Source organism: Phascolarctos cinereus, unplaced genomic scaffold (assembly GCF_003287225.1).
Source record: "Phascolarctos cinereus isolate Bilbo 61053 unplaced genomic scaffold, phaCin_HiC Scaffold_5;HRSCAF=322, whole genome shotgun sequence".
Taxonomy (NCBI): domain Eukaryota; kingdom Metazoa; phylum Chordata; class Mammalia; order Diprotodontia; family Phascolarctidae; genus Phascolarctos; species Phascolarctos cinereus.
In genome coordinates, this window is record NW_027555958.1 from 277032781 (window position 1) to 277176959 (window position 144179).

Below are 144179 nucleotides of genomic sequence, written 5' to 3' on the forward strand. Positions count from 1 at the left end.
TTGTGCTACAGGCAAGGGTCCCACATGGACCAAGGTGTACATATGTCAGTTGCAGACTGGCTTTCTTTTCCAAAAAAGTTTTTTTTTCCAGTTAACAGACATATATTTTCTCTCCTTCTGACCCTACTCTTACTAGAAAAAAATACCCTTGTAACAAATATGAAGTTAGTCAAAACAAATCTCCAAATTTGCCATGTCCAAAAATGTGTTTTATTCTACATATTAAGTACATCACCTCTCTGTCAGGAGGAGGAGGTAGCATTCTTCATCATCAGTCCTCTGGAATCATCCATCAGAGTTCTCAATGTTTTTCAAATATGTTTGTTTCAAAATGTTGCTTTTGTAGAAACTGTTCTGGTTCTTCTTACTTCACTCTGCATTAGTTCATACAAATCTTCCTCTGGTTTCTCTGAAATGATCCCTTTGTTTCTTATGCCATAATTCAGCCATTCCAGAGCCACTTCTGTTGTGATTTTCTGGGAGTCCTTCTTAGCTTATAGGCAAATATGTTCTACTTCAAGGAAGAGCCATGGGCTAAGAGTTATACTGCCATTGCTTACTTGCTTTTCTTGTTTCTCCTACTCTCTTTTGTAGTAGCTGAATAGCAACATATATTTAACCTGTGACATCAAAACCTCATGCAAATTCTCCTCTTCTCTGCACCTTATGGATTATATGAATAGTACCTGAGGAAAATGCCTTCTGGGTTCAATGGGAGAATTCACTGGTAATTCTAAAATGAACTCCTTCAACAGCCACTGCATTTGAGTTAGACTATACTTTTCTCAGGTCTTCTTTGTCAAATGCCAAGATAAATGAATTCAACTTGTTTTTGAGGCTCTAAATGTATTTCCAGTTTTTAAGTACAGAAGAAAACATTTTATTATGAAAAAATAATTTTGTTGTCATGTGGTCTAGAAGGCTGTAAATGTCTTAGATCCAAAGGGCAAAATGGTGGCAAGGAAAGAGTGTGGGTTCTGGGAAGCAAGAGGTGTGGCTTCTTAATCATGTTGAAATGCTTCAGCAATTCATTTCCTTTCTCTGGACCTTAATATCCTTAACTATAAAATGGAGGATTTGGAGCAAAAGCTGTCTTCCACCTTGGCCATTCTGTGATTCTATAGGAAAGGGAATTAAAGTACATTTCTCCAGATTACAACACAGGCCACAAAAGGAATCTTTGTATAGGAGATAGCACGGTATATATTTGAAAGGATGGTGGCTTTGGAGTCAGCTGGATCTGGATTCAAATCCTTCCTCTTGACTTTTACTACTATTGTGACCCTGGGGCAAGTCACTTAACCTCCCTAGGCTTTGGTTTTCTTTCTTTTTAAGTTTTATGACATGTTTTTTTCCATTACAAACATTTACAGATTATCCTCACTTCAGAGCTCTCTGGTAACAAAATAAAACAATTAAGCAAAAAATGAGCTCATCTGAAAGTGCATGCAACATTCCACATCTGTAGGACCTCCCTCTCTCTATTTTTAAAGGGTTTTTTTAAAAAAATAAGATAAATTTATTTTCTTTCCCTCCCAGCCTTTTCCACTGGAGAGGGAAAGAGAGAGAAAGAGAGAGAGAGAGAGAGAGAGAGAGAGAGAGAGAGAGAGAGAGAGAGAGAGAGAGAGAGAATAAAAACAAGTCCCTTGTAACAAATATGCATAATCAAACCAAAACAAATTCTCTCATTGGCTGTGTATATATACACATATATATGCATGTATGTACATGTGTATACACAGACATATTTACATGCATATATGTATATGTGTGTGCATATATGTATATGTGTGTGTATATATATATATATTATATATGTAAATATAAAATCACTTGTTAGGAAATGAATATAATGTTTCATCCAGTCCTCTGGAATAATGGATAGTCAATGTATTGATCGTAATTCTTATAACTTTCGAAGTTGCTTGCTTTACAGTGTTTTGGCTATTGCATACATTGTTTTCCTGGTCCTGATCATTTTATTCTTTATCAGTCCATAAAAATCTTTAAATTTTTGTTTGTTTTCACAATGTGACATAGTATAACATAATATTGATGTTATAATATAAATTGTTCTGGTTTGGCTTACTTTCTTCTACATCACTTCAATCTTGGTTTTCCCATATGAAAAATAAGGGGGGCAGCTAGGTGGTGCAGTGGATAGAGTACTGGCCCTGGAGTCAGGAGCACCTGAGTTCAAATCCGGCCTCAGACACTTGACACTTACTAGCTGTGTGACCCTGGGCAAGTCATTGAATCCTGATTGCCTCATTAAAAAAAAAGAAAGAAAGAAAGAAAAATAATGGAGTTGGACTAGCTGGCCTCTGAGAATGCTTCCATCTCCAGATCTATGATCTTGGTGTTGAGAAGGTTATTTCAGATGGTGTAGAGCACAAACAAGGAAGTCAGTTTGGAATCCTGCTGAGGCACATTCCCGCTTTTATACAACATGCCCTCTGACCGTTCATATGTCTTACCCGCTTTAGATACGTTCACTTTCTGTCTTTTAGATTCCTTTACTTTCTGTCTTAAAGAACTCTATCTGAATTTATCAATATATGAAAATGAGAAATGAATTAGCCTGTGGATGAAAAGCCTGTCTCGATTTCAGAAAGTCTCAAATTTCTGAAATCCATTTAAATGATGAAATAAAGTAGAAGAATAAGAAAAATCTGAGTGACAGTTCAGAAAATGTGCCAATTCATTCAATAAGCATTTATTGACACTCACTGTGTATTAGTTACTGAGGAGAATGCAAAGATACATATAACAGGGTCCCTACACTCAAGGAGCTCGAAATCCAGTGGAGGAGATAAAATACTACCTGAAAAAATAATATATGATAAGTACCACAACTGAGGAACAAAGTAGGGTCATGAGAGAGGGGACTAGTGAGGGTGAAAGACCATTTCATGGAGCTGGTACTTAAAAGATAGATTTCAACTGGCTGAGATAAGGAAGGGAGGGTATTCTAACTGTAGGGACCAGAGATGTCAAAAAGTAGGGTGTGCAAAGAGGAGGAGTGGGAAATAAGGCTGGAAAGGATGGATTAAAGGCTGATTTTAGAGGACCTTGTATGCAAGACCAAGGAATTTAGATTTAATTCAATGTGACATTGATGAGTTTTGAGCTAGGCAGTGACATAATAGGAAAACATTAGGAAAATGAAAGTAAAGGATGAATGAGCTGTAATCTTCAATGGTGGAGGAAATTTCCAAAACTGTGAATTCCCAAATACTCAGGGCAAAGTAGTATTTGCCCTGCTTTTTCCAAATCACAAATCCTTTGTGGCTAGTGTATCTGTAGAAAAATAATAACATGATTGTGCTTGGCTTTAAACAATTTGGATGAAAGGTGCTAACTAAATACATTTACATGGATCACAGAATGTTAGCATTTGGAGATTAGACAGACATCATCTAAGTCTAATACCATTATTTTACTTAGTTTCCTCTTAGTTCCAAACAGCAAAAGATCTACTTCGAGTATGGGAAGTACTTTTTTTTTCTCTTTTTTTCTCAGTTTCTTTTTTGAGGATGAAATCTTTCTAGATCAGTTTGGTACTATAGAGAACATTGAATCCAAAAGACATAATAACTTTTTTCGTTTTGCTATAATGTTGATTTTGTTATCAGGTTTTCGTCTGCTTCCCATAAACTCACAAAAACTAAAAGACGCTGGATTCCTTGAACTCCAGCAGCCTGTACTTTCAATTGTAATAAAAGTTTAAAGTCCTTAAAAGTAAATTTAGTTAGTATATTCGTAATTATTATTTTCATAAATGGTAATTTTAAATTTAATAAAACAAGCATAGTCATTTTATGAGCAAACCAAGTTACATGTAATGCAATTTTATGTCCCTAAAGAAACTACTGAAAAAAGTACTGGAAAATTTAATATTACATATATTTCAATTTTATCCAACATTTCTGTTTTGTTCCTCCCTCAAACTCTAGAACCCACCCCCACCATTTTTCCTCAGGGTTTCAAAATTTTGGGGCCGTTTTGAATGCCCCTCCCCCAACCAAGATTTTGAAGGTATAGATCAAAGAGAAAAAAAATACAAGAATCTAAGGAATGAGGAGAGAAGGGAGAAAGAGAAAAGGTAAGAGGAGAAATCTGGAGTAAGTAAACAGAAGAACTCCACTAACCATCTTTGCTCCAAAGTACCAGTTAAACCCATCAATCTTTCAAAGGAATTCAGTCTATTTGGGTACATGCAGGAAGAAATGACATGAGGGACGAAGACCACTTGATGGCTACCCGACAAAATTTGGATTAATAGATAGTGTAGAACAATGAAGGGGTAGGGATCTCGACAGGGGTAGATAACTTTTGGCCTGGAGGCCACATATGGCCCTCTAGGTCCTCAGCTGTGGTCCTTTGATTGAAATTTTTTGTTTGTGAAGTTTGGATTCAGTCAGAAGGCCACACTTGAAGACCTAGAAGGCCACCGTGGCCTCCAGGCTGAAGGTTCCCCACCCCTCATTCTAGTGCTCCAGTCAACCAAAAGGCACTTAACTTTCGTTATAAACCAAGCCCAACTTTTAGTTGTTAGCAATATTCCCTTAGTAGGCATTTATTTTAAAATATCTATCATCTATCTATCTATCTATCTATCTATCATCTATCTATCTATCTATCTATCTATCTATCTATCTATCTATCTAATTTTTATTGATATCTTTTGTTTTGACATCACTTTCACTTAAAAAATATTTTTTTTTCTTCTTTTTCATCCCTTGTAACAAAGAAAGAGGAAAAAATAAAGGAATTCAGCAAAACTAACCAACCCATTGACTATGTCTAGCAAGATTTGTAGCAGTCTATATTCAAAGTCCTCTGCTTCTGCAGTGAAGGGAATGGGACTTTAATTTACCAGGTGTCTTAGATAGGCAGCCAGCGAAAGGGAAAGTGTATTGGAGGCCTGGCATGGTGGTACTTGCTTGTAATCCCTGATGCTGGGGAAGCTAAGGTTAGTGATTGGCTTGAGTTAAGGTGTTCTGAGATTCAGCAGGGCTAACACTGATTGGGTGTCTGCACTAAGTCTGGCACTACTGTGGTAAGTCCTTAGCAGAAGCAGGCCAACAGGTTGCCTAAGGAGGGTGAACTGTTACAGGTTGAAAAAAAAAATGGAACAGGTTAAAGTTTTTGTGAAGTACTAGGATTGAGCCACTGAGTAGCCATTGTACTACCAGTCTAGAAGAGATAGAGAGGCCTTGTCTCATAAAAAACCAAACAAAACAAAACAAAATTGGACTGCGCACAAAATATGGGTTCTAGTTTCTAGTCTACCTCTTTTGAGTGATGTGACTTTTAACAAGTTCTTTCTTTTCTCTGGGCCTCAGTTTCCTCACCTGTAATAACAATCACTGCTGTTTAATCCTTTAAAATTTGCAAAGAGCTTTAGATATACTATTTAATCTTTTCCTAGCAACAGCCTTGTGAGGTAGGTACTACAGATATATATCTATAAAATGAGGGAGTTGGTTGAGATGATTTCCAAGATCCTTTTCATCTCTAAATCCTGTGATCTGTGATCCTCAGGGCTGACCTTGGACAGGGCTAAAGGAAGTTACCTTAGGTCTTCTATTCTGTAGGGCTCTCCAGAACTAGACTGGCTTACCCAAATTATCTCTGTCGGTGGAGTGGAAATGCTAAGAGAACAGAAGTGTCGGGGCCTCCCTTAACCTCCCTTTCTGTGATGGGTGATGGGCTGGTTGCTCTTATTCTTCACTGACGTTTAAAAAGCTTTCATCTTCTTTTAAAACTTCCTTCCTTCAAGGTAACTGTTATCTTTTCTAATAGGAGTAGAATATGCCCTCTCTTCACCAGAAGGCACTATCCATTTCACCAGTCCAAATGACACATATCTCCCAGACCTCATCACAAAAGAGAGAAAAATCTTCTAGATTAAAAATAACAACAAAAACAATTTTTTAAAATTAGAATTCACAATACTAAAATCTGACTAATTCGGCTTCTCCTCTGGAATAGTTAAGGTGAGGTCCTGCCTAAAGGGAGGAAATGAGGCAAATGATCTCTCAGGGTCCCTTCTAAAGGATTCTTACTCTCTTAGATTTGTTTTGACTATGTACAGTTCCAGGAGAGAAAAAAAAAAGGACCACTCTTTGTTTTATTGAACTTGTCTCTTGTGAGGTAGAGTGTGCTGTTCATTCTCTGTGGGGTGTTTTTTTTCCCTTTATTTTTCTTTTTTAAAGAAAAAGAGAGAATAGTGAGCATGTGCAGTAATCCATCACCTTGCTTTCCAGTTTCCAGGCAACAGTACAGGATTAACAATTGGTCACATGATATATCTGCTGCCAGGGAGAACAGGGAAAAATGGAAAACCATACTCTGCTAAGAAAGAGGCTGGGTAACAGGTAGAGAGGGTTTTGGTTCCTCCTGTGACAGTATGAGCAACAAGTGGTCAAGTGACCCCATAAATCCAAGAGGTCCCATGTCTTTGGTACCAGCCTGTGGTGCTTCATGATGGAAGATGAAATAAATAATAAACATCATTGAGCTAGGTAGGTCAGTGGCTGACAAACATGTTTCCTGGAAACCAAATGCTCAGATGTGTTATTACTAAGAAAGAGGACTAGGTACTCATTCCTCAGTTCTGTTGCCACAAAACCATCAGGGAGTGAAAGGGAACCTTGTTTACAGTCTCTAACAACTTTCCCGAGTGGACCCAGGGGTAGAATAAAAAACCTGTGGAAGCTATGAGAAGAAAAGAGAGAAACCACCGTTGAAGGCAAAGTGTCCCGCTTTCCATTTAAAAAACCCTCTCTTTGAACATGGCCTATTTTGATTTTGATTGGTTTTTTTCTGTGTTAAAACTCTTTATTCTGTGAGGAACTAAACAAATGGCAGTTACCCTTTTGTACCAGTGCTCCTTGTGGAAATGTGAACTGGAAAGAGCTCAGTGCCTTGAGACCTGAGAGATGGCCACTTAAGTATATGTGGACATGTCTTTTTTTCCCCAAATAAACTTTGATCTATGTCTTTGTTTTTGCATCACATTCATTTCCAAATATATCCCTTTCTCCTCTGCTCCCCAGGGAGCCATCCCATGTATCAAAGTTCCTGTTTTTTTGATATATTGAGCAGAACCAACTGACACATTGACAGCCTTTGACAGCAAATACAACATTCCACACTTATAATCTCTCCAAGGAGATACATTTTCCCATCTCTTCTCCTGGGCCAAGATTAGTTACTTTAATTATACACCATTTAGTTTGGTGTTATTGCTCTTTTCGTTTACCTTGTTGCAGTCATTTTGTATATTGTTTTTTATATTCACTCTGTATTAGCTTTTTGTTTACCTTGTTGCAGTCATTTTGTATATTGGTTTTTATATTCACTCTGTATTAGCTCTTGTAAGTCTTCCCATGCTTCTGGGAATTCTTCATATTCATCATTTCTTATGGTGCAATAATATTCCATCACATTCATGTACCATAGTTTGCTTATCCATTCCCCAATCAATGGGCATCTATTTTGTTCCCAGTTCTTTGCTACCACAAAAAAAAAGGTACTTTTCTATCTTTGACCTCTTTGAGGACTATGCTTAGTAGTGAGATCTTTGGATGAAAGGGTGACATTTTAATAATTTTCCCCCTCTCCATATAATTCCAAAGTGTTTTTCAGAATAGTTGGACTAAGTCACACCTCCATCAATGGTGCAACTGAAATCTATGCAAACATGTAGTTCTCTGTATGAATTCACAACCTGGTCACAAACTATGATGGGACAGAAGCTTGCCTTATTCTCCTGAATTCTTTAATAGTTAGAGTGTTGAATTCTGTGCTCATCCTACAGGGTTCCTCTTCCCATTTCCTCCTTTCCTCACAAATACATTTGTTGTCTTCCCCATTAGGGACCCTCCAAGGCAAAAATCACTCACTCACAAAGTCCTCCCTTTTTCTTCCCCTAGATGGACCCAGAAAACAGATTTCAATACACAAAACCCCATGTCAGATTCATTTCATCAAGCATTAATACCTACTATACGCCAAACATTGTAGATAGAGACAATGAAAAATAGTCCTTGCCCTCAAGAAGCTAACATTCTCTGTGTGTGGAGGGGTAAGGTGGAGTGGAGAGAATTGCTTATGTATGACGTGTATGTAAACGGAAGTCAGTCTGCCAATTTATTTACCAAGGAGATCAAGGGTATTGTATGTGTTTTGGGGGTGGAGGTTACTTTGTGGTTTCTATTTTGACAACAGTGATTCTGGGGCCCCTCAATCCCTTTTCTGCTAAAGACCAGTCAGCTTCTGGTTAACCTCATCCTAGTTAGGCTCACTAAAATAACAAAAGAGCAGCCCTGCTCTATAGAGGCTAAGGGCACAGGGTAGCCAACTGGGGGGGCATAAGACTTTGTTTTCTTATATTTAGTTCGATGGGTATTGAGAGACCTATACTTTTCTGTTCTCGACAGGTCACCAAGAGACATTTTTTTTGCAGCTCAGGAAAAATAGTTCTTCTGAAGGCCTAATAATAGGTTGTAGTAGGCACCTTTACATTTAAAAGGGATTCTCATGAATTAAGTTTAGCAAGAAAGGCAAGGTGAAAAAAGTGACTTGAAGAATTGTAGATTTCAAAGTGTTGAGCTGAAAGTAATGTTGATTATGTTGGGGAAAACTGCCACACACAGCAGGCTGGAATTCTGGTGCACTCTGTACTTTAATTAAAAAAGAAAGAAAACTTAATAATTAAGTCATCACGTTACAAAGAGGGTTTCACTGCAGCAGAGGGGAAAAAAGACACTTCTCCCATCTCTTAAAAAAAAATGTCCTTAATGTTTCTGAGTGTAAACTATTTTCTTCCCAGCGACAGGAGGTTATGACCACAAGTCTTTCGAGCTCCAGGATAGAGGAAGAACTTAAAGAACGTTGGGGGGGGGGTGAGGATTGAGACATTTTCAAAACATTAAAACCTTGTGTCTAGAGAATTGATATTCCGTGTCTTTAATATTTAACACACGGGAGGATGTGAACACCTTAGAACAGTTTACTGGCTACGAGACATAGAAGGTGTGTGCCCGTCCAGCTAATGAAAAGAGGCTTGGGACAAGAACAAGAGGTGAAGTTGCGGATTTTCATCTTAATTGGATTGGGAAATGCCTTCTAATTAGGTGTCAGGCTTGCTTCCCCCTTCTCCCCTAGAGCACCTAGGCATCTACTCACACAACTTCTTTCCCTTCATCACCATAGAGTAAGTTCAATTGCATTACCCAGCTGTAATCGTAGTTGTGCACATAAAATTCATTCAAACTCACATACATGCACACATCCACGTATGTGTGTGCTCAGGCTTGGACTGGTTGAAATCTTACCAGTACCACTCACAGGTATGAAACCACCTTCTCCAGTAGGAAGGGTAAAGCTCCCCAGGGAAACTTTAATTCAAAGGGAAGACGGGAGGGAGGAGGCGGGGGTGGGGTGGGGGGACGGGGGCAAGTGTTTGATGATAGGGGGAAAAATCGACTGCGGCGCTTGCAGTACTGGATACAGCCAGAATGCTACACATAAACTTGCATTCCAGTGCTGGGGTGAGGGGTGGGGGGTGTAGAATCCGGCGGTTGGGGGGTGGGGCGGAGGGCGGGAGGAACGGAAAAAAGAAGCAGGGATTTAGAGAAGTCAAAAACTCAAGTTGTGGAAGGGGAGAGGTCAGCACGGGAAGGGTTAACGTGGGGAGTGGAACGTGCGGCAGCTGAGGGCGGCGACCGAGACCGGGGGTGGTGGACTCGGTTGGGGGGGATGTTGGGGGTGGGGGGGCCTGTCCCTTTAAGGCTCCTCCGGCACTGTGGGGATTGCTGGGCTAATATGATTGGGGCGGCGGGATCACTTACTTCTGACGCTCCAAAGCCTGGGGGAGTTGGCTCGAGATTGCTTCTCTTTGATAAGGTCCTGGTAACTTAGTAACAACTCTGGGGATTAAAAAAATAATAATCCATAAAATGGATTATATCTGTATTCCGAGTCTCCAAACTCCTTTGCAAAAAAAAAAAAGTCATGTCTGCATATATTAATATGTATAGTAATGTATATGTAATGTGCGATGGAATATCCTCAAAGAAATGTTTTGAGGTGGGGGGGTAACCCAAAATTATAACATCTCCCCCCCTCCCCGCTTGGAATTCAGGTTCTTGCCTGCAGTGAGGGAGCTGCGGCAGGAAGGAGCAAAGGATTGGGGTAGCTCTCGGATCTGGAGGGGGTTAGGAGAGGGCTGAAGAGGGAGAGGGGGTAGACGAAAAGGTGTGTGTATGTATGTATGTGCGTGTGTATGTACGTACGTATGTATGTGTAGTGTTACGTTCCAGAGCTGTGGGTTAGTTGAAGGGGACAGGGGTGTTGCAGAAAGGCGCTTATCTCCCTTTCAGGACCCTGCTTCTCGGCTCCCGCCTTTGATGTGCACAGTTAAACCCACAGCTCAGTTTTTGTTGGAATAGCCCGGAGGACATTTGGTGCATGGAATGACTGCTGGAAACAAGACCTGTGTTGAAAGAAGGGGAGGGAGGGGGGTTCGAGGGGGAGGGAAGGGAAGCTGGGATGGTGGTGGAAGAGGCATCGGATCTTTTGCATAAAAAGGGGTGGTGGAGCGATCCCATTCATCCCCCCCCCTTTTCGGTTAGATTAAAAAAAAATTTCATACATTACTGTTTAATTCCCACCCCCTTCTTACCACCAACCTCCCCCACCAAAGCAGCCCATGTTGTCTGATGCCTTCGCAAAACTGGGCAGGACTGGGGTGGTTGGGTGCGGAACCCGGGTCCCGGCCAGGGGGCCCAGTGCTAGGAGCCTTCGAGGTTTCGCGGTGGAGCAGACGAGTGGATCCAAGGTAAGTTGCAAAGAATGCAGTGATCCCGGCGCTGGCCCCCTCTGGAACCCTTTGATGTGCTCTTGGCTGAGGCTTTGAAGTTTTTCAGGAAAGCTATTTCGGTGCTCGCTCCCAGGCAAGCTAGGAAGAGAGCCGCGGACTGCGTAGGGGAGGAGAATGGTGGGGGCTGTGGGAGTAGATTCTCTAGGAGCCCCCCCACTCCCCCCCATTCATGACCCTAAAGCCGAAACATCTATGGCAAATACTTATCCAAGTGGGGGAGGGAGAGAGAGAGAGAGTGAAAGAGAGAGAGAGAGAGAGAGAGAGAGTGTGCGGGCGGGGGAGAGAGGGGGAGGTAGGTAGAGATCTTTTTGTGGTCTGATTATTATCATTATTATTTATGTGTGCGCGCTCCACCCCCCCTACCCCCCCGCGTCTGCGTGTGTGTTTGGTAGGTGAGATGAAAGGATGGCAGTTCTCGTACCCCTCCACCCCTTTCTTACCCCCACCCCTTTCCCCTCCTCCCTCCTCCCCCTCCTCCAGCTACTCCCTGTGAAGTCCTAAGGGGCCCAGAGAGCTTAGTTAGGGGGTCAGTAGTTGCTTAGGACGCGAAGGAAGCAAGTGGCTTAGGAGTTTACTGAGGGTTTTTTCCCCTCACTCCTTTTCCGCCTTAGATTTCTAGCCTTTTTTTTCTTTGGTTTTGTTTTGTTTTTGTAAAGAGGGAAAAAAGAGACTACCAGCCCCGTCGCCATTTCTGGAGTTTTATTATTTTTTTTCCCTTTAATTTAATGTGTGTGGGGTGGTGTTTAAGGATTGGTCCTTTTGAAGATTCTTCTTCTCTTCGCGGCCCCGGTACCCTGGCGCCGGGTGGATTGTAAAGACTGCTGCTGCTTTTCCCTCCTCGTGTCTTTGGTTCCGAGGGGAAGGGGTCCAGTTGCCTTTTTTTTTTTTTTGAGTGGGCAGACTCTACCTGGGGAAACCCTTCTTGGAGGAGATGAGAACCCAGCTTCGCTATGCCTTCGCCTTTCAGGTAGATCTGCTAGCCAACACTTGGATTTAACCTCATTTTCTTTTCCACTGCCCTTCTTCCAGCTCCTCTCCCCTTTCCCGGCTTCTTTCGCCTTTTTCTTCCCTCCCTCCAACCCTCCTGTAGTTCCCGGGACCGCAGACCTCCAGATCAGATGGCTCAGGTTGCGGGACTCCAACATCCCGGAACCCCCCCCCCACACACTTTGGTTCTCAGAACCGCACACCTCCTTAATATTGCTGAGGCCATGGGGTTCCTACGTACGGGACCCCGCCTCCAACACCCCTCACCCCCTGCCGCGCTTTGATTCCCAGCACCGCAAACCTCCCCTTGGGATGGCTGAGGCTGTGGGGCTCCAACATCCGAGACTCCACCCCCAGTTCCTCTCCTCCCCCCCCACCCCAGTTGGTCTGTAGCCCCTGCGTCTGAGCGTCCTACCCCTTGGAGGCTCTCATGTGTACTTGGTCGGGTCTGTTAGAGGATTTTCTTTATTTTATTTTTTGGTAGGGGAGCCACACTGGGTTGGTGCGGAGCTTTTGATTCTTCGTGCAAGGCTCTAGAGAATGTCTCCACCCCCCTCCCCTTCTTTGCTTCTGAATTCTTCATTCTTCTGTTCTGAGGGGGGAAAGGTGTGTGTTTGGAGTGGGAGGGTGGGAAGGGAGTTGAGCCGCTTTGACTCCAGAAAAAGTTTGGGGATAAGGGAGGTAGTGAGTTGGTCAGCTCTCTGATGTGTGCTGGGGTGCGGTAGGGGGAAGTGGGGGGGAGCGGAGGGCGCTGCAGGTAACTATTTATCCCTTAAGGGCTTGAAGTATCCTTTAGGTTTGCGAGGACCCGGGCGGAGAGTTGGGGTGATGGGTGGACATTTTAAGATCAGGGTCTGGAAGCAGCTAGAAAATTGAATCTTTTTGGTTTGGGGTGGGGGTGGGGGTGATGGTCCGCAGGCAGCATCCAAGATGTATGTTCCGTGCACAGCAGCTTCAGCACGGCACTGGGAGTGCTCCTTTCTGGGGTTCATAATCTGAATTTTTAAGGAATGAGAGAAGAGAGAGGAGTGGAGAGGAAAGGAAAGGGGGTGTGGTGGCGAGGAATGGGAACCATATGCCCGAGGAAGAGCACGTTTCGAGTTCTCTGTACCCAAAGCCAAGTTGGGGTAATTGAGCGAAATTGGTTTCACCTGCCAGCGACCTGCGATTTCAGCTTTGAGTCTCTAGGATGTTATCAGGACTGGGTAGAGAAGGAAGAAGGAAGGAAGCAAGCAAGCAAGGGGCGGTGAAGGCTCCTTTGGGAGACCTGGCTCTTTGGTGTATGAGGTTCGCTGGATGGAGTGGGTTTATTGAAGGTTATTTCTTCAACCCTCTTTTTTTTTTTAACCTCCTAACTGGAAAAGTGTGCCGGGAGTTCAGGTTTCCCTTTTGAAACGGTGTATCTGATACTTTTGATTAGCACATTGGAGATAGCTGGGTTGCCTGATTTGAATGTGAGGAGTTGAAAAGCCTGTTTACTTTCTCGCTTTGATGTTGGGTGGATCTGGTTTTGATTAGATCAATACCCTTTTCTCTCTCTCTCTTCCACCATCCCTCCCTCCCCCCTTTTCCCCTTACAGAGAGAAGTTTCAGAGGAGCCTTTGCTGACTTGAGAGAACACGCTGATTACAGAGGAGAACTGGAAGAAGAGAAGAAACTGTGAGAAACACTCCATCGCCATGAGTAGTGCTGTGTTGGTTACTCATATCTCAGACCCTAGCAGTAGCTTCAGAGAGGACGCCCCTCGACCCCCAGTGCCAGGAGAAGAAGGAGAGACGCCATCATGCCAGCAGTCTGTCCACCTTGGTCAGGGCAAGAGCCCAGTCATCAAAGCTATGCCTATCTCTTCCAGCACTAGGAGGAATGAAGATGGCTTGGGGGAGCCTGAAGGCAGGGCATCCCCAGACTCCCCTCTGGCCAGGTGGACCAACTCTTTACATTCCTTGTTGGGCGATCAGGATGGGGCTTATCTTTTTCGGACTTTCCTGGAGAGGGAGCAGTGTGTGGATACCTTAGACTTTTGGTTTGCTTGCAATGGATTCAGGCAGATGAACCTTAAAGATACCAAAACTTTAAGAGTAGCCAAAGCAATTTACAAAAGGTACATCGAAAATAACTGTATCGTTTCCAAGCAGCTGAAACCAGCCACCAAGACCTACATAAGAGATAGCATTAAGAAGCAGCAGATAGATTCCATCATGTTTGATCAAGCTCAGACTGAGATTCAGACAGTGATGGAGGAAAATGCCTACCAGATGTTTTTGACTTCTGATATATACCTCGAATATGTAAGGAGTGGAGGAGAAAACCCAGCTTATATTAACAACGGTGGGCTTGGGAGTTTAAAGGTGGTCTGTGGGTATCTCCCCACCTTAAATGAAGAAGAGGAGTGGAGCTGTGAGGACTTTAAAGGCAAGGTTTTGCCTGCAGTGGTTGGCCTGTCCAGCAAAACTCTAAGGGCTACAACACATGTGAGGTCCACCGAAGCTGTTGAAAATGGATACAGGTAAGAAGTTTTGGGGAATAGTGGCTTTGTGAACTTTTTATTTTTAGAAGAGGTAGACTGAAAAGCCTTTCTGAAGTAGGATACATATTCTGAGTCTTACACAGCTTGTCACCAGCACCTGTAGAAAGGACTGGGAAAGAACCCCTCAACACCATAATGAGAAAACACTGACACAAGGATTTGTTGATTCAGCAGTCTGTTAGCAATCAGCTCTGTGATCTTGTTCCTCTTTGATTAAAAGAGGGTGATGAAGTTAGAAGCATGAAACCTAACTAGCCTCAAAAACTCTTGAGGTATAGTCATTAATGTGGGTTAGCTCTTTCACTGTGCTGGAGTTTAGAGTTGAGTGAGAGTAAAGCATTTTTAAAAGGCCTCTGAATCACCACATCCACTAAGCCACTATTTGTGGAAGAGGTCATTCTGCTGTCCATCAGTATGGAGTTTAATTATGCAAAAAGGGAAGCAGCTGGTGGCAGAGCAAGAAATAACATGTACACTTACATTACCTTGGCTAAGTCATATAATTTGGACTTTTCATTTTAGGTTTAGAGCCAACGGACCAGCTTAATGTTAATAGATAACTGAGATTGTGGCTCATTTATATTGAATTAGATGTTGCCCCAAAATAAAATTCTGAATATAGAGAAGCTTCTTATATTTTCCAATGACCTTTGCTTTTGTTTTCTTATGGTATATTAGCACATTTTTTAAAGTACTTGTGAATTTAAAGATTATAGTTTAGTTCATGAAGACCTTAACCCAAAGTGTGGAAGTCTCTGGAGTACTCTTTGTTGATTCAGAAAATAAATTGTCATCTAGAAAATGGCCCAAGTCTTTTAAGATACTTTATCTTTGGAATAGCTTCCATCCTACCTGTTCAAATGACAGGTCCCCCTATGTTTTTTTTTCCCTTCCCCTTTCTCTTCCAAGTGGCCTTCTTGAAAGTTGACCTTGTAATTTTAAAGTATTGTCTCCAGACTCAAAAGGGAAAGGGTCAACAAAATAGTGGAATTTTTGACCAGCTGGGTCTGTGCTCTGGGCTGCTGTTTCCTTTCTAGGTATTTAATGTTAACCATTGTTGTCTTTTTAATGGGATGCACTTGGGCCTTTGGGAGCTAATAAATAGGTAAACTAAATGATGGATGAAAAGATGAAAAGGATAGAGAATGGAGCAATGTCTTATTGCTGTTCCTATAAACACCAGGCAGTTACCTTGAGGGGCTCCTTGTATATTACCTAGGTAGACTGGGGGAAGGGGGGTCAGCACCATCTCCAGAGGTGGTGTATGTCAAAAATGGAAAATAAGAGATCCTCTTGTTTTCCTTGCTTCAGGATCTTGAAGAATATTTTTCTGAATGGTTGTCATTGCTCAGGTGATTTAAGACCTCTAGGATACTGCCCATATGCTGGTTAAATCTGGCATCCTATGATCCCACGTTCAATTAGGTAGTCTTGTACTGTCACTTTTAAGGGCTTGTTTTTCTGCCTCTGACTCCCAGCCCACTTACCTTAGAGAGGCCTTAACTTTAAGGTTTGTTTTGGGTTTTTTTTTGGGGGAAGGGATTTGTGTTATACCTTTGTGTGTTAATCCCCAGGTGGTCGTGTCAAGTCTATTTGAGAATGATTGGAAAAGACTTATGTAGTCTTAGTAATTAAGGTCATTGAAGGCAAGTTGTAGCCAGGTAGAGCCTAGTCTATTGTGGAGATTCAGTATGGCTGGCTCCAGTTGGGTTTGTACCAGGTTTAGTTGGAATTAATGCTGTGAAGTGTTGAGTGGAAACAGGAAGATCCCGATCTGTTTATAATGCACCTAGGGCTGCCTTCTGTCTGGGTTGTGGGGCGTGGGAGTTAATGCATTCTCTTATCAAATTTTTACATGACACTATTGATTTTTCTTGTCTGCATTTACACATCACTATAACCTTCCCCTTCTTGTGGAGTGGTATTTGGAGAATTGAGGTATTTTATATATCCTCAAGTTACTTTAGGCTACTTTTTTCAGCCCTCAAATTGTCTTTGTCAGAGATTCTAATGACCCAAACTTGAACTGTTCTATCTTGTCTGAGGGTTGTTTGGTTGTTGTTGTTGTTTTTATGGGGACTAACATAAGAGGCTTCTCTCTACAGATGAGTACCATCAGGGTAGAGTTTAAGTGATGCTTCTGGGGCACATTAAGTTTCAGTGACTTGCCTGGTATGTGTCAGGCAGGATTTGACTCCCAGGCCAGCCCTCTATCCCCTACCCCACACTGCCATTCTGAAACATTAACTTATCTTGATATGTTTTATTATGCCTGGGATGTTGGGTGACAAACACTTGTAGGATTTCCCTTTATTTTTGACTTAGGTAAATTTTTGGACCATAGTAGAGTTCTGATGGGTCCTCTTCCCACCCCATCCCCATGTTTGTATAATGTAAAAACTGCCCCAAGGCCTAGTCAAATGTTCATAAACAATATAGTGCAACTTCATTCTAGGTTGTATAGCTCTTCTAGCTGTTTACCTATGCACTATTATAACTAGAAAAATTGTAATTGGCATTTATCTTGGGTTTTAAGGTTATAAAAACGTGGTTTACCTAAATTCTCTTTTGAACCTCTAAGCTCTGTAAGGTTAAGTGCTATAGGTATCATCCATCTGTTTTTAACAAGAGCATAAACACTTGTTGATAAAGGAGAAACTGAGGGTGAGAGGCTAAATCTAGTAAATATCTGAGATGGGGATTTGAACCTGGGCCATTTTAAACTTTTTTATAAATTTCCTGGTTCCATTCACTTTAATAATGGTTAGACGAACAAAAATGGTCCTCTTGGGAAAGAAAGACTGTAGCTATGAATGTGGTTGGATACTCTGTCTTTCTGGGGAATATGCATAGCAAATGCTGTAAGTTACAGTGAGTTTTGGTAGGATTGTTCTTTAAAACAAAACAATGGAAGTTATATAGAATTAGGGGCTTTGCGTAATGCATTTATTTTGAGAAAGAGCATCCAGAGAAAGTTTAGTTTAGGGTACAGATTTTTATCTCTACCAAAGACTCCGTTATATTCTTCTTTAGAGTGCTGCTTTGGCAGTGTTTGTATATTCCTCTCCAAGGTAGACTCATCTGCCTCCCATTAAATCCTCTGTTCTAACATCAGTGAGTTTGGCCTTCCTTTGAAATAAGTTGGGCCAAGCAGATGGCCCTCTACTGGCTCAAAGTGCTTCCTGTCCTTTGAAGGAACTCACTTGATGAGGCCCGACTTGTGTGAAGCTATTGGAACCAAGTTTGGCTTCAATTATCCTAGATGCCACAGTAAAGCTATGCTAGGACCAGCATTCCATGATTAAGCTAGAGAAGCAGTCCTCTGACTGCCTGGTAATCTCTAGAATATACTTGTTTGTGTATTTCTCAATAACCCTAATTGTCCCCTAATGTGTGAATCCAACAATATATTGAATGCAAGTTAGTGTGGCCTCAGGAAAAGAGGGAGTGTGCCTACTTTTATGCAGCAGCCTCGTTCAATTGTCAGAGTGACTACTTGAAAGCCCTAAACTGACAGGGAAAGACTTATAAACAAATACTTTAAATTGCATTGGTTGTGATAGGGAATCCAGAAAGGCCAACTCTATTGTACTGGCTTTGTAAGGGGGCCTTTGCCATGCCCAATGTATGGAAAGCAACATGCTGTGTGTCATGTTGTCAAGATAAGAGATAAGAATAGTCTGAAAAAACAATAAGAACTTCTACAATCTCCAGAGCAACTGCCACCTGACAGCTGAAATCACTTTGAATATTAAGGTTGGAGATTGAGTTGAGTGTGCAATATGAAATTTGCATCATGGGCTACCATTTTCCATAGGAATTTAAAATCCTTGCAGGCAACTTGATGCAAAGCAACACTGGAGAGAAACAATCAAGCCATCTGGGTACAATTACTGTAGCATGGTCAAGTTTTTTTTTTCTTAAAGTAATTACAAGAAAACAGCCCTAATCAGTTTTCTTAAAGTATGTGGAGATTTCTGCAAAGTTCTGCGTTCTTAAAAACTGAGCTCACTTTTCTTCCCCCCCAACCATCTTGTTATGATTATAGAAAAATTCCAATACTTTTTTATTCCAGTTAACTGAGTTAGGAGCAATATACTCCCATTTTTAATTCCTGCTCGAACAGTAGTCTAGTATTTTGGAAGTGAAAGGAGAAGGGGGTTTATTTTAAGAAGTCCATGTGTCAGTTTTCAGTGCAGAACTTTGAGTGGTTTCAAACGTGGATGAGTGAACGTGTGATTTTAGTCAAATGGTCTTGTACAGGAGCAGTGTGGCAGCATGGAAAAGAGGAATTTCTTGGGGAAGATTGATTAAATGTAGTTTCTACCATTTGGTTGGAAGTTAACCAATTAAAAATGACTAATCTGTTAATCTGTTAATATGAGAATGATGACAAAAGTATAAGGGATATAAGAAGGTACTTAAGGGCTCTCTGGGTACTGTTATTTATCTTAGACAAGACCCAGTGGGCTTTCAGAGTAAGAGCTAAAGGATTGAGATTCTAATATTTACAGTAGTATTCCCAAGGTCTCTCAGGGTTATAGTACCATACATAGAGTAGAAACTCACTAAATTTTCGTCACCAAGTCCTTGAAAATGGAAAAAGAGATCATGGAGATTGTGTGGGACACTTGTGGAAACTGAGTCAAGAGAAGTGAAGAGGCTTCCTAGTTTATGGTTTGCTTAAGGTTTGCTAAGCGCATGCCTACATTATCTCATTTGAGACAACTCTGTGAAAGTAAATGCTAAGGGTATTTTTTAATCAGTGTTTCAGGTGAGGAGACTGAAACTAGTTTGACTTGCTAAGGGTATATAATAGCTAGTAAACGTTTGGGGATGGAATTGAACCCAGGTCTTCCTGAATCCAAGTTCAACACCCTTATGATTGTTAGTCTAATGTAAGTTTGATTTTGATTTAAAGACTTAAAAATAATCAATAGTTCTGATCAGGATGGGTTTTTTACACATTTAACCCATTCCCCTGTTTCCAGGTAAGGCTGTGAAACCATGCTAAAGAATTTAATCTGTTTTAAAAGAATTGCAAGGAAAATGATTTTTTCCCCATTCTCTCTGCACTCCATCCCCCAGCTAGTCTGTTTATCTACCATAGCATTTTTGTAGAATTCTTTGTTGCTCTTTTCCCTACCCCTATCCATTTGCACTTCTCTCTTGTTCTGTCTTCTCTATTTTCAGAGAAGACAGAACAAGAGAGAAGTTCATTACTATCTTCAGTCCTCTTTTTGAGCTCCTCACATACTTAAAGGTTTGTCCAAATCATCCCTCTGTCATGTTTTTTTCCAGGCTGAATCATTACAATTTCTTCAGTATTGCCAACTGGATCTTATTATCCAAGCCTGTAATAATTTCCAATGTTTTGTACCAACCCCTTACCCTGTTCTCTGTGTCCTTTTATATTAGTGAGGCAGTGATGTAGTGGAAAAGAATCCAGGCCCTGGAGTCAGGAGAGACACAGGTACAAACTACTACTCTAATGCTTACTAGTTGTTTGACCTTGGATAAGTCACGTCCCTCATCTGTGAAATGAGAATAAGTCTCATAACATCCACACCACTAGGTTGCTATGAGGAAAGTGCTTTGCGGACCTTCAAGCATTATATTACTACAAGTAGTTCTTAGTGGAGTGTAGAAATGTGGGATATAGATTTTATGTGGAGGGGAGAGAGGCTGGCTTTTATAATTCTTATATGTTATGGTTTATGTTTAGGTAATGTTCTGTGTCCTTCAGGCAATTGTGCTCTCACTTAAGGGTTTATGAGATCTCGTTTTTGATTTGTTAGTCCATTGATACATAAGAAGAGCATGGAAAGCTAAAATTGGGGTCTCCTGGGAATTGGGAACCCACCTCAGCTCTGGCTTCTGCTCTCTTGTTAGCCCTTGAGACCTTGGGCAAGTCACTTAAACTTAAGTTTACAAATCCATCAAATGAGACTGGATGCAAATAATAGATTTAGAGTTGGTATATGAGGACTTCTCAACTTTCCAACCATATCAGAAGATCCTGGAAGGCAAGGATGCCTCTAATCTCATGTCCTCATTATTTTTGAGTGCCCCATAGCAGCACCCTGCATAGTAGCACCATGCGCAAATATATTCAAATTATATTTGATTGACTTAGTTATATCTCTCAGTTACCCTGTTTTCCAGCCAGAAACTACCAGGAGCTCTTAATCTTTTTGTGTTATGGACCCCTTTGGCAGTCTGTTGAAGACTTTGAACTCCTTGGAATGAGCTTTTTAAATGCATAAAGTAAAATACATAGAATTACAAAGGAAACTGACTGTATTGAATTTGTTATGAAAATTTTTTTAAAAAAATTCAGATTCCAGGTTAAGAACCTCTGACATAGACTATAGTTATTGCTGTCTCAGCTGGTATGTTCTTTACTGAGCAATAATACTGGTTTTCATCCAAGGACCATGTTCTCTTTAGGATGCTTGCAGACTGATTTGAGATCTTTCTTGGGCCTGTTATTAGTCTTTCACATTTTCATTTCTGTCTATATTTATAGCCTTTGTTCTTTTAGGAAAGGATGATAGGTCTAGCTGAGCTTAAATATCTCCTCTATTCTTTGTAAGCAGTCTCTCTCCTCTCCCTTCCCCCCTCCCCCCCAAAGGTCAGGCTTTCATGGGGGAGCTAACTTTAGTCATGCTGTCAGTATCAGCACTGTCCTGCTGAAAGAGGTCCATCTCTACCTCCTTAAGCCCCTTACTGGTCACTCCAGAGGAATGCAGCCCAGCAGGGGAGGAGCACACACTTGTTATGTGAGGGAACTTTGTAAAGACTGAGCTCAAGAGGTTGCAAGTGGGGAGCCAGCCAATGGCCAGTGAAACAAAAGGCCTAGAGATGCAAGAAGGGCCAAGGACTTCTTTCCATTTAAACAGCTGTGCTGCTCACTTTAATCCAGCTGGCCCTAACCATTCTTGGCAGAAGGATGGTGGTTAGTGTGTATAAATATGTGTGTGTGTGGGGGGGTAATAAAGAGAATGGAAGAGAGTTCAAGACACACCATCATAATTTTTCAGGGATTGCCTTCCTAGCTAATTCATACCAATTCTCACTGTTGAAACCAGATTCTCTAGTTTGCTAGACTTTATTCCCCAAGCAGGGGTCAGGATAGAGCCTGTAATTTGTACTGTTTGAACTGTTTGGGGCACAGACCCCCCCCCCAGCACTGAACCCCTACTCTAAGCCATGGTAGTCATGGCAGAAGTCAGTGTCTGCCAAATGCATGAGGATGATTCAGTGATGGTTAATCTTTTCCCTCAATCTCCCTCTCAGGTCATTCACTTCCCTTCACTACTAGGGGAAAAACTCTATTTCTCTTTAAATATTAATTTAAAATTTTCTTTCTAACATTCTTGGGAAACTACTCCTTGATCAGCCTTACCTAGGCCAACTATACAGGCCAGTAGGAAGCGGGGCAGAGAAGGGTGAAGGGAGCTAACTTGTTGTCCCAAACAGTTGGGGAGCAATTCAGGTGCTACAGGTGGGGCACGTCAGAGACTTTCGTGGTGTCTTATTTTTGACAAGATGGGCATGAGAATGCAGGCCCCTCCTGCCTGTGGGTTGAAGTGGTTATAGTGGATTGGAACTGGGTAGATAACTGCCCTACTCCCCTCTATGTCCTTGGTCACCAATTTATCTGTAGTTCCCTGACTGGACTATTGGACATTTTCTTTTTAGATCCTTCAAGAGGAATGATCCAATTAATCCGTATCACGTAAGCTTGGGCCATGTCTTTGCTCCAGCAGCTAGCGCCAACGACAGTGAAATCTCAAGTGATGCGTTGACTGATGACTCCATGTCTATGACAGACAGTAGTGTGTAAGTATGTCATTGCCCTCATGCTGTGGGTGGGGTTGAGGACATGAGGCTTGCTGAAGACACACAACTAGTCTAATTTTTGTTCTGAAGTTCTCATCTTGGGGTGGTTTATTGTTTTGTTTTGGAGTGAAAGAGTACTTCTGCATTCAGTGCTTTGAGAGGAGATGGTAGTGAACCAGGGGAGTTAGTGCCCCAGTAGTGAGAAACTAAAGTTGGATTATGGAATCCTCTGCCTGGAAGGGATAAATGCTGATCATGTCATTCTCCCCAGGCTTTGCATGAACTGTCTTGAAAGCTAGGGCTCCCACCTTATTCTTTTCATTCTCAATAGCAGGAAAGTGAGCGGTATTAGTAGGATTCAGGTTTAGGTCCTCTTTTATTCAGTGTGGTGAAAAGAGCTTAGTACTGGGTTTTTGCTCACCCTGGGGGTGTTACAAGGTATATCTGTAAAATAGACTTTTTAAAAGGAATATCTGTCCTCAGACATTCAACTGGGGGCCCGTTCTTTCAGACATCCTCAGTGGTGACACATCTTTCTTTGAGGGTGGGTTTCATTTTTGGAAACAACTAAAGATATTCCTGAGCCAATTCTGGGTAATAAAATGGGTAAGTAGTTGTTATTGTTGTTTTTAGTCATATCTGACTCTTCATGATTTGGAGTTTTCTTGGCGAAGATACTGGAGTGGTTTGCCATTTCCTTATCCAGTTCATTTTACAGAGGAAGAAACTGAGGCAAACAGGGTTAAGTGACTTGCTTAGAGTCACACAGCTAGTAAGTACTTGTCTGAGGCCAGATTTGAACTCAGGAAGATGAGTCTTCCTGTGGTCTTAGGCCTGATACTCCAGCCGCTTCAACACCTAGTTATCCAAGAAGGGGTAATAGAGCTGGTTACTACCATTTTGGATCCCAAGTGATGCATAGCCATCAGCCAGTGAGATTTTTCTTGCAAGCCTCAGTCACCAGAGGCAATTTTGAAAAATGTTTTGAGCAATGACTGCTCCATAGGGATACATTTGTACATTCCACAATTCTAACTTATCTAATGAACCACATTCATTTCTTTGGTCATACCTCAGAGTTCATTTCACCCACTAGCTGACTACATAATATGAAGTGAGTCATATTACTTCTAAGCCCGAGTTTCACTTTTCTGTAATGAGGTATTTGGACCATATTGATGTCCAGGGTTCCCTTCTAATTCAATAATAGCTCTGTCACTGACTCATTGGCTTTGTGTCTTCCCTTGACTATTGATAAAGGCGCCAGAGATCTTTGGGGAAGGTAAAAGTTGTGATGTGATGGAAGAAGGGAGCATTATAACAGTGTTAGTAGAGGAAGACTATAAAGTAATAACTGTCATCAAACATAGCTGATTTCAACTTGTCTTCAGAGCATGGCCGGGGGAGGGGGGTGTCATTACTTTGGGAATGTTTGATGACAAATCTTTGCCCTTTTGAGGGCATATGGATTTCTCTTAGCAGCCAAGAGTCATTTTGGCAGATTATGAGGAAGAAAGGTGGATGATGAAACTGGTTATGCAATTTGGGGCTAAAATTAATGACTTATTCAACACGATGTGGGGAGGAGATGTGTGAGTTTTCCAAATGACTGAAGCTTATCCATTAACATTAGTGAGATGTTTGTGAAGTATTATATACTTCCCTGCCTTTTTAAGCATAATTTAACATTTTCTTGATGGCTCATAATGATCATTAGGAACATCATTTATTGCACTATACTATAACTGAGTGAGGCTGAATAGGTTTATTGAGAGGTGTAGGGCTGTTAACCCATATAATCAGTGACTCAAACTGTTATGCTTTGAGTTTTGGCTCAGCTTCTTAGAATTTTCCTGCCTCCTCTTCACTTACTTTCAGTAGTCACTTCTTCCTATTATCACAGAATCACCAAATCTTAATCTTAGAAACCATTTCATTCAGGAATTTCCTCTCAATTGAAGACTTCAAGAGAAGGGGAATTCCACTACCTTCCAAGTCAGCCCATACTCCCTTATTAGGAAGGTTTTTTTCCTCACATCAAGCACAAATCAGCCTTTCTTCAACTTGTACCCATTACTCGCAGTGCTGTCCTTGTGGAAAAGCCTAATCCTGCTTTCCCAAGATAGATCTTAAAAGACTGTGTGTCTTTATCCCACTCCCTGCCCCGCCTCCCTAGTCTTTTCTAGGCCTAAACATAGTATAATGGATTTAGAGCTAGAAAAGATTGTAGAGGATAGCTAGTCCACCTCACTTTATAAATTCCTAGTTCCTCTATGCCCAAAGGGCTATAAAACTGTGCATACCCTTTGATCCAGCATCCAAAAAAAGGGAAAAGGGTATTTGTACAAAAAATATTTATAGCTGTTCTTTGTGTGGTGGCTAAGAATTGGAAACCAAAGGGACACCCATCAATTAGGGGCTAACTAAACTAGCTGTGCTGTGATTGTAGTGGAATGTTATTGTGCTGTGAGAAACAACAAGCCTGATGATTTCAGAAAAACCTGAAAAGACTTACATGAACTGATGCATAGTTGAAGTGAACAATCGGGAATGTTGAACATAGTAACAGCAATATTGTAAGATGAAGAACATGAATGACTTGGGTATTCTCAGCAGTACAGTGAATCGAGACAATTCCAAAGGACTAATGATGAAACATGCTGTCTGCCTCTAGAGAAAGAACTAATACTGACTGAATACAGACTGAAGCATGCTATTTCTTTCATTTTATTTGAGTCTTCTTGTACAAAATGACTAATATGGAAATGTTTTATGTAATTGCACATGTATAACCTATATCTGATTGCTTACTGTCTCAGGGAGGGGGGAGGGGAGAGAAGGAGGATGAGTTAGAATTTGGAACTCAAAACTTTAAATAAAAATGTAAAAAAAAATTCCTAGTTCCTTCAACAGAGGATATGGTCATGAGACCCTTAACCATGTTGTTTGTCTTCTTCTGGACAATCCAGTCTATCAGTGCCTTGTTTATAACTTTTTACAAGCATTTGTTATCTTACCTTCCCACAGTCTCCCACCCCTCATTTAACAATTGAAAAAATAAAGCCTTCACAATAAATGTACATAGTGACACAAAACAAATTTTCATATTGTCCATGTCCAAAAATGCATGTCTCATTCTGCATTTTAAGTCTATCCTATATTTCTCCTGATTTCTGCTTATCACATTCTGTTCCAGTTTATACAAATTTTCTCAGGTTTCTTGGAAGCCATCCCTTTCATAATTTCTTATATCACAATAGTATTTTATTATAGTCATATACCATAATATGTTCAGTCATTCTCCAAATGATGGGGCACCACCACTTAATTTCAAGTTCTTTGACTCTCAAACGAAGAGCTGCTTTAGGTATTTTTTAGTACATATGGGTCCTTTTTTCTCTTTTGAATTCCTTCATTTTGATGCTATACCTTTCTTGATGAAACAGAATTAGGCTTTTTTTTTTTTTGGCTGGCATATCTTCCTGTTGGCTCATTGAGCTTGCAGACATAGTGAGTAAGTATTTCTGTCAGTATCATCCCTGCTTTCTCCCCTCCCTCTCTGTAATTTGCTGCTTCTGATCTGCTGTGAGTTCAGAACCTTGTTAACCTAAACATGTAAGAATTTTTCATAATGTAAGAGTAAGTAGTCATTGATGGTTCTCTTGTGAGTGAAAATAATGAACTTTAGTTCATGGATTCTGTGTATATTTAGACTACTTAGAGGCCTTCCTGATTGATTGTGATTTTCCTCCCTTCTCTTGCTAGTCCATTTCTTTCCCTCCAGTTTTCCTTTCCCCCGTACTACACTTTGACCGCATAAGCCTTGCCATTGTAACTGAATCACTAACCCTCCTGTTCATCTACCATTCCAGATATGCAAATCCTCAAAGTTGGGTAACTTCCACCCTGCAAATGCTCTGCTTTTGGATAGTACTAGAGAAATTAATTAATTAGCACCCAGAAATAGAGACATAATACAAACTTATGGTGCTTTCATCTCAATTGTCCCCTCATTGCTGCTCACAAATCCTTCTCTGTTGTTACTGACTCCCTACCTAATTTCCCTAGAACTTCAAACCTTGTTCTCTCTGGAGCTCCAGACCTGATCCCACTGCCCACTCGCATCTTTGTAGCAGATTATTTAGATTGGGGCTGTGAGATGGGAACTATTTAATTTCTCCTTTTCCATTCCTTACCCCTTGCCATTATTACCTACTCTCTTCTTCCTTATGGTCACAAACATTTCTTCCAGGTCTTTGCTTTAACAGTCGTTGCCTTCCTACATATCTCTCCCATGTATCTTTAATCTCTTTTTATCCCTGGACTCTTTTTGATTACAAACATACTCGGGTTTGCCGGTTAGGGGGAAAAAAGCTTTTTCTTGACCCCTCTATACCATCCATCTACCTACCCTTCCCTCTCCTCTTTATTAATAAACTTCTTGAAAAGGTTTCTATCCCATTCTGTGGCTTTTTCATCCCTCATTCTTTCTTAACTCCTTATTCTGTGATGTACAGCCCCATCACCCTTCTCTCAGGTCACTAGTGACCTCCTAATCACCAAATCCGGTGGCTTTTTTTTAAGTCTGCACCCTACTTAACCCTCTGAATTATTTTGTACAGAACTTGCCTTTCTTTTTGATTTCTTCTTCCTTGACCTCAGAGACATCATATTCTTCTATGTCTCTTCTTGAAGGTTTTGTTCTCAACTCTTTTCTTTCTTTGTGTTTCTCTTTGCCATTTTATTTCTTTTCAAGCCTTCAGTAGCCTTTATCTGTAGCCATGACCAAACTATCTCCTTTTGGAGAATACCTACAAGATCTCTTGGCCATCCCAGTGGTATCTCAAACCAGTCCAAAATTAAATTTGTCTTTTCCTTCAAATATGCTTCTCTGTTTGTTGTACCACCCACCCCTCAGTCACTGATACTTATTGTATTTGCATGATCTTTGGCTATTCTTCTTTAACCTTCTCCTCCTTTCTCTTCTCATGTCTAGTTCTTAGCAAATCTTGCTGATTCTGCTTTAAAAATATCCCTTCTATCCATCCCTTCTTTCTTCTGTGCTCTGATGCTATACTAGTTACCCTTGTTACTGTCCACTTGAGCTATTGAAAATAGGTGTCTTTCTACTTGGCCTTTTAGTGTAACCAATGGACTCTTTATACACCTGTAACACTAATCCAATACATAAGACAGAAGCCATCACTCCTATTTCGTCTTTTTTGGTTCCATATTGCCTTTTGTGTAAAAGTTGGACTCCTTTGCGGGGCCTTCAAGGTCCTCTATAGTCTGGTACCTTTCCTGCCTTTCTTGCCTTTTCTTATATTATTTCCCACTTAAAAACCCCTGCTCAGCTGGGGTACTTAATTCTCAGTCTGAAAATACCTTACCCTTTCCTGCTTTGGCACATTTGCTCATAATGTTCTGTATGCTTGGAATGTCATCCCTCCCCCTTTCTTTTGAGTTCCTGTCTACCCTTTAATGACCATATGCCATCAGCATTCTCCTTTGGACATTTCATGCATCTTGTTTTATACCTTGAATAGATAGGTTTTTAGAAAAAATTATAAATAAGTATATTTGGGTGATATGATATAGCCCTTCTAGGTGATAGTGTTATTAGGGCAGGGCATTTGTAATATCTTTATCTCCTTTTACATCTAACAACATGTTTAGTCAATGCTTGTTGACTGACTTGACTCTATAGGGTATGGATGTTGAATTAAATTTGTTGAATCATGATCACAAAATGTTAGAGCTGAAGGGAACCTTAGAGATTATCAAGCTCACCCTTCTCATTTTACAGATGAGGAATCAGAGGCTCAGAGAGGAGAAAGACTTAAGTCATATAGCTCATTAGTAGCAAAATCAAATATGGATCTGGGTCTTCTGACCCCAAATCCAGCGTTCTTTCCGCTTCCGCCTCTGTGAATTGAAATATGTAAGATAGATTCCCATTTTCCTTTGGAAAGTGATTGGGGGTGGGGTTGAAGTAGCTTTGAGCTTTCATCCAGATTTTAAAATATACGATTGGAAAAAAAAAACTTTTTCAAAGCATCTTTTATTTTAGGACCCCTGCTGGTTATTTAGTGATTAGGTCTTCTCAGCTTATTAATAGCTATTTAGAGGGGAAAAAAGTGGACATAGTGTGTTTTCCTCTTACATCTCCCCTCCCTCTTTCCAGAGGAAATGCTTGATTGGCTTTATTTGGAGGTGGTTCTGCTTATGCTGTTTGATCTTAACGCCCTCCTAGGGGGAAAAAACGTAACTTGCCCCTTTCCAGCTGTACCTCTCTAAGTCCTTTGTAGAACTGATACTCTGCATGTGGAAGCCGCTTGTGAGGAAACAGATGAAATCATCCTTAAGCATCCATTGTGCTTTGTGACTAGAGCTAAAGTGTGATTCAGAGTGTGCCATGTTGGTATAGTGGCATCTCTTAGTCTGAAGCAATGGCATGGACCTAAGTATGAGGAAAAACCCACCAGCATGGCCTTGCCTAAATGTAGGAAAACCATTAAAAACTAAGGAAAGGGTCAAAAACTTTAAAAAAAAAAAAAAAGACTTTTAAAAGAGGGCCAGTAGCAATATGAATAGATTACTTCTGACTGGCCATTCACAAACCAGTGAACCCCTTAGAAAGTTGGTTGTGAGGTGAGCAGACTTTGGAACCATTGGGCAAGAGTTTGTCCTGATTAAATAAGAAAGCGGGTCCAGGGAAGCTTTTATTTCTGACTGGTTCTGGGTGTGTGTGTGTGTGTGTGTGTGTGTGTTCTCTTGGCTGCAGAGCATTCAGGGGGCTTGTCATTTCGGCACTAGTGTATAGGGTGGGTCACTGGGGATTCCCGGGGCTGGGATTATACCCTCTCTTCATAGCCATTCGAATTGTAGGCCTTATACAGATAAGAGCACCAAGTGAGAAATAAAATGTGTGGTGGATGAAAAGCTGAACTGAATTGCTTTCAGTCCATTGTTGCTCTAGGGGAGCTTAAAGGGGATAAGAGGGTAGCAGGCCTCTTTGAAATTTACTTGAACAAGTGAATGGGAGCTCCTGGTAAGGCAGTCATGAAAAGAGCTCTGGCTGTTTTTTCCTGCTGTAACAATAGACAGTGCAGACTGTGAGGAGCTTGGGGAAGCTGGACTGATTGGACTGCTGGGAGCCTCAAGCTTGGGGAGGAGAATTAGGATAGGGCAAGGGGGGTGGGGTGGGCATCATATGTGGGCTTTGCTACCCAGGGTTTGAGTTCATTAGACACCTAGGAAAAGCTGCCTTCTCCATTCTTGGTAGAACTGATTCTGTGTTGACATCTTTTTGCAAGAGTCCCAAGTAGAAGTTGAGATGAGGGTATATTTGTAGATTCTAAGGAGTGGCAAAGTGAGAGAAGCTGGCATTTAAGAGCCAGAATTTAAGAAGAAAATCTTTTCCTTCTCCCCCAAGGCCCATTGGAAGAATGTTTTAATGGGGAATAAGCGGCCATATTTAAAGTGGTTGGGAGTGTGGGTCTCCATACTTTGTAGATCAGTGAGCATGCTATTTTATGAGCCTCTTACTAGGAGAGTTCTAGCCTCTGAAGAAATGGCTTTTTGAAAGGTTCACTGCCAGTAAGTAGAACTAGGAAAATAAAACAAGTACAACAATGTAAATGGAAAGAAGAATGACAACAACAAAAAAATCAAAACTAAATGCTGTGAAATTAGAATGACCAACCTTGGCCCGGAGAAGAAATAGGAGAATGTAGCTCCCTGTTCCCCTCCTTGCAGATGAGAGGGGGTACAGTGGGTGTGGAACCCTGTCTATGATGTTGCACTTGGTTGATATGTTAGTTTGACTGAATTTTTTTTGTTCTCTTTTATTCTTTGTTTATAAGGATTAAGACTCCTGGGAGGGAGATATTTGGAAATGAAGATGATAGGAAAAAAAAAGATATCAATACAAATTTAAATTGGGGGGGAAAAAAAGTTCACTGTCTAGAATCCCAGCAGGGGTCCTAAACACCAGTCCTAGGGCTTTGGGCAGAAAGATTGCAGTGTCATTCCAGGGGGTCTGAGCTTAGCTATGCAAAAATATAAAGTCTGACAATATCAGAGGCAGCAGGCTCTTTTCTTTCTAAGTATGGCATGGACACTTAAAATTTGTCAGAAGCCAAGAAAGCAAAGTAGACTGCATTTAGCCTTCTCTCCCCCCTCTCTTTCTTAGGTGACAGTTGGATTTTATACTCTGGATCAGCTCACTTCTTTGAGGGGATGGGATCTAGGTGTCATATAAGGGGAAAGATGGTTTCCATTCCTGGAAAGGGGGGGAGGTATATTATTATTATTATTATTATTATTATTATTTGCTTGTATCTTATTTATGGATTGACTTTGGACACAAGGGAATGAAACTGAGCAAACTTCAAATATTACCTTATCTTACAAACCAGGCTTTTGATGTTGGCAGGATCACAAACTCGCTTCAGAATTGTTGCCAAATGAAGACGTGTGCGCAGGAGTCTGATATTTCAAAGCCACAGTCAAACCACATTCAGGTTAGGTCAGGCACAGCTGAGTCAAAAGGCTAAGCTAATTGGCTCGACTTAAATGGCATCTGACCAAGCACACACTTCCAAACCAATGTTCCATAGAAACAGATTGACCGGGCACATGAGGCTAGTTAGCTAAAATGCTTATAATTAACTCTACTATTTGGTGCCTAAAAGTTGGTAGTTTTTCAGCCCATAATCTTAACTGGCCAGGAAGACGGATCAGACATTGAAGAACTGGACAAGAAGCTGACGGGAATGTGGGACTGTTTTGTAAGAAGATTCGCCTGGGAATTTATAGTCACATCTCCTTGGAGACTCTTCTAAAACCTATTTATTGAGTGCACCAAGTTACAACCTCTATTTTCTCCCTTACTGTCCAGCAGGAGTTACCTGAGGTTAAGCATCGAAACTGCAACAAATGCGATGATGTGGGGATTTTAAAAATCACTCATTCCTGATTCTCATAAATCTGGCAGTGACCTCATTTCTTCTCCTCCGTCTTGCCCCTTTCATTTTTTTTCTTGCCTTAAAGTGGCCTAGAGAGAAGAAAATAACATCAGAAACCAGAGTAACAAACCAGCATCTCTTAATCCATGTAGTTCAGGGGAAAGAGGGTCAGATACAGGGTCACAGGACGTCCTGGCTCTGTCACTTCTCTGGATATAAGTTTACTCATCTGTCAAATGAAGGGGTTGGTAATAATAGGTAGCATTTATACGACACCTTGAGGTTTTCGAAGTGCCGTACATAGTCTCATTTGAACCTCATAGGGATGCTATGAATTAGGTACTACTGTTATCTCAGTTTACAGATGAGGAAACTGAGACTGAGAAAGATTAAGTGACCTGCCTAGGATCACATAGCTAGTACATGTCTGGTATAGAATTAGAACTAAAGTCTAGTGCCTTGATGTAGGATTAGAATTCAGGTCATCCTCAGTTGAAATCTAATATTCTATCCACTGTGCAACTTAGCTGCCCTTGTGATCCTGTGATCTTATGATATCCATTGAAGAAGAGGAAAAAGGAGATTATGAGGCAAACAGAGTGGCTGTTATGTACCCTTTGGAAACTTCAAGACAGTAGCCTTGCATTTACAAAGAGCTCTACCTAGCCAGTCATTAGATTGATAGCAAGCATGGGGTCTTCCAGGTAGAAAAGAAAAATGCTCTCGGAAAGGGGCCTTTGAAACTAAAGACCAGAGAAGGAATCCGTCTATCAAATTGTTTTGGGCTGGCTTCATTATTTTTCATTTTAGGTTCTACTTTCCTGTCTTCCTCTTTCTCTCAACAATTCCCAACTTGCAGGATAGGATGTTGTGGTGGCCATAAGTATCACTGGGATGGGATTTCATGAGCAATATTTACCTGTTCTCATTCTCCAGGAAGCTTCTTTTGTTGCTCAGTTGTTTTTCAGTTGTGTCTGACTCTTTGTGACCCCTTTTGGGGGTTTTCTTGGCAAAGATACTGGAGTGGTTTGCCATTTCCTTCTCCAGCTCATTTGACAGATGAGGAAACTGAGGCAAACAGGGTTAAGTGACTTGCCCAGGGTCACACAGCTAGTACGTCTGGGGCCAGATCTGAACTCAGGTCTTCCTGACTCCAGGCCCTGAACTTATCCACTGTACCACCTAGCTGCTCCAGGAAGCTCCTACACAGGGGTGGGGAACCTTCAGCCTTGAGGGCACATGTATCTCTCTAGGTCCTCAAGTGCAGATGTTTGACTGAATCCATGTTTCACAGAACAGATCCCCTTAATGAAAGGATTTGTTCTGTAAAATTTGGACTCAGTCAAAAGGCCGCACCTAAGGACCTAGAAGGCCACAGGTGCCCCAACCGTGTAACTATAGAATATTAGAAGGGCCTTTATTTAGCTAACATCTAGTTTTACCCTCCTGATTTATAGATGAAGAAATTGAGATGCAGAGAGAGAGGTTAAGTGACTTGCAGGAAATCACAGAAGTAGTAAATAGCGGAGTCAGGATTTGAACCCAAGTTCTTTGACTTTAAATCTGGTGTTCTTTCTACTGTACTACAGTGCTTGTGCAGGTCTCTTGATTCTGCACTGTATACAGTGCTGCATTGGGTAGAGTATCAGAAAGAGATGAGTTTGAATTTTATAGACACTAGCTGTGAGACCCTGGGCATTTAATCCCTCTCAGTTTTCTCATTTATGAAATGGAAATAATAATAGCCCCTACCTCACAGGGTTGTTTTAAAGGTCTAATAATCAAATGATGTAAAACACTTAGAAACCTAACTGTGCTATGTGAGTGCTAGCTATTAATTTTTTTAAAAAGGCAGCTAGGTGGCGCAGTGAAAAGAGTGCAGGTCCTGGAATCAGGAAGACTCACCTTCGTGAGTTCAAATCCAGTTTTAGGTGCTAGCTGTGTGATGCTAGGCAAATTGCAATCCTTTTTGCCTCAGTTTCCTCATCTGTAAAATAAGCTGAAGAAGGAAATGGCAAACCACTCCAGTATCTTTGTCAAGAATGGGGTCACAAAGAGGCACAAGTGACCAACAAATTTAATAAAACAAACAAAATAAAGTAAGAGAAATTATTCAAGTGACTTACAAGAGGGAGGAATTTAGAAATGACAAGGAGTTTTGATGATTAAGTTCCTGATGTGTTCATTAAGTTCAGAATAAGTCTGCTAATACCATGGTATCTCTTTTCAAATGCTCTTTAAGAGAATTCATCTCACAGTGCTACAGGAAAGAATTGGTGGTGATTGTTCACGATGGAATCATGGAATCAATCCTAGGGACTTTTTTTAAATGTTAGGAAAAATTAATCATCTGTCTGGGACAGTTGAATGTAATCTGGACCTAAAGCAAGGGGGCAAATGAGTGAGTAGACCTCAGGAAGTCTCCTTATTGTAGGATTTAGTATCTCTGGTGAATTCAGTTTGGGGTTCTCCAAAGATGATCGCTCTTAATTTTATTGTGGACTATGACTCCGTCCATTAGAAGCATCTTGGTGTGGCTGAGACAAGAGATTTTGGCCTTTTGGATGTTGATTTGTTGAATTGCCCCAATCTAACTGAACATTTGTATTTGCATGATTTTCCAGAGATGGAATCCCTCCTTACAGAATGGGAAGCAAGAAACAGCTACAGAGAGAAATGCATCGCAGTGTGAAGGCCAATGGCCAAGTTTCTCTACCTCATTTCCCGGTGAGTACTAGATTGGAGGAGAAAGAAACAGCCATATCAGCCATGTGTTGGCTGAGCATTGTGTGAAAGGAGTGGGCGGAAAGGCATTTTGCTCTGCGATCTACCCAGGCTGAGGATATGAGGAGTTAAATTGGTTACAGCCTAGGCCCCTTGTGTGTTTGTGTGTTTGGTTGGGGGGGGGGGAGTGCATGTGGAAGAGTAGGTTTTTTTAAGTGGTAGTAAATGATGACCAAAGCTGCAGGCCTGAGAAATGCTCAATCAACCAGTGAAGCATTAAGTGCCTACAATGTGCCAGGCACTGTGCTAAGCTCTGGAGATTAAAAAGACAAAAATGAAACAGTTCCAGGAGCTTACATAGGATGTTAGCTAAGTACTATAGTCCTACCAGAACCTCAAGAATAACTTTTTATGTGAAAGTGTCTCATTCTTTCACACAAACCAGAAGCAGTTTGCCTTTCTGCAAACAGAAACATGGGGGAGGGGATTGGTTAAAGGGTGAGGCTGGTGGTAGACTTGATCAGTCCTCTTTCAAGTGTAATAGAGGTTCCCAACCTTTCAGTCCTGCACTCTCCCCCCAACCCCCACTTAGCTTTCAGTAAATTTTTCTGTGTCCTTTGTCCAGTGTGAAAGGAAATAAATTCTGGACTTCTTCATGCATAAGCACATAAGGAATAAAATAGAGATTAGTTTCAATAGGATAATAGAGTTATCAAATGTTCTCCACATTCCCTTGATAAAACTTCTCATATCTTCTCCCCGGGGCATGAGCTAGCCCATTTGTGGGATGAGATTAGGGTCCTTTTTGCTTCTTGCAGGGTAGATTGTAGTGTTTGGGGAAACCTGACTTTGAATGTGCTTGGTGAGGTCCCCCTGGCATCCCCAGGTGCATGTCCTCCCCAGAGCTACTTGCTTTATTGGAGAGGAGGGGAGAAGGTCATGGCTGGATGAAACTTCTGGATTGTCTTCTTTATTTCAAGGCTTATCTAGTCTTCCCTCTTACAATTTTGCATTTTGTTACCCTGAGACTTTAGGGTTGGCAAGGAAGGCATTTAATCAGAGAGGAAAGAAAGTTGTCAGTTTATAGCAAATGTCTGTTTACAAATTCTTCCTGCTAGCTTCAGAGATTCCAGTTAGCTCCAGTTATGTTACTTTTAGAAAATTAACACAGTGAATTGCTAATTCCACAGAGCCCTTATGTGGGATTGGGACACTGTGAAAGCTGTTTACAAAGTCAGATACAAACTTATCTTGTCTTAAGATGAATGTATCAAGACTTTTTTTTTTTTAAGCCTAGTTGTCTACACCAGCATCTTCTCTTCATCCCCCCCTGCCAAAAAAACCCCCCAAAATGCCAACCCTCAAAACAAAACTAAAAAACAACTCCAGATGATATTCTAGCTTTGCTCTCTGTGTGTGTGTGTGTGTGTGTGTGTGTGTATGTGTTTATATAAAGAAAAGTTCTATAGCCCAAGCTTGTAAATTAGATTATTTTGTCCTGGGGTGTGCAAATCGACTTTCTCCATAAGGCAGTGCTTTGATCAGGGGCTGAATAGAGCCAGCTTGTGTAAGAATGACAATTTCCAACAGAGTGGCCTTTTTCTCCCCTCACATCATTTCTCCAGCTAAGTGGTTGCCGTAGCGAGGCCTGTCTCATCTGGTGGGGAGAACGCTGGCCTTGGCAGCTTGGCTTTCCGCTTCAAAAGAGAGAGGGAGAAATTAGGGGGAGAGGGTAAGGAAGGTGGGGGGCCAGGGGTGAGGGGGAGGAGAGATAATAGGAAGTGGCTAGAGAACTCGGTGGTAGTGGGTGTTCTCCTTGCTTGCTTCTTTTGGCAGGCATCCTTGTTGCCTTTTTATATTCTGTACCTGATTTGGAGATGTTCCCTTTTCCCTTGACAGACCAGCTTCAGGCAGCCAGACTCAGCAGTGTTCTGCTACCAGCCTGCAGCAGCTTTCTTCATTTTCTGTACAAAGAGATGGTAGGGGGGGTGGGAGGTGGAAAAAAAGAGAGAGATCTAGGACACTGTTGAGACAACACTACCTCAACACTACCGCCCAGTGTGCGGTCAGGAAATAAATTACCACTTCTTCTCTGATGTGAAGCAGTTTGACTCCTTTTTTCCCCCTTCCCAATCTTATTTTTTTTAATTTCCAACTCTTTCTGTTTAGACTCTACTTTTTATTCTTTGAGTTGGTTTCTCCCCTCCCTACCTCAGTGGGCTTTTTTTTTTTTTGATGTTTGACAACAGTCTTTGAAGATTTTCTACTTCAGAGTGGCTACTGATGGGCTGGTTGTACTACAGAGAGAACAAGCAGGGCTTCTCAGAGTGCGACCAACTGCTCCTGCCGAAGGCAAATGCTGGTGGGGACGATGGCACTCCATGAGGCCACAGCACTGGCTCATAAAAATCCCAGGCAGCCTGTGCCTCATTGCGATGCGGCCGTCTTTTCATCCAACATGGAGATGCAGCGAGCGTAGTGGGGCCAGGGTAGCTCTGGCAAAGCCGCTGCCGCTGTTTGCCCTGCCGGATAAACATGGCTTGTCCCTTCCTTCTCGGTATTTTGTAGAGAACCCACCGCCTGCCTAAGGAGATGACACCCATAGAACCAGCCATTTTTGCCGCTGAGTTGATCTCCCGGCTGGAGAAGCTAAAGAAAGAACAAGAAAGTTTGGACAGTCTGGAGGAGAGGCTGCAGCAAATCAAGGAGGTATGAGGTTTAGTTAGCTTCTCCCATGCTAGTTCTGCACTCACACATTGTGTGTGTGTGTGTGTGTGTGTGTGTGTGTGTGTGTGTGTGTGTGTGTGTGTGTGCACGTGTGCGCATGCAGGTGTTACCCACCTCCTTTTTTTCCTCTCATCCCTCCTACTCCTTGTCCCCATCCCACTGCCTTCCATGGGGCAAGGGGTGATGGGAAATAGGGTGGGAGGTGGGTGTAGCCAAATCAGTTCTTCATAGGGAATGAGTTTTCTTTTCTAGGTGTGGAAGATCCTCTAGGGTTTATTCTCCCTGAGTTATATTAACTGCCCCAAGACCTAGTGTATTATAAAGGGTATTTAAATGGGTTTCTTTAATCTCTAACCTCCCTCCCTGCCACTCACCTATACACATTCCCTGGCTAACTGGATTCCTTTTCACCTCTTATTGTAACTTTCAGGATGAAGAGAAGGAGGGGTCGGAGTTGCCAGTCAGCACTCGGGAGGTAGCTGCACAGCACCCACTTTCCCTCTTACCATCTGGCAGCTATGAAGAAGACCCCCAAGCTATCTTAGATGACCACCTGTCAAGGGTGCTGAAGACTCCTGGCTGCCAATCCCCAGGCATGGGGCGGCACAGTCCCCGTTCCCATTCCCCTGACCACCATCACCACTATCATCCCCTACTCCAACCCGGTGGTCGACTGCCGCCTCCAGCCATCTCCTCAGCTCTCTGCCCACTTGGCAAAGGCTTTGTTACAAAGCAGATGACTAAACACGTATACCACCACTACATCCACCACCATACCATCCCTAAAACCAAGGAGCAGATTGAAGTGGAGGCAGCTCAGAAGGTGCAGTGCTTCTGCCTTGGAGGCACAGACTATTATTTGTGCTCAAAATGCAAGAGTCACTCCAAGGGACCAGAGCTGGCACCAGCAGAGCAATTTAGGTAAGTGGCAGGCGTGCCATAGAGTCTCCTTTTGGGACTATCGTCCTGGCCAAAGCCCTAGTGAGATTCTGCAGAAATGTTATGAATTTTAGCCTCCCTTCTGTTACCTGACCTGGAGAGAAATCAACATGGACCCAGATCCATGAGGGTAATCTGATTGACAATCCCCCCCCACCCCCTTTCTGCCCAGATCTTCTGGTTCCCAGTTGACACACTCCAAGAATCCTAGAAATTAACTGGATCTCTCTGGGTGGGTGGGGGTTGCTTCTCCTTGGTTCTTTTCCAGCAGCCGAGGTAATACCCTATCAAAGCGGAATGGGAAGGTGACAGAACCGTGTTTGGCCTTGTCAGGCAAGGAAGGAGTCCCTGTTGGAACGGGGCTACTGCAGCTACCTGGGAATGAGGGGGACCGGTCACAGAATGTCTGGCAGTGGATGTTAGGACAGTGAGAGACAAAACAAGCATAAACCTCACAGGTAAGCACCCAGCCTGGCACCATCAGGGTGGCCATTACAGAGGGGTTACAGGACTGGCTAATTTATGCCGTAAGCTGAAAACACAGGATTGTTTCCTCCTGCCACCCTAATGTTATAAGTTGAACTTATGGTAGGTTCCCCCCCCACCCCAGTTCCCCTTTTCCTTTCTATCTTCCCCTTTTTCCTTCTCCTCCCGGAATAGGAATTTCTCTTGAACTAATATTGTGCCGTGATTTAAAACTAATTCGTTTTTGCTTTTTCTTTGTTTTCTTCTCAGTGCCCAGAACACAAAAAAAATCTATCCTTTGGAGTCAGCCCGAGGAGCCGTTGGTGATCGAGCCCCCCGCCCCCATCTGTGGGGAGGTAGCATCGGGCATTCCCGTACCATGCCACATACCCATCCCTTCACACAAGACTCTGGCATGGCCCCTTTGGGTCCCCCCTAACACCCTCGCTCAGCTGGAGGAAGCTTGTCGTAGGTTGGCTGAAGTGTCCAAGCCCCAAAAGCAACGGTAAGTGGGGGAAAAAGACAGTTGATTTGATACGTTGGCTTTGCTGCCGGATGGGACCCTTTGCCCAATCAAAAAATTGTAATCACACTTTTATAACACTCTTAAGGTTTGCAAAACACTTCACACACATGATCTTATTTGGTCTTCCCAAGAAGCCTGTTAGATAGTCTCTGTTATTCCCATTTAACAGGTGAGGAAACTGAGGATGATAAGAGGTTAAGTGATTTGCCAGGCACACAGCTATTAAGTGCACAAGATAGAACTCAAACCCAGGAACTTCAGACCCCAATCCAGGCCAAACTCTACTTCTTCATCCTTCTGGTCAGGTGGTGTCCCATAATAATCTAGCATTCATAGAGTACTTTAAGGTTTTCAGAGTGCTTTTCCTATATTAACTCATTTGATCCTCACAACCCTGTGAGGTGAGTAGATACTATTATCATCCCTATTTTACAGATGGCTAAACTAAGGCTAAGAAAAGTTAGGTAACTTGCCCAAGGTCACTTGGCTAATAAATGTCTAACTCAGATCTTCCTGACTCTGGGTCCTATCCTCACTTTCTTCTCTACCACTCTGAGCCAGGTTTGAATTTAGTTTCTGACTGTCAGGAATCTTTGTGCGCTTCTAGCCTTTTCCCAGCCTCCAGGGAAAGCACTGGCTAATTGTCAACTCCACTGCTAGCCAGGGTTTAATCTGATTCTTATAAGCACTCAGAAAACAACAGGTTAGTTGAAACTTTCCCAAAGGTGGGGGATAGGGCTTAGATGATTCCTAGGAATCTTCCCTACCCTAGGATTCTAAGGACAGCTTAAGTGAGATTGAGCCAATGAACATTGACCTGGCCAATAAGAGCATTCTGTTCCTTCATTAAAAAAAAATAGCTAGTATTTATATGGCCCTTTAAGGTTTGGAAGCAACTTTACCTGCATTTGATCTTCATGATAACCTTAGGAGATAGCACTATTGTTTTCATGATCCCCATTGTATAGATGCAGAAACTAAGACTGAGAGAAGTTAAATAACTTGCCCAGGGTTATACAGCTAGCAAGAGTCTGAGGCAGGATTCAAACTTGGGACTTTGTTGACTCTAAATCCAGCACTCACTCATTCCACTACAACATCTGCCTCTCACATACTAACTGACTAGATGGTCCATTCTTATTCCTCTTAAGTGAAAGTGTATGGGTAGTTTTTTCCCTTCCAAAATCTCTAACACCAGGTAACACCAAGGCCTTAGAGTGGTTCCCAAAAGAATTTTAGCTTCATATCTTGATATTTATGATCTGTGTGACCTTAGTAAGTTTTTTAATTTTTCCAGGCTCTATTTCCTCATCTGCTAAAAAAAAAAAAACCAACCCAAAAACAAGAAACCTCAGGGGTTGGGTTAGATGACCTTTAAAAAAAATCCCTTAAGAGCTATGATCCTGTAGTAAATTGGTTCTGCATACTCTTGTGTTATTTCTAATTTGGAGTGCATTTAGAGCAAGAAGAAAAGGGAAGGGGAGCAAGCATTCATTAAGCACCTACTATATTCCAGAGCTTGTGCTGAGCATTTTATAAATATTATCTTCTTTGATGCCTTATAACACCGCTAGGAGGTAGGTGCTATTATCATCTTCATTTAATAGTTGAGAAAACTGAGGCAAAGACTAAATGTGACTTGTTCAGGTAGTAAGTGTTTGAGGCTGCATTTGAACTCAGGTCTTCCTGACTCTAGGTGTAGGACTCTAGCCACTGTGCCACCTAACTGCCCTACTACACTTTTCTGATTCTAAAATGTGGCAAGAATGGTGATGAATTGTGCATCTCTGGGTGTTTCTCCTAGGTGCTGTACATCAAATCAGCAAAAGGATAAAAACCACTCTGCTATTGGCCACGTGGGAGGTACCTCCTTCTGCAACCCCAGCCTAGTTCCAGAAGAGTAAGTGCACATAACTAACATTGTTCTTCTGAATCTCTCTCTGTCTCTATATTTTGTGTCATTGATTTCTTGATAAGCTTGTTCATAGCTGAAGTTTAATTTTTCTCATGCTTTTTTTTTTTTTGCCTACACTATACCTTCATGGGAGGAGTTGGGAAATGGGGGGAGGCATAGGTAATCAATCCCCAAGCTGAGCCAGAAATTATTTCTGTCAGGCTTTATCATTTCTGATTGTTTGGCTTGTATTTCCAAGATACAAACCAATGGGGGTGGGAAGCAGATGGGATTGGATTGGACCTAAGAGGTACTTGGGAAGCAGAGGAAAATCACACGTATGTGGAAAATTACCAAAAATATAAGTGTGTGAGGTAGCTCCTCAAGAGAGCTATAATAGTGCATATATTGCCTTTTCTAGCACAAAAGGGTTAGCTGGTTAAGAGTGATGTACAGCCACTCTACCTGGAAAAGGCAAGCTTTTTAAGCTTTTGCTCAGAGAACAAAACCTTTTCCTGAATCTTCCCTGTTCTTTTAAGTTTACTTTCTTGCAAAGTGGACAAAGAATATTGGATTAGTTTAATTACAGGATGGTTCTTTTAACAAGAACACTGATCTAAAGTCATCAAAGTAATTAAAGTTTTCTTCCTTAGTCTTTTCAGCAGTGAGTAACATTTAAAGTCCTGACTGGGCCCCCTGACTAGATGCTTTCATTTTTGATTGATTTACCTAAAGAAGAGTAGTTTCTTAGCATTGTTTTTCCTGAGGCCACTCAACAAAACTTAATGCATAGTAATATATATAGTCTTCCAAATTTGCTCTGATACTCTGACATCCTAACACTCTGAGCATATATATCTCTTCAGAAGTATCATTGGGCATGGCAGTGTGGCATTCGTTGCACTCACTGTGGTTTCTGCATTCTGTAGCCATATCTAGTCATTCTTGGAGAGAACTTCTCTGACCATCCAGTTTATTTTAACTTGCTCTCTCTCATCAGAAAAGATTGGAGGAGGAGTCATATGCAATTTAAGGATTAAAAAAACAAAACAAACTTTCCTGTGTATCCCAACCTTGCTTCCAAAAAGTGGTCTAGTAGAAAACATTGACCATGTGCTATTGACCAAACAGATACAAAATGGCAGAAATATTAAACATATCCTGTAGTGACTGCAGCGGAAGAAGAATAATCAGTAAGCAGCGTTTGAAGATAATATTCAAACTTAGACGGTGACTCAATAACCCTAAATTTAACTTGGGGTCTTTTTTTTTTTTTTAGGCAATTAGGGTTAACTGACTTGCCCAGGGTCACACAGCTAGTAAGTGTCAAGTGTTTGGTCAGAGGCTGGATTTGAACTCAGGTCCTCCTGACTTCAGGGCTGGTGCCCCATCCACTGCACCACCTAGCTGCCCTGGGGTCTTGTTCTTTTTTAACAAAATATTTTTATAATTGTATTCCAATATAATTAGTTTACTTCTAAATTTATTTTATACATTTAAAAACCTTCACCAGCCTGTCGGAGGGGGTCCAAAACAAAAAAAGATCAAGAACCCTGTCCTAAAGAAGATGTGGATCAAAGAATGAATCACAGAAACAATCATCTCTTTGGAAGCAATCTCCTGACCTGGGGCATCTTTGACACATTATGCTTCCAAGAGTCCCCTTAGACTCGAAGCTCTAGCCTGTGTCTGTCTCTCTCTCTCCTCTCTCTCTCTGTCTTTCTCTCTCTCTCTGTCTCTCTTTCTCTCTTCACCAAGGGTGCTTTCCCACCCTTCCCCTTTTCTCTTCTTCGTTTGTTTATTTGCCCCAACCTGTTGCATCTCATTTTATTTCAGTCACAGAGAGCCAAAGAAACTGGCAAGTGTCCACTCCCTTCAGGCCAGTGAGCTGGTCGTCACTTATTTTTTCTGTGGAGAAGAAATTCCGTACAGGAGAATGTTGAAGGCACAGAGTCTGACACTTGGCCACTTTAAAGAGCAGCTCAGCAAAAAGGGAAATTATAGGTAAGAATCTTGTGGCTTCTTTCTTCTTCAGGATTTGTTTGCTTAGAACTAAGAGCCAGAGTCATGAGGAATCTTCCTCAGCCTGACTCTACCCACGAGGGGTAGGGGGAGGAGGGTGTAAGAGGGGGGAGATAAACTTTAAAATATTTTCTGAGGATGCTGGGTTGCAAAATTTTGTGGAGGTGTTTAGGTTTCCCTCCTCCCTTCCTCTCCCTCTTTTCCCCCTGTCTCTGGGAGAAATAATCCACTAGAAACAGGGAAGGGTATTGGTAAACTTTTGTGATTAGTGGGGCTGCTTGAGCCTCATTTACCCTTTCTCCTATGTGGGTAGGGTTCCTAGGAGCATAGATTTAAGGCTAAAAAGGGTCTTAAGGATTATCTTGTCCAGTCTCCTCATTTTATAGATGAGGAAACTGAGGCCTAGAAAAGTTAATCAACTTACTCAGATTCAAATAATAATGTCATTAGTTGTCATAATTCAAACCCAGGACTTTGACTCCAAATCTGGAGCTCTTTTTGTTTTGTCCTTCCCTTTTCTCCTCAGGAAACTATGGTACTCAGTCCTGCCATAAGGCCATTTGGAGCCTAGGATGGGTCATTTCTAAGGAACTTGTATTCTTTGATAAAAGGGAAAATGTAGTAGGTTTGGGAAGAGGAAGAGGATGGGTTACCCTTTCTACTCCAAAGGAAAAATGGACTGAGGCCATTACTCAGGAAATTGATGGAATTACCATGCCTGTAGACCAACCTTTTTGCCTTCTACACCCATAGAACTGTTTCAGCATTTTTCCTTTACTTAGAAGGGCAGAGTCACTTTAAGAATGTCTTCTTGTGTACTTATAGGCAGGTGTGGGTTTTGGCCAGGTCCACCTTTCCTATTCCTGTGTGCCCAAGCCTATGATTATTTTGACTTCCACGTATTAGGCTTTGGTTGCTTCTCCTAATGTTATGGAGGTGCTCACAGGCCCCCACAAATGTGAATGAAAATTTCCCCCACGACTTCCAAAATAACACACAACTCATATAGGAATTCTGACTCCTCCTTCCCCTTTGATTTGTTACACTCTAAGGCTTTTAGTCTCAGTGTTAGTTAGCTCTTTCTGGATTACCTGGACCATTAACAGGATAACAGTTTGTGCCTTGAAGAAGTCATTCTCTTTTGGCAAAGTGCTGGTTCTTTTTTCCAACTTCTAGCTTCAGCAAGCATCTTGGTAGCAAGGTTTAGCCGTGCCTGCCCTGTGGTGAAAATGAGCCCCCTGAGCCTCTGGGTGCAGGCTGGCTTTGGGGATAGGCCCCTTCTGACTGAAGGTGGACAGAGGCACTGAAGTCCTGGGAGGCATCCAGACCAGGGCTTCGTTTTGATTAGCTGCCATGTGCCAGACTTTCAGAGAAGCTGTAGCAGTTAATTCTTTATAGTATTCCATAGGATAATTCCCAAGAGATTCCAGAGAATTTTTAAGAATTTGTTTATTTTTGGAGGTAAGAGAAACATGTAAGTTTATTGTTAAAGCAAGATGTTTCTAGGCTTAGATGTCTCCCCTTTTACATGTAGGTGGAGACAACACCAAACTGTTACAAAAGGGACTTTAGAATGTATTGTGTGTCCCCCCCCCCACACTTTTTTTTAATCTTGAACAGACATGAGGTGAAACTAATTACACAAATGTGTGCACCTCCAGGGATTCATTTTGATCTTAAGCTTTGACTTTTGGCTGGACTTTGAGTGAAACTGCAGGTGAACTTCAGGGGGAAAGGGGCCATTGAGTTCCGAGGAGCAAGCAGGGACTGGAGGAAAGACTAACCCAGCAGCTTTGGTCACATCTGGCATTGATTTCTTTTTAAGGCACACTTAATAAGCATGTCTTTGAAGCCTTTGCCTTTCATTTAATGCACAAAGACTTGCACAAACGGTTGACTCTCAAATTCTTTATTGATTGGATCAGGCTGTAACCCAGGCCCTTCGAATCTGTCTTATCTCTGCTTTCCAGTTCCAAAGTCATTTATCCAGTTCCTTCTTTGGGTTTGGTTGGATTGTGGGGGGGGGGGTGAAGGGAATTGTACACCTCCCCCCCCCCGAACACCTCACGCCAACCCTTTGAAAACACTATATTAAGTACTGGAAACCAGAAAACAACATAATACCAAAAACTTACAAGGAGTAGGACTGAGGGGTGGGGGGAGTGTGGAGTGAGGGGGAACCTGGGCCCTGTTGAGTAATCTCAACATGGCAGGAGTTCAAAAACGGAACAGTAACTCCAGACTTGCCAGATGATATTGGTGCCAGATGTCAGAAAAAAACAAAGTTTGCCACATAAAACATGTTTCGGTGGAAAAAGCCCGTTTCTGCAAGAAAATGAGGGCAGGCAACATGTTTGAAGTTGTTGGAGGGGGAGGATGTTGCTGCCTTTCTCTCCTCTCCAAGATGAGGTGGCAATTATGTAAAAGATCGTAGCATAGTTTCTCAGAGATGCAGAGCTTCAGACCAGATTTGTAAACACCAGTGAGATTTGGAGATGGGTGGAGGGCCACTGGTGAGAGAGGACTTACCCTTCTATTTAAAAGGGAGGAACAGTGACTTTATCACCCCCATTTGTATTATTATTTTTTTAAAAGAGTTTTTTTTGTTGTTGTTCTGTGCTTGAGAAACATCAGACTTAAGCAGTTCCACATACGCAGAAGTACGGGGGGATTGTACATGAAACCACAAATCCCTATTACATACAGCTAGCCTTTTTAAAAAAGAATAAAATAAATTCAACACATTAGGTTCAAAGCTATCTGGCTTGTGTTTTAAAAGAATGTAACAAACTTGACACATTAGTTTCAAAGCTGTGCTGTTTGTCACTGTTGTCTTCTGAACTTCCCTCTGTTCTCTTTTATACAGTTTTTTTTAGTGGTACAATGACCCTCTTCATTTTATATTTTTGCATCCATATTGTTAGCCCCTTTCTTGGTCCCAACTCCAGCTTCCCAAATTAGAAGGAAAAAACCAACCCTTTCTTGTAACAAATAAATATATCCAAGCAAAACAAATCCACACATTGGCTACCTCTGAAACTGTGTGTCTTAATCCACCCGTTGATGCTCCCACCTCTCTGTCGGGCACACTACCCCCATTTGTTCACTCTTTTATCTGTTGGGTTACCCCAAGGACTTGAGTTCTCCTATGTGAAATGTTTTTATGGGGTGGTGGTGTGCTGATGCTCTAATTCAGCTGGAAATGCTAAAAACAAGTACCCTGACTAAATGCAGCTGTTTCTCTTTACTCAGCCTTATCTCCCTTGAAAGCATTTGGCTTGCCTTTATTAAGGGGGGGCCCAGAATCTTAACTGTAACTTGGGGAAAATTCATTCTTTAAAAAACAAACCACGAACCCCAAGACAATGGATTATGTGGGGGGGGGAGGGAAATGGCTCTTTTCTCCCTCCCCTAGAATATGGTGACCTTTAACCTGTCAGTGGTCTTTGTTGGTTGAAAATTACAGAGCACAAAGGGCAGCTTTTAATCTGTTTGAGGGTCTCCTTTGCCAGTGATCAGATGGCAAAGTGCACTCACTTTTTGGTTTCTTTGGGAGTGTGGGGAGTGGGCAGCTGGAAGAAGAGTTGTTGCTGTAAATGTTAGCCCTTCTACCAGAGGCTAGTCATTTGCTCATATGCAATTAAACAGCCTTAGAAGGAAGAATGGTAGAATGGGATAAAAGGAACCTTTAATCAAGGAGCTGAACAGCCTAATTCAGCATAATAGAAGGGTCCTTTAGAGTTTGATGCTTGGGGAAGAGTGAGGCACAGCTAGGGGAAAAGGAAGGTGGCTATATATGTAATGGTTTCATTGTCTGAGCAACCTGAAGTAAAGGGGGTATGTTACTGCCTAACATTTACTGTGATTAGGGTCCTTAGCAGATACCTTCATATGACCATTGGAGATGGCATTCAGGGAGAGTAATAAGATTTCTATACATGCAGACAGGCTAATAATAGGAATATAATAATAGTCCCTTTCAGGAACCTTAGAGATGATTCAGTCTAACCTCCTCATTTTATAGGTGAGAGAACTGAAATGGCCCTAGAGGAAGGACATGACAATGCAAGTTAGTGCCAGAACTACTAGTGTTAGATCGAGAGAGGCAGTATGGTACATTGAGAAGAGCACTGAATTTGATCTAGGGTCAAATCCCAGCTCTGCCACTCTGCTGCATGTGACATTGGGCGAGTCACACATTGGGCCCTGAGACTCCCCATCTGTGAAATAGGGAGTTGCACTAGATGACCATGACCTTTGAAGTCCCTTACAGTATCAAAGCAATGATCCTATCGTCTTGACTCAGACTTTTTATAGAACAGCGAAAGAGGCTTCTGATTATAGTCCCTTTTGGACATCCTCCTAGCTGGGAGGAGGGGGTGGTATTGATCTTAAACTTTATGAAAATCTTTAAATTCTATTTTAAAAATCTGTGTCAAGTGACTGTTAATTTTAGGAATTGTTTTCCTCTTACAAACAAACAATGGTTTAGGCAGATAGTGCTGCTAACTCTGAGTTTGCGTACACAGTTCCCATGGTGGACTTTTTAAATGATGGAATTTCATTCTTTCTCTTGCTTGTTCTCACAGAACATTCATGTTCTGCTCCATCTGTGGTCACCATCATAAATTGGCTGTTGGCAAAGGTTTATACTTTTTTTTTTTAAAGGCAATTGGGGTTAAATGACTTGCCCAGGGTCACACAGCTAGTAAGTATCAAATGTTTGGTCTGAGACCGAATATGAACTCAGGTCCTCCTGACTTCAGGGCTGGTGCACTATCTACTGCACCACCTACCTGCCCCTGCTAGTGTATTCTTTTAAGACATCTTGTCTCAGTGAGATAAAATCTCATTCTTCCACACCCCCCCCATCTGCTGTTAGCTAGATGGTTCATTCATCAAGCACTAAGTGCCTTCTGTGTGTGCCAGGCTCTGTGCTAGGTGCTGGAAATAAAAAGTGAAAATTGTCCCTGGTTTCGAAGTCTAGGTAGGAAAAAATTTGTGTATGTGTGTACATATGTGTATGCATACATCCAGGATTATTATCAGAGTCCACTCGGTCACTTGTTGGTCACCCCTCATTTTGTTCCTTGCCTTGTTATCATCATCCTTAGTTTAGGGTAATTCTAGGGCTGTGTTTGGATATTTTCTGATTAATCAGCTCAGGGCTCCCATCCTAGTTTATTAGATATTCTTTAATAAGCCAAAGAATTTGCTTATATCTCTCTTCATATGAACACCCCTAATCTCCCAGGATTAAATTGTTATTGACATTTCTAGCTATATAATTTATTAACAATATAATCAACAATAACGTGAAATCATAAATAACCATTTGCCATATTTTAGCTTTGAGAAAGGTCACAGCAAGAGTCACCCCTAACTATTAGAGCAATTGCAACTGCCAATGACTTCTTACTTCTAGAAACATAATTCTACTTTTCAGTTCATCCATAGGTTAAAATAGGAAAAGATCTCAAGAGAGATCTTTTCATGTTCTTTTCCTCTCTCTTCTCTCCAGCTGTGAAAGGAAAATTCCCTTTTTTTTTTTCTCCCAAGCAATGATTTCCACAATATCCTTTTAACTCTTAAGGCCACAGTACCTAGATCCTCTGTAGGAAAGGGTTTTGAAATGGATGTGACATATATACATATATACACACATACATGCACACACAAAATATTAAGAGTGATTGTAAGTAGAAAGCAATAGCAGTTTATGGCGCCTGGAAAGGGCTTGCCTAAAGTGGAACAGGAGCTGACCCTTGAAGGAAAGTAAGGATTCTGAGTGATAGAATAAGGACAGCCAATAGAAAAGGATGGAGGTGAGAGGGGTGCTACAGATGAAGCCATTTTTTGATTCATACTTTAAGAAAATCAGTTTGATAGATGTGGAAAGGCTAGATTGGAGAGGTGAGACATTGGCAGGATGACCAGTTAGAAGGCTATTGTAATAGTCCAGCTGAGAGGAGATGAGGGCTTGGTCTTGGTGGTGGCCATGTAAGTAGAGAAAAGAGGTTATATGCTACATAATGTGTGGCAAAAAAGATGGTAAGATTTGACAGATTGTGGGGTCAGTAGAGAGAGGAGTTGTGTATAACGCAGAGATTTCAAAACTGATTGAAAGGATGGTGGTCCCCTAGGGCAGCTAGATGGTGCAGTGGATAGAGTGCCAGGCCTGGAGTCAGGAAGACTCATCTTCCTGAGTTCAGATATGACCCCAGATGCTTATTAGCTGTGTGACTCTGGGCAAGCCACTTAACCCTGTTTACTTCAATTTCCTTATCTGTAAAGTGAGCTAGAGAAGAATGGCAAACCACTCCAGTATTTTTGCCAGGAAAACCCCAAATAGTTTCATGAAGAGTTGACACAAGTGAAAAGTGACCAAACAACAACAACACACTAGAAAAAATAAGATTTAGAAAAAGGATGGGTTTGGGGGAAAAGATAGTAAGTTATAGTTTACACTTGCTAAGTTTGAGGTGTCTATGGGCCATGTAATTCAAGGTATCCAGTAGGCAGTTGGTGATATGAGACTGGAGCTCGTTCTCAGAAGGGAATCCAGGATTAGAAATATAGATCTGAGAGTCATCAGCATAGAAATGATCATTAAACCCATGTGAAATGTTGAGGTCATTGAGAGAGCTCTTTCATACCCATCCCCACCCACTTCAACCCTACCCATCTATTGGGACACCCATTCTTGTTCTTCCTGAGTGCCTTCTGGAATTTCCACCCTGCCCTGTGTACAACCCCCTCCCCCATAATAAATTTCCTTTCATCTTAGAACTTTTTGTCTCATATTTCTTCCATTTTCTTGTACTTACTGAGACCAGGCTTCTGGTTGCCACTGTACCCTTGACCATCCTTACCCAGGACTAGTTTGTAATTTCTCTCATATCCTCATGTACCACCACCTTGTTTTCTCATCAACTCCCCCTGGAATGGGGGTCAGGATACTCCTTTATCCCCATTGCCACTTCCTGACTCTTCTGCTACCGCTGCCACCATTCAGCATTGTCTCCTACGTTCATTCTATCTAAATCTGTCGTTCAGTTTTCTCATCGCCCAAGTCATTCTCCCTCTCCACCTCAGTACTTGTCTTCAGCATACATATTGATCTTCCTTCACACTGAAATCTCCCATTTTATGAGTCTACTAAATGCCTATGACCTGTTCCATCACTCCACCTCACACAGTGATGGTTGTATGCTAGATCTTGCCTTTGCATGGGATTCCATTTCCATGGTCAAGAACTCTTAAATTCCTTCACCTGATCATAATACCCTATCACTTTTTCCTTATGCCTTACTCTTTCTGAAACCTATTCTTTGTCTTCACTGTGATCTCCAGTTCCTCCAACTCTCAGCACTTTTCCACACTATCACCCTTGTTTTGACAATATTTTCTTCCCTTCCCTGTCTCCGTTTGGTGCAACAATTCAACTCTACACTGCTCTCAGTTCTCTTCCATTGCTCTTTTGTCCTGTCGCCATTAACAACCTGCCAAATGGGAACCCTGAATTACTCCTGTAATCCATCTTCCACTGCTATTGCTGAATGGCAATGGTGGAAATCATGTGAGTGGACTGGATTCATACAAATGTCCAATCTAATCTGAACTTGACCTTCGTTGAAGCAAGGCAGGTGTTTTGCTCCTTCCTAAATGAGTCTCACTACCCCCAGTGTCTATTACGTATTATCTCTGATCTCTCCACTAAGGACCTCGCCTCATACTTAATGGAGAAAATACAGACCATTTTCTGTGAGCCTCCATCTTTTCCCCATCTCATTTCATGACCTTTGATATACCATCTCTCCTTTACTCCAGTCTGATAAAGACGTGACTCTTCTCACCAAGCACAGACACTGGAATCTATGTGGTCACAGGGAAGAGTCAACGATGACACTGAAATTATACTAGAATGATGGTGGTGCCTTCAGCAGTAATAGGGGAAGTCTGGATGTACTACATGCGTACTAGGACCTACCACCTCCCATCTTATCCTATTCATAGCCCTTGTAAATCTCCCCTCTGTCTCTTCATTTTTTTCCTTTCTAACGTTTCCTGTCCTGCTGCCTACAGATGTGTCGAAATGTTTCCTAACCTTAAAAAGCCCTTACCAGATCCTACTATCCCTGCTAGCTGTTGTCCTCTCTCTTCCCTTTCTCAGCCAACCTTCTAGAAAAAGTCATCAGGACATGGAACCACTAACTTCTTTCTTTTCACTCTCTTCTGTACCCTCACCAGTGGCTTCCATCCTCATCACCCTACTGAAATTGGTTCTCTTGAAAGTTACCAGTGATCTCTTAATGGCCAAATCTAAGGACATTTTTTTAATCCTAATCCTTCATGGTCCCTCAGCAGCATTTGGCACTGTTGATCACTCTCTCCTCCTACACACTCTTTTCTCTGGGTTTTTGTGACACTATTCTCTTCCTATTCTCCTGGGTATTTGACTGATCCTTCTCAATTTCCTTTGCTGGCTCATTATCTACAGAAGTCCCTTAACTATAAATATTCCCCAAGGCACTATCCTGGCTCTTCTCTCTGTTTTCTCACTTGGTGACCTCATTAGTTCCCACAGATTTAATAATCTATGCAAATAACTCCCAGATCTCTAACATATATTCTTATTGTCTCATTTGAGCTCAAATCCTGCCTATTGGCAATTTCATCCTGGATATCCTGAAGGCATCTCAAACTCATCATGTCCAAAAGAGAATACATTATCTTTCCCTTCAATCTGCCCCTTCTCTATCACTGTTGAGGGTACTACCATCCTTCCAATATAACCTTGGTGCCATCCGTGACTCTTCCTTTTCCCTATGTCAGCATATCCAATGAGTTACCAGATCTTGTCATGTTCATCTCCACAACGTAGCTAGTCTACGGCCCCATCTTTATATTTACACAGTTTCATGTTTCAGACTGTTTCGATAGCCTGCTAATTGATCTACCTAATTCTCTAGTTTCTTCCCACTCTATTCCATCCTGTACCCCAGCTACCAAAATGATTTTCCTAAAAAGCCTGACATGTAATAAGTTACTCAGTACCAACTCAGTAAATTCTAGTTTCTCCCTCTTACCTTTAGAATAAATGATAAACCCTCATTCAATTAAAGTTCTTCACAAACTGTTCTCATTCTGCTTTTCTAGATTTATACATTACTACCCTCATATGCCTTGTGGTCCATCTATATCAGACTGTTTAAGACAGATGGCCTTCCACCTGTCTCTCTGCCTTTGTACTGATTGTCCACCATGCCTGAAATGTATTCTGTTTCTTAGAATCTTACATTTCATTCAAGATTCAGCCCTGTTACCTTGTTCTGTATGAGGTCTTTCCCAGTCTTCCCAGCTGCTAGTGCCTTCCTCTCCAATGTTACTGTATATGTTTCATGTGTATTTTGTTTATACCTCTATATATGTCTTCATGTAATTTCTTCTCTTAGAAGGTAAACTCCTTGAAGGGACTGTGACCTTTTTTTTTTGTCTTTAGTCTCCAGTACTTAGCACAGTTCCTGCCACATAATAGGCATTCAGTAAGTGATTGCTTGATGAAGGGGTATTGTAGAAAGGGTAGTAGATTTGGAACTGAGAGAGCACGGCTCAAATCCTGACGCTGCCACTTTACTACCTCTATAACCTTTGGTAAGTCACTTAAATCAGGGATTCTTGACCCGGCCCGACTTTAAGATTTCAAGGTGTCTGTGAAAGCGGATGGGGAAAAAAGACATCTTTATTTTTACTAACCTGTAACCGAAATTTAGCATTTCCTTCAATTATGAGTTTAAGTAAAATTATTTTGAGAAGTAATCCATGAGGTTCACCCAAAGAGGTCCATAAAGGTGAGAATCCCAGACTTTAAAGTCTCTAGGGCTTTACTGGCCTCTTGTATGAAATGAAGAAGTTTGGATTTTCCAAAAGCCTGTCCTGATGTAAAATCTATAATGCTGTCAATCCCCAAAATGCCATTTCATTGAATGCTTTTGTGTTATTTTTTTCTTTTCAGGTATTATTTCAAAAAAGCAAGTGACGAATTTGACTGTGGGGCTGTTTTTGAAGAGATTTGGGAAGATGATACGATACTTCCCATGTACGAAGGAAGGATTCTGGGGAAAGTAGAAAGAATTGATTAATTTTTATTTTGGTGGTGGTGGGTGGTAATGGAAACAATTTTTTGCATCTGTTTCTTAAGAACTGTTGAAACAAAGCTAAAGATACCTGTCTTGGAAATGACAAAAAAAAATATTTTGAAGGAAAATTGAATCAATGAAGAAGAAAGAAATCTAGGAAGACTTGGCAAATAAGCCTTCATTACTCACTGGGTACAGAAATAAGAAAAAGCCCTGAACTATTTATTAAAAAGATGACCATTCTTGGCTGTTGAAGATGCATACCATTTATGAGAGACTTCCTTACATATCACTTCCTAGAGATCTGAAATCCATAAACTAAGAAAAACTGTATAGCTTCCCTGAACAGGAATCCTTACTGATATTTATTGATCCTGGTATTTCCTTTTACATCCAGTTAATGGATATGCTGCTTTAACAGTGGAGAGGGGAAAGAGGAACTTTGTTCTTTAATTGTTCTATTCAAATATAGAAGTTTAGCTAGGAGTGAATTAATGGTTTCTATCATTTAAAAGGAATTATGCTTTGCCCAGTATTTCTCCAAGTGAAGTTAGACTGTTTTAATGGTGCCCTACTATGAGAGGCAGCATGGTAGAGTGGAAAAAGAGCTGACCTCAGAGCCAGGTGGACCTGGGTTCACGTCCTGACTCTGACACATCCTGGCTGTGTGACTCAAGCAAGTCACTTAACCTCTCAGTGCCCTAGGCAGCCCTGTAAGACTTTAAGCTGCAGAGAAGGTGTCAACCTGCTTTGGTAGAGGAAGTTCTTCATTTGGGAGTTCCCTATACCAATGAAATCACAGGTTTAGCCCCTATTCCTTTTCCTTTATTATACACATAAAAATTGGTGAATTAAAAAAAAAACCCTGTGCTGCTCTAACTTGTGATAAAGATCTTAATGTTTAAATATGATGCATTATCACTATAACACAAGAACGGTGTTTGATTGGAGAATTTGTGTAGTATGGGTGCTGTGAGGATCTTACAGTTGAGATCCCTCGTGTGGTCAGTGCCCGATTCCCTAGTTGGATGGTCTGAGTGATTTTCCCCATGAGATTCTGTGTGCTTCCTGTCCCGCCCCACCATCCAGAGGACCCAATCACATACAAGATAGAATAAGCGCATGCCATGTAGCTTAGCTTATATAGGAGGTGATTTCAGCACACCCTTTATTAAAAGTGCAGTGTCTTCAAGACCTTCATGTCCAGGGAAAGATTCAGACTTTGTACTGAAGTCTTCACTCCGTCACGTTCTGTCCCAGGCCTGAACCTCACTCCTCCTTGGTGCTCCCCTGCCTCTACCCTGCACCTCCCCACCCCAACTACAGACGTCAGAGGAAACTGCACCGAAATTCAGAAACAGTTCTTTCACACATTGCACCCCTGCAGCCCCCAAATAAAAAGGGTGGATGCAAACCCAGAAGCAGCGCCTCCTTCCCCAAGAGTCCTTCCTTTTGATGTTTGGGTTTTTCGTGTTAAGTTAATGTGTGCATTCTGTTTGTCATTACTACCTTGTACTGTAAGTCTGTATATATTGTATGGTGAAAGATTATTAATACACTATCTCTAGTGTTTGAAATGGAATCAGTACAGTACCTGTGCCTGCATGGTGGGTTATACCGTGTATCGCCCTATATTGAGGGCTCATCTTTCCCTTGTTTTTTGAAAGGGGTTTATGTATAAATATATTTTATGCCTTTTTATTACAAGTCTTATACTCATGACTTTTGCCATGGCGTTTTGTTCTACTTACACTGTAAATTATGCATTATAAAGAGTTTCATTTAAGGAAAATTACTTGGTACGATAATTATTGTAATTAAGAGATGTAGCCTTTATTAAAGTTTTATATTTTTCAAATTAGCATTGTGTCTAAATTCTTGGTGGGAGGAAGGAACATCGTAATTTTCAAAACATTATTTTCTATATCGTGCTGCTTGGTTATTATTATCCTGTGGTCTTATCAGGTTGAGTTTATCTTGAAATTATATTAGATCTGTGTGACCAGCTTTACTCTGATGGATCTGTGTTCTCGTCAGTATGATATGAACTCCCTCCAGCAATTCAGATTGAGCTTTCAAAATTATGACTCTTGTCCATGTCTTAGAAGCCCTTCATGGTGAGGAGGTTGGAGTGTAACATTCTGAAGACATCCATGGCAGAAATGGTAGGATGCAACCTTCTACAGGCCTTCCCACTAGATGTTAATAACTAACATGGTATGTGCCAGGCATTGTGCTAAGCACTTCACAATTATTTCATTTTATCCACTATCCTGGTGGAGATAGGTGCTGTTATTTTCCCCATATTACAGATGAAGAAACTGAGGCAAACAGGTTAAGTGACTTGTCCAAGATCACATGGCTAGTAAGTGTTTAAGGCTGGATTTGAACCTGGGTCTTCCTGACTCCGGGCTCAGGTTTTGTCCATTGCACTACCTAGCTGCCCCATCTCTAACACTGCACAGACAGCAGGAGAACACACAGGCTGACCCGTTAGTTAACCCTCGTCCTCAGTGATATGACTGGCCCCTTTTCTTTTCAAGTCATGTCTTTCTGAAGGCATCTTTTACCAGCTTTCTAGGTGATGTGTTAGAGGAATCCCTGGTTTCCTTTAAGATAACTCAAGTGCCCCCTTGAGCCTTTCCATTGACATTTTAGTGACAGCTAACTTATAAGTTATTGGATTAAAAGTTACTCAGCAGAATATTATTGTTACAAAGATAGAACTTTGTTTCAGGAAGAAATTCAGAAATTCATTAAAAGCAATAGATAATTTCCCCAAAGCAATCCATCTACTTCCCTGATTGTTGACCTCTCTGCAACATTTGACACTTGAGTACCCTCTTCTCTCTGGGCTTTAGTGAGATGGTTGTCTCCTCGTTCTATCTAATACCTCAGCTGACTTTGCAGGATCATCGTCCTAGCCCTGCTGCCTGTGCATGGGTGTTCTATTTCCTGTTTCTATTCCCAAGTTTCGATTTCCTGCTTTGCCTCTGTTGCTCATGTTCTGTCTCTTCCCTACCCCTATGGGCATCTCAAATTGAACACTTCCAAAGCAGAACCCATCTTTTCCTTCAAAGCTTCTCCTCTTCCTAATTTTCCCAACATTCTTCTAGTCCCCCAACTTTGCAACCTCTGAATCATCCTTGACTTTTTCTTTCGCACCCTTTGCATCCAATCATTCCCTTTTCCCACTCATGATCATCATCCTGATCATCTTTCACCTGAGCTATTGCAGTGACTCTAATCCATCCTTATGCAGGTACTGAATTGAAATTCTCAAAACACAAGTGTGAGCATATCATTCACCTTTTCAAGAAACCCCAATGGCCCCCTTCTTTCCTCTAGCTTTTGAAGCCAAAATCTAGCTTGAGCCACCTTTTTAGGGCTTCTTTCACATTACTTTCCTTCATGCACTCTGTTCCAGCCACACTGGTCTGCTTTCTGCTTGCAACGTGTGCAATATGCAACATCTCTCTTCACTCCATGCCTTTGCACAAAATACCCCTCATGCCAGGAATGAACGACTATCTTATTTTAGCTCCATAAAATCATTGGCTTTTTTTTTAAAGTGGTCAGTGTTCATGGCACCTCCAGGAAGCCTATAGTGCTGCTATAGTGCGGTGTTGCCACTGCCCTCTTGCTGCTCACTTCCCCGAATTACTCTGCTTATATTTTGAATTTAATTTTCTTTTTACATCTAGTTCTCCTCCCAATAGAACAGAATAGACCAATAGAGAATAACCGCCTTGGGGGGAAGGGACTCCTGGTTTTTGTCTTTGTTCCCCAGTGCCTAGCACGGTGCTTGATATGGGGTAAATGCTAATTGAATTGAATTTCCTCATGAGCAATTCTAGCTCATTGTCCACCCGAAATGTCTAAGATATATGTATTGATAGACTAGCTTAGTGGTTTATCCAACTACATATTAATCCAAAACTTTGTTGTTCAATCATTTTACAGTCATATCTGACTCTTCATGACTCCTTTGGGGGTTTTCTTGGCAAAGATACTGGAGTGGTTTGCCATTTCTTTCTTCAGCTCATTTTACGGATGAGGAAACTGAGTTAAGCAGGGTGAAGTAACTTGTCCAGGATCACACAGCTAATAAGTGTCTGAGGGCAGATTTGAACTCAGCTCTTCATGACTCTAGGCCCAATGTTTTATCTTCTGTACCACCTAGCTGCCCCAATCTCAAACTAGATAACATAGTTTTCATCCATTCGGCTTTTCCTGGGTAGTTTGGCTGAACTCTGGGTAATGTCGCGTCTCATTTTAGAGGCTCTGCAATCTTCTTAGGGTTGATGCACTTAGCACAATATCATCCACAGGCATGAATATCTTGAGAATTTCGCTATCTTTGAGGAATCCCTCTTGCATTTGAACTGAATGCTGGATATTATGATAGCAGCAAGTGCTTTGGAAAACATGTCTGTCTCTGTTTTTTACTTGGCTAAAAAATAGAGGATTGTTAAAAAATTAAATAACTTAGTTCTATGGAATCATTATTTTGACATTTGCATAGGAGACATCTTGTTGGATATTGCTAGGTATTTTGCTCTACTAAATCACATGCTTTTTATTATACTCAAATGACAAGTAAAGTGGGATCTTGCATCCTCTATACTTTTCAGTCAGTTGTATGACTGCAATGATGTGGTCTATAATAGGATGTCATAAAAGGCTAACTCATCCCTCTTTATGCTTTCATTCAGTCATTATTTTCTCATTGAAATTTTGTGAAGATATGAAAGTCATGTCACTCAGTAATTACTCTTTTACCTTTTTTAATGAAAAAAAAAAAGGTTCAAGATTTTTCCAAGCCTTTAGCATCCTCCCCTGTCTTGGATTCCTTGAGACTCAGTATCAGTACTCTTTCATTGTTGTTCAGTCGTGTCTGACTCTTCATGACCTCATTTGGGGTTTTCTCGGCAAAGAGCCTGAAGTGGTTTGTCATTTCTTTCTCCAGCTCATTTTACAGATGAGGAAACTGGGGCAAAGAGGTTTAAGTGACTCGCCCAGGGTCACACAGCTAGTAAGAATCTGAGGCCGGATTTGAACTCAGGAAGATTAGTTTTCCTGACTTCCAGGCGCATCACTCTATCCACTGCACCACCTAGCTGCTCTTCAATGCCGTTAGAATTGTGTTAGCTGCAGTACAACCTTCCTTCTAATATACTTTCCCTTATCCAGCTGTTCTTTTTTTTTTTAAGTGGCATTTGCACCCCATGCAGCATATAAAAACTGTGATGTTAAGATTCCAAGTGAGGTTGTTCTTCCATCACTGATACTTTATCATAGAAACCTTTACAGATCTTTTCCATTCCTCACCTGTTTGTCATTCTTCCAATTTCTTCCTTAAATTCCCCCTGGGATTATTTAGCTTATTGGGTCTCGCACAAAGCTCTTTTAAAAACTTGTTTTTCTCTCGATCAGCTCTTGTTTTATGAGGTGATTTTACTCATGATCATCCTCCATAAAATATCACAAGTGCATTTACATTTTAAACCTGTGTTGCCCTTGGCTACCATATTTCTGCGCTTGACAAGCCAGTGAAGTATTTGCTTGACTATGCAGTCAAGTATAGGTTTTTCTGGTTTCCTTTGTGTGGTGATTAGTTTCAATTGGTTAACTTCCATTGGAAATGGTAATGATCTGTAGTAATGTCACTTCACTTATCTATTTCCAATTTTTCGGCAGCAGCGGATTGTTATGAATGGGTTTTCGCTATTGGGGACCGTATTTTCTCATATTTATTCTTCTAATTTGGTATCAACTTCAATTTTTGTTCTAATAGATTGGTGTCCTGACAGTAAGTACCCAAATAGCTTATTTTGAACTGACTTCTCAATCAGTAACCAGTCATTTCCTATATGTTAACACTATAAGCAATAACATTGGTGTGGGATTTGGGTTTTTTCCCCTTTTTTTTTTTGGATACTTGTCATCTGCAGTGCAACTCTTTTTAAACAAAGTATTTCTGATTTATAGGTGTTGAGGCTTCTGTGATAGTATGTAGGCCTTTCATCTTTTTTGTTACTACAGACTCACTCTTTTTGTACATTTTTCCCCATCTTATTCAATGCCACCTCAGTGCTCAATGCACTGAAATCACTAAGTGTTAATGTTAATTTAATTTGGAGGGTCTTTTGGAGTGCTATGTAGTTCTCTACCTCCTCATCCTCTGTAACAGATGTTGGCACATAAACTGCAATATTTTCATTGTTGCAAATGCTCATCATGAGCACTGCAGTATGAGATCTCCAGATGTCCCATGAAATGATGTTTATTGTTGCCCTTGGACGCACGATAAAACCAACTGTGCCAGCTCCTTTATTTGCCAGGGGAATCTGTAAGCCATCCTTCCATTTAGCTGCAAATTCCCTTTGTTTTCTGGTTTTATTTACATGATGACCAGCATTAGTTCTCCGCAATCAGTGATTTACTGTATTTTTTTTTAATCAAGGCATGCTGTCATTTCAGAGGCAGAAGGGACCTTTTTAGATCATCTAGTCTAAATCTGTCCTTTTACAAACTCAGAAACCAAGGCTGAGAATTCAGGTGACTCATCTAAGGTCATACAACTAGTTAATGGTAGTGCTGGTTCTAGCATCCAGGTCTCATTAATGCCTAATATTAAACTCTTTTCACTTTACCATATAGGGTATTTTTCCCTTTTCTTTTTTTTCTTTTTCTTTTTTTTTTTTTGGTCATAAATTGCCCCCATGTAAGTCCCGGCCAGGTTCTGTCCTAAGCAAAATTACAAAGTGGACCAAATGTGACTTTGATTCCTTCCCAATTTCCCCTTTCAGTTTAACAGGGTAAATATCACACACACACATACACACAATCACACACACACACACAGAGTAACTGTAGAAAACAGAGAGGTGCATATTGTGTGAGGTTGGAGGGGGAGGTTGCACTTAGAGGATTAGAAAAGCCTCCTGTATGAGGTAGCCTTTGAACTGGACTTTAATTGATAGAAAGTCAGTAGGTGGACATGGGAATGGGCATGGGACTGGGGGTGGGGAAAAGAATTGGTATTCCAGGTATAAAAAAGCCTCAGCAAAGGCACAGAGCCAAAGAAGTGAGGGAAATGTCTGAGAGACAGGGTGTAGTCAGATAGGTTTGACCATGGAGGAATATGAGAGAAAGATGGAAAAGTAAGAAGGGTAAGGCTAGATTCTAGAGGGGTTTGAAGGCCAAGCAAAGGAGTTTGAACTTTCCTTGATATTAAGGAGCCATTGAAGAACTGTGACAGAAAAATGACATGGCTAGACAATGGCTGTATAAAGAAGGTAATTTGGAAGGAGTGTAAGATCACGAGAATTCTAGAGGCAACAACAGAAATGGATTGAAGGGAAAAGATTGTGGAGGACTGGCATACAAAAGTGAGAGAAAGGAGAGTCAAAGATACCAACAAATCATTGGAGACTGGTTTGGGGAAAGAAGCTGCCAAGGCTGAGTTTGAGGTGCAAAAAGGACAGAGTCTCAGGGGAGAGCTACCTTAATGATAAGAGCTGACATTTTTTAAGCACTTAAGGTTTACAACAACCAAAAACTCCTAAATTCCTTTATCAGATCAGAACTCTCTATCATTCAACCTCTGATTATGCCTTGCCTCTTTGAAATCTTTTTTTCTTCCTCTCCAGGCCCTCCAATCCCTTAATCTCTCTGTATTCTCTCAGGCCATCATCCCCTGCTCTATCATTAGTTTGTTCCCTTCCTAATCTAGACAGTGCTATACTACTTGTTCTTGTATCCCTTGCACCCCTGAACTTTTGATGTTCCTGCCTTGCCCAATCCCAACCCTGAATGACTCCCACTGTCTGCCTCTTCACCTCCTAACTCATGCTATTGAATGGATCTGGAGGAAATTATGCAACAGAGTCAACTGGGTTTACTCCAGATTTATGTAATCTAATTTCAGCTGCCTCACCTTAGCAAGATAATCCTTTTAGTCCTCCCTAATTGATTATTTAACTCTCCAGAAGCCATTCTAAACCTTCTCTTATCTCCTTAAGCCAACCAAACCATTCCCTTTTCCCCCTTCTCAGTTGAAGCCCTTGAATCATACTTTACTGAGAAAAAAAAAAGATGATTCATTTAAGCTTTCTCATTTTCTCCTCTTCTATGCTGATCTCTGATGAAGTGACTCTTTTTGCCAGGACTCCCAAACCCTTCTGTCTTCTTTCACAGATTGCCTGCATAATCATCCTCCCTGCTCATCTTCTATCTGTCTTCTGCTCATGTCCTATTGGTTCCTCCTATTTCCAAACATGGCCAAGTTCCTCCCTGAAAAAAAAAAAAGCTTCACTAGGGCTTATTATTCCCTCAAGCTATCATCTTGTATTTCTCCTTCATTTCATAGCCAAACACTTTAAAAAAAAATCTACACTAGTTGTTCTACTTTCTCTTCTCTCACTCTCTTCCTAACCCTTTGCATTTTGGCTCCTGACTTCATCAATCAGCAGACACCTTTTTCTCTCTAGAGTTATTAATGATTGCTCAATTGCCATGTCTAATGGTCTCTTTTCAGTCCTCATTCTTCTTGACTCCTCTGCAGTATTTGGAACTATGGGTTACTCTTTCTTATATTCTCTCTCTTCTCTAGGTTTACATTATGTTACTATTTCTTGGTTCTCTTCCTACTGTTTGACCATTCCTTTTAAAGTCTCTTTTGTTGTTTTTTCATCTATATGACACCTCCTAAATGTGTATGTACCGAAGACTCTGTCCTGGACCCTCTTCTATATCTCATATTTTATCACTTTATCATCAACCCCTATGTATTTAATTATCATCCCTATGCAGATGACTCCAAATTCTACATATCAATCTCTTGTTTCTCTCCTGAGCTCTAGACATGCATCTCCAACTGTCTATTGGATATTTCAAGCTGGAGGTATAAAACTGAACTCATTATATTTCTCCTATAATTCCCTGCCACCCCTGCTTCTGAGCTTTTTTTTTTTTCCAGTCACGGGATTCACCATCCTTCTGATTCACCATCAGATTCATGACCTTAGGGTTGTCTTTGATACTTCTCTCTCCTTCACCTCATATATCTGATTAGTTTCCATATATTGTCATTTATATCTTTGCTATATCTCTTGACTCCATCCTCTTTTCTAACTCACATGGCCACTGCCCTAGTTTGGAGGCCTTGCCATCTTTCATTTAGAGGACTGTAATAGCCTGCTGATTGGTCTTCCTGCCTCCACTCTCACTTTTCCAATCACTCATCCACACAGCTGCTAAAGTGATTTGCTTAAAGGACACATCTTATCATGTCACTTCTCTACTCAATAAATTCCAATAGATCCTTATTGCCTCATTGTTCTTCTTGTACAATTGTGTCCAACTCTCTGTGACTCCATTTGGGGTTTTCTTGGCAAAGATGCTGGAGTGGTTTGCTATTTCCTTCTCCAACTCACTTTACAGATGAAGAAACTGAGGTAAACAGAGTGAAGTGACTTGCTCAGGGTAATGTGGCTAGTGTGTGAGGTCAGATTTGAACTCAGGAAGATGGGTCTTCCTGACAAATTGGACCAGTCGGTCCTCAAAAATAGCACCCACTTCCTATCTCTGTGCTATTGAACTGGTTCCCCCTCGTGTCTAGAATCCTTAGAGTTGAGTCTCTTGCTCCCTTTAAAATTCTATTCAAGTGATACCTTCTCCATGAAGCCTTACCTAATCCCTCAATCTGCTAGTGTCCTTCTAAATATATATCTGGTATTTATTTCATATATATGTACTTACATAAATATTTTCTCCTCTTTGTTAAGGTTAATTCTTCTGCCTAAGCCCTAGAATCTCATCTCCTCCACAATTTTACTCCAGGAATCATCCTTTTTCATGCATCTTCAATCCCATCCTCTCCACTGGCACTTTCCTATTTGCCTATGAACCTGTTCAGGTTTTCTCAATCCTCAAATAGACTACCTTTTATCTTATCCTGCAATTATATTGCATGTATTTTATATTTACTTATCTGTGCATGTCCTCCCCTTCCTGACACTCCAGAACGTAAGCTCCTTTAGGACAGGGACTGCTTCATTTTTGTCTCTGTATCACCAGCACAGGACTTGGTATAGTACAATTGCTATATAGCAGTTGCTTAATGAATGTTTTTTAATTGATTGATCAATTAGGTATAGACAACTTTTTTTTCAAAATGAAGTCAAAGAGAAAGATTGGGCCCTAACCAGATTCATTCTTTCTTTCATTCATTCATTCATTCAATAATAATCTACTAAGGGCTTACTATGTGCCGGTCATTGATTATATAAAGTTCATTAGTTCATCATATTTTTTCCTTAAACATATTAAGAGGGCTTCCTTTTGAACATTTCTTTTGTTGGTTAAAAAAAAATGCCTTTGAAATTTTGCCAGAAGCTTGGAGCTATTTTTTAAATGTGCAGATTTTATGATGTTACCCCTTTAAGATCTGTAGAAATAAAGAGAAATAAATTGAAAATGACTATCATTGAGGATGTAAAGACAAAAGCAAAATAGTTTCTTCAACTATTTTCTAGTCTATGATAGTGGTGGTGGTAGCAGAGAGGCAGGGACCTACATGTACAATACAGACTGATGAATTAAAAATGAGAGAGGACAGTCCAAAGGCAACTGAGAGATATGCGGTGAACACGAGTAAGTTGAAATACATTACCAATGGAGAATGGCACCAAAAAAAGCTGCCAAAGAGAAGCATGACTGGAAGGAGATGTGGGCCTATCATTTAGGAGAGTAAAGACTATAATGGACAATCTTTGGGCTCCATTGATATCCATGTAATATCAAGCTCTCAAAAAAGACCATCGCTACCATTGAGGTTGTTGTTATGGTCACGGTTTGTCCTTCGTTCTCAAAGAGGACCATAACATCAGGAAGATGCTACCATGACTTGCAAGTGAATTGGATCTAAGTGAAGCAAAGCTATGCAAGGTCACCAGCCTCACTTTCTCCTCTGGAGCCATCTGGGTCCAGTGGCAAGACATAGATTAGGACAACTATCTCTAGTTGTCACTGAGGTAGACTCCTTATGGAGGACTTCTGGGAAGAGCTGCATGGGATGGGTTTTGATTTGCATTGGGTCCCATCTTGATATCATTCCATGTTCATCAAAGTAAGTATTCCTAGCACCTCATACAATGCCTGACATGTTAGTAGATGCCTTATAAATATGTATTCAATTGAATGGAAAACAACTGTGTTGACCCAGAAAGATGCCAACTATTCCTCCTGACTATGTAAGTCCAATGAAATAGAAGAGTGATCACCAAGGTGTACTTTGTGAAGGGAAGGGCTCTTCTCAAGGGAAAACTGTGTTTTCATTAAAGCAAAGATGAGAAAGAATTGTTGCTAGAAAAGTTTAAGAATGCTAGAGAATTTTTTTGAGACTGGAGTGTATATTCTGAAGGGTTAGAGTGGGAGGAGTATAGATGATCAGAATAGGAATGAGGGTTCAGGAGGATATAATATAAGCATATTCATGCTAGCATGAAAGTGGATAACTAGAGTTGGGCAGCCAGTATGATTGAAGGCATGATGTTGACAACAGAAGCTTGTAGAATTTGTAGGTCCCAAAGTTCAGAATAGAATATGGATTGCAATTGTTTCAGAGTTTGTCACCCCCCAGTCATCTTTGGACCAAGTTAATAAAGACTGGAAGGGAAGGAGAGGGTATAAGGAGATCAGCTTAGAAACTTGCCTTGAGAAATTCTTATTATAAGGAATCTTGGAGCAGTGTTAGACATCGTAGCTTACCTTGTAAAATGCTTCACAAAAATGTTCATTTCCCTTTTTAATGAACACAAGCCAGTATTTTAAAGGATTGGAATGTCAGATCCTAGCATTTGCAACTGGAAAGTGTCTTAGAAATTATTTAGTCCTTTTTTATGTCCTGGATCCCTTTAACAGGCTGGTCAAATCTATGGATCCCTTTTCAGAATATTACTTTTAAATGCATAAGGTTACAAGTAAAATAACATATTAAAATAAAGTTATCAAAATATTTTAAAAAACAAGTGCACAGGCCCTAGGTTAAGAACTCTTGGTTGAATCTAATGCCTTCACTTTAAAAATAAATAAACTGAGAAGGTCTAGAGATGAGAAATGCCTTGCTTCCAAAGATTATACAACAAATAGAAAATGGAATAAGGATTGGGATCCAGGGCTTCTGACTTCAAATCTAATGCTCTTTCAGTGACATCATCAGTTCATCATTCTGTTTTCTTAAACATGTCAGGAGGGCTTTCTTTTGAAAATTTCATTTGTCTAGTTGGTAAAAATGCATTCTGAATTTTGCCAGAACCTTGGAGCTATTTTTTTAAAGTACACAATTTATTATGGTACTCCTTTAGAACCCATAGAAACAAGTCAAATAAATTGGAACTAGCTGTCGCCATCTTTACATTTATTCTGAATTGGAAATTTGGGCCTAGAATCCAGCTGGCGGATGATTGTTTGCTCTTAAATTTTTTTGGTTCAGACCTGAGTATAGGCAATTCAGTGTAGGCGATTCCTTAGGAAAGAGACTCTCTCTCCCAAGTCACATCCAACTGTTTTGCAACTTCTGCTTAGAGCATAGAGAGGTTAAGTCACTTGGCTCAGGGTCATAAAGTCAGGATGTGTCAGAAGTGGGACTTGAACCAGGCTGTTTTGACTCCAAGGCCAACGGTCTATCTATCGTGTCAGGCTGCCTATCCTTTGGTTCTTAACTCTTAGTTATTAACACTTCAGCTTTCTTTCTCCAAACCTCCAACCTTAATTATCCATAACAGGTACTGGTGCAAAAAATGGTGGTAAAGAAAAACCAATATAGGATACCGTTCCAGGATATCATGTTCTTCAAATGTTTGGCGACCAAGAACCTTTGTCCCTGGGGAAGTTCCTTAATTACATTTCCTAGGAACCTCAGACCCTCTTTGAAAGGAGGATAGAAGGGTTGGATAAGAGTCAGGCATGCAATGAACAGAGAGAAACAAGAGAAAGGAGCTGATTGTGCCAAGACCAGGATGTCAAAATGATCGTATGGAGGGGAGAGAGGGGGTGTTGGAGCCTGAGAGTGTAAAGACTATGCAGACAAGATGGCAACACCTAAAACCCCTCATGCCACCTGAGGCAGAACTTCAGGGAAAGAAACCTGAAGAAGCTGTTGACCCCATCCTCCAACAATTCCCATTAGGTTATGAGTTTCAAAGAACTGGCTCTCCTTGCTCCTCAGCCTCCTCCCAGCCTCTACCCCCACCCAAATAGTGCTTAGAACACAGAGCAGTTAATTGGGATCCAAGTCTGGCATTCCTGGGAGTCAGTTGAGGAAAACAGACAGATACGTCTGCTGGAATGGTCTAGGACAGAGGTGTCAAACATGTAGCCTATTATATGTCCCACAATACCCCTGAGTGTGGCCTGAGCCAGATTAAAATATAACTGGGAAATATTTAACAAAATAGATAAAAAATATGATAAAGCAGATAATATTAATTTGTGTTTTTCTAAATCTGTGGCCTACAGAGTATGGACACTAAGGCCTCCCATTCTATTTGAATTTGACACTCTTGGTCTAGGAGATTTGTGGTGGAGGTCTATAAGTAGGAGCTTGAAGAGAAAGGGGGTCCAAATAGAGCCAGGTCTCTGGGAGTAAGCCATGTTGAATGGAGGTCCAAGATGCTCCACTAAAGACATAAATGAATACAATTTATTTCACATGTACCTACCAATTGATTTTTACATTATTGAATGCCCTCAGTGATTGGTTTTAACTTTAGTCTATAAGAAGGCTAGCTTTTTGTCACACAATCATTTTGGACCAGGATCTTATGGTTCCTTATATTATATGAACCACAAAGCTAGAGAAATGGATGGGTTTGTTCTGTGGGTCTATCTACCATTCTAACTCTTTTCTTTGTGAAGTCCATCAAATTCCTGCTTCATGGAGCTCCAGCGTAACATTGAATTGTGTGATCTCCAAGGTCTCATTTAGCTATCTAACATTTGTGTTCCAGTAATCTCCTCTGAGATACTTGCTGGTCCTCACAATGAAGATAGACAGCTGGAAGTGACCTCAGAAGCCATCTAGCCCAGCTCTCCCATTTTACAGATGAGGACATGGAGGCCCAGGGCAATCATATGACTTGCTCATGGTTGCTTAAATAGTAAGCATCTGAGGTGGTATTTAAACTTAGGTCCTCTTTCTTCCTGTGGTATGGGTGGAATGCAAACCAGGGGTCTCTGTACTTTTACCAGGACAGTCTTGAAGCTGAAAACATTCGAAGTATTGAATCTGATGATGGAATGAGAGATTTGTGCAGGTTTAAAATTAATCAAGTAAACTATAATATCTTTGTATTACCTCTAGGAGCAAATCTTAACTCCTAACAGGCCCCAATCCTCCTTTCCAGCCTTATGTTGTTCCCATTCTAGGTCCAGTCAATCCAGCCTCCTTCTGCACCGCACTGGATTGATTTTGTGCTGGCTATTGTCCATGCCTGAAACACACTTCTTGCTCACCTGTATCTCTCCTAATGCCTGGATTCTTTAAAGATTCAGCTTAAGTGCTACCTTATACTCAAAACTTTTCCAAATTCTAGCAGCTCTCTCCATGTCACCTTGTATCTATTTTGTATATATCTATGGATATATGAGGAAAGTAGTAAATGCTTACTATGTACCAGGCACCTTGCAAAGTGGGAGGGAGGCAAATGTAAAAACAAAAATAAATGAACAAACAAAAAACTGAGATAGTCGCTGCCCCCAAGAAGCTTAATAAGGAAAGGCCAGATAGTGGCCATAAAGGGAAGTGGGATGTGCTAAGCAGTCATACAGCAACTGACTGACAGGTCTTTTCCTGGAATGGTAGGGTTGGTTTGATTACTGTTATCAGAGCAAAAGGTAGAAAGGGAGCAGGGGATGAAAGAGGTACATGTTTGGCATGGCTTTCAAGTAGCTACACGGGGGTGTGTAGGGAGGGCTAGAAATGAAGACTCACCAATTAGAAGTCCAGGTGATGTTAGCAAACAAGGTAATCTGAGTTACCAGTATATTGGGAAGATGGGGGTGGGGTGGGGGGGATGGGATACGTTCTTCCATGTGGGCATGGCTTTCTTTCTGCTCTCTCCTCCCTCAAGGGAGTGACTTTCCTTTGAAATCTAGACTGCCAAGAAAGGTGGCTGATTGGTTTGAAATGAGAGGAGGTTTCCTCTTAGCCTGCAGTACCTTGCCTGCTCAGTACAATGTAGTGCCCTTCTCCCACTTTTTCTTAAAAACTTCCAGCCCCAAGATTAGATCCTCTTGGCCAAACTTTTTATCCTTCTACAGTAAGTAATGTCCTCTCTTTCACCCTTTCCCTCCCCACAGTAAGTTTTAGATAAAGCACACACAAAGTTTAATGTTTCTGCTGGCCAAAAAGATTGCGTAGTAGGTAAACGAGATCTACATTAAAAGTAATACATAAAGGACAGACTAGCTGGCTCACTTGAGTGGCCAGAAGAGACAAAAGCAGCTTTCTGCCAAGTGGAAGAGGTCCCTGGTTCAGTGTAATTCCTTTGGGCTGCCTATCACTGCCCTGGAGTTGCAGATCCCTACCCTTCTGCTCTGACTCCCAATGTATATAGCTTAGGGTCAGCCCAGGTCATCAGCTTGGCTCTCTTATTCTCTCTGTCTCTCTCTCTCTGTCTCTCTCTCTGTCTGTCTCTCTGTCTGTCTCTGTCTCTCTCTGTCTGTCTGTCTCTCTCTCTTTCTCTCTCCCCATCCATCCCTCCCCCCCATCTCTTAATTATTTTGTAGACCCAGATCACCTACCCATCCATTGTTTAAGTTTGTTCTCTCTCTGTCTCTTTCTCTCTCTCTGTTTCTGTCTCTTTTGCTGTTTCTGTCTCTGTTTCTCTGTCTCTGTGCTTCATTTTCTCTGTCTCTCATATTCCCTTTCTTCCTTCCTTCCTTTCTTTTTTTTTTCTTTCCTCCCTCCTCCTCTCTCTTTCTTCTCTCCTTCTCTACCTCCTCCCTTGCTCCCCCCCACCACCTCTTTTTCCATTTGTAAGCCCAGCTCTTTGCATACTTCCTTGGCACATAGTAATTGCCTAATAAATGCTTATTGACTGACTGATTCCTGCTTGGGAATCAAGGTCAGTCCCTCCTCCTAAGTCTCTTCTTCCCCAAAACAGCTGCATCTCTAGGCATACATGTTGCTGTCCCTACTCTTCACTGTCCAACCCCCCTCCCCCATCAAGTGTGATCTCCTTGAGAGCAGGGACAGTTTCACTTTTGCCTTTGTATTGTCAGTGCCTAGAACAATGCCTGGCACTGGCACTGTACTGGCACTCTAAGCCTGACAGAGCTTAATAAATGCTTATTGGTTGATTGATGGTGGGAGCTCATGAAACATCTTTTCCTACTCAAAAGGGCTTGAGGCCAAAACCAAAAACTAGTATTGAAAGCACCCACTTTCTGAAACTTGTGGATCTGGAAAGGTAGTTAGAACTGGGGGGAATGGCTCTAGAGCACAGCAGGGCGCTATTGATTTGTTCATTTCCAATCTGTCATCCTATCTTCATATACACATACATCTTTTGTGTTCTTGAAAAGTTTCACATGTGTTGAATTTTAAAAATGCATTTGTGGAGGCCAGTATTTAAAGGAACCTTATACTGAAAGCAAAGTGTATTTTTTTTTTTGTAATGTTTGGTAAGCTCAGATTTTTGTGCTTTGGGTTTTCTTTCAGTGGGGCCCACCTGTGTTTGGTTTAATCTTCATTTCTGCTACAAAAGTGACTCCCAGGCTGCCTGATTTATGGGGAGGTCAAGGATTGCGCCCCTTCCTGCTGTTGTGAAACTCACTGGTGTCCATCTGGCGATGTGGGGGTGGCATCTGAAGTAGAATGAATAGCTTTCAGCACATGGCAGTGCTTTGAGCTGAGATAAAAGGCTATTTGCATGGAGTTCTAGGATAATAAACCAGAGCCAATAAGATGGAATGGCTTCCAGTTACTTAGCCTTCCATGGCCTTTCCATTCAGGACACTGCACACAATAGCTGCTCAATAAATACTGGCTGGCAGGCAGGCTGCTGGAATGGGAGCTCTGAGCAGGGCTATCCTGGATCCTAACTGTAAGTGCTAAGGCTAGCAGTGGGTAGCTGAAGATGAAAGGATGCGATGTGGGGTGTTAAGGTAAAAAGGTATGTGTGTGGCCTTCTGCACTTCCCAAAGCAATCGTGGGACCTTTGGAACACCTTCTTCAATACACCCCTTTCTTTTATTCCCTGGCTTTAGTTACGCACGAGAACTTCTAAGTGTTTCTTTCTTATTCCCACTGCCATTGCCCTCAGTCCAGGACATCTTCGTCTTACACCTGGAACAGTTCTAACATCTGTCTCACAGATCTCTCAGCCTGTAGCCTCTCCAATTCCTCCTTCACACTGATGACACGCTATTCTTCCTTAAACATCATTTTCATCATGGAGTTGGCAGGGGTAGCATCAGTTGTCTTCAAGTTTTACAAGGGCTCTAAGGTGGAGAGGCCAGCTAGATGGATATGTGGATAACTAGGCATGAAGTCAGGAAGACTCATCTTCCTAAATTCAAATCCTGCCTCAGATGCTTACTAGCTGTGTGACGTTGGGTAAGTCATTTGCCTCTGTTTGCCTCAGTTTGCTTGTCTGTAAAATGAGCTGGAGAAGAAAGTGGCAAACCACTCCAGTATCTTTGCCAAGAAGACCCCAATAGGAGTCACAAAGAGTCAGACACAGCTGAAACAAATTGAACGACAACTTGGCAGCAGAACGAGGAGAAATGGATGGAAGTTTTGGAGAAGCATATTTAACCTTGATGTCAGGAAAAACTTCCTAATAATTAAAACTGTCCCACAGTGCAATGGGCTAAGTGATAAGTTCCCCCTTCTTTGGAAGGTTTCAGTGAGAGGGTTCATAATTACTTCTTAGGTACGTTGTAGAGAGGATTCCTTTTCAAATTTTCTAAGATTCTGCAATATGTTGTTCCTACTCAGAAACTGTCAGTGGCCCCCTATTTCCTCCTGAATCCAGGCTAATGTTCACAGTCTGACTTTCAAAGTCTTCCGCAACTTCATCTTCTACACATCCTTTCAGCTCAAATCATTCTGGCCCCCTTGCTGTCCCAGAAATATACCATGCTCTTTGCATCTTTGTTTGATCATTGGTGTGATTTACTTAGTCTGCAGAGACTGCTCCTTTCCCTGCTTCTACAAAGTCTACTCATTTTTCAAGTCCCAACTCAAATTCCAGCCATTCCAGGAAGTCTTCTTTAATGACATCATCTTCTGTGATCCTCCCCATCTCTGAACTTGCCAACTAGTTGAATGGATGGATGATTTCATTGATGGTGAATAAATATTCTTCTCTATGGGACTCTCAATATCTTTCTATAAATCTACCACAGGGAGTCTAATCAATGCGCTAGAGGTGGGGGGAGAGGAGGTCTTGCTCTGATTTGTAATTCATGCCACATAATTTAGCACTTAATTATATTCTTCCTCGAATTATTTACTTTTTTACCTACTGTTAGTCTTATCCCTCTTATCTCCTCTCCATACTCTGCATTATAGGCTCAAGTCTGCCAGGAGCACTTTTTAAATTCATTTGTCCTTTTTCTAAATTCAAGCATTGTTCTGCTCAAGAGAGAAATGTCTAAACTGATGCCCTCAGACATCTTTCTAACATAAGACATTTTTGAACTAATGTTTATAAGAATCTTGAAAAAGGAAAAATTCACATGATAAAATATAGTTACACAACTCAGAGTAAGGGAAAAATAAATATTTTACTTCATTAACTAGAGCAACAGTCTCTGGATCTGGGAATATAATTTTTCTAAAACCACTCTCTTTGAGGATTCTTCTTTCTAGCTGGTCAATAACTATTCAAGCCAAGAAACATTTATTAAGCACCTACTATTTACCAGGTACTATGCTAAGCAGGGATACAAAAAAAGTTGGGTCCCTGCTCTCAAGGGATTCATAGTCTAGTGGGGGAGACCACATGCACAGGACTATATATAAATACGCTATCTACAGGGTTTTACATTGGAGGTGATCAACAGTAGGAAGGCACTAGAATTAAGGGGAGATCTTTGGGAAAGCCTTTCTGTAGAAAGTGGTATTTTAGCTTTAACTTGCAGTAATCTAGTAAGGCCAGGATGCAGAGATGAGGAAGGAAGAGTATTCCAGGCATGGGTGGGGGGATGGATCTGGTGAAAATGCTCAGAGCAGAGAGATGGACTGTCTTGTTCAAGGAACAACCAGGAGGCCATTGTCATTAGTTCACAGAATATGTGCTAGGGAGCAAGGTATATGACAGATTCTTTCTTTTCACAGGTGACTCATTATCCTAATCTCTTCAGGCTTAGGTGTGCTAGTAAATATTTAACAATGAGCTCTCCTGGGGGAAATGGACAAATGACAGACTTTTAAAGTTTAATCTTCATTATTAACAGTTTCTCCATCAATTTCTTGAGTCTAGACAATCAAAACAATTAATCAAGCCTTTACCTACAATGTTTGCTGATTTCCAATGTGAAAATGCTCACATTGAAAATTTTACAATTGACTTTCAACAATTAATTATTAAAGCACGCAGGACATTGAGAAAGAGGCCACTGCTCTTAGGTGGATCAATCAGAGGCCCCTTGTCTTCATTTTTGCCCATTAACTATCCTATTTACTTCAAAGGAGGAGACCTTAAGTTGAATAGAGAAAAAGAAGCTGAACATTGTTTTGGAATTGATAGAGAAATATGGATAAGAATTTTTTTTTCACATGAGTTCAAAGTCTTCAGACTAGCCTTTTTAAAAAATGTGCTTTAAAAGATGTTTCTAAAGGAGGTAGAGGACAGGAACTAATCTGCTTCCGCACCTATAGCTAGAGTGTCAGTTCTTTGAGGATGGCTTCCTAACTTTTGTAATTCCCATGGCATTCAGCACAGTGTTGAGAGCATCTCAAGACTTTAATAAATATGTCAGCTTGATTTTGCAGATTATTGAAACCTGCTGTTTGGGCTGGGACCTAGAAGTTAAAACCTCGGTTCTCCTAGAAACCATTGTCCTTCACAAAGATGTGAATGAATGAATGAAAAGCATTTACTATTTTCCAAGCACAGTGATAAACACTGGGGATAAAAATAGAAAAGCATTGAGACTACTTTCAAGGAGCTTATATTCTACTTGGGAAAGATATAAAAAAAATTAAGTGGCAAGGTAGATGGAACGACCTAGAAGTCCTATGGGCACATTACGGATACAGATAGCAAGGCTCAGGGGTCCTTAGAGTATCTATAGGTGTATGTATCAGATGTTCCCTAAGACATATCAGAGTTCCCAGAGGCATGGAGGGCAGAGTGACAAAGTAGATGGTAAGGCCTGACCTGGGATGTGAAAGGGTAGATTTTAAGGCCTGATGGTCCTCCATATCACTAGAAGACTTATAGTTGATGACTTTCAGCTTATCTAAGTAGTATGAACAACATTGTCAGTCTCTCTACCTGGCTGCCCCAATGGGGTCTGAATAGTCTAATGAGAAGTGGTGGTGGGATAGCACCTTGGAGATTAACTAGTCCAACCCTTTTCATACTATAACTGAGGAAAACAGGCCCTAGGAAAGGTAAATGACATGGCCAGGTTTACATTGGCTATTAATATGGGACTGAGCCAGGTCTCCTGAATTTAAGTCCAGTGATCCATTGTAATTTCCCTCTCATGTAGCTCCATCTATGGTGTTTTCAGAAGAACAAGTGGGGTTCATGCTTTGGATAAGTAACAACTGATGATGAATATAGAATGTAGAACTGTTTAAAGTAGAAAAAAAATCCTGTTTTTCATAGTACAGAATGGGACCAAGGTCATTCTGTCAAAAAACAATTTCTTGCCTGGGGCAGAGATTGGGGGGGGGGGAGAGAAGAAAATAGGAATTTACCCAAAGAAAATTTTCAGCTTTATTCACATAATTATGGAAGATGCTTATCATGCCAGTGTTCCTTCTTTTTGTCATTAAAGAACTATCTTACATACACGAAATTATATGAAAGTCCTATGAGTATTATTCAAATCTTTACTTGTCATTTGGCAACCAGCATTTCATGAGATTGCCATTTCCCTTAAAATGGTATTAGTGTAAGAATGAGATTTTACCCTTCTTCCTGCATGTATATTGGGAAGTGAGTAGTCTAGTTTTAAATAACACAGAAAGGTAGGGAAGGTATTTTGGCTTAATCAGAATAATCCTAAAACTTCAGGTCTGGTATATTTAGGGGAAAAGTGATTTAATCAAAAAAGTTCTGCCTGCATCAAAATATCATGTCCCTCTTCTACCCCTGTTGCTCAAAATCCTTTAATTATTCCCCAGTGATTATAGGTTGTATTCCAAATGCATTATTCCTTCAATGTGTCATTCAAGGCCCTCCACAATCTTGCCCCTAAACTTTATGTCTAGTTTTATCTTCTAAAACTCCCTTACATGAGCTCTCTTTCCAGACAAAAAAGTAGCTCCCTGTACATACCATATACGTTCCTCCTTGGAGGCAGGGTCTATGTCTTAGTTCCTCAGCATGGTGCACTGCCTGATAAATGTTAATTGATGATGTTGTCAAGGTAATCCAGGCCATTAAGCCACCACTTGGTACCCATGCCACATTGGAAATCAGTTACTGTCACCTGAGTGAGATAGATAGTGGACTAGGGAAGTAGGAAGACAACAGAGAAAGTGTGGTCTAACGGAAAGAGAGCTAGGTTTAGAGTCCGGGAGCTTGAGATTGTCTCCTGGTTTTACTGATTACTCCTCGTGTAACCTTGGCATCACCTTTGTTATTCCATTTATAAAATAAAGGAATTAAACTAAATAATTTCTTAGGTCTCTTATAGCTTTAAATATATGGTCCTATAACCTGGAGGCCATAGCTTAGTGTAGGGCAGAGGTGGGGAACCTGCAGCCTCGAGGCCACATGTGGCCATCTAGGTCCTCAAGTGAGGCCCCTTGAAGACCTAGAGGGCCACATGTGGCCTCGAGGCCACAGCTTCCCCACCCCTGGTGTAAGGAATGGGTCAGCAGTAGGTAATTCCTGGTGTCAAGAGATATACACAGCCAGAAAACAGCTACATAGTCAGAGGTTGGAGTCTGTACAGTTAATAGGAACCAGCCAGGCAAGTGAAAACCAGAAGAATCTGGGTATTAAAGGCATGAAATCTATAGGAAACGAAGGAGCAGGCAATAGGGATGGGAGGGCCAATGTGAAGCAACCTAGTGTGAAATAAACTTGGACTTGGAAGATAAAGAATCAAATCTCATCTCTGACACTTCCTAATCATGTGACCTTCAGTAAATGACCTCACCTCTCTAAGCCTCTGTTTCCTTTTCTGAGAAATGGGGATAATCTGACTTTCATTTTCTACCTAATAGGGTTGAGTAGGAGGAGAGTAAGTAAACCTTACCATGCTAGGGAAATAAATGTGTATTATGATGTGAGTCCCCAGTACCAAAGGTGTTGATTCTGAGGTGCTGTTCTGTCCTGGCCAAGATTATTCCTAAATATTTCCTTCTGGAGCAGGGACCAGTTTCCAGTGTTTCACTAGCCACTACATTTTCTAGGCAGAATTAGAAGGTATATTTACTTAGCTAAAGTAGTGGTAACAAGGACAGGTGGTACCTGATAGTTGCTTTTGGTGACATAAAAGCTACCTGGAAAAAGGGGTGTGTGTGTGTGTGTGTGTGTGTGTGTGTGTGGTGTGTGTGTGTGTTGGGGTGGGTTATGTTTGAGGGAGGGTATTGTAATAGGGACAAAGAGACATGTTACAGTGCATAGAACACTAGACTTAAAGTCAGGAATACTTCCAAGTTCAAATCCAGCCTCAGATATTTGATAGCTTTATCACACTGGGCAAGGCACTTAACCTTTTGATGCGTCGGTTTCCTCATTTATAAAATTCGGATAATAATAGCAGCTACCTGTCAGGGCTGTTGGGAGGATAAAATGAAGCATTTGCAAAGTGCTTGACACAGCGCTTGGCACATAGCTTAAAAAATGCTTTTTAAGAAAAAAGAAGGTGGGGGTGGGGAGGGAGGAAGAGTAAGAATGGAACTCAAAATTTTCACAAATAATATTAAAAATTGTTTTTGCGTGTAATTGGGGAAAATAAAAAACTAAATAATTTTTTTTAAATGGAAAAAGAAAAAGAAAAGAAGCCCTAATCTTAACATTTAAGCCATTCTTTCCAAATTCTTCTCCTTTAAAGGCAGCATGGTTTAATAGAAAGAACACATTGGTCTTAGAATCAGAAGGACGTGGGTTCAAATACCACCTCTGATACCTCTTAGCTATGACACTGTGGGCAAGTCACTCTCTGAGACTCATTTTCCTCATCTGTAAAATTAGGATATAGCTAGCATCTAACTCCCAGGGTTATGAAGATAAAACAAGGCAATGTAAAGTGCTTTGCAAACCTGAAAATGCTACACAAAGGTTAACTATTATGTTAACAATGTTGACCACTAGTGTGTGTGTGTGTGTGTGTGTGTGTGTGTGTGTGTGTGTGTGTGTGTGTGTGTGTAATTTGATGATAGGAAACTCAACCACACGTTTCACCTTCTTGCCTTTCCTTTTCTCCTTTTCCTAACTTTTCTTCCTTTCCACATCACAGGGGCTAATGAGTAGGGAGGAAAAGTTTTACAGTACACATCCTGGACAATGTTCACTAATTGGAGACAAGGTAGCCTTGAATGCACTTTTAATTTAGGCAGGTTTGGGGGCCTGGTGCTTTGGAAAGACCTCAGGTCGGAATTGTCTGAGGAAATCAGGGCTTTGATTTCCAGATTAAGTTATGCCCTGCTGGTGATGGAGGAGGAGCTCATCTGGGAGACAGCTGCAATTCTTCCCTCACCTATTCTATTCTCTGTTCATCCATTCCCTCCCCCATTCCCCTGGTGTCTCTGCAGGCACGGTGAACAAACAGAAACGGATTGTGTCTTAATTTCAGTAATGCCAAGAGGTGAGCGTCATCTGAAAGAATTCTTTGGTCCTGAAAGCTTTTTTTTTTTTATGACTGAAAACAACTCATGTTGATGAGATAAATTGCTTCTCTCTGTCTCCAGCCCACTGAAGGAGGGATTGATTCTCAAGGTATCTAAGGTGGATTAAGATATAAAAGATGGAAAGCAAAAAAAAAACGATTTGGGACCATACTTACTATTTTTTAAAAAATGACCACCAGGTAGACCTGAGTTCAAATCTGACCTCATACACATTACGTTCACTAGCTGTGTGGCCTTGGGCAAGTCACTTAACCCGGATTGCCTCACCAAAAAAGCAAAAAGCAAAAAGCAAAGCAACAACAGCAACAACAAAAAAAACCCCAAAGGAATGTCAGTATTACTGACTCATGCGCCTACTTTTCTATTAATTTTTTTTTTTGCTAAGCAATGGGGTTAAGTGACTTGCCCACAGTCACACAGCTAGTAAGTGTCAGATATCTAAGGCTGGATTTGAACTTAGGTCCTACTGACTCCAGGACTGGTGCTCTATCCACTGTACCACCTAGCTGCCCCTATTTAAAAAAAATTAAGGGGGATAATTTACATGTTTGCCAAAGTTATCCTTCCTAAGGACATTAGAACAGACAAAACAACTTATTTGCTCAAAGTCATCCTTAAAACAATATTGCGCTGACTGCATACAATGTTCTCTTGGTTCTGCTCATTTCATACTTCATTACTTCTTTTACGTCTTTTCATGTTTTTCTAAAATCATTGAGCTCATCATTTCTTGTAGCACAGTAGTATTCCATCACGATCACATATCACGACTTGTTCAGCCATTCTCCAAGTTTTTAGGTATCTCTGAAATTTCTAATTCTTTGCCACCACAAAAAGAGCTGCTATAAACATTTTAGACATATAGGTTCTTTTCCTTTTCCCCTAATTATCTTTGGAAATAGACCAAGTAATGGTATTGCTGGGTCAAAGGATATAGGTAGTTTAATAACTCTTTGGGACAATTCTAGATTGTTGTCCAAAATGGTTGGATGAGATCACAATTCCGCCATCAATAAATTAGTGAGTTGAATAGGTTATTTTGACTCTTATAAATACTAAATTAACCAAAAAAGACGTATGAAGAATGACATTATCTGCCTCCAGAGGAAGAACTGATAAGTAGAAGTATCTATAAAATAATTATATATACATATATGTATACACCTAAATGTGTCTAATGGTAGCAATCTTTAGGGTGGGGTGGGGGCAAGGAAGAAAAAAAGAAATTTACGTGATAATTTTGTTGTGTATTTGAAAGAAATTGAAAGCTGTACATAGTAGATTTCATATATGGTCATCTTTTTTATTGTACTATATTATGGAAATGTTTATTTTATTCAATAAATTAAAAAAATAAAAAAATAAAGCCATTAAAAAGGAAAGATCAAGTCATACTTAACTTGAGACCACATATTTACCATTGTAAAGTTGACTAAAAGATAAGAACAGAAGCTCCCACTGTGCTTGTTTGTCAATGATTTTTCAAGCATGTGACTTAGTAGAGTGAAATTCTGTCTTTTGGTTTCCTGTGTGATAAAGAACAATTGGGCAAATTTCCCCTCCTAAACCTTGAAGGTGATAACAGCAAAGACGGCCGTCAACCTATAAACTCCTAACTTGAGAACATCCCTCACATAATGGCTCACAGCCCTGATGCCACAGAATTAGCACAATGGACTATATGGATCAGAGGTGGTGGGTGCCAGTAGGCGTAATGGCAACTTTCAAAATGAGTAGAAGGTTCTCAGCCACCAGTTATTGTCTCTATGATATCTGTGCCATTTGGTGTCAATCAATCAGGAAAGCAAACATTTATTCAATCGCTATTATGTGCCAAGCAAGGTGCTGAAGATAGAAAGACAAAAAAGAAAAGATCCCTGATCTCAAGAAGCTTACATTCTAATAGAGGAGTTAACACATACACTTTATCAGTATGTACAGATACATAAAAAGTAGATACAAGGTAACTTTGGAGATGAAGGCACGGGTGACAGAGGGGATCATGCAAGAAGAAAGCACTTGTACTGAGTCTTAAAGGAGCTAAGAGATTCTAAGAAGTGGCGGTGAGGAAGGAGGGTATTTCATGCTTGGGGGACAGCCAGTAAAAAGACTCAAAGATGCGGATTGTTTTCCAATGTGATATGTATTTTCTATTGATTCTTTGACTCATTCGCTTATTTATTTCTAACCTTGAGAAACTGTTTCTTTGTTACTTGAGGTTGGGGTTTGGGCTGGGGGAGGAGGCTTCATTTTAATGAAGGAGGTTAAGGTCCCTTTTCTCACACTTTTTGGCTCATTAAAAACTCAACTCTGGTGTCCTGGGAATGATTTTGCTTTTAGTTTAGGTTGTGGCCAACATATAGGACTTCCTCAAAAAGTAAAGTAAAAAGGTAAATATTAATCGGGTATAAGACAGGCAATTTATTCCTAGTTATGAAAGAGATTATAATCATAAAAGAGTCACAGTATGCGTTAAAAAAAAATTTAAACTAGAAAACAATAACAACTAATAAACAACTTTAATGAACAATACCAATAGCTAATAGGCAATGACAATGAATAAATACTGTCACAATCTGCTGGGAGGCTGATACGTAAGTCTCATCAGAACATAAAGTAGTTTCCAGAACTTCCAACTAGGAATTTTACAATTCATCTTGGTTTTGCACTATTCAAACAAAATGTGATACATATCTTCAAGTAAAATGGCCAGTAAAATTGGGCCAAATCCTCTCATTAGGAGCCATTCCCTGTGAAGCATAAGCTTTCCCTGACATCAACCAGCTCTTATCCTATGGGACAGAAGGTCTTGGGACCACTCTCACTCACAAAGTTTCCTCGAAACCTGAATAGATCCATCCACCCAGAGAAAGATGTTTAATCACCTACTCATAAAAGGAAACACAAATTGGAGAAGGCCAGCAAAGGCCCAAGAGTAAGCTTACCTAGTTTAGTCTACTCTCCATTGGAAATAAAAGTAGGGTATCAAGTAAAGATACCATCCACCCTTCTTACACTTATGCTTGGGAATTCTAGCTCACATGCATGTGGAAGAGTCAAAGCAAAAGGCTAAATCAGACATTCTCTTCTTTTAACTGATACAGCACCCTGCCTCTCTTATGCTGTCATGGGCCATATCATGCCAAAATGACAAATCCTCCCAGAACTGGGCTACCATATGGCCAGATGCAGGCCTCGAGGCCTTGGGGCAACTGTAAGTATGTTCTGTGGGATAGTTCCCATTAAACATGCATTCATTCATTCACCAAAATTATTATGCATCTACTATTTGTAAGCCACTATGGGAAAATCAAAGATAAAGTAAGACATAATATTTGCCCTCAAGGAATTTATGATTAAATAAATATTTTCAAATGAGCATAGAATAGTGCTCAAGAAACTTACAAACTCCAAGGACTGGAGTAAAAACACTATTTTAAAAAACTGCCAGGAAAATTGGAAAGTATTTTATCAGAAATTAGGTATAGAACAACATTTCATACCATAGGGGCAGCTAGGTGGCGCAGTGGATAGAGCACCGGCCCTGAAGTCAGGAGGACCTGAGTTCAAATTCGGCCTCAGACCAAACGCTTGATACTTACTGGCCGTGTGACCCTGGGCAAGTCACTTAACCCCAATTGCCTAAAAAAAAAAAAAAGCAAAAAACCCCACCATTTCATACCATATAGTAAGGTAGACTCCAAATGGATACAAAAAGTTATATTGTAAGCAAATTAGAGGAGCAAGAAAGAAATTACCTTTCAGAACTACGGATAAAGGAAAAATTCATTAACAAGAAAGAGTTAAAATTGAGGAAGATAAAAATGTTTTGGTTATATAAAATTAAAAAGTTTTGCATAAACAAAACCAATGCAGCTAAAATTATAAGGGAAAGAAATAACTGAGAAAAAATCTTTGAAGCAGCTTTTTCTGATAAACATCGCATTCCCAGCATTCATAAAGAACAAATTCAAGCATATAAGAATAAGTCAGTAGACAAATTGTCAAAGGATATGAATAGGCAGCTTTCAAGGTAAGAAATCCAAACTTTCAACAATCATGAAAAAATACTCCAAATCAGCAATAATTGAAATGAAAATTAAAATAATTCTGGTGTTCTACCTCATACCCATCTGATGGGCAAAGATGACAGCATAAGAAAATCATAAATGTTGGAAGGGCTATGGTAAGACAGACACACAAATGCAATTTAGGTGGAGTTGTAAAGCGGTCTAGCCTTTCTGGATAGCAATACACTAAGCTGTCTTTATCTTTTGACTCAGCAAGGCCACTACTAAACCCATGCCCCAAAAAAGAGCAAATAAAGAAGGAAAAGTCTCATATATTAGAAAAATACTCATAGCAGTTCTTTTCATAGTAGCAAACAAACAAACCAACCCTAGAAATTAAGAGGAGGGAGCTGCCTACTGGGAATGGCAGAACAAAAGCTAGTATATGAATTAATGGAATATGATTGAGACATTAAAATTACAAAATGGACAATTTCAAATAATGCTTGGAAGACCGGCGTGAATTCATACAGAATGAAGTGAGCAGAACTAGGAGAACTTTTTACACAATAACAACATTTTAAAGAAAAACAACTTTGAAGGCATTGCCTTCAAATAATCAATGCCTTGATAAATCAGGATTCCACATGACCTAGGATAAAGCATGCTACCCACCTCCTACTGAAGTGATGCACTTAAAATGAGGAATGGGACATACATTTTTGGGATGTGGCCAATGTGAAAATTTGTTTTGCTGAATTACGTGTATTTGTTTTGAAAGTGTTTTTTTTTGTTATTCAAGACTGGGGAAAGAAGAGATAGGAGAAAAACAGATGCTTGTTAACTTGAAAAAGTGAAACAAAATAAAGATAACTTCTACAAAGAATGATGGCAGATGAATATAAATAATATCATTCCATAAAGCATGGAGAAGCAATGGAGGTCAAAAAACAATTTGATGAAAAGTTGGCAAGACATTCAATTAAGCAAAGTCATCCTAAGGCATTTAAAAACAAAATAGTAGGGAAACAAATAGGAGAAAAATAGGAAAGATTTGTAAGAAAAAAAAAATTATATAACAAACTGTTTTCTCCATCAAGGGCAGTGAAAGTACCTCAATTGGATCTTTACATCACAATACCAGATACCGTTAAAAGGGAGGTAGAAATAGCACTAAAATGAAAAAAGACAAGAAAAGCAGTTGGATTGGATCAAATATATGTAGAAAAGATCCATGCTGGAGATGGGAGGGAATATGAGGCATCTGAAGGACCTTATTAATACTGAAAAAAGGTGAAATGAATAGCTATTGATACGTATGCCTACTCTTCCATTTATACTAAATTTTTAAAGAGGCATTTATACAAGAATCAAGGACTTCTTTGATGTGGATGATAATAATAGTAATAATAATTAAAAACTAAACTTTATATAATGCTTACTATGAGCCAGGCACTGTGCTAAATGCATTACAATTAGCATCTCATTACAATTAGCATCTTCATAACGACCCTGGGAAGTAGGTGCTCTTATTATCCCCATTTTACAAATGAGAAAAATGAGGCATAGTTTCAGTGACTTGCCCATGTGACATAGCTAGTAAGTGTCTAAGGCCAAATTGAACTCAAGTAAGTCTTCCTGACTCCAGACCCAGGACTCTAACCACTGTGCTACCTAGTACGATGGTAGTATTAGTAGGAAGCAAACCAGATTTTTAAAGGAAAATTCGCTTGTGTGCCATATCTTTGTCATTTCATAATTGACTGAAAGACAGGGAGAATATAAAATCTTACTGTGATTATTGCTTATTGATTATATAAAAGCAGTTAGTTTGGTAGAGTAACATTCTTCCTTACAGGTCCTTTCTCCATAAATGTTTCCTGTACATTAAAATCATTCAAGATTTCTTGAAAGATATAACAAAAATGACCCTATTTAATAGGCCTCTTGCCATAAATATTGAGCAAGCATAAAATAGCAAAGCGTATACTTGCCAAAAGCGTTCACTATGGTGATGGAGGAGATCCAGTGCAGAATCCAAGTAGAAGAATGATTCTTTGTGAATGATGAGGTCCTCCTAATGCTCCTATTTGCAGAAGACATTGTGCTGGTTGCATCACGTCCCAGACCATTGCAGAGTCAGTTGGTGGGAATCTGAAATCATTTAACTGGGTTTGATTTCACTATCCATATAGGAAAGATCAAATGGCTTAAGGAAGTCTATTGCCCATATTTCAACATATATTTAAATTGTCACCCTATTGGGCCATGAAGATATGTACACCAGACAGAAAGTACACAGAGACAATTCAGTTGTCCCAGAGTCAGGTGAAAGAATGAGAGTGGTCAGGATTGCCTTTGATGGGCAATTATAATTATAATGCTCTTTTGGCAGCTAGGTGGTGAAGTGATTAGAGTGCTAGGCCTGGAGCCTGAGTTCAAATCCCATCTCAGACACTTATTAGCTATGTGACTCTGGGTGAATCATTTAACCCTGTTTGCCTCAGTTTCTTCATCTGTAAAATGAGGTGGAAAAAGAAATGGCAAACCACTCCAGTATCTTTGCCAAGAAAACCCCAAGTGGATAGGACTGAAACAATGGCATTACGACAGCAATGCTCTTTTAATCATCCCATGCTTTCCATGAAAGCAAGGAACTATCTTTTTTAATGTCATCATTCCACAGTTGCAGTATGGCATTGAGATATGCAATACAACAGTCTTTGAGGAGCTAAAAATGTGTATCAAACAGATGACAGTTGAGAGGTACATGGTGGATTGCAGGCAGGTTGCAACATATAATTGATGAAGAACCCCAAAGAACAGGAATAAAAGGTGTTACTGAAGAATTGTGTGAATAAATGAATGAATGAATAAAGCATTTGTGTACTTACTATGTGCAAAGTATAATGCTAAGTTCTGGAATACAATTAGAAAAGTAAGACAATCCCTGCTCTCAAAGAGCTCACGTTCTAAGGAGATCACACATATGGAAAATTTCAGTTATAGGTCAGATGGAGAAGTGTCATGGTCCTTAGGGTTCAGCAGCAAAGCAGCTGGTGATACCTTGTCTTTAATAAAATGATTAAATGTTATTTGTTTCTGATGTTGAAGTATTTGACAGTTCTGAGGATTTGAAAAATAAGAACTTTATTTTCTGAGTTTTCAACAGATGCGACTGCAGCATCGTTAGAACAGTTATCAGGTTGCATCTCCATAGGAGCTAACTTCTGAAGAAGATGGCTACAGGTACTGGTTTGAAAGCATTGCTATATCAAAAGTTCTTGGATCCAGAGTCTTGGTCTGTTTCCATCAGGGTGTCAGGGGAAATGTTGGTCAAGGTGGTGACACTTCCTCAAGGTGCCTTGATACTTCATCTAGACCTAACCACTTGGTATGTGGATGCCTCATAGCTGGGAGTTTGTGGAGACGGCTATCCCCTTTCCATAGGAGTTTATTCCCTGGAAGATGGGTAGGGAGGCTGGACTAGGAGCAGGACTGTTAGTATCGGGGGAGGGGTGCTGCCACTCAAGACTTTTATACTCATCAACCTGCTGGTGGCAGTGGGTCAATAGTTGTTGTTAATGGGGATGAGGAGGTTGAGTCCTTTCTCCCTAATGATTTCTCTCCTCAATAATGGCCCTGGAGGCAGTCAAAAGCAGTCCTGGTGGTTTGGGGAATGCTGCTACTCTAAAGGCTCTCAGTTTTAAGGTTCTGGTCTGTCTCCATTAGGACCCAAGGGGAGATGGTGGTAAAAGTAATAAATGGTAGTCCTTGTCTTCCCCTCAGGGAGATTAAGAGAGAAGTTGGGCCTGTCATGTGGTGAGGGCGGTGGCAACAAAGATAAACAATAGTCAGTGCTTCACTATTACCCATATGTCAAGTAAATGTGGAAGGCCTCCAGAACTTTGGGTGGATCCTCTGTGTCAAGGAGGACATGGACAAAAGCTACATAGAATGGGCAGGCAAGGATGGATTGTGATATTCATTGTTGGAAAGAACTTTCAAACTGATAAGATCATAGATACAGTTGAGCATTTAAATAGCTATTATTTGTAAGAAGCCATAGAGAAATCAAAGATAATATATTATTTTTACCTTCAAGTAACTTACGACTGAATATACTTCAGGGGTGCTTTGTATTCATTCATTCACTCAATAAGAATTTATTTATTAAGCATCTACTATCTGCAAAGAACCAAGGGGAAATCAGAGGAAAAGGCAAGACATGATTTATGTACTCAAGGAACTTATGGTTGTATATTCTGGGTGGCTTCTGTATTTGGCTGACACCCTCCTTGAGGCTACTGGGTTTTCTTCAGCATGTTTTCCAGATGGGTGAGTTTATAGACCCTGTCTAGGATATAGAGCTTTGACCACTGGCCTAGATGGAGATATCTCTCTGTATCCCTGGAAGAAAAAAGTTTTTCCCTGTGAAGTCATGTTTCCCTGATAGGACTGCTAAGAGAAGAGGGAATAATGACTGTTGTATTATCTTATTAGAAGAATCCACGAACACAGGTATATTGTTGGTGATGAAACCCAGATCACTGACCAGTAGCTGAGACATAGGTATTTTGAGATGCTATCTCCTTGCCAATCTGAAAAAGGAGAAGGAGTCTCCTTTCCCTGAAAAAGCTTTTGCACTTCTCCTGCCCTTCCCCAGTTGCTGGGTCCTCTTCTCTGCTGATGTTAAGAATACTTAGGGATCTGTGTTGAGAGACCACTTCTCCATTTTTTCTCCAATGTCCCTGAGTCATAGAGATCCTTTTCTACTGCTATGGCTCTGTGAAGAGATTCTAACCTTTCCCAGTCTTCTTTAATCTTGGTGCATGCCTTCCAAGATCACCCTCAATTTACTCAGTTCATATCTTGTTAGCACATAGTCATTTATATGTTGTCTCCTTCATTAGATTGTGGGCTTCTTGAAAGCAGGGATTAACCTTTTTTTTCTTTTCTTTGTATCTCCAGCGCTTAGCACAGTGGCTAGCCCATAGTAGACACTTATTAAGTTCTAATTAAATGATTGATTGTCTAGAATAATATAATGGAATGACCTCAGAAGTATGTTAACCTCTACCTACATAATAATTCCTTCTAATAATAATATATATACAGCAGAAAATCTCCAATTTTCATTAACTATTGGATGACAAATTCACATCTACAAACAGAAACTCTGAAACGTCTTTGGCAAGTCAACAAATAAACTTTGCTGGAACTAGAGCAGCATTACAGTTGAAAATGTTGCCCATAATTTCCTGGATATAACATCAACCCCTAAAAATTGGGGAACAATGTTTTATACTGATGTTGCCAGTTTGAATACCTCTAAGCTATGTGGAATAAAAAACCTTCAAATTATAGAGATTTGTCAGAAAAAAAATTAGGGCAGCTAGGTGGTGTAGTAGAGAGAGGTCTGGGCCTGAAGTCAAGAAGACTCATCTTCCTGAGTTCAAATCTAGTCTCAGAAACTTCCTAGCTGCGTGACCCTGGGCAAGTCATTTAACCCTGTTTGCCTTGGTTCGTCATTTGTAAAATGAGTTGGAAAAGGAAACGGCAAACCACTTCAGTATCTTTGCCAAGAAAACCCCAGATGAGGTCATGAAGAGTAGGACGTGACTGAAACAACTCAATAGCAACAAACAGAAGAAATTAAAACCGTGTGAGATCAGGATGAAATTGTTTAGTGGAATGTGTGTTGAACTTGGGATTTAGATCTTGTGCTTACTGGTGGTGTGAACACAGGTGAGTCGCTTAATGAAGCTAAGTCTCAGTTTCCCCTTGAAGTGGGGATAATGATCACACTGCCTATTCCCATTTAAGTGTTGTGAAGAAAGAACTTTGAAGTGCTGTGTAAATGTGAACTGGTATTGTTAGAATTATTCCTCATTGGCATCTCAGTGACATAGAAAAATCAAATGAACATCAGCCTAGTTTGAAACAAGAGAAAATAGTGATTCAATTTCCACCAGTTGTCTTTTTAAAAATATCCAGGATTCATTTAATGGTCTTAGGCACAGTTCCCATAGGACTTTTCCTGAGCGCATTTTCAAAGTACATTTGAATCATTTCCATGGCATGTCAGATTGTTTCCGACCTAGAAGGGGCTCTCCTAAGGGGCTGTAGGCCCCTGATCTAAAGTCCTTGGGATAACCCATCCTTCTGCTCCATTTTTAGTGGAAGATGCAATCTGAATTGAAGACTTTCATGGTTGCTTCTCAGTTAAAAACTCCAAAGGTCAGGAGCTGGGCTTGTAAACTACTATTCTGGTATGGGTAAGATGAATGTTAGGAAATGTGCTTGAGAATGAGGGTAGAAATAGAGGTGATGAAAAGGCAGGGTACAACAATATAAAGTCTAGAACTCCTGGCCTCTAAGCATTACAAAACAAACTAATGCCTGACTTCTCCCATCCCTTCTCTCATTCTCTTGTGAACATTAAGGATCCAATGTGGTTCTTGAGGGCAAAGGACAATTGTGAAAAACAGCCAGAGTTCCTACAAATGTCATCTTGCACAGAGTAAACCAGAGAGAATGGGTCAAATACAACCACTCTCCTGGATATGCAAGAGAAACCAGCTGTCTTGGTAGGGCAAAATGGAAAATTTCTGCTAGATTTTGAGTCAGAAAACTTAGACTTGAATCTTAGTTCTGCCACTGATACTTGTGTGGCCTTGATCAAGTCATTTCCTCTCTTTGGCACTTTGTTTTCTTATCTATCAAATGAGAGAGTTGAACTAGATGATTTGTAAGGTTCTTTTTAGTTCCTAATTTATGATCCCGTGTACATAAAATAATCACCATCTCCACTACCTCCACATCTATCACACATTGAATCAGGATCATATGCAGTAATCACCACCACCATCATCAACAAACACCAGCGTTATCATTGCCACTACCACCATATTTGCCACCACCATAGCAGTATCATTGACCAATGCTGCTATTACTTCATCACTATGACCACTAATCATATTCTCTATCACTACTACAAGCTCCATCACTAGTAATAACGTGGTCCCATCATTGTCATCCTTGTCCTCATCATTATTGTCAATGTTTCCATGATCATCACTCATGATCATCATTATTAAAATATCTTGGGGTGGTATCTGGACTTGTAAGGAACTCCTTGTTATAGAAACTCCTTCCATCAATGCAAATCAGCTACTTATCTGTAATTTATAGTTTTAAATATTTTTATTAAATGCAATATTACATTTGAGAATATATTGGATTCTAAACAGTAATAAATGGCCCAGACTTAGTCCTTGTCCTCTAGAGGGGTTACAATCTAGTAGAGATTGACATTTTTGCCAGGATCAAGTCCATTATCACAAATGAAGGAAACGGTCTTTCTATGGGAAAGAGATTCTGAGTAATAGATCTACAGCTTATGGTGGAGGCTGCCAGGATAAGAAGGAAAGTGAGGTTTGGCTTTTTATTATGGTTATTTTTCTCTTCTGGAGCCTATGTGCAAAGACTTCTGGGATCAGACTCTTTGTAGATTCTCACTCTGTAGGAAACCCAGCACCACTGTTCAACCTGGAGTGTTTAATTACCAGGGAAAAGAATAATTTTTTTTTTGCAGTGAATCCATTTAATTATTTGATTACACAGTAACCAAAGAGTGTGAGAGGCCTGTAGCCAGAAGGGACTTCAAAGCAATACCTTGATGTTGCTGAGTGGGGCATTAATGGGTTCTGAAGGCAGGAAGATTGCTAAAGGGAGGTGGGAGGGGGAAACATTCAAAGCTCCTCATGATCCTGCCAGCAATCTCAAAAAAATGCATAAACACTGGAATCCTCTGCCAGAGAAGGAAGAAAAGTTCAAAGGGATGGGAGAGTTTTCATGTAAAGTTTAGAGTTTAAGGCGTGACTGTTGGCTAAGGAGCCCCAGTGTTTGAACTTCTGTTTATTAAAAACAGTTTCCCAGCCATTCAGTGAGTTCAGAAAGACAAAAGAAAAGTGTAGGCTTTTTCACTGTGGCGGCTTTAAAGGAACCATTGATTTCAACGTAGTTTAAAAAAAAATCTTTTGTATATTTGTAAAAAAATCAAATTCAGAAAGTCCCCACTATCAGAGGAAGAGAGATGAGTGCTGTGGCAAAGAGAGGTTGTGGGATGTTCTCTCTAGTAATTTGTTCTTTTTCCACTTCATTTTCCTGAGGTGCAACTGAGATAGCTGTCCACCTGTCCACCAGTCCTCTACCATCTGCTTCTGAGAGTAGACAGTGATAACTAATGGATCTAGTGCCTGAACAGCCACCACAAATCACACCTTGGGGCAACTAGGTAATGTGGTGGGTCGACTGTTGGACTTGAAGGCAAGAAGACTTGAATTCAAATCCTGATTCAAACACCCCCCTAACTGTATGATCCTGGGCAAGTCACTTAATACATCCTCTCTGTGTCTGCCTGTCTCTTTCTAGCTCTGACTGTATCTATAATGGTCACTCGCAGGCCTCATTCCACTATTGATAGGCATGGAACTTTAGCCTCTTCTGTTTTTGACCTGGGCAAGTTTGTCCCTCCTTAGTCAGCATGCTGGCTCCCCTCCTCCTGAGGAGTCCACCATATTGGTGCCAGACTTAGTGCACACACTGGATCAGCTTTAGACCTCCTGTAGCTTGCAAATCCAAAGCTCAACTGATCCACTAAGGTTGGCCTCCCTGGTAGCAGAGATTGAAAGCACGTGATAACATGCCAGGCCAAAGTCACTTAATCTCTCTCAGCCTCATTTTCCTCACCAGTAAAATGAGAGGGTCTGATCTGACGGCCTCCAAGCTCCTTTTCAGCTCTAAATCTATGATCCAATGATCTAAACGCTATGAAAGGAGCCTGCCAATCAGTGTTTAAAGACAAATTCAATTGTAGTGGGTGGAGAGACCTCAGGCCGTGGGATATAAACATGGACATGATAAATATACTGCTGGTGGGGAAAGAAGCAGGAGATGCCTGGGAGGTCACTAGTGTACCTATCAGTTTCCTATTTTAACTCATTCTCATTTAACTCATTCATTCTTGAACTAGCTGCAAGACTCAGTTGTTTCTATATGCTGATAAGATATAAGTACTGTCAGTGCCCTTTAAATTTCAGCACCCCGGCACAAAGCCCCAACAGTCTTACTCTAGTTGTGGTTTTGGAATTAGGATTACCTGCTTCATCTGGCTTAGAACACAGAACTGAAGATGAAGGCTAGAATATATGAAAGTACAAAAGGTTGGAAGGAGAGTACCTTCCAATCCTTGAATTTTGAAATTCTATTCCTTTCAATTCAATTCACAAATTCATCAAGTTTAGAAATGAGGATCTGCACTAAATGCTTAGGATACAAAAGTGAAATTAGACACAGACCTTGCCTTTAAGAGACTTATAATCTTTTGGGGGCAAGGAGGAATAAGACAGGTGCAAAAAAAGCTAGAACAAAAAGGACATAATGTCCTGGTGTACACACAAAGAGACGGTCTGATGAAGTGCTATAAAAACATGTGGAGACTGGAGTCAGGAATTTGAGATCATTTATAGCAGGAAAAGATTTGGCTTTTAGTTGTGCTTTTATTTTTTCTTTTTCAGTGAGGCAGTTGGGGTTAAGTGACTTGCCCATGGTCACACAGCTAGTAATTGTCAAGTATCTGAGGTTGGATTTGAACTCAGGTACTCCTGACTCCAGGACCAGAGCTCTTTCCACTTTGCCACCTAGTTGCCCCTTAATTGTGCTTTCTTAAAGCAAGGGAAGGATATCAACATCCAGAGTTTAGAGGCAAAGGAGTAGAATTCATTCCTAACCAAGAGGGCATGAACACATGTATGGAGACATGTATGAACAGAAAAGGGCAAATCGCTCAATTTGCCTCAAACAGAGATGTCAACACACACCTTGGGGCACATGTAGCCCATAACACTTCCAAAGGCAGTGGAATCACATTAAAATGTAATTGGGAAATACTTAACAAAATAAATAAAAATACAATAAAACATAGATGATGTTAATGTGTGGTTTTCTAAGTTAATATATGCCCGTAGGGATCCTTAGGTACAGTTTAGTTGCCCCATTTCTTTTTGAATAGCCTTGAATGTAGTATATTGAAAGTAGTATAAGATACGTCTGGAAAGGTAGGTTGGAATCATACTATGGATGGCCTTGAATGTCAGAGTCAGGAATTTATATTTTATTTAGTGGGCAATCAGAAATGACTGAATATTTTTGAGCAAAGGAGTGACTCAATGAGAGTGGTGTATTAGGAAGTTTATTTAGGGGAGTGTGATAAAGGATGATTTGTTGAAAAAAGTCCCAGGAGGCTGGAAGATCAGTTATAAAGCCATTATAATAGTTTAGGTGAGAAGTGGATGAGGACCTGGGTCTGGGCATGGTTGACAACAAGTTTGGAAAGAAATGTTCTTATGTTAAAGATATCTTGGGAGTAGCATCCATAAGACTTGGTGGCCTTGAATGTGGGGCATGAAGTAAGGAAAGAAAAGCATTTATTAATCATCTACTATGTTCTAGGCACTCTACTGAGTGTTTTACAAATATCATCTCATTTGAGAGGGAGGTAAGTGCTATTATTAGCCCCATTTTACAGTTGAGGAAACAGACTGACAGAGTTAAGTGCCCAGGGTGACACAGGAAGTATCTGAGGATGGATTTGAATTCAGATCTTCCTGACTCCAGGTCCATCACTCTATCCACTGTTAGCTGATTAAAGGAAAAGTTAATTGAATCACAGCTGCCTTTAGGGAGAGGGTAAAATCAAAGCTAACTAAATTTTCCAACCAAGTAGAACGGTGTGAAAATTAGAAATAGAACAGCTATGAAAAGGGGGTAGATTTGTGAGGCAAAGATGATTTCAGATTTGGAATATGCTGAGTTTGAGATGTGGGCAGTATATATAAGTGCAGATATCCCTAAGGTAATTGGAAATGTGGGACTAGAGCAATGGGAAGAGATCTGAAGTAGTGATAAAGATTTGGAAATTGTGTGAAATGAGGAGATGAGTGCTTGAGATGAGAGAGACAGAGAGAGACAGACAGAAACACAGAGGAGAGAGAGAAAGAGAAAGAGAGAGAGAGAATGAGATGGAGAGAGAGAATGAGATAGAGAGCTGAGAGGGAGAGAGACAGATAAACAGAAAGAGAAAAGATGCTTGCTGCAGCAAGATTATGGAGGAAAAAAGAGGGTATGATATCAAGGCACAGGTGGGAAAGTTGGCCTTTACAAGGATTGCTGTCCCATCTTTGGCAGCTGGAGGGGAGAAAGAGAATATGATTGAAAACAGAGGGAAGTTAGAGTGGTAGAATTTACTGTGAGTGGTAGAATAGTGGGCTTCAGGAATGAGATGGTTTGGAATAGACATTATGGGAAATTGGACTCAGTGGCTGGGGAGTTTTGTTCTCTACTGCTATATTGCTCTCCAAAAAAGATTCTGCAATTTTGCAATTCCTAAGGAATACTTGTTTCTCTACAAACCTGCCATCCATGAGTTCCATTGCTTTTCATTATTTTAATAATTTAATCCTAGCTGTATTTCTAGGAGTGAATGAATGGATGAAGAATCCTGATGACTACTTAGAGTGAGGGACGGAAGAAGTCTTGAGTGGAGGGATAGGGATGGGGAATCTGTGATTTCGTTAGTGTAGGTTGTTCCCACTGAGGAAAATCTCTCCACCAATGGAGATCAGCAGCTATGCAACTTATACTTGTGGAGAATTGCCTTGGGACACTAAGCTGTTAATTGACTTGCCAAGGGTTGCACAACCATCATATATCAAAGGTGGGACTTAAACCAAGGTCTCTCTCATGATAGTTTATGGCTAGAAATCAACCAAATAAATTTAGTTGTTTGTATTGAGGTTTAAATCAAAATGCTATTTCTAATAAAATCTTGAATTTAAAAAAAAATGAGAGAAATGAGGCCTGAGTCGGGGCGATGCACTGGGAAATGGAAGTGAGAGGTCACAATTAGCATTTTGGGGAGAAATGAGGGAAAGGGAGAAGTGGAAGAAAAGATATTACTGTTTAGGGAGAGATTTTAGAGTTTAAGACCTTGAATGTACTGTGTAACAATTTTAAGTGATGGTGAGATCAAAGATATGACTTCATGCAGTGAGTGGGAAAAATATAGTAGAGATAGAAGTCATGGGAATTGAGCAATTCAAGGAACTATGAGAAGAAGGTATTAGAAAATTTATTGACTTGAATATTAGAGTTTCAGATGACAATGGAAGGGGAATGAGGTAGAGAAAATGACTATGAACCACCAGTGAGGAGGAAATTGAAAGAGAAAGGTACAGTCTTTGATACTATTGACAACACTCTTCTTGATCCTTTCTTTCCTAGGTTTTCATGACACGGTTCCTTCTCTGTCCTAATTCTTCTTCTATCTATCAGACCACTCCTCAGTTTGCTTTGCTGGATCTTCATCTTTGTCATGGTGTCCCCCAGACCTCTTCCCTGGGCCCTCTTTTATTCTCCCTTTATACTATTTTGCTTGGGGATCTCATAAGCTCCTATGGATTTAATGATCATTTCTTTGTAGATGATGGTAGTAGTAGTAATAATGATAATAATAGCAAACATTTATTTATATAGTACTTACTATGTGCCAGGCACTGTGCTAAGTGCTTTTATAAATATTACTTCATTTATTTTCACAACAATCCTAGAAGGTAGGTGTTATTATTATCTCCATTTTACAAATGAGGAAACTAAGGCAAACAGAGGTTAAGTGACTTGCCCAGGGTCACACAGCTAGGAAATATCTGAGGTCAGATTTGAACTCAGGTCTTCCTGATTCTGGACCCAGCCCTTTATATATTGTACCATCTATTTATCTAGGCCTAACCTTTCTCCTCACCTTAAGTCTAACATCTCAAACCATAGCTTGGGCATTTCAAACTGGATATCCTGAATTTTAAACTCAACATGTCCAAAACTGAACCAATTATCTTTCCCCCAAAATTCTCCCCTCTTCCAAATGTTCCTATTGCTATCGAAAGTACTATCATCCTCTCAGTCACCCAGGTTTGCAAACTAGGCATCATCCTCTTCACTTTCTCACAGCCCCTCTTTCTCTCATATCCAATCTGTTGCCAAGTTGTATTTATTCTACTTTCACGATGTCTCTTGTATCTTCCCTCTTCTTTCCTTTGACACTGTGACCCTGGTAGAGGCCCTCATTATTTCAAACCTTGACTATTGCGATGGACTTCTGGTTGGTCTCCCTGCCTCAAATCTCTCCCATTCTAATCCATTCTCCACTCAGCTATCAAAGTGACCTTTCTAAAAAGCATAGCTTTGACCATGTCACTCCCCTACTCAATAAACTGCAATGGCTCCCTATCAACTCTAGGATAAAATACAAAATTCTCTGTTTGACTTTTAAAGTCCTTCAAAAACCTAGTGACTAGCCCCTTCCTACCTTTCCAGTCTTCCTAGACTTTTATTCCTTCCTATATATTCTAGGTGGTAAGTAGGTGGTATAGCAGATAGGGTCCTGGGCCTAGAATCGGAAAGACTCATCTTCCTGAATTCAGTTCAGGCCTCAGACATTTCCTACCTGTGTGACCTGGGCAAGTCATTTAACCCTATTTGCCTCAGTTTTTCATCTTTAAAATAAGGTGGAGAAAGAAACGGCAAGCCACTCTAGTATCTTTGCCAAGAAAACCTCCAATCGGGTCACAAAGAATCAGATGTGACTGCAAATGACTAAACAACATGTTCTATGATCAAGTAACACTGATCTCCTCACTGTTTCTCACGCTATAACGCAAAATATTGATAATTATAATACATGGATTAGAGAAGGCATTTTGTTGTTGTTTAATCATTTCAGTCACATCTGACTCTTCACGGGCCCATTTGGGGTTTTCTTGGCAAAGACACTGGAATGGCTCCCCATTTTATTCTCCAGCTCATTTTATAGATGAGGAAACTGAGGTAAACAGGGTTAAATAACTTGTTTAGGGTCATACAGCTAGTAAACATCTGAAGCTGGATTTGAACTCAGGGCTTCCTGACTCCAGACCTGGCACTCCATCTACTGTGCCACCTAGCTGTCTCCAGAGAAGGACATAGAAAAGTGCAAGTAACATAGTTTATCTGGAACATATAGAGCTTGGAGAGGGAAAACATTTGCTAAAGAAAGATGGAGTGGTGCCAGATTGTAGAAGGCCTTGAATGCCTAGTGAAAGAGTTTAAGCTTTACTGGGTAGGCAGTAGGAATCCACTGAAAGGTTTTTGAAACAAAGAGTAACATAACCAGTGGTAAGAAAGATGGAATGGAGGAAGTTAATAATAAAGGTGAAAAGATCTGCAGCAGTCTAGGAGGGTGATAATAAGAGGCTTTACTATTCATTCATTCATTCATCCATTTGTTGAATTAGGTATTTAGTCACAAAGGGGAAAAATGAAACAGTAATATTGCAGTAGGAATAGGAAGGAAAAAACAGCTGAGAGATTAGGTGGAATCAACAGATCTTATTGACTGGAAGGTGAAGGCAAAGAAACAAAGCTGAGGCCAAGATTTCAGACCCAGGAGAAGGAATGATGCCACAGAAAAAAACAAGTAAGAAGGAGGATCAGTGGGTGGGGAGAAGAAAATGAACTTGGTTTTGTACATTTTGAGTTGAGATGCTGGTGGGACATACAGATGGAAGTGTCTTGTAGGCGGTTAGAGTATTGAATGTAGAAGAGGGTTCAGAGCTAAAGATGGACATTTGGGATTCATCCACATAGAAATTGTATTTGAAGCCATAAGAGTGAATGAAATTGTCAAGTAGGAGAGTATAGAAAAGAAAAAGGCCCAAGAGAAACCCTTGGGAGTCATCAGTGAGTGGGTAGGAAGATAAGGATCCAAAGAAGGAGTAAGAAGGATTGATTAGAGAAGTGGGAAGAGAACAAAGAGAATTTGGTGTCTCTTACAGAATGGATTCAGTAGGAGTTACTTTGCAGGACTGCACAAAATAATTCCAAAATATATCTGGAGGAGCAAACGGTCAAAAACCTCAAGGGAGATAATGAAAAAAAAAAGTCAGAATGAAAGGAGCATAGAATTACCACATCTTAAACTATATAACAAAGCAATACAAAATTTTCGAATATTGGTTAAAAAAAATAGAAAGTTGACCAGAAAAGCTGGCTACTTAAGCAAGACCCAGGAGCAACTGGGTATAGTAGTATAAATCCAAGGACACCAATTCTTAGTGTAAAGACTCCCTGTTAAACAAAGACTTCTGGGGAAACTGGCCGAAATTAGGTTTGGACAAATACTTATACTACAGACACAATGAATTCCAAATAGATATATGACCTATTAAAAGACTACTTCATAAAAAAAAAAAAGATGATAATGTAAAAAAGTAGTACCTTTCATATCTGTGGCTAGGGAAGGATTCTTTTTTCTTTTTAAAATTATATTTTATTAATATCTTTTATTTTATGTCCCCTTTATGCCTCACCATATTTCTCTTACCACTTCATTCCAGAGAGCCATACCTTATAGTAAAATATGACAAAAAAAAGATTTCCAGAAAATGAAGCAACATGTTTTTTAAAAAGTTTGACTTTATATGTAGCTCGGGTAGAACCACTGCCATGGTTCTACACTTTTGGAAAAGATTGGGTGAGACATCTGTTCATATCTCTTTTTTTTGGGTCAGCTTGGCCATTATAATTCTGTAACATTCAGCTTTGATGTTTAATGGTGGTTGTTCTTCCCATTTACATTGTTGTTATCATGTATATATTGTTTTCTTCTTATTGTTTTGTTTGTTAAGATTAGGTCTCTCTAGCTTGCCCAGGCTAGAGGTACAGTGGCGATGCACAGGCTTAATACCACTAGTAATTGTCATGGAAGCTTTGACCTGCTCTGTTTCCAACCTAGGCTTCTTAGGCAGCCTGGTGACCCTTCACTCTCCAAAGTTCACCATACTGTTGCCAAATTTAGTGGGCTACTCTAGCCCTACTGCAGCTCAGAACTCCTGAACTCAAGAAACCCATTAGCCTTCCCAGCAGCAGGGATTACAGGCATTATGCCACCATGCCTAGGGTATATTTCGTTTTCCTGACTCTGCTAACTTTAGTTTGCAATAATTCGTGTAATTCATCCCATGTTTCTCAATATTCATTGTATTCATTGTTTCTTATAGCACAGTAATATGAATTTTATATTATATTACTTACATAATATTATATATACACACATATAATATTATATGCATATGGTACAATTTGTCTAGCCACTTCCTAATCAATGGACATCTACTTGGTTTCCGGTTCTTTGTTAACACAAAAAGTGCTGAGATATCTATGGTTTCCAGTTCTTTGTTAACACAAAAAGTGCTGAGATATATATTTATAAATATGTATATGTATGTATATATGTATATATGTATATATACACACACATACACATATATGTGTGTATATATCCTTTATTTTTATCCCTATTCTTCTTGGTATATATGCCTAGCAATGAGAATTGCTGGGACAAAGTATGGGCATTAGTATTCTTTTCATAATTACAAATGAGTTTCCACAGTGTTCGTACCAATCCACAGTTTCATCAACAATTAGTGTGCCTGTTTTTCCACAAGCTCTCCAACATTAACTATTCTCGTCTTTTGTCTTTGTCAATTTGACCTGCTCTGTTGTCAACCTGGCCTGTCTTGTCCCTCCTTAGACAGCCTGGTGACCCTTCACTCCCAAGGCTCGCAACACTGTTGCCAGTATGTAAGGTGAAAGCTTAGCATTGTTTTGATTTGCATTTCTGTTTTTATAGTGATTTGGAACTTTCATTCATATGGCTGCTAATTTGCAAATTTTCTTTATGGATTATTTGGCCATTATCTATAGGGGAAAGGCTTTTGGTTTCATATATTTCTATTAATTGCCTTTATACTTTGGATATGAAATTCTAATCAGAGACAAACGACACAAAGATTTGTTTTTAGTAACCTGCATCCCTTTTTATCATAGTTACATTAATTTCCTTCATGCAAAAGATTTTCTACTTGTCATGTAATCAAGATTGTCAATTTAATCTTTTGCAATTGTCTCTATTCTTTATTTGGTTGAGTTTACTTTCTAGTTATAGCTATTGTCTCCTACAAGGGAAGGCCCTATTGATTCTATTCAGATGTAATAGAAGAAAGTGCCTACTATGTAACCAACACTGTGCTAAGCACTTTACAAAAATTATCTTATTTGATCCTGACAACAATGCTGGCAGGTAACTGTATATTAAAAATGTATATTCAGGTGAAGAAATCTAGGAATGAGAGGGCAAACATTATGGGTAAAGGTCAAAGGAGGGAGAAACAGATAGTTGAGTGAAGATTGAGGAAGGCAAAACTGAAATGACTTTTGTCATTGGAATATATAGATCATGTGAACAGAAAGAGGAAACAGATGAGGAATGTGGGAAACAGCTCAAAAGCCTGGCACAAGATGATAGACTATTGATAGAGGACTTCAATTATCCAGATATCTGCTGGCATTCTCTCTCTGACCAAAGCAGAGCACCTAATAATTTCTTGACTCACTTTAGTGATTATTTCATCCTTTAAGAGGCAGAGCAACCAGTGAGGGAAGATTCTGTATTTGATTCCAATTGCCTGGTTGCTGAAGTGGAAGCAATGGGAACAGTGGAGAGAAATAACTATTTCTCCTAGAGTTTGATAGAGGAGAGGAAGTCCTGGCTTAATTATATGCATAGTGTGTGGTATGTGGTGTGTGTGTGTGTGTTCAGTTTTTTTCAGTTATATCTAACTCTTCATGACCCCATTTGGAGTTTTCTTGGCAGAGCTACTGGAGTGGTTTGCCATTTCCTTCTCCAGCTCATTTTACAGATGAGGAAACTGTAGCAAACAGACTTAAGTGAGTTGCTGAAGGTCACACAGCTATTAAGTGTCTCAGGCCAGATTTGAACTCAGGAAGATGAGTCTTTCTGGTACCAGATCTGGCATTATATCCACTGAGCCACCTAGCTGTCTGAATAACTACTTTGCTGTTACTGAGTTGTGTCCAACTCTTTGTGACTCCATTTAGGGTTTTCTTGGCAAAGATGTTGGAGTGGCTTGCCATTTCCTTCTCCAGCTTGTTATACAGACAAGAAAATTGAGGTAAACAGGATTAAGTAACTTGCCCAAGGTCACACAGCTAGCAAGTGTCTGAGGACAGATTTGAACCCAGGTCTTCCTGACTCCAGGCTCGCCAATTTATCCACTGCACCAGGGTCACACTGCTAGTAAGTTTGATCTGAGGTTGTATTTGAACTCAGGTCCTCCTGACTTCAGGGCCGGTGCTCTATCCACTGCACTACCTAGTTGCCCCTGGTAAAGCAGATTTTAAAGGTTTCAGGAGAATGACAGGTGAGATCATCTGGAATCAAATATTTCAGGGAAAGTCAGCCTATGAGGTTTGGGAGATGCTCAAGAAATTAAATTCTTAAGACACAAAGGGAAATAATTCAAATGAAGAGGAAACATGAGATTTTTCTGAAGAGAGCAATGTTACTATACAGGCCACATACCAATCAACCTAGATATTAAAAAAGCAATGTGTAGAAAGCGGGAGTAAGACAAGGTAACAGAGTGAATATGAGTGTGAGATGATCCTATCAAAATTGTCAGTCATGCTAAATCTCAGAATGAGCTGAGGCTGACAGGGGAGCCCAAGGACAGCAAAAAGTTTATTTTTGCTAATTAGGAGCAAAAGGGGATGGGTCCTTGGCTTGGGATGGTTGAGATGATGATAACTGACAACAGAAATGTGGCAAAGCTGCTTAATTCTTATTTGACTTCTATTTTCTCTGCCGTGATGAATAACATGTGCACTGCAAGTGACAGATCAAAAGTGACTGAGTTGATGCATCATATAAATAAGTAAGAGATACTTACTGTCCTGGTGGAATTCAGGCCATATGACCTAGATGAACTACTGAACTACACACTCAGGTCCAGAAAATGGTCATTGTCTGTGATATCTGAAGGCCTATGGACACCAGTAGAGGTGCCACAAGATTGGAGAAGGCCGCATATCTCAATTTTCAGGAAAAGGAAGAGAATGGAGTCTTTAAACTATGGACCAGTAAGCTTGACTTTGAATCATTAAAGAGATTATTGGTTGAACATCTAGATATGGAAATGATGCTATCAAAGAAAGAGCAAATATGACTTCATCAAGAATAAGAGATGCCAGGCTAACCCCATTTCCTTTTTTGGACAGGATTACTGAACTAGTGAAGCTGCTAGATGGTTCAGTGGATAGAGTGCTGGGCCTGGAGTCATGAAAACCTGATTTCAAATGTGGGCTTAGACACATACTAGCTGTATTACCTTGGACAAGTTATTTAACCTCCTTTTGCCTAAGAGGCTGCTAAATGGCTCGGTGGGTAAAGTGCTGGCTCTGGAGTCAGGAAGACCTGAATTAAAATCCAGCCTTAGATGCTTAGTAGCTGTGTGACTATAGGCAAGTCACTTAACCTCTGCTTGTCTTAATCCACTGGAGAAGGAAATGGTAAACCACTCCAAAATCTTTGCCAAGGAAACCCCACGGACAGCATGGTCCACAAGGTCATGAGGAGTCAGACACAATTGAATGACTGAACAGCAAAAACTGAATCAGCATATGAGGGGAAAGCTAGAGATAGTTTATTTGGATGTTAGTGAAGATTTTGATAAAGTATTTCAAATTTCTTGTGGGAAAGATGGAGAGACACAGATTAGATAGCAAGTCAGATGGATTTGGAACTGGTTGGATAGCTGATTTAATGTCAATGTGGCAAGAGGTCTCCAGTGGATTACCCCAGGGATCTGTTATTTAGCCCTGTGCTCTTTAATAATTTTGTCAGTGAGATTGTAAAAGGCATAGATGATCTGTTCATCAACCTTGCAGATGACACAAAGCTTAGTGGGATAACTAATCTAGTAGGTGAAAATCAAGTTCCAAAAGAATCTTGACAGGTTAGAACATTGGGCCAAGACTGATACGATGAAATTCAATAGTGATTTTTTTTTTTACTATTGAAAATCAATAGTAAAGTTTTGCATGTGAGTACAAAAAAATCAACTTTACATGTGTAAGATTTGGGAGACATAGTTGTGTTTCTGAAGGGTTCTGCCATTTTAGCACACTATAAGATCAGTATAAATCATGTGTGATAACAGTAAAAAAATGAAATCTTGGGCATCATTAAGAGGATCATGGTTTACAGAAATAGAGAGGTGATAGTCTTTTTTAATATGTATTTTATTTTTCCCCAATTACATGTTAAAATAATTTTAAACTTTTTTTTTTAAAGGTTTGAGTTCCAACTTTTATCCCTCTCTCTCCTCCCCTCTTCCTGAGATAGTAAACAATCAGATATAGGTTATACACATGCAATCACGTAAAACATTTCCATGTTAGTCATTTTGCACAAGAAGATTTGAATAAAAGAAAAAAAGATTGAAAGAGAGTGAAAATAGCATGCGTCAGTCTGTATTCAAACAACATCAGTTCTTTCTCTGGAAGGAGATGGTATACTTCATTATTAATTCTTTGGGATTGTCTTGGATCACTGTATTACTGAGAATAGCTAAGTCATTCAGAGTTCCTCATCTTACAATATTGCTGTTACTGTGTACAATGTTCTCCTGGTTCTGTTCACTTCATTTTGCATCAGTTCATGTATGTCTTTCCTGGTTTTTCTGAAATCATCCTGCTTGTCATTTCTTAGAGCACAATAATATTTCATCACAATCACATACCACAGCTTGTTTAGCTATTCCCCAGTTGATGGGTATTCCTTTGATTTCCAATTCTTAACCATCACAAAAAGAACTGCTATACATATTTTTGTACAAATAGGTTCTTTTCCCTTTTTCTTTTGATGTCTTTGGGATATAGACTTAGTAGTTGTATTGTTGGATCAAAGGGTATGCACAGTTTTATAGCCCTTTGGGCATGGTTCCAAATTGCTTTCCAGAATGGTTGGATCAGTTCACAGCTTGAGAGGTGATAGTCTTATTGTATTCAGCCATGGTCAGGCTTAATGTAGAGTATTGTGCTCAGTTCCAATAACCCTTCCAGGATGGCCAGGTGATGAGAAGACTACATTGCAGAGGGTACCCTTCTCCATTGCCTTTCCCCTGTCTTTGGAATATTTGACTCACCACAGGTCTTAGATGAGATGAAATTCAACAACTTTTTTCCTTCAGATGCCATGGAGGACCAGTAGGTCCTGCCATCTTCCCTATCACTGAATCCTGCCATTTCCCTATCCTCTTCTGGCACTATTAGCAGATCTTTTTTCTCTAACCTAAGGACCCCTGGGCCTTTTCATCTGCCCAGTGTAGTATCCTTAGGAATTCTGGGTCTTTCCATCTGCCCTGTAATTGAACTTTCTTCTGTGTATTTTCCCCTCAATTGGAATATGAGACATTTGAGAACAGGGACTGTCTCATTTTTTTCAATTTTATCCTTAGCATAGAGCTTGGTATATAATGTTTAATAAAAGTTTCATTCATTCATTCATTCATGGCTCCATGTTTAAGAAGGACATTGATAGGCTGGAGAGTGTCCAAAGGAGATCATTCAAGATGGCGAAAGGGATAGAGCCACAGGAGGATCAGCTGAAAGCTACACTTGAAGGCGTGTTAGCCCAGAGAAAATAAGACTCAGGGGAGCCACTGTAGTTGTAGTTTGAGTATTTGAAGAGCTGTCAGAGAGAGAAGGGATTAGACTTGTTCTTTCGGGCCAAAGAAGGAGTAATGGTGGAATTTGCAAAGGGGCTAATTTAGGGTTGATATAAACTGTCAAAAAATGGGGTGGGCTGTCCCACAAGAGCAGGAGTTATTCTTTCCTGGACATCTTCAGCAGAGACTGGGTGGCCAACTTGTCGGGCGGCTTTGTTAGCTTAAAACTGCACCGAGACTTCTGGGATACCTTGTAAATTGGGAATTCCTTTCATGTATGGATGAGATTAGATGGTTTCCAACTTCCAGCTCCCAAATTCTGTGTTTCTGTGATCATTTCTGAGCTAATTCTTTGCCTTACTAGTTGGTAAGCATTGCCAGAAGGAAAAAGGATGCTGGAAGAACCAATAGGGCAATACGCTTTTGCTCAGAAGTCTCAGAAATCATAACATTTCAACCTGGAGTTTAGAACTCTAGCAAAGAGAAAGAGGAATGAATGGCAGCCAAGGGATTAGAGCTTTTCCTTGCTTTATGTACTCTGTCTCCTTCCCCTCTTCCCTCTGCAACCCTGGATTGTATTTTCCACAATATGTAGCTCATTCCTGGGCTTATAGTACATACTCCATATTTATTTATTGGTGGAGAGGCAGTGTGGCTTGGTGGAAATATTACTCACTTGGAGTCAAGAAGAGCCTGAATTTGTATTTTGGCCCAAGTACTTACTGTGAGACCATCTGCAAGTCATTTTCCCAGCCTCAGTTTCCTTACCTATAAAATGGATATAATAATATTTTACCATCTACCTAATCCAGTTGAATTCAATAAGACTCTACACTATGCAAGGCATTGTGCTAGATACAGAGAATATAGATAAAACTAAAAACAATTCTTTCCCTTAAGAAACCTGCATTCTTCTGGTGACATACACGAAGTGAACAGTTAAAGATATATAGGATAATTTGCGGGTGGAAAGAATGCTAACATAAACCGTACCTTAAAAGAAACCAGGAATTCTAAGAGGTTCTAAGGAATTCTAAAGTGAGGAAGGGGTAAACCCGTGTCATGGAGGATAGAGGATGGAATGTACTGTGGAAGAAAAGTGAGGAGGCCGGTTTGACTGGAATGTAGTATGCTTGGGAAGGGGGAGGGGGAGAGGAGGAATGGTAACGTGCAGTAAAAGACGCACAGTCAAGCCGAAGACTTTGTGTTCAATCTTAGAGGTAATAAGAAGTTCTTAAAGCTCCCTGAGCTTGACAGTGAACTAGTCAAGCTTGTACTTCAGAAAGATGATTTTTAGCTGTCTTTTAGAGAACAGGTTGGTGAGGGACAGACTGCAACCTGAGAGTACAAATAGGAGGCTGTTATTATAGTCTATATGAGAAATGATAGAGGCCTGAAAGAAGATGGTGGCCCTCTGAGTTGGATGGATGGAAGAGACCTTGGGGAGATAGAATTGATACGACTTAGCAACTATGTTGCTATGAGAGTTGAAGGAGAGGGAAAAGTCAAGAAGTGTTTTACAAACTCTGTCTAAAGTTCTATAGCAAAATGAGCTCTTACTATGGATTAATTTACTTGAATCTGTCCATGTGTTTTTTGAGAGAACTCAGGTGCCCACTTTAAAGACAGACCATTCCTGATACTAGCCTTCTCTCTTTCCCACCAGTCTCAGAACAGACCCAGAGAAGTGGACACGCCAGAGATGGACTTTTAAATAGCTGCCTCGTGACTGAGAATACACGCTCTCCCTCAGGGGAGAAATGTGTATTTACGTATTCTCCATGATAAAGTCACATTTTTACTGGTCATGTGGACTAGAATACCCTACACAATTGTCTTCCTCACCATTAGGGCGATTCTTTTAAAGTTTATTTCTATAATTACTTTGCCATTGTTTTTATTATTATTCATTTAATTCTGTTTATTTGTTATATTTAATATAATTTGTTACTAATATTTATTTTTATTATTACTTTGCCATTTGGGTGTCCCTAACCCTTGTCCTTATATAACAGGAGGAAAAACAGTGGAAAGAAGGCAACTGAAAGACAGAAGATATTTGAAGAGATCTCTTTGGCTTGTACTTACACAGAGATTACTCTCAAGTGAAGAAAGTTTGCAATTTGTATGTAATAATGTGATATGGAACCCAGAGTGGGATAAGGCCTTGCTGTTTGCTGAAGAATGGAATTTAGAGGGAATAGGCATTAATATCAGAAGGATTTTGCCAGCCATGCTTAGTTTAATGGTTTCCTTTCCTTAAAAAATTTTGGTGTAGAGGAACTGAGGCAAAACCAAAACTTCTTTAAGTAATGTCTTGGAATAATTCCTCACATCACATTTACTAGCTTGTAAAGTGATTCCCTACACAATCTCTTATTTTATCCTTACAACAACCTTGTGAGGTTGGCATAGCAGTTATTATTATATCCATTTAATAGGCAAAGAAATTAAGGCTCCTTTATGCAGCTTGTAAGTAATGGAGCTGGGCAAGGAGTGAGGAAGTCTTATCTTCTCGAGTTCAAATCTGGGCTCAGACATGTACTAGCTGGGTGACCCTGGGCAAGTCACTTCACCCTGTTTTCTTCATTTCCTCATCTACAAAATGAACTAGAGAATGAAATGGCAAACCACTCCAGTACCTTTGCCAAGAAAATCCCAAATGGGGTTATGGAGAGTCCAATACGAAAAGACTGACAATATATTAGAAAGTCCCACTTGAAGTGTGATTCCTTAACTTACATCAAATTTCAAAAGTGCTCGCTTCCTCTCCTTCGTGGCTGGAAGATGTCTCTGTGTTTGATACACTGCACAATGTGCTGGAGAGTATTAACTTATTAAAAAAAATGTAGTCCTTTCACCTAGGAGAGAGGGCTATCTTTAAGAAAAGAAGCCTAAGCATGAAAGAGATATATAAGCATGAAAGAGGGAATACCCTCCAGTTGAACTCCTGGACAGCTAAGTGGCTGGTGCAGTGAATAGGGCACCTACCCTGGAGTCAGGAGGACCTGAGTTCAAATTTGACCTCAGACACTTACTAGCTGTGTGACCTTGGGCAAGTCACTTAATCCTGTTTACCTCAGTTTCCTCATCTGTAAGATGAGCTAGAGAAAAGAATGGGAGATGAATCTAGTATCTTTGCAAAGAAATCCCTATAATGGGGTCACCAAGAGTCAGACACAGCTGAAATGACTGAACAACAAGAAGTAATGGAGGCAGGACTCAAACTCGACTCTCTTGGCTCCCAGCCCAGCTTTTTTCATGACGCTATGTTCTTAGAATATCTGGGAGGCAACAAGGGATGGATGGGACATTATTAATTACCCTTTCCATCCATTGCCTCTGTCATCATCTCTCACCTTTCTATCACACAGAACGGAGAGACTAGAGCAGTACAGGTAGCACGATTTTTCAAGGTCTTTTGACATCAGCCTTCAAACTCCTTGTAGAACATTTCTGTTAGTTTAGTAGAGTTGCTGTTAGGAAAGTATTTTCTCTACTGCTCACAAAGAGAATTTTTTCTCCTTTGCTACTTCATTCAGTTCTTCTAGTCATCCCTCTCTAAACAATCCCTCTCCCGTCTTTGGGTTAACTCCCTTCCTTCTCAGAAGCAGTTATATTCCCCCTTTGTCATAGGGCCAAGCTAAACATATTTAGGGCTATTGTGTTTTTTTTTCTTCGAGTTTACTCATGAGTCAATATCTCTAGCTTTTTAATCATTTTTGTTTTGTCAGTGTTTGGCAGGCAGTTGGAGACCTAGTTCTCAGATGTAAGACAAAAAGGCCTTAAGAACAGGGCAGGGCTGTTGTCAGATTACCTCTTGCCTGATTTCTACCCTCTGGGCCTGTGAAGTCTGGCTGGGTGGCTCCTACTCTGTGGGTCCTGGGTGGGGTCCTAGGTGAGAAGGCAGCTTCCCTACCTGAAACTTCAATCAGAGATTCCAACCCTCAGTTCATAGACTCTGGAATTTTGAGAGTTCCTTTGCTAGTGCGGTGGGTGAAAGATGAAATGACTGAGGAAACAAAGGTTCATTTCATTCTTTATCTGCCACCCTGGGGAATCCTATCTAAAAATCTGGGCTATAGGCAGTCAATGAAAGAATTATAGTAAGATAAAATCACAGAAATAGAAGTATAGTCAATTAATGATAGCTGAACACTTTGATCCCGGGATAATTCTAGAACAAATCATTAAAGAGATGGTTGCTGAACATCTAGATATGGAAACAGTGTTTACAAAAAACAAGCATGGCTTCATCAAGGACAGGTCATTCAAGATTAACTTCATTTCAGTCTACCCAGACTATAAGTTTATTGAAAGAAAGGAGCTTATTTCCTTCTGTTTGTCGTGTTCTCTAGTAGCATTTATTACAAGCAAAATTATGAAGTAGATAAAATGTGATTTTGGTTGCCTTCCAACTCCTCTTTTCCCTCTACTATCTAGAGGCAGCTAGGTGGCACAGTAGATAAAGCACGGGGCCTGGAGTCAGGAAGACCTGTGTTCAGATTCAAACTCAGATGCTTAATCAGCTGTGTGACCCTGGGAAAGTCACTTAACTTTTGTTTGCCTTGGTTTCCTCAATTGTAAAATATGGATAATAATAAAACCTACCTCCCAGGTTCTTTGTGAGGAGAAATAATAGTTGTAAAGTGCTTAGCATAGTGCCTGGCATATAGTAGATACTTTAAAAATTCTTATTCCCTTCCTATCCCAATATGGTTTTTTCCTCCTTTCCCCTTATCCCAGACTCTGGTACTCTGCTAGGACTAATCCATGAGGTGCCTTCACTGGACCTAACTTCCTTTCTTATGCACAGGCAATTTGATAGCCTGGCTTTTTCCCCTTCTACTGAATTGTGAATTAATTTATGAGTTGTCCAGGGTCACAGAGCTAGTAAGTGTCTGAGGCTGGATTTGAACTCAGGTCCTTCTGACTTCAGGACTGGTGCTCTCTCCACTGTGCCACTTAGTTGCCTCTAATATCTTTGCATTTTAAGAGGGCCTTTCACTATCTTGGCTGAACTGAACTGAAGCATTGTACAGTGAAAAGTACAGCAGATTTGGGGTCAAAGAACTTGGATTTGGTATTGGCTCTACTACTTACCTCTGTCATCTAAAGGACTAACCAGAACTCCGTGAGATGATAAGGAGTATTAATTAGAACAAAGCCAAAAGATTAAAAAAATAGGAGAAAGTGTAAGATCTCTATTATCAAGAAAAAAACTGACAAGGAAAACAATTTAAGAATAATAAAGTTCCCTGAAGCCATTACCAAGCAAAAAATCTGCGTATAATTTCAAGAAATCACGAAGAAAATTGCCCAGATACATTAGAACCAGAAGTGGGTGGCAAAGTGAAAAATAGAAAGAATTAATAGATCGTCTCTTAAAATAGACATCAAATTGAAAGCATCCTGGAATAACATAATTAAAATCCAGAGCTTTCAAGTCAAAGGAAAAAGAAAATTTGTGAACAGCCATAAAGAAATAATTCAAAGGAAAAGATTTGTAAACAACCACAAATAATTCAAGTACCAAAGAACCACAGTCAACATCACACAAGACTTGGAAGCAACTACTTAAAAGAGAGAAAAATCTTAGAACATGATATTCCATAAAGAAAAAAATTTTTTATGGCTTTAAACTAAGAATAACTTACCCTAAGAACAGAACGTAATTCTACACGGGAGGGGAGAGGAAAGGACCTTTAAAAGACTATAGTAGTATTTTTTAAACTTTTTGATCTTAGAACCCCTCTATACTCTTAAAAATTATTGAGAACCCTGAAAAGATTTTGTTTGCATGGATTATATCTATCAATATTTACCATAAATAAATTAAAATGAATAATTTAAAATATTATTTTATATTTATATTAAAAATATTATTTAAAATAACAATGATAAACCCATTCATGTAAACATAAATAACATTAAAAATAATGTTTTCCAAAAAAAGTGTGAGAATATGGGTATTATTTTAGATATTTTTGCAAATCTCTTCACTATCTGGCTTAATAGAAGACAATTGGATTTTCATACTACTTCTTCGTTCAGTCTTTTATGATATATTGATTTGGTTGAAGTGTATGAAGAAATCTGGCTTTACATAGATATCTAGATGGGAAAGAGAAGAGCATTTTAATAGGTGAATAACATCTTAGTACTATTAGGAAAATAGGCTTGACCTTGTAGACCCTCCTAAAAGGAACTCTTAGACACCTAGAGGTTTGTGGACCAAATCTGACAACAATTGAAATTGAGGACTTTCAAGAATTCCTGATTAAAAGACTAAAAATGAGCAGAAACTTTGATACACAAGTACAGGAACCAAGAGAGGCAATTGGAAGAGGACAAATGATAAAGAATACCATACATTTTACTAGGATAAGAAAAGTATCTCTTTAGAATTACATTGTCTTTAAGGGACACAGAGGGAGTTAAGTAACATAGAAACATAGGGCTTGGGAATGGTTTTATTCTGTTTGGTTGGTTTTAAGGGATGGAAGAAAAGGGAGGTAAGAAGGAACATATTAGGGCAGAGATGAAGAAGGGGTAAAAGTTACTATTTTGCACAATTGGGATGAACAAGAGAGAGTGTGTACAAATATAGAAGAAAAGCTAGGCAGAGTAGTCATTTTATGAACCTTACATTTATCTGAACTGAAAAAAGGAATAATGACATACACAGAGTTTGTTGTAGAAACACATTAAAGTCAACAAGGAAATATGTGGGGGCAAAATCAAGGAGGGAAAGTTTGAGTAAAACAAAGGTCAACTTTGAAAGCTAGATCATAAATGGGACTAAAAAAGAGAAAGTGTAAGAACTAGATATCTGGATCTGGGTTTAATGAATAAAGGAGGAGCAGAGGAGGAGGAACAGATGAGGTCATTCATAGTTTGCTAGTGCTGATTTCATCTCTTTCTCTACCTTCTTTGCAAAGAGGGAGGTAGTGGAAAAGATAATGTATAAAATGGTATGATGGAGGGATGTACATGTATAGGTGAATCCAACTGTGTGTGTATATATATACACACATATGCACATGTGTGTATGTGTGTGTATATATGCACATACATATATAGTATATATGTGTGTTTAAATATGTGTACATGTATTTATATACATGTAATTGGATGGTGCTTTTGATCTAATTTGTTATCCTCCTCCATTTGTTGGTAAATCCATCCCATTTCCATTCACTGGGAATAGGATATGTACACACATATGCATACATTCATACATACATACACACATACATAAACATATATGAGTATGTATCCCTCCATTGAAGCAGCTAGTTGGCGCAGTGTATCAAGTACTGGACCTGGATTCAGAAAGACTCATTCTTCCTGAGTTCAAATCTGGCCTTAGATATTTACAAGCTGTATGACCTCAGGCAAGTCACTTGACCCTGTTTTGCCTTAGTTTCTTCACCTGTAAAATAAGCCATAGAAGGAAATGGCAAACCACTACAGAATCTTTGCCAAGAAAACTCCAATGGGATGACAAAGAGCTGGACATGACTGTAACAACTGAACAACAACAAAATCCCTCAATTATATCATCTGATATGTAAATATATGCATGTATATGTATATATGTATATAAACACATATGTAGATAGATAGACCCACCAAACACATGGAGGAAGGTAGCAAAATGAATTGGAGATCAGTATCCAACAATGTGATTATCATGTTATTAATTTCAAACTGATTCACACAGAATTAAAATGAGAGAGTAGATGAGAATTTATTATACTTCAGATGAGCTAAAAAAAAAAGGGTAGCAATTGTGATCTCAGACAAGGCAAGAGTAAAATTAGACTTAGTTAAAAGAGACAAACAGAGAAACTACATTATACACCATAGATAATGAGATAAAGTCAATGCTTACTATATTTACATAGAATATAAGTGCTTAAAGATGATTTATTAAGCCCCTACTGTCTGTCAGACACTGTGCTAAGTGCTTTATAAATATTCTCTCATTTGATCTTCACAACCTTGGAAGCTAGATGCTATTATGATCCCCATTTTATAGTTGAGGCAGAAAGAGGTTAAGTGATTTTCCCAGGATCACACAGCTAAATGTCTGAGGCCAGATTTGAGTTCAAGTCTTCCTGACTCTGAGCGCAGTGATCTATCCACTGTGCTATCCAATTCCATAATGGAAAAGTTAATTGAATCACAGGGAGAACTATATAATAATTATAGCTATAATAGTTGAAGTCTTCAATAAGACCTTTTCAGACCTACCGAAATCTAGTAAAAAGATAAGTAAGAAAGCTATTAAGGACCTGAATGGAATTTTGTTAGAAATTAAATTTTATAGATCTCTGTTGATTAATGAAATAATAAGAAATATACATATTTCTCAGTATCACAAAATATCTTTACAAAAATTGACCATGTGCTAAGGCATAAAAACATGAAAAATAAATACAGAAAAGTAACTATACTAAACATATACTTTACTGACTACAACACAATAAAAATCATATTCGATAGAAGGCATAAGAATGTATTCAAATTTTAATGGAAGTAAAATAATTCAGTCTTAAAGAATTTGTGGGCCAAAGAATAGATCAGAAAAATAATAGACAATTTAACAAAAAAAAATAGATAAAACAACATACCAAAACTTAGAGGATGCAGTCTTTGCAGTCCTTAGGATAAAATTATATCTCTAAACACTTTCAACCACACAAAAAATGAATTAACTGTGTATGTAATTAGGAAAACCTAGAAAACCAATAAGAAAATTAAAAAGCTAAGCATGAAAGAGAAATCTTTAAGATTTCAGAGAAAGAAGAGATATACAAAATTAAAAACAAATTAGTATTCCCATTATATTGGGAAATAAAACTGGTTTTTTAAAAATTTTTGTTTATTTCTTTCTGTACCTAAGAAATAAAACAAACTTTTCCATAGCATAGGAGAATAGAAAAAAAAGATTGCACACGAAACTGCAAATCTATTATGTATAAGCTGCTATTCCCTTTAAATATATGTTGAAGTTATCATGTAACTTTTTTTTTTCCTTTCTCCCCTCTCCTGAGATGGCTACCATTAGATACAAATGTGTATATATGTAAAATCATCCCATACACACTTGAATTTCTTAGTTCTTTTTCTGGATGCGGATAGCATCTTCCTTCATAGATCCTTTGTAGTTAATTTGGGTATTTATAAGAGTCAAAATGACTTAGTCACTCAAAGGGGTTCTTAAAACAATATTGCTGTTACTGTATATACAATGTTCTCTTGGTTCTGATTATTTCACTCTTCATTATTTCATGCAAGTTTATCTATGTTTTCCTAAGATCATTGAGCTCATCATTTCTTATAGCATAGTAATATTCCATCACAATCATATATCATTCCATCACAATCAGCCATTCCCCAATTGACAGGCATCCCTGAAATTTCCAGTTCTTTGCCAACACAAAGAGAGCTACCATAAGTATTTTAGAACATATAGGTTCTTTTCCTTTTCCCTTAATCATCTTTGGAAACAGACTTAGTAGCATTATTGCTGGGTTCAAGGGTATAGCCAGTTTAGTGACTCTTTGGGAATAATTCCATGTAGTTCTCCAAAATGGTTGGATCAGTTCACAATTCCGCCAACAGCAAATTAGTGTCCCAATTTTTCCACATCCCCTCCAACATTTGCCACTTTCTCCTTCAACCATTTTTAGCCAATCTGATAAGTGTAAAATGTTCTCTCAACATTGTTTTAATTTGCATTTCTCTAATCAATAATGATTTACAGCATTTTTTCATATGACTATAAATTGTTTTGATTTCTTTGTCAGAAAAATGCCTGTTCATCTCCTTTGACCACTTATAAATTGGGGAATGACATATAGTCTTATAGATTTGACAAAGCTCTTTATATATTTAAGATATGAGACCTTTATCTGAGAAACTGTCTATAAAAAATCCTGGCCAGTTTTTTGGAGGAAAAAAAGGGACAAAATTCATTAGCTATTGGCTAATCTAACAATAATGGAAAAGAAAGTCAAATTTCCCATATTAAAAAATGATAAGGGAGAATTCACACACACACACACACACACACAAAATGAATAGGAAGTATCTAGAAATTATTTTGTCTAATTACACTCCAAATAACTGATAAATGAAAAGCATGAATATTTATAAAAAAATAAAATACTCACATGAATAGACCAAGAAACAGAAAATTTAAGTAACCCAATCTCAGAAAAAGAAATTGAAGGAGCTGTAAAGCAACTCCCAAAGGAAGGAGAGAAACCTGGGACTAGATCTGTATTTACAAGTTAATTCTATTAAACATTCAAAGAACTATTAATTTTATTATGTAAATCATTTGCAAAGACAGAGAAAAGGGGGAATCAAACAAAATTTCTTGTGTGAGATAAATATGGTCCTGCTACCTAAACCAAGAAGAAAGAACACAGAAAAGAAAAAGTGTATACTAGTATCTTTAATGAATATTGTCACATAAATATCGGATAAAATATTTTAAAAGAGGTTACAACATATTTTAAAGGTTATATATTATGACCAGGTTGGATTTGTACCAAGAATACAGGTTTGGTTCAATATTAGGAAGATTGCATATACAACAGACCATATTAATAAGAAAAATAATAAAAATCACATGTAGAAGCAGAAAATCTTTTGACAAAATGCAACATTCATTTATTTTAAAAACAAAAAAGTATAGCAACAAACAGACCGTTCCTTAATATGATAAATATTATCTAAAAGTAAAAGATGCATACACATACCCATTATGTATGTATGTATGTATGTATGGATGGATGGATGATGGATGGATAGATGGATGGATAGATAGTGCTAGCAACCTTTCCAGTAAGATCAAAGATAAAATAAATATATTTGTTGTCCCTACTATTGAATATAACTTTACCAATCCTAGCTATAGAAAAAGAAATGTAAAGAATAAGGGTATGCAAAGAGTAAACAAAATTACCACTTTTTGCAACTAGTATGATGGTCTACTTAGAGAACTTTAAAGAGTCTGACAAAATTAATTGAAGTATTTAATACCTTATGAAAATGAGCAGAATGTAAAATAAGCCCACAAAATCATCAGCCTTTCTGAGTATTACCAAGAAAACCCAGGATGAAGAGATAGAAAAAAATTCATTCAAAATAACTTCGGAATGTACAAAGTATCTAGGATTTCACCTGTCAATATTCATACATGCAGAAAGTATCTGAATACAACTGCAAAGTACCCTTTAAAGAATATAGACAAATAATTGGAAAGATATTAATTGCTCATTGGTCGGCCATCACAATATTAAAAAACAACAATACTACTTAATTTATAAATTCAGTTCTATACCATCCAAACTACCAAAGGATCACTTTATAGAATTTCCTTGCTTTGTTCTTTTCACTAATTCTTTTCTCTTTCTGTCTCTTCCAAAATTTTATCCTCTGATTTGTGGTCTATGTCCTTATTTATTCCTTCACTAATCTTTGTATTATTCATATAGTTAAATCTTCTGAATTATCAGGCTGAGCTCTTTCTTCTAACAAATTTCTATTTTATCACCCATAAAGATCCTGACCTATCATCCCTCTTATTTTTCTGTTGTAATTCACTCATAGAAGTATCAATTCATGAGGAAAGTGATGCAGATAGAAGCAGTGCCCCTGTGGTCCAATTCTATCATCTGCTCTATTGTCCCAATCCCAATTATTCTCTCTTTCCTATTGGTCATACCATCTCATATCTAGATCAATGGATGCCCTCTTATTCATGCCAGTTACCCACTAGGAGCTTAGAAGCTTACATTTCTCTTTTCCTGAGCCAGGCTGCTGTACTTGCAGGCAAAATACTTTCTCAGAGAAAGCGGTCCCCCAATGCACCAACTCCTAGATTAAACCTACCATGGCTCCCTTTATCCATTGAAAGAATATATCTCTTCCCTCATGGTAGTGTTCTTGAGTTGGACTCCCTCTCTCCCTTGGCTTGGTAACCCCATTTTCATCTCCTAGATTCTATCCCTTCCTTCTTCAATTCTTCTGCACCATCTCTTGTTGCTAAAAGACTATAGGAGTGACCATCTCTTCACTGTTAACCAGTGATTTGATAATGGATTTGTCATTTTTTCTGTCCTCAACCCCTCTGCTTATTTATGTACCTTCCCACCATGCAGTTTTGTCCCATAAACCCACTTATAGCAGGATTATGGGGTTTTGTCTGTACTTCAGTTCTTCTCCTCTACCTTCACTTCTCTCATTGCTAAGCTTAGGAGGTGACTTTATTTAAAAAGCACTGGCTGAGGAGATAAAAGCCTGGGTCCTAGTCCTACTTCTCTCACTGATGATACTATTATGACCCTCTGTGAGTCAAGTGCCTTCTCTGGGCTTCAGCATTCTTATCTTTACATGGAAGGGTTTGTACTAAATAACTTTTAAGTTTCCTTCTAGAACTAAGAGTTTGTGATTCTGAGTGAGCTGCTTTCTAGGCCAAATCTCCTCTTCCTAGGGTCAGGGCTGTCATTGATTACAATATTGGGACATGAGCATTTGGCATCTTAGAAGAGGTTTATGGAGCATTCTTACTTAATAAAAAATGTAGTAAGAAATATTAGTTGCGTGTGTTTTAGTGTTACAGAATGACATACATTATCTTATCTGGTCTTCACAATAGTCTGGCAAAGTTGGTAGTATATTATTACTTCCATTTTACACGAGGAAACTCAAAATCATACAGGGTCAGTAACAGATATGAACTTGAATTCAAGTCTTCTGGCTCAAATTTGAATATTCTTTGCCCTGTACTGCACTGCTACCATATGTCTCTTTTGTGGCCAATTCATGGGGAAATCTGACATCTCCCACATCCATGTCCAATTCCTAAAATTTTTGTTTTCATTAGATTTGCTCCTCTTGGACAATCTTACCTGTGAGTTTCTTGGTCACGCAGGGATCTGTTACGTGTTATGTAGCATGTAGTGAGGACCAAGGGTTAGAAAGCTGGCAGAATCCTAGGATCATAGAGGTGGAATGGGCCTCAGAAGTCATCTAGTACAACTTGTACCTGAACAGCAATCTTCTCTATATCCTTAAAAAGTGAACATACAGTCTTCAATTTAAAATGTCTAGTTAAGCATAACTCTCGCTACACCTTCTGAAGAAGCCCATTCCATTTCTGGAAAGCTATAATTGTTACTAAGAGTTACCTTACATTGACTCTTTATTAGGCAGTGTCATCTCCCAGAATGTCTATTGGGTTGAACATCAGGAAATTTGGCCTTTTCTGGCCCTGCCACTCATTTGATGTGTGAACCTAGACAACTCACTTAACCTCTCCAGGCTGTGGTTTCCTCATACCTTCCTCGCCTACCTTCTGGGAACTTGTTGAGATCAAACAGGTTAACAGACATAAAAGCAGTTTACGTGCAAGTGTGAAGTGGTAATATCATAATTGGTTTTGGGGATCTTATTTTGATGGTCCCAGAGCAGATATAGTTAGACCAATCCTACACACCCAGGAGTTAGTTCCAATAAAAGATTTATAGAATTAGAAAGGAATATGTACACAGAGTGGAATGAGGTACCAAGGATAACAAATTTGGGCTATTTCTAAAAGAAGATTTGACCAGAGTACGAAGAGCAGCATGTTGCAGATAGAAAGATGGATTTAGAGTCATGAAGACCCGGATTCAAATCTTACTTATTGACTGTAGGGACCTGGGCAAGTCACCTGACCTCTAAGACTCAGACAACTCTCTAAGACTATAAATTGTAGATGGGCAGAGCCTTTCCTATTGACATAATCAATCAGAATTAGGAGCCAGAGGGGGTGAGCTATAATACTAGCCCTTATATTTGCTACCTTGAATTTGGGCAAATCACTTTAGCACTTTGCATCTGTTTTCTTCTCTGTAAAATTAAAGGTTTGGATCAGATCAGTGCTTTTCAGTGTGATGTGGGGGTCCTTTGGGATCCCTGAAGTCCTTTCTGAGGATCCATAGGGTCAAAACTATTTCTTATTAAGTCAGTAAACATTTATCAAAGGCTTACTATGTACCAGGGACTGTATGAAGCACTGGGAGTATAAAGAAAGGTAAAAGACAGTTCTTGCTACCACCCCACAACCATTAGCTTGACTTAAATAACAAAAAAGGAACATGGCAAATGTTGAAGGGACTGTGGGAAAACAGGTACAGTAACATATTGTTAATAGAGTTGTGAATTAGTCCAACCACTATGGAAAGTGATTTGAAACTATACCCAAAAATACTACTAAAGCCCTTTGACCTAGTAATATCACTACTAAGTCGATACCCCCAAAAAGATCAAAGAAAGAGGAAAAGGATATATATGTACAAAAATATTTATGGCAGCTTTTTGTGGTGGCAAAGAATTAGAAACTGGTGATGCCATCAATTGGGAAATGACAGAACAGGCTGCAGTATATGAATGTGATAGAATACTATTGCACTGTTAAAAAAAAATATAGTGCCGGTTTCAGGAAAACCAGGGAAGACTTGTAGGAACTGATGCAAAGTGAAGTGAGCTGAACTGAGAGAACAATTTGTACAGTAACAAGAAATATTGTAAAAATAATCAACTTTGAAAGACTTAGTAACTCTGATCAACACAATGGCCAATCAAAGCTCCAAAGGACTCATGGTGAAACAATCTGTCCAGCTTCAGATAGAAAGCTGATGTATTCAGGATGCAGACAGAAGCGTATTTTCTTCTCTTCCTTCCTCGCCTTTTTTTTTTTTACATAGCTAATGCAGGAATTTGGGGTGTGTGTGTGTGTGTGTGTGTGTGTGTGTGTGTGTGTGTGTGTTTCTAATGAATTTTGTTTTTCTGGCCTTCTCAAGAGAAGAGAAAATTTAGAATTGAAAATTTTAAAAATTGAATTAAAAAAAATTTTAAGTCCCTGCTTTTAGTGAGTTCACAGTCTAGTGAGGGAGACAAAATAAAAGCAACAGTATACAAGCCAGCTATATGCAGAATTAATTGGACATACTCAGCAGAGGGAAGCCACTAAAATTAAGGGAGATCTGGAAATGCTTACTCTAGAAAGTGAAATTTTAGCTGTGATTTGAAGGAAGTAAGGTGAGCCAGGAGGTGGAGATGAAAAGAGAGAGCATTCCAGGCATGGGGTGAATGCCAGTGAAAATGTCCAGCTGGGAGATGAAACATTTTCATTTCTAATAAATATCAATAAGTATAACCCATGTGAACAAAAACTCTTTGTGGAGGGGAGTCTCCAGTGTTTTTAAGGGTGCAAAGTTCTTGAGACCAAAAAGTTTGAGAACCGCTGGATTAGATTATAATCTAAGCCTCCTAGCTCTAAATCCTACAATCATATGAATCAGAGAAACAATACTGTACTTTCTCTCTTTCCTATTCCCCTTTGTCTGCCCCCAACTCATGAAATTTTCTGATTGTTCCTTTAAAATTGTATTAGTGAAACCAGGCAGTTTGGCTGCTGCTGCATGTGGGGGAAGTATGCTGCCATTCTAGTTGATGGGTCTCCTTGCCTTTTTTTTTCTCTCCTAGGTGATAGATGGGCCTCTGTGGGACACTCATCCTCTCTCCTTCTTACCCCTACTTACCTGCCCTGGAGCTATCCTTTTTGAAGTTATTTCTGCTTCTGAGTGAATTCACTCTGTCTCTCTCAAGGACACACAAACATAATATGAACAATGTCTGATAATAACTACCTTTGCAGGGAATCAAAAGATCCCCAAACTGCTTTCACAAAGAGCAGGGGGTGCTTTGGTCAAATTGTTCAGAGCTGGATTTCTGAATGGTAAAAGAGAAAGTGAAGCTCTGAAATTTTTGGCTGGCAAGCATCTTGCCTGTGGGGTTCAAGGCTCCCAGCTTGTTCCTCTGCACACCCTCCCCAATGCAATGGTTTACATGGGATGGCAACTTAAGTGCTCATTTTGGATTCCCAAGCAATAAGGTCAGAAAGAGACCTCAGAAATGAGTGGATTTCCCATGAAAGTTTATGGCGGGGGGGAGGGGTGTTCTTTTATGAATTTCTCTTCAAAGCAAGTCAGTTTGGATGGTAAAGGAGAAGAGAAAAGAGAAAGGGAAGAAGCATTTCTATAGCACGTACTATGTGCCAGACACTGTGCCAAGTGCTTTTTATAAATATTATCTCATTTGATCAATAATGCCACTCATGTCGAGGCCAATGGCTGTAGCAGGGTTTTCTAGCCTGGGGTCCATAAACTTGGTTGTTGTTGCTTTAACTTTTTTATAATTATTTAAATATAATAGATTTTCTTTATAATCTTAGATATTTTGTCTAATGCATTTTAAGGCTGATAAAGAGTTCCAGGGCACAAAAAAGGTGGACTCCTGGCCCAGAGTCAGGACACCTGGGTTTTGGCTTTGGTTTCAGATGCCTGCTACATCACCATTGCTACTGACTATGATTCCATTCAGAATTGTTATGATTCTAAAACTCCTTCAAAAGCCCTTATCTGGTCACTACATCCTCCTCCTTCATACCTATTCATGTCAGCCCCGTCTCTCTCATCCCTATTTCGCTCTATCTTCCCTTTCTGTGGTTCTTTCTGCAAGCTTGCTCTTTTGTTAACACATGTTAACACATGTTAGACATCAGCACTGCCCCCAGGAAAAAAAAATTACGTAAATCACATATGACTATATCTGTATCTATCTGTATCTTTTAAAGAAGTGCTTGGAAGCTTAGGTGAACTACCCGTGAGAGATTCAATAAAACTAGGCTTCAAATCTTAATCAGTATGGAGAGCTGGAAATTTTTTTTCCGGTGACTTACATTGTCCTTAGCCAAGTGACTGCTATCTATGTTCTAAATATAAGCTGTTCTTCCTTTTAGAAGAGGGTGTGAAGGGACTGTCCACAATTTAATGTTATCAAGAACAATGAAATGTTAAAAAAAAACAGAAGCAAAGTTGCAATGAGAAATAAAGAATATGAAGTGGTGGAGGGGAAACTGGACCATTGTTAGGAAGCTAGAGAATGACATGATGTCAGAGAGGAGTAAGAGAAGAAAAAGGACAACTAAAAGCTTAACACTAAAAAAGAAATGGATCTCTTCCTGAAGAAGAAGGAAATGGATGTTCCAAGGAGAAGCAAATGCCTATCCTCTAAGGAATGGCAAAATAGTGATTATAGTAGAAAGAACAATGGAGATGGAGTCAAGAGGATCTGAATTTGAATCCTGACTCTTTCAAGGGATAGCTGTTGTCTTCCCAGCACATGTATCTAAGACATGACTGAGAATCTCCTCCAAACTTGTTAAAACAAATGATGCTTACTTTTCTGCAGATTTGTGTGAGAACAAATGCCAGAAGGAGCCCAGAAAGTACTGTCAAAGATTATGAAATCTTGAGTAAAAAACTGAAGACTATAAGGTCATAGCTTGTGTTTTCATTACTTTCCAATGAAGGCAAGGGATGCAGTAGAGAAATATTAATTTGGCAAGTGAACAGCTGACTTAGAAGGTGGTGCCAGAGTGGGTTTTGGATTTCCATATAATTGCTTAAAATGTAGTAATGAAAGACTCCTGGTGAAGGATAGGGTGAGCCTAACAAGTTAAGAATGTATTTTCCTGATTTCTTGCAAATCTAATGAAAAGGACTTTAAAATAAAGAGGGAGAAAGTTTTTTTTATGTATATCCGCCAAGTTAGATACCATGGAAAGCAGTGCTAATGAAGAAAAAATAGCAATTGAGACATTCAAGAAGTCTATAAGAGACAATGTCCAATAAAGGAGTTTGTGGTAAAATTCAGAACCTCAAATATCTATGCAAAAAATGTCTGAAGTTTAGGAAACAAGCAAGTAGAAGTGGATGTCATGCAACAGCACAGGGAGGCAAATTTGAACATTTATGTATTGCTCAGACTTGGTGGGATCAAACCTCTGACTGAAATATGGCTCCATATAGAAGAATATAAGATAAGGTATAGCTTATATAAGGTAAACAAGAGAGATAAAGGTTGTTAATGGGTAACGATGGTGGTAAGGTATACTTGTAAGAAAAATCTAGAAACCAGAACAGGGAATCATGGTGGAGAGCATTTTGAAGAAAGAAAAGTGAATTTTTCATCAGAGCATATTAAATACCACTTAGAAAGAGAAAATAGATGAGTTTGGGGAATGGATCATAATCTTGGTAAAGATGCATAATGTGATGGGGACAAGATGCAGCAATTATGGAGACATCTCCTATGAAATTTTGCCAAAAGCAAAACATCTAATAATTTCTTGGCTTGTCTGAAAGGTCATTTCAGCATTCAAATGGTGAGGAATTGAATCAAATTGAATTTCTCCATTTCAAAATTTTTTAATGGATCTTTTGTTTTCACATCACACATGCTTCTCAATATCCTTTCCTTGTTCTAAAGAGGCATCCCTTATGATAGAGGTTTAACGAGGAAAAAAGATAAGCAAAATTGAATTTCTCCATTTCAAAATTTTTATTGATCTTTTGTTTCCACATCACACACATTTCTTAATATCCTTCCCCTGTTCTAAGGAGACATCTCCTACAATATAGATTTTATGAGGAAAAAAAAGATAAGCAAAACTAACCAACATATGAAACAAGTCTGACAAACAAAAGGAACACATTGTTCTTCATCTCTTCAAAGAAGGGAGGACAATGAATCCTCATATCTCTTCTTTGGGGCCAAGCTTTCTCATTCTAATTTCATGGCATTTATTTTACCTTTTTGTGATGTTCTTTCCACTTAAATTATTTTACTCCCTGAATATATTGTTTTCATGATTCTGTTTACTTCAGTCTGCATCAGTTTATATAAATCTCTCCATACTTCTCTGTGTTCATTGTTTTTTTCAGTGCAGAAATATTCTGTTCATGTACCCATAATTCAATGAGTGAGAGCTCTTATTCTGGATCTCATTTTCACAGATATGGGGTAACTGGTTGCTGGAGTGGAAATGACAAGAATCTTTGAGGGTGAAAAGTGAGTGCTGCCTACTAAACTTTGTGATACAGGAGAGGCTATCTGGGTATAGTTTGACATATATTCCTAGATATGGGGAAAATATTTAAATGGTTGAAAGGAAGGATAAGTAGTATTCAATGGATTAAGATGCTATTGGAGAAGTCAGGAGAGAAGGGATGGGAAATTCTCAAGAACAGAAATTTTCAATGAAGAAGAAAAATGGGAGCTTTAATGACTTCACTGATATGAATACATGGTGAATTCACCAAAGGATTGTAAGGCAGACAACAGGATGAATTATGAATGTATAAAATAGAGTCAGGATTGCTGAAACTCAGAATGAGTTGAGCCTGCTGAGGGAAGTCAAGGACAAAGAAGTTTTTAAAGATATTTTGGGGAAAAGAAGAAATAAAATAGATGCTTGGTGATGGAGATGATGATAACTGACAACAGAAAGAGGACAGAGCTGTTCAGTTTGTATTTTTCTGTTGTTCTCCCTTCCAAGAATAATTTTTACATTGGAAATGACTGAAACAGAAGTGGCAAATGGGGAGATACAATCCAAGATAAATAGATAGTAAGAGAAGACCTATCTGATCCAGATTACTTTACATTTCAGTCCATGAAAATTACTGTTAGAAGTGTTTGTTGAGACATTTAGTCATCTTTTAAAGACCATGGAAAATGAGGAAGCTACTGTATGACTGCAGAAGGGTAAATGTCTTGATTTTCATAAAAAGTGGAAAGAATAGGGCCTGTAAACTACAGGCTAGTGACCATGACTAATTGCTGGGAAAATTCTCAGATGGATTATTAAAAAATGTTAGTGAACAATTATCTAGAAAGAAAATAGATGATTACAAAGAAATAACAAAGTTTTATCATGAATGAGCATAGACTCCTCACAGCTGGCATTTTTTTATGTCCTTAGATGAGCAACAAGCTTCATCAGGGAAGCTAAGGGCAATCAAGTCCTAAAAAAAGCTCTGTCTTCTTTTAGGTAAAACCTCTCCATGTTGGGGGCAGGCGCAGTATAGGGGAAGATTCTAAATCTTCATACTAAAAACCTATAAATTCAGACAACCAAAGAATAGTTCAATGAAACTGAAATCAACTTGAACTGATAAATAAAAGTAGGACTTTTAAAAAAATTAACAGGAAAGGTAAATCATTAACTAGTCTATTTTTTAAAAAAGGGGAAACCAATTCCTATACCCTCATCAGCCTTCAAATACAACCCCCTACCAAAGAAAGGAAAGAGAAAACCTTTGGAACAAATAAGTAAACTCAAGCAGAATAAATACAAATTTGAAATATAAAATTTTTCAATATCAAAATTAAAAAAGGATAACTTACAAAATGAAAGGTATTATTAGAAACAATTTCTTCCAATTACATGTCAACTAACTTGATAGCTTTAAGAAAACGGATGAACATTTAAAGAAATGAAAAATCTCCAGGTTAGCCGAAAATGAAATGAGTCAAAATTTTTTAATTTTATTATTTATTTTGAACTTAAACATCAAAAAAGATAACTTCTAAACACGCAGCAAAACACAACGTATTCCATTGAAATCATGGATCTCCATTTTCCTCAACTTATTTTTGAAAAACACATAATAAATTCTATACATCACCTTCAAAACTGTCATTCTTATTTTTCTTCCTTCTGAATGAATTTTCTCCATTTCTGCTCATTTAAAAATGTTTAAATCAATCTCTTCTTAAAAAATTATTATTCCTATCCCTTCATCAGCCCTCAAATACATCTTTCCCAAAGAGAGATTAAAAAAACTCTGGTAACAAATCATTATAATCAAGCAAAATGAATACACACTGACACTATGTCCAAAAATGTATGTCTCTAGACCTGGTATCCATCACTTCTCTCTCAAGAGGTAGCTAACATGCTTCATCATATGTTTTCTGGACACATGATAGGTCATTACTCTGATCAGAGCTTTTATGCCTTTCAAAATTGTTTTTCTTTACAATATTGTTGTCTGTGTATAAATTATCCTCTTGGTTCTGCTCATTTCACTCTGCATCAGTTCATACTACCCAGAATTCTCAGAAATCAATCACCTCTTTTGTTATTTCTTATAGTGCAATAGTATTAATTTACATTCATAAGCTAGTTTATCTAGCCAGTCCCCAGTTGTAGGAACAGTGATGTTAAACATTCCAAGTACAGTCTAGTTCTCATCATTTCCTTTTCCCTCCTTTTAATCCTGCCTTCAGTATCAGGAAGTTTATTTTGCTTAAAACTATTTCCTTCACATAATTATCCTTCCTCCCTCTTAACTCATCCTATCCCAGATTGTTTCCTTCTTGTTGGATATATTTGTACCCTCTCTCTCTCTCTCTCTCTCTCTCAGAGACACTTGTTTCTTCTCCCCTCCTTGGAATGTTAGCCCTGTGTCATATATCTCCTTCCAATTGTTCAATAAATTTATCATTCTAGTCTTCTCTGGACTCGTGTTTTTATTTCATAGTTCCTACCTCGCTCTTATCTTTTCATCAGAAATGCTTGAAAGTTCTTTGTTCCTTTTAAGTTCTGTTTCTCCTTTTGTTAGATTATATTTAGCTTTGCAGGATAAGCTATTCTTGGTTGTAAGGCAATATATTTTTGCCTTTTGGATATTGTATTTTAATATCTCCTATCATTTTCAATAGAAGCTTCAAGAAATGAGTTAGAATGACTACTTGTAATTTTTTTTTATAGATTCTTGCAGTATTTTTCTTTAAAATGGGAGCTCTGGATTTTTGCCATGACATTCTTGGGACTTTTTTTTTTGGAGCTCCTTTCAGGAGGTGATCAGTCAGTTCTTTCTATTTACTTTTCCCTTTGATTCTAACAAATCTGGATAGTTTTCACTTATGATTTATTGAGTATCTGGGCTTTTAAAAAAATCATGTATTTCAGAATTCAGTGGTTCTCAAATCATCTTTCCTTGACCTGTTTTAAGGTTAGTTGTTTTGTATATCAGATACCTTATATTTTGTTCTATTTTTTCCAGTCTTGGTTCTAATATTTCTTGCTACTTCGCAGATTCATTAATTTCTGTTTGGTCTATTCTAGCTTTCAGGGATTCCATCCTTGGTAAAGTTTACAATTTAATCTTCTAAGCTAATTATTCTCCTAATTTTTCCTTCAAGAGCTTTTATTTAATTTTTATATCTTGCTTCATAGGTATTTATGTAGTTTTGTGTAAAATGATTTTTTTTCATCTTTGAGTTTCTTCTTACAGTTCTTATGGAGTTAATTTGTAATAATGTTTTATACTGGACTGAATTTCTTTGTTTTACTTATCTTGTCAGCTTCAGTTACTGAATTTGGGTTTTGTACTGGAGCCAGGCTTCTCCCCTCTCTTTTATTTAACTTCTTTATTTAGTACTTTTCATTTAGTACTTGTGGAATATAAAATGTTTTGCTTTGAGTCTCTGATTGTAACTGTCATGAAAGAATCTACGTTTTGGGGGATCTGTAGATTGGTAAAATTTTTGATGCTGGAGGCTGTTTTATTTTTCTTTTTAACTCCACTTTCAGTTCCTGAATTAGGGATTTGTGTCAGGGATAGGTTCCACTATCTGCATGCTTTTGAGTGGTGTGTTATCAGCCTCTCTCTGAGTCCCTTGGGTACTTGTGTTGATCTCCTGAGGTTAGACTCCAACCTTTCCCCCTCCACCCTTCACTCTTGGATCTTGGAAGTTCAAAGCACTTTAATCTTCAGAGTGTTAGGGACCTTTGAACTCCTGAGACTGGGCTGGTCTGGTCTGAGTGCTATGACACACCACTTTATCACCTCATTACTTGCTACTGCTCCCTTGAGGTTTCTAAGGCATTTTTCCTGGGACTTCCTCATCACCCTAGGGCTTCCTCAAGGGAGCCATCTACTCTTCCTGACTCTGGACATAGATCTTTATTGGCTATACATGTCCCATCTCTCGTGGCACTTACAACACGTAGCCTTATGCTGTAGTTGGTTTTATTTTTTTGGTTCGTGTCTTCTACTCCTCTCTGCCCCCTACCCTAGTATAATGTAAACTCCTAGAGGGTAGAAATTAGTCTTTGTATCCCCCATGTTTCAGGGAGGATATTCTTAGTGAATATATATGTTGAGTGAATGTATGATGGGATGACATAAAAGTGTGGAAGGTTCAGGGAAAATCCATTCCCACACTTAGAAAAACAACTCAGACTTGTTGATGAATACTGATACTATTCATCTCCCAGCTTCGTGCTCATCCTCCGACTTTGAGGGGTCACTCAAAATGAGAAAGGTTGAATGTTCTGCTGGCAATTCTTGGGATCAAATAAAATTCTCTAGCAGTAATGAACATTGGGAGAAAATTATAAATTTTTGGAACATGGATTTATACAAAAGACCTTAGGATTCATATAGTACAGAAGTCCTTAATGTGGGGTCCTTAAACTTGTGAGGTGTTTTTTTTTTTTACATTTTGTAAAGTATATTTCCATATAGTTGGTTTCCTTTGCAATCAATCCATGTATTTCATTTTATGTGTTTATAAACATTATTCTACAAAAGAATCCATAGGTTGCACCAGAACCTCTGATCTAGTACAACTCTAAGTCAAATAACTGGTCTAAGCCACATGGGTATTAAATGGCAGAACTGGAATTTGAACGCAGACCATTTAATACCAAATTCAGCATCCCATCCACTGCAGCAAATGCAGTGCTATTGTTGGGCTGAAAACTAAGGAAAATCTGCTTAAGTTTTTCTTTAAAGATTATGTCTCATTGGCATGAAACAAAGTCACCTATGTGTGTTAGGCTAAAGAAATACATGAAGAATACAGTTTTTTCTTCTCAAATAATAGGGTGCTGGAAGGTGTGACTAAAATAGATATTTCAGAAAAGATTCATCCCTGAACAAAGTCATGAAAGTATGAAATGTGAAATAGTCTCCAATCTGAATTCCACTTGAAGTATTTCGTAGTAATTATTTAAAAAGTTCCACAAAAGACATCAATTATAGGAGCAAGCAAGATCTATATTTCAAGGCCACATACTTTCCTCATTGGGGAAAAACCAGCTTCAAATCTTAGATTCTGATCTAAGTCTTTTTTCTTTTACTAGATATGAGGATCAAATTTTTTTCTTTTAAAGGGTAGAGCCAAGACTCATTGCAGAATAATGTCAAAGAAAGCCTAGGCTCAAATAGGATGCAAATTAACTCCCAGAAATACCTAGTGATCCATTATTAACCACTTGGTCATTGTTAATATAGAGATCTGATTTTGAAAACTTCCTTATCTTTTTCCATGTGTATGCAGTTGACTACATTCAGTACTTATCTCAGTGTCCAACAGACTGTCTCTGTGTATATGCAAGGATCTCAAATCTCAAGGGTAGACAAAAGGTATAAACATTTTGAGGACTGAACTTTGAAGAAACTAAAACTTGTTGACTATCAATAGTTTTTGCATCCAAACAAATTCAGTTGATAAAGCTATTATAGATACAGATAGATATGTCTTACATTGAAGCATATCATATGATCACAGATCGAGATCATTTCATATGGCACAATAACATCCCATATACTGTAATTGGCTTAGCCACCGAAATGATGGATATTCCCTTAATTTCTAATTCTTTGCTAAAACAAAAAGTGTTCCTATAAATATTTCTGTACAGATGGGTCCTTTCCCTTTTTGCTCTCTTTAGGGTATTTGCACTGTAGTGGTATTACTATGTCCAACAGTATGCAGAATTTAGTGATATAGTTTCAAATTGCTTTCCAGAATAGTCAGAACAAATCACATCTCTACCAATAGTACGTTAAGGAGGCCACCTTCCTGAACCCTCCCAATGATAATATTTTTTTTCTGCTTTGTCATCTTAGTCAATCTAATAGACTTGCTGAAGATTTGGTACCTAATCTGTTCTACTGATTGACTTTTCTATTTTTAAACCAGTAATAAGTAGTTCTGATGATCATTTCTTTGTAGCATAATTTCAAATCTGCTGTTGCCAAGTCCCCTTCCTTTCCACTTCCCCCATTATTTCTTTTGAGATTCTTGACCCTTTTCTTCTCTGGATGAATTTCATTTTAATTTTTTCTAACTCTATAAAGTAATTCTTTGGTAGCTTGATTGATATGTCACTGAATAAAGGGATATGTTAGAATTTTAATCATATTGGCATGGACCAATCATTAATAATTAATATCTTTAATTTTTTTATATCTGTATTTTTGTAAAGAGTTTTTGTAGTTGGATTCATATGGTTCTTATTTATATCTTGGTAGGTGGATTACAAAATATTTCATATATTCTGTACTTATTTTGAATGATATTTATCTTTCTAATCTTTCTACTGGCTTTGCTTAGTGATATGTAGAAAAGTTGATGATTTGTGCAGGTTTATTATAAAGCTTACTACTTTGTTAAAGTTTGTAATTGCTTCAACTAATTTTATTTTAATTTCTAGGTTTATCTAAATCAATTATCACATTATTTTCAAAATGCAATAATTTTGTTGCTCCTTTTCCAATGTTTATTTCCTTTTTCTTATCATATCAAATAACAGCAGTGAAAAAATATTTTTGCTGTATCTTTGATCTCATTGAAAAAGCCTCTAGAATTTTTCCTTTACATATAATATTTAATCTTTATTTTATAGAGATATTATTTATCATATTAAATTCCATTTATTCTTATGCTTTTTATTGTTTCTAACAGAAACTGATATGTCATATTGTCAGAAGCTTTTCCTGCATCTATTGATGTATTTTATACAGTTCATTTTGGTTTTGTTATTAATATAGTCTATTATGCTATAATTTTTCTAATATTGCACATGACTAGTAGAAATATAAACTTCTCATAGTGTATAACCTCTTTAATATGGTACAATAACCACTTTGCTAACATTTATCTAGTGTTTTTATATAAATATTACTTAGGGATATTAGTCTATAGTTCCCTTTTCTATTTCATTTCTCCTTTGTTTGTGTATGAGGACCATATTTGTATCATAGAAGGAATTTGTAGTATTTTAATATTAGTATTTATTATTATATAGTATCTCCTATGTGCCAGGTGTTGTGCTAAGCCCTCTACAAATGTTGGTTCATTTGATCCTCACAACAATCCTGTGAGTCTCCCTCTCACTTTTCAGATAGAATTGAAGTGACCACTCACAGGCTTCATCTCACATGGAAGCTTTGACCTTCTCTATTTCTGATAGACTGGTTTTCCACTCCTTAGGAAATTTATAGGTCATCTGCTTCCTGGAGCTTACCATGTTGGTGCCAGATTTCGTGCAGATACCCAATCAGCTCAGCTTATAGAAGCTTTGACCTCTTAAACTCAAGATATCTGCCAGCCTCAGCCTTGGTAGCAAAGATTACAGACGTGTGCCAGCACACCTGGTGAATTATGGTCTTTTTGATGTGTTGCATTTCTAGTCGTCCTCACCCCATCCTACCCCACCCCCATGCCTAATTCATCAATTTGTTCTTTATCTCTTTTGTTAATGAAAATACTTAGAGATAATAAATTTTCTCCTGAGGACTACTTTGACTGTAAACCAAAAGTTTTGGTATATTATCTTATTGTTGTCATTTTCTTTGATGAAATTATCTGTTGTTCCTATGATTTGTTATTTCTCACATTAATTCTTTTAGGATTAAGTTAATTAGTTTCTATTTAAGTTTTAATCCTTTCTTCAAAGACCCTTTTAAATCACAGTTTTCATTTCACTGTAATCAGTAAAGGACGTTTAATATTTATGCTTTTCTGCATTATTATGAGGTTTTATATCCTAGTACATGGTCATTTTTAAAGGTGCAATGCACAGTTGAGAAATATGTGTGCTCTTTTTAGCTACCATTCAGTATTTACTATCTAAGTTTTCTAAAATTCTAATCAGGTTCTTAACTTTTTCCTGTTGTTTTTTTAAAATTAGTTTTGCTCTAGATCTGAAAGGGGGGGGTCATTTAGGTCCCCAGCTATTGTACTGTTGCTACCTGTTTCTGTAATTTGATGAACTTTTACTTTAAAAATGTAGATTTTTTTCTATCTGGTTCATATTAAGTACCAATATTATTTTATTTTCTATGGCACTATCATATCTAACTTTTCTCAAATTCTAATCAGGTTCTTAACTTTTTTATTGGTTTTTTTTATTATTAGTTTTGTTTTAGATCTGAAAGGGGCATCATTTAGGTCCCCAACTATTATAGTCTCAATGTCTGTTTCTGTAATTTGATGGACTTTTTCCTCTAAAAATGTAGATATTTTCTATTTGGTTCATATTAAGTATCAATATTCTTTTATTTTCTATGGTGCTTTTGATTTAGAAATCCTTTTTTATCTCTTATAATCATGTCTAATTGCTATCCTTATATTTTTTAGTTTACCTGATACATAATAAATTCTCATACAGTCTTTTGTTTCAGCGCAAATCTTTATGTTTCATATATTTCTTATAAACAACATGTTTTTGAATTCTTCTTTCTAATCCATTCTTCTATGTTCTTTTATCTTATGGATAAGTTCATCCTAGGCACATTCATATTTATGATTGTTAATTTGTAGTTTCCTCCAGTATATCCTTTAATCCTTTTCCCTCAGCTTAACCCTGATCTCCTTTTCATCAAGAAGAAGAGGAAGAAGAGGAAGGAGAAGGAAAAGGAGAAGGAGAAGGAGGAAAAGGAGAGTGATAAATGCTAGTGACCTATAATTGAAACAATGTGCTTCTGTTCTACTGTCCCTTCCTTCTTCTTGCTCAGAACCTGATCACTAGTTCTTATCCTGTAATTTTTAAAATTTTAATTCCCCTTTCTGATCCAGCCTCCAAAATTGAACTTTCTTTGTTGTGTTTCTTCCTTCCATATTATTATGTCTTTCAAATCCCTCTGTTCCCCTCTCTCTATTGACATCTATTTTCCTTTTGCATGTAATGTATTTTGATACCAAGATTGCATGTATGTATGTGTCTCATTTCTGCTTTTTCTGACTCTGTTAAGTTTCATACGTTGGCCACTCCTCCTACTCCTTCCTTCATATTGATATATCATTATTCTGACCCTGATTTTAAGAAATTTCAAGTTTCACCTTCTTTTTCCTTTTCCTCTACTGTGTTCTTTTCTTTGATTTTTTAAAGATAATCAAAACAGAATAAATCCACTCCTAGATCCTGTGTGTGTGTTCATGTTCTCTTTCATTACTCCATGGCCTTTAAGATATTAATATTTTAAATGAGCACTTGTTTCTTCTCCTACTAGAATATAAGTACTTTATTGTAAAATAGCCCCTTCTGTTTGTTCAAATGTATTGACCTTTTTAGATTTCGACTCCTATGGTTGTATTTTAAAGTTGATACTCAGCTCTGGTCTTTTCTTCAGGAATGCTTGAAATTCCTCTATTCCATTAAAGTCCCTCCACACACTCCATTCTTATCCAGACTTTGGAGGGAGGGAGGTTCATGGTTTTCATGATTCTTTGGTTCTCTCTCCTTATCTATTTTTTAACCACAATTTTTTTAATAGTAGATGACTTATATTTCCTTTTTTTTCAAACTTGATTTTATTCTAATATTTCTTGCTATCTTGTAGATATCAGTTTTAGTTTTGTTCATTCTAATTTTAAGGGAGTCCATTTCTTGGTTAAGGTTTACAAGCTTCTGCTCTAAGCTACTTCTCCTTGCAAAGTTTTCCTTCAAAGCTCTCCCCTCCTCCCCCATCTTACTTTTTTCTTTATGATTCCTTTAAGGTGTTCTTGTCTTTGTGGCTAAGACATTTTTTTCTTTGAAGCTCTACTTGAAGTTGTTATTTTCTTTTTCTATTGTGTCATTGGAATGGATCCATAATATTTCTTTGTCTTGGTGTCATCTTCTTTTTACTCATATGTCTAGGCTGCGTAACCCTTGATCTCTCACAGGTGGGTGGTTGAACTCTCTTTGGTTCTGATGCTGATTATTTGAGCTCCTTCTGTTGCCTTCCACCTTTTCTGGTGTGTCTGCTCTTAGAGTGCTGGTGTATTTCAGTGCAGCTTCCCCCATTTCTTGGGCTGTTGGGGTTAAGAGCACTGGATCTTTAGGGTGCATAGGGTTCTTGACTTTTAAAGTCTCTGGAATACTCTATTGTGGGCACTACTATTCCAGTCTGGCTATCATATTACATTTATATTATACAATTTGTTCAGCCATTCCTCAGTTTGTGGGCATCCCCTTAGTTTCCAGTTTTTTGCCACCACAAAAAGAGCTACTGTACATATTTTCGTATATATGGGACCTTTTCTTTTAATCTCTTTTATCTTTTAAAATCAATTTTATTGTATTTTCATCTCTGAATTCTCTCCTCCTCTCCTTCCCTTCCCAGTGAGAAAGCAAGAAAAATGAAATCCATTGCAAAAATGTAAAATCAAGCTAACCAAATTGCCACATTAGCCATGTCCAAAAAAAAAATGCTTCAATCAGTACTCTGAATATATCCATGAAGTTTTATTGCTTTTAGGTAAATAGAAGATAGTGTTGGCAATGAGAAGGTCATGAGACACATAAGTCTTCAGTAGTAAGTGATTGTTGCTGTTTCTGTTTCCTGTTCTATTCCTTCCTAGGACTCCCTACCATATCTGATAGTCTGTGCCTATTCTGGCACTAAAGTCGCTCAGAATTACAAATTTGTCCTCTTTTGACACACTGATGATGAGGGTCTCCAGATCTTCATAAAATTTTTCTTTGACCTCACCAGGGTTGGTCATGGTGGGAGCATATGCACTGGACACCCATATACCCCTCATACATTTGAATCATTTCCTTACATATATTAGAAATAAGACTTTTATTAGAGAATCTTGTTGAAAAGATTTCCCATTTACCTGTTTCCCTTCTAATTTTAACTTCATTTATTTTGTTTGTGTAAAATCTTTAAAATTTTATAAAATCCAAATTGTCTATTTTATTATCTATGACCCTCTTTATTCCTTGTTTAGTAATGAACCTATCCATAAATCCTAAGGGTAATTTCTTTCTTTGTACCTCTAATTTGTTTATGATGTCACCCTTGATGTCTAACAAGTAGCATACTGTTTTGATGATTTCTACTTTGTAGAATAGTTTAAAATCTGGCTTCCTTCTTTCTCATTTTTTTTCACGGTTTTTTTCCATTTGAGATTCTTGACATGAATTTTGTTATCATTTTTTCTACTTCTATAAAATAATCCTTTGGTGATTTGTTTTGGCACTAAATAAATTTATCAATTTACAGAATATTGTCATGTTATTATACTGATACAGCCAATGAGGAATTAATATTTATCCAATTATTTGTCTGTCTATTTGTGTGGAGTGTTTTGTAGTTACACTAATATAGTTCTTGTGTGTATGTGTTTTGGTAGACAAATTTCCAAGCATTTTACATATTTTGTAGTCATTTTGAATGGAATTTCTCTTCTTTCTATGAGATTTTATTGATATTATACAAAAATGGTGATGTTTATATGAATTTATTTTATGTTCTGAAATTTTCCTGAATGTTTTCATTAATTTTTAATTTAATAATTAGTGTTCTCTAGATAGACTATTCTATCATACGAAAAAAATGATAGTTTCATTTCCTCTTTGCTTATGCTTATTCTGTTGATTTTTTTGCTACTTTAGCTAGCATCCAGTACTATGCTAAACAGTAGTGATGATAATGATTATCTTTGTTTTAGCTTTGATTTTACTGGAAATACCCACATTTCATTTTTACTTTTGGAGATACACATGTGTGTGCATACATGTGTGCATGTATGTATATGTATATATGTACATTTGTATGTATATTTTCATATGTACAGCTACATTTACACCCAGGTACACACACAGATACTTACTGTGCTGAGGAAAAGTTCATTTATTCCTATGCTTTCTGCTTTTTTATTTAACAAAAATTAGTTTTGGATTTTGTCAAAAGCCTTTTCATCACCTATTGTGTAATCATGAGGATTTTTAAAAATTATTTTTGTTATTTATAGGAGCTATTATGTGTATAATATTCCTTATATGAATCAACCTTGGACAGATTCCTAGTATAACCCCAACTTGGTTATACTGTATGATCTTTTTAATAAAGTATTGTTGCTAATTCATTGATTATTTAACATTTTTGCATCAATATTCATTAGAGATGTCAGTCTACAGTTTTCTTTCTCTGTTTCATCTCTCTCTATTTTAGGTATCAAGGCCATATTTGCTTCATTTCAAGATTATTATTCAAGTCCCTTCTTTTCCTCTTTTTGCATAAAATTTATGTAATAATGAAATTAATTTTTCTTTGAATGTTTCACACAATGCACTTATAAATCCATTTGGTGATGCCTTTCTTCTTTGAAAATTCCTTTATGTCTTACACATTTGGTAAAAGAGGAGTTTGCCTAACATTTCTGATCTACAAATGGCACAATCTGTTTCTGCTTCATTGCTCCTTTTCCTTTCTCAGAACCTCACTTTGATAACAGGTTTTGGTTATTTCATTCTTTCATTTGACACTTCTTTCACAGCTCCTCTTCAAGTTTTTAAGTCCGTTTTGTTTATTCCCTATCCTGTCTCCTTCTTACCTAGTCCTAGCCTATTTCTTTGTTGGGTTTAATGTATTTCTGCACTGTAATCCCTGTGTGTATGTGTATGTCTCTGTGGTGTGTTTTGATGTATTCTTCCTTCCTTTGTCCAGTTTAAACAAAAGTTAGGTTCATAGGATTCCCATTTCCCCCACCCTTTTCCTTACATTTGTATACTTTTAATCTCTTGTACCCCTGTTATGTGAGATAATTCTTTCTCCTTCCCACTTTTTTCCTAGCATAGTCCCCTATTCCTCTGGTTTCTTTTCCCTAAGATCATAAAAACAGAACAAATCAGGTTCTCTGTATGTCTTATTTCACTTTCTCTATGACCAATGAAGGCATTAAGGCTCTGAGAGGACACTTCTCCTCCTCTATCAGTATGTAAACAATTTATCATCATATAGTCCTTTCTAATTGGTAAATATGTGTGTCTTTCTATATTTCTCTTGTCTCCTGACTTTCCATTCTCAGTTCTGGCCTTTTCATCAGGAATGTCTGGAAACTCATTGAAGGGCAATTTTTTTCTTCCTGTAGTTTTGATGGATAGATTATTCCTGGTTGTAAGCTTTTATTTTTGTTTTTCAAATATAGTAATCCAAGCTCTCCTCTCCCTTTATGGTAGCAACTTTCAAATTGTATGTGTGCTTGATTATGGCTCCTTGGTACTAAAACACTTTCTTTTTGGCTGCTTATAGTATTTTTTTCTTTGACATGGAATTACTGGATTTGGGCTATGATATTCCTTGGAGTTTACATTTTGGGGTTTCCTACAGGAGATGTCTACTGGATTCTTTCTATTTTCACTTTGCTCTGTGGTTCTAAAAGTACAGTTGTCATTTATCATTTCTTGAAATATGATATTCAAGGATTTTTTCTGTCATGATTTTCAGCTAGTCCAATGATTCTTGTCATCCTTGATCTGTTTCCTAGGTTAGCTGTTTTATACAATATGTTTTATGTAGTATGTACCTTGTATTTTCTTCTTTTTTTCAGTCTTCTCCTTTTGCTTTTAGTGTTGCTTCTTGTCTCATGGACTAATTTTCTGTCTGGCACATTCTGATTTTCAGGAAGTTCAATTCTTAAGTAAGTTTCTGTTTTATTTTCTCTGTCATATTTTCCTACCTAGCTATTTCATGTTGCATTTCTTATTTAATTTCTTCTAGATACTTTTGTGGTCCTTGATGTTTTATTTTCCCTGAGGTTCTACATGGAATTGTTCTGAAGTTGCCCTCTTCTTCTAGGTTAACCCTTTGGGCATTTCTTAGTTTTTAAGATATTTTTACATTGTGTCTGACATTTTCCTTGGTTTACTGATTTCACCAGCCTCAATGTATGGATTGGGGAATGTGCTTTAATCAAACTCTCCTCCTCTCCTCCTGGATGATATGAGAAGGCCATTCTTGGCCCTAAATTCTGAGGATAAGACTAAGCTTCACCCCCTTCAGGAATTTTCTGTCCTTGTATCCTGTTTTGGCTTGCCTAGGATGCCTAGAATCTGGGATAGGCATGGGTTGCCCGGATGCAGCTCTGGCCCTGTTTCCTGCAACACAGGGGTTCTAGTCCCTCACACTGGGCATTTCTCTAACCCTCCTTCCTGCCAAAGAGACAACCTTGTGTTTCCTTGCCAGTGATTTTGGTATAGCTTTGAATGAAAAAGAAAGAAAGTTTCATCAGTAAAAACTACCTTTCTCCAATCTTCAGGACTCTAGTGTTTGTATTGTCTTGCCCATGATGGGAGGTTTATTCCTTCATGGTAATGTTTAACAGGTATGTTTTTACTGATATTCCCCCCTTTTTTTCTTCTTTCATTTTATTTTTCAATTAATAAGCATTTCTTTTTCCTCCCCCCAGCCCCTCAATTTAAAAGAAAAAACTAAACTAAACCCTTGCAACAAATATTTATAGTCAAGCAAAACAAACCCCCACATTGTCTTTGCTCAAAACTGTGTACCTCGTTCTACATCTGTCATCTCTTTGTCAGGAGGTGAATCCAACAGATTGGCTGTTGCATTGGTCAGAGTTCTTATATCTTTAGTTGTCTGTCTTTATAATACTGTTGTCATGGCATAAATTCTTCTCCTGGCTCTTTTCACTTCACTCTGTATCTGGTCATACAAGACCTTCCAGGTTTCTCTAAAACCATCATTCTCATAATTTCTTTTTGCATGAGAGTATTCCTTTATACTCATATGCTACAATTTGTTTATCTATTCCCTAACTGATGGCCATCACATTGCTACAAAAAGTGATGTTTTGGCAATTATCTTTATGAAAAAGTGAAAAGTTTTTGCAAAAAGTAAAACCAAAACAGTTAAAATTAGAAGAGAAATAGCTAATTGGGGAGAAATCTTTGCAGAAAATTTTCTAAGAAAGTTCCCACTTCCAAGATATTTAAGGAATTGATTAAAATTTATGAGAATAATAGCCATCTCCAAATTGATAAGGGATGTAAATAGGCACTTCTCAAAAGAAGACATTTAAATTATCAACAGCCAAATTAAAAAATAATTAAATCACTAACAATTAAAATCAAATAAATTCTAAGGTTCTACCCCACATTCATTAGATGGGCAAAAATGATGAAAATGGAAAATGACAAATATTGGAGGGGATGTGGGAAAATGTTCATAATGCACTATTGGTGGAGCTACAATTCGATATAGCCATTCTAGAGAGCAATTTGGAATGAGGGCCAAAAAAAAACCCCCCAATAAATTGTACATACTCTTTGACCCTGTGATAGCTCTACTTGGCCCATAATCCCAAAGAGATCTGTGAATGATGAAAAGGATACATACACACACACACACACACACACACACACACACACACACACACACACAAATGTGTGTGTGTGTGTGTGTACATGCACCTCTTTTCATATTCCTTTTTTCACCAACTTTAAGAAGCCACTGCTGAATTAGATAGAATTCAATAGCAGTCTCTTCAGCTTCCAAATCCCTCTGAAGGTATTTCCTTGTTTTCTAAGGATTAATTAGCTATTTTGCAGCAATATTTTCTCAGTTTGAAGTATTATTTTTGTTTTCTTCTGAACTTTCCTTTGAAATTTGGATAAATGGAAGCAGTTTCACTGGGGGCTTGAATTATTCTGGAAATGCTTGACTTCCTTATTCCAACAGCTACTGTGATATCTGTAACAGTAATTTAATTGTGCTTTTTAATACCTACAACTTTTGCATATTTCTTTGGAGTAATAGTCATTCTTAAAACCCATAGAATTAAAAATAAAATAAAAGATAAAATGTAACACATGTGTATAGAATGAAGTCCAGGTCTCAACTGACAGAGAACTAACTAAAAGTAGGCAAACCAGCTAATCCAGTTTTATCTGGTGAAGGCCAAATATTCTGAATTAGTCTACTATCAGTAGAAGCACACATATTTTTGAGAATGATTGTTGTAGCATAGCTAACTGTTCTCTAAATGTTTGATAGAATTTGCTGCAATCCATCTAATCTATTAAAAATTTTGAAATTTTTTATGGCTTGCTTGATTTCTAAGACTGAATTCCTAAGATTAATATTTCTTTTTGTTGTTTTTGTTAGATTGAGTAATTTTGTTGTTGTTGTTAAGTCATTTTTCAGCCATGTACCACTCTTTGTGATCCTACTTGGGTTTTTCTTGGCAAAGATACTGGAGAGATTTGCTATTTCCTTGTCCAGCTCATTTTAGAGGTGAGGAACTAAGGCAAACAGGGTTAAATGATTTGTCCAGGGTCACATAGTTAAGAAGTGTCTGAGGCCATATTTGAACTCAGGAAAATGAGTCTTCCTGACTCCACTCTATCCACTATCTGACAGCACTCTACCCACTTCATCAACTAGCTGCCCTATAAAAATTTAAAAACATTACATTTTTTAAATATAAATTTATTTATTTTTAGTTTTCAACACTCACTTCCACAAGTTTTTGAGTTCCAAATTTCACCCCATCTTCCTCCTCCCCCCACCCCAAGATGTCATGCATTCTGAATATCCCTTCCCCTAGTCTGTCCTCTCTTCTATCTCTCTCCCCTTCTCTTATCCCCTTCCCCTTCTATTTTCCTGTAAGGCAGGATAGACTTCTGTACCCCATTACCTGTATTTCTTATTTCCCAGTAGCATATGAAAACATTTTTTTTAAACATATGCTTTTAAAACTTTAGGTTTCAAATTTTCTCTCTTCCTCCCTCCCCACCCACCCTCATTGAAAAGGCAAGCAACTCAATATAGGTTATACATGTGCAGTTATGCAAAACACATCCATAGTAGACCTGCTGTGAAAATCTAACTCTATTTCCCTTAATCCTATCCTGCCCTCCCATTTATTCTGTTCTTTCTTTTGACCCTGTCCCTCCTCAGAAGTATTTACTTCTGATTACCCCCTTTCCCAATGTGCCCTCCTCTCTATCATCCCCCTGCTCTCTTGTCCCCATCTCCTCCTATTTTCCTGTAGGGTAAGACAGATTTCCACACCCAATAGAATGTGTACGTTGTTCCCTCCTTAAGTCAAATCCTATGAGAATAGGATTCACTCATTCCTCTCACCTTCCCCTGTTTCCCCTTCCACTGTAAGAGACTTTTCTTTTCTGTTTTTTTTTTGCGTGAGATAATTTACCCTATTCTACCTCTCCCTTTCTTCTCTGAGTATCATCCTCTCTCATCCTTTAATTTTGTTCTCAAGATATGACCCCTTAATCTTCAACTCACCCTTTGACCTCTATCTATCTATCTATCTACATGGACATACATATAATTGTTTTCCTCCAACTACCATGATACTGACAAAGGTCTCATGAGTTATAAATATCATCTTTCCATGCAGAAATGTAAACAGTTCAATCTTAATAAGTCTCTTATGATTTCTCTTTCCTGTTTACCTCTTCATGTTCCACTTGAGTCTTGTGTTTGAAAGTCAAATTTTCTATTCAGCTCTGGTCTTTTCATCAAGAATGCTTGAAAGTCCTCTATTTCACTGAATGGGTAGGTGATTCTTGGTTGTAATCCTATCTCCTTTGCCCTCTGGAATATTATATTCCATGCCCTGCGGTCCTTTAATGTAGAAGCTGTTAAATCTCGTGTTATCCTGATTGTGTTTCCACAGTACTTGAACTGTTTCGTTCTGGCAACTTGTAATATTTTCTCCTTGACCTGGGAACTCTGGAATTTGGCTATTATATTCCTAGGAATTTTCCTGTGGGGATCTCTTTCAGGAGGAGATCTATGTATTCTTTCAATTTCTATTTTGCCCTCTGGTTCTAAAACATCACGGCAGTTTTCCTTGATAATTTCTTGAAAGATGATGTCTAGGCTCTTTTTTTGATCATGGCTTTCAGATAGTCCAATAATTTTTAAATTCTCTCTCCTGGATCTATTTTCCAGGTCAGTTGTTTTTCCAATGAGATATTTCACATTGTTTTCTAATTTTTCATTCTTTTGGATTTGTTCTACTGTGTTGTGATTTCTCATAAAGTCACTATCTTCCAATTGCTCTATTCTAATTTTTAAGGAAGTATTTTCTTCAGTAATCTTTTGGACTTCCTTTTCCATTTGGCCAATTTTTCTTTTTAGGGAATTTTTCTCCTCATTGGCTTTTTGGACCTCTTTTGCCATTTGGATTAAGCTATTTTTTAAGGTGTTATTTTCTTCAATATTTTTTTGGGTCTCCTTTAGCAAGCTGTTGACTTGTTTTTCATGATTTTCTTGCATCACTCTCAGTTTTTTCCTCTACTTCCCTTACTTGCTTCTCAAAATCCCTTTTGAGCTCTTCCAAGGCCTGGGACTGATTCATATTTTTCTTGGAGGCTTTGGATGTAGGAGCTTTGACTTTGTTGTCTTCTTCTGGTTGTATATTTTGATCTTCTTTTTCACCAAAGTAAGATAATATAGTCTGACTCTTTTTGCGCTGCTTGCTCATGATCCCGGCCAATTACTTGAGTTTTAAACTCTTTGTTAAGGTAAGAGTCTGCTTCCAATGTGGAGAGTGTACTGTCCCAAGCTTCAGGGGTTTGTATAGCTGTTTTCAGAGATAGTTGTAGGGACCTGTAAATTTTCAGTTCTTCCAAGGTGGTATGATAAGGGGCGAGGTGTTTACTCCTTTCCTGGCCTGTGACCACAAGTACTTCTTTGTGTCCTGTAACTGTGAGGAGGGGTTTCTCTCTACAGCCACTACAAGCTCCACCATGCCAGCGTTCCTCCTCACCCAGCACCGCTGCCCAGAACTGTGACCCAGATCCACACACGGGCAAAGCAAGAGATTCCTGCCTCAGCACTGGCAAAGAGATCCCTGCAATCCCTCTCTGATCAGCCACTAGATTCCCCCTCAGTCTGTGGGCCAGAAGCTCGGGAAGCAGCTGCCCCCCCCAGGGCCATGCTATTGGGGAATGGAGCTGAAACCCCCCTTCCTCTCTGAGCAGCGACAGAAACAGACTTTTCCCACTGACCTTCTAAGTTGTCTTTGGCATTCGTGGATTGAGGAGTCTGGAAACTACAACAGCTTCCCGCGATTCTGTTCTCTGAGGCCTGCTCCAGGTTTGCTGCAGCCTGCGCGCCCACGCTGCACTGTGCTTCCAGCCCGGTGAGATATACCTTTCTGATCAATCATCCAGGTTGTCTTGGGCTGGAAATTTGTTTCACTCTGTCTTTTTGTGGGTTCTGCTGCTTCAGAATTTGTTTACAGCCATTTTTTATGAGTATTTGGAGGGGTTTGGAGGAGAGCTCAAGCAAGTCACTGCTTTCACTCTGTCATCTTGGCTCCGCCCCCCCATTACTTTTTTTAGAAATTCAAAATTTTTATTTGAATTCTCAATTTTGTTAGAATACAATTATGGGTAGAATTTTCCTATAATTTTTAAAATTTCATCTCCATTTGTTTTGAACTTGATTGGCTAAGAATTTATCAATTTGTTATTCTTTTGAAAAAAACAGCTCTAGGTTGTTAATCAGTTCTATAGTTTTGAGTTTATTTCTCCTTTAATTTTGAATAGTTCTTATTTTTATTTTTGTTACATCTGATCGTTTATTTTCTAGTCTTAAATTTTACACTAAGTTTATTGAGTCTCTCTTTTTCTATTTTGTTCATAGAAGTTTTCAGAGATATATTTTCATATAACTATTGCTTTATCCACATTCTAAAAGCTTCAGTATGTTGTTTTATTTTTATCATTATCTTTAAAATAATTGGTTGTAGCTTCTATGACTTGTTCTTTGACCCACTCTTTTTATAACTTAATTTACCTTTATGTGTGAATCTTTTGTTTCTGTTTCTTTTGTTTATTATTGATTTTATTTCATTGTGTTCTGTAAAGGATATATTTTTATATCTTCCTTTTTTACATTTGTTTGTGATTCCTTTATGCTGTAGCATAAAGCATTTCTATAAGGGTATTAAGAGTCCTAAGATTATGCATATTCCTTCCTATTCCCATTAAGAAGTTACCCTAATCATCCAAATCTTGTGTGTGTGTGTGTGTGCGTGTGTGTGTGTGTGTGTGTGTGTGTGTGTGTGTGTGTGTGTGTGTGTGTTGATAAGCAGCTTGGCAAAATGGATAGTGGATTGGGAGTTAAGAAGTCCAGTATTCAAATTCTGTTCTGCCATATATGGATTGTGTGATGCTATAAGTTATTTAACCTCTCAGTGCCCCAATACTCAGTGCTCTTTAAGAATATTAGTTAGAGAAAGTGTCAATCTGCATCAGTAAAGAAAGTTCCCCCTTCAGAAGTTCCTTATACCAATGAAATCATAGGTCCAATCTAATTCAAGTCACAATCCTAATTAAGTAAGATTGACAAAGCTGACTAAAGATGGGACATGAATAAACATTCAAAGATCCATCATAATGAACAAATGAAACTGAATCAAACTCTACGGGGAAGATGAAAATAGCACAAATAATTCTGCAGGGCCCCTTGAAAGAAAATGGAGAACTCACAGTATCTAGAATGGTTCAGAAGAACAATCAAAGAATGAAATGAAAATGTTGAAAAATGAAGACCAAAATTAGAGGCCTTAAGGAAGAAATGAGTAAGCCAAATAAGAGCTTATGGAAATTAGAAAAAGGCAGAGTCAGTTCAATACAGTAGATTATTTGAAAAAGAAAATGTCAAAATTAGAATACTGAAATGCTGAGTTAGAAGGAAAAATAATGAAACAAAATCATAATATATTTGAAAAAAATATATGAGAGCACTACAAAACAAGAATATTAACACTGAAGCTAGGATGTTAAGCAATAACTTAGGGAGTATAAATCTCTCATAAAACTTTTGGAAAAGAAAATCTTAATCTTGTAGAAAATCTTCAAGCAATCCTGCAAAATTTTGCCTGAAATATTGGAAGCAATTGGCAAAGTTCAGACTGAGAGAATCTATAGAATAACAACAGAAAGAAATTCTAAACTTAAATTTCCAAGTAACATTATAGTCAAATTTCAGAGCTAAAACAATAAAAAAACATATTTTCAATGTATTAAAGAGGGGAAAAATTCTTTCCAATTCCAAGAAGCATTGATAATACCATACGATTACTCTGTAGTTTCAAGAAATAAAAGGAGAAAATTGAAATATGATATTCTGACAGGAAAGGAAATTAGTTGGCACTGCAAATAGGATATCCTGTAAAACTACACATAAAGGAAATAATTGGACATTCAGTAAAAAGGAAGACTTTGACTTATTCCTCAAAAAGAACCAAGACATGAACATGGTATTTAACTTGCAAAATGACCCAACTGCAGAAAGTTAAATACTTTCACATAGTGAAAGATTAGCAAATGAAATACTTATTTGCACGTGTCTAGAGGTAGACCAGGACATGAAAGTGAGAATGAGGGAAACTATTTATTCCATTTTCTTTAAACAACAACAAAAATCTTGTCCATTATCTGTGCGTAAGTGAGAATGCAGAGGATGAATGCACTAAGGAATCTAAGAAGTAAAATATACAATGGAAAAAAACAGGAGGATAAGAAATGTGTAAAAGAAGCAATTTAATATTTCAGAGGGAAAGACCTTTCCCCTCATTAATAAAACAATATTATGGGTAGCAGGATAAAACAGAAAAATCACCTCTTAGATGGAAAAAAGGAGAGAAAGACAAGGGAACACACATAGCCAGAAAAATAATGGAGGGCTATGATAAAGAAGAAAAAACACAAGAACTACAAACAGTAGGAGACATAAACTGAGTAACCACATTAGGGGCAGCATCTTCTAGGAAACTACTTAGGATATAATTATGTTTATTAAACATATGTTATTATAACTATGCTATATAGGCTCAGGGAAGGTTGGAGAAAAAAGACAAAAGTAAAACAGTTTCTGTTCTCCAAGAGCTTATATTACACAAGGGGAAACAATACACACATATATAGGTATACAGAGAATACATACAAAATGAATTTATGAAAGTTTGAGAGGGCAGCATGGCTGCAGCTATCAAAAGAGGCTTCATATGGAAGATGTCACTTCAGCTGAGTTTGGAAAGAAACCAGGGGTGATAAGAGGCAGAGATAAGAACATAAGGAATTACAGGCTAAGGCTAATGTTTTGCACAGCTAGGGCAAAGGGATGGACATGGGTGATGGAACATTGGGAGACAGAGGAGTGTAATGGTAAGAATACTAGAGAGGTAGGAAAGATCCTGGTTGTGAAGAGCTTTGAATGCCAGAAAAAGTTTAAATTTTGTTTTAGAGATGAAATTTAAATTTGATTTAGATTTTTAACATAGAGTCACTGGAGTTTATTGAGTATTCTGGTGACATGGTCAGGACTTCACTTTAGGGAAAATCACTTTTAAGATTGCGTGAAGGTTAATTTGGAGAAGAGAAATATTTGATGCAGGGAAATCTGTTCTGTACTGTGTGGTTCCTGTGTTTGCTCCTCTTTGTCACGCCCCTCCATTGTTCCTCAGGCTATCTGTGTTCCTTTTCTTTTCCTCCTTTCCTCCCATCTATGGAGTGATTTTTCTGCATAATCCTACTACCTACACTATTGTTTACTAATGAGGAGAGAAGGTTTCCCCCCTGAAATTTTAAATTACTTCTGTGTACTGCTTATCTTTCTGTTTTGTTTTTCTGTTGTATATTTTACTTCTTAGACTCCTTAGTGCATTAGTAAAAGAGAAGTGTCACAAAAACCCAGAGAAAAAAAGTGTAATCAGGATGAAAGAGTGGTGAAAAGTATCAAATGCTACAGAAAGGTCAAGAGGGATGAGGATTAAGAGACCATTA

General features: G+C 39.0%; 1 protein-coding gene across 1 annotated transcript; it reads left to right on the plus strand.

Annotated features, from left to right (window-relative positions):
* The first annotated feature begins 11396 nt into the window (after nucleotides 1–11396).
* On the plus strand, nucleotides 11397–54519 carry AXIN2 (axin 2). The gene is given in 13 exon segments (XM_021000960.2): nucleotides 11397–11861; nucleotides 13462–14387; nucleotides 22113–22253; nucleotides 33847–33949; nucleotides 36515–36655; nucleotides 37104–37594; nucleotides 37881–38034; nucleotides 38036–38070; nucleotides 38348–38504; nucleotides 38506–38582; nucleotides 40408–40503; nucleotides 42334–42501; nucleotides 52535–54519. Coding segments are annotated over 12 exon segments (2517 nt in total). The 5' UTR covers nucleotides 11397–11861; nucleotides 13462–13560; the 3' UTR covers nucleotides 52662–54519.
* Nucleotides 54520–144179: the final 89660 nt, after the last annotated feature.